The following is a 121748-nucleotide window of genomic DNA, read 5'->3' on the forward strand; positions in this document are numbered from 1 at the left end:
TCAGTTTGCTTTTCCTCTGCGTGTCTGAAGGATTTGTGATATGGTTTAAATGGAGATTTGAGATCTCTGTGTGTGGGCAGGAGCTGGTATTCCTATGGCGGTAATGACAGGATTGTTCCTAATGTTGATACACAGTGAAGACAAGCCTGAAGCAATAACATTTTATATTTCCCTTAATATAGCTTCACTGTGGAATGACCCCCACATCCAGTGAAAATGAACCCTAAATGGAGTACATTGTTGGCTGCCTGCAAAATTGTACTATCGGTCCTTCTTTCTTTTAGTTTATTAAGTTTGTGGACTTGGTTATGAGATGGGAATGAGTGATTATGCAGGATATGAACAAGTAAGTTGTATACCTCCATGTATCCTTGTTCATGTAACTTCTGCTAAAGTAATTTATTCTTAAATATTCTTGAACATAAGCATGGCTCTCTATAGAATATCTTAGTTATGAGTATTGCCCAAGGTAACATCATGTTTATATTTTAGACTTTTATACAACTCCATTCTTGGAGTATGTTTTGTTTGGCACACTAAATCTTTGTAGATTTTATTTAATTGTTAATAACACTTTGAAGAGGAAGAGCAAATACTCTCTTGTCATGTTCATTACAGGGGCTTGTGACAAAGACTGAGATATATAGTTTGAAGAGCTCTCCTCAAAATCAGTTTAAAAAATAATGAATCAAACATGGAAAATCTGATTATTAATCCCTGAAAAAGTATTTCTTTTCACTTCCTGACACAGAGCTTATGTATGGGATTGGTGGCATTTTGCCTTGGGTGAGTGGTTTCATCTTCTGTAAACCTGAACTATTTGTAAAATTTGGTGTGAATGTCAATGCATTGAATTTCATAGGAAAAGGAATCTTCTTGGATGACATACTCCTCCCTGAGTATTGGTTTGTACAAGTTATGGATGCTCAGAGCCTGCAGGATAGGCCCCATAGGAACAGCAGTGATGACTGGCACCTGCTTTGGGAGCCTCTCAGAGCAAGACAGCATCACTGCTCTCTCACTGCCAAAGGGAAGGCAAAGGAAGAGAGTGTTCACTGGTGTGAACCTGTTCCCTCCTCATCCCCAGGACAGGAGGGGGCCAGGCTGGTGGGGGCTCTTCACTCTCGTGTGTTGGCTTTGAGCTGGGACAAGGAAGAAAATAGGGTTCTAGGATAAGAAAATTTTCTCCAGTCTCCTTTGCCTGGTCCTTATCCAGTGGGGAATGGTTTAACAGAAGCTGGAGTGAAGGGTGAAGGGCCTTGAGGGGAAGCCATACAAAGAACTTGATCTGTTCTGCTTGATCTGGAGAAGAGGAGACTGAGGGGAGACCTCATTGCAGTCAGCAGCTTCCTTGTGAGGGGAAGTGGAGAGGCAGACACTGAACTCTCCACCCTCAGGACCAGGGACAAGACCCAAGGGAATGGCCTGAAACTGAGTCAAGGGAGTTTTAGGCTGGATAGCAGGAAAAGGTTTTGAACCCAGAGGGTGGCTGGGCACTGGTGCAGGCTCCCCAGGGAAGTGGTCACAGAACTGAGCCTGAAAGAGTTCAAGAAGCATTTGGACAACACTCTCAGGCACATGGTGTGACTTTTTGGGCTGTTCTGTGCTGGGCCAGATGTTGGATATTGATGATCCTTACAGGTCCCTTCCAGCTCAGAATAATCTGCAATTCTGTGATTGCATGGAATTGTTAAAAGAGAGACTGTTGCTCTTTCCCTAGGATACTAGTTCTGGTTTAAGCTAACTTCCTTTCTTGTATGCATTTTAGTGCAGACATCATAAATTTGGAGATATCACTTTCATGGAATGTTTCTTCTCTTTCCATTTAAAGACTCTTTTCTGGCTACTATAATAGTGCAGCCTGGCAGTTCAGAGGAGAGCTTATTTTCTCATCTTCTGAAAAGGCTGACAGATATGTCCTTTGGGGCTACTGATAGGAACAACTTAATAAAAACAAGAGGGGATGGTGGTGACGGAAAAGAAAGCCAAGTGACACACTGAAGATGGTGTCTCCCAATAATTCCCAGCTGTCTATGGGCACTTGGCTACCTCTGTGCTGAGGTTGCAGCATGGGAAAAGTCCCCTTGTTTCTTTCACTGTTGCTTTGATACTCAGGCATTTAGAAATGTCTTCTCATGAAGACCTACCTTCAGTAATTTTTTCCCCGATTGCATGCACTAATTACAGCAGCAGAATTGTGAAGAACATTGGCTATATATAAATTATGGAAGGGAATTAAATACAGCTCCCAGCTGAGCTTAGATTCTCAAAAAGTCTTTTAATGTGTTCATATGTTTCACCACTTATGGTACTTGATAATTTTATCCTAAGATATATGTTTTCTTGGAGTTCATCCTACTACAGACTTTGTAGAAATCTTTGCTTTTTCGCAAATCTCATGTGCAGACTCTGGCAGACATCCTGCCTTTTATTCCAAATAAATACAAATTTACCACCTTTATTGAGCCATCTTTATAGTAAATTACTCGGTGTCCCTGCCTGAGTCTCACCAAATCCTGGAATTGCACATGGCAACCCTCATGTCATATTAGTAGAAAAAATGTTAGGCATCTATAAAAAAAAATCACTGAATTAATGATTCTGCCACCCAGATGTTAACTTTCCTTGCGTCCCCTATGTCTTAGCATTGCTAAGTTCTCAGATGAAAATCAAGATTTTTCAGAACTGACGGGTGCTTTTCAAATTAGGTGTGTTGAATTTAGGATGACAATTTAAAAGGAATTAATTCTCAATATTTGGCAACACTTCTTGGATAGTTAGACTGTTCCCAGATTGCTCAGGCTACATGGGGAAAATAGAAGTATCCAGTTTTCTACAGGTTTCTCAGACTGACATTCAAATTTCATTTGTGGAAAGCTTTCCTCTTGCCTTATACAGTGTCCTTATACAGTGGCTTCTGAGATGTGAAAGAGGCTTATTTTTAGTATTTTTTTAGATACTTATTTTCAGCTGGATGCTATTTGATTTGGCCCAGCACCCTGAATTTTACTTGTCGTATTTCCCTTTGCATTTCCTTTACAAAACATTTTCAATGTTTTGTAAATAAATTTGTTAATTTATTCTTAACGGAGCTATTTTAAGAAAGGTGGCCACATGCCACACAAAGGGACACATGGCCCTACTATGTGAGTAATCTTGCAAAGATGTATTAGCAAATGCACTTATAGCAGTGGTATTCATGGAGGGCTGAGAGGGAGGAGTGTCACCAAGAGAGGTCGGAATGGGACAAAAGGGCTTTTCATACCCTCAAGACTCTGTCTGCAGCTCTAATGCTATCAAGAGTTACAGAGCCATCAGTAGTTTGGGATTTATTAGATGTTTGTAGATAATATACTAGCAGTAAATTAGGTTGAAATTTGCTAAAGAAGTTGGCCACTATTAATAACTTCCCTTAATCAAATTAATGCATTTCAGGATGATAGCACATGGTAATCTCTCCTTGGAGACTGTTCTTGGCAGGGGATAGATGCATGTAGCTCTAGTTTCTCTGTGTCTGACAGGATGGGATGGGTGAGCTGCTTATATGTGGTTATATTTGTATTCCCTTGCTTAAATGAATAAGCCCTTCTGCTTTGAGTTTGACATATTGGTGGTATTAAAAGTGCCTTATAATGCTGCCTTTCTGAGTCTTTCTTGTAAGGATTATCAGGCTGTGTGGCTTGTGCCCAGCTGTTGCTTTTTGCTGTATACTTCTAAGCTTCTGCAGTGCTTTACCCCAGAAACTGCTGCTCACTGAGCTCTGGTAGAAGTGTCCCTGCTGTGGTGTTACACCTGCCAGAATGTACATTCATCCCTCTGAGCCTTGTGGTAAAAAAATTAACACAGCACAAGCCAGATGGGTGCTCAGAGATGTCCATAAGGGACTTGGTTGGCTTAAATACACACAGCTTTTCAGCATTTGAAAGCTTCAGGCTGATCTTAAGCAATGCATGACTATATATTTTTCAGCTGGGGCCAGAAGATGAGCAGACTTAAGCATCTCCAACTTCACTGTGTATTCTTTCTAGCCAAACAGATTGAGGGATGTTAGTTATTTGTGGTTTATTGCTTTGTGTTCATTCCTTTTCCAGGTGTGCAAAGAGAATTCTTCAAACTTCAGAAGGGTCTGCTTCACACTACATCCAGCAGAAATGCTACATTTCTGTCAAGGGGGTAATGCATTTGCAGAAAAACTCAAACCTTTTGAGGCATAGCTGAATTCCAGCCCTGAAATTTGTGAAAGTTCACAGCAATGAAGCTAAGATGGAGGAGGAAATGCTTGAGGAGCAAGACATCTGGGCTGACCTGGGCTGTCCACCTGCATCAGTGAGTACAGTGGAATAGTAATGGTGGATCTGCAGAGGAAAAGATCTGACCCTGCAGATTCAGCAGGCAAGAGACACACATTTCAGGGGGATATGGTTTGGATTAGTCTTGTCCTGTAGGGTCCACATCTGTCGGTGACTGGAGTGCCCGATGGGCAGTTGTGGAAAGATTCTTACAGGTAAGTTTTATTTGAAAGACACCTAGTTTGTGTTCTACAGGACTGCTCAGCCATGTGAACCAAAATGTGGTAAGGGGGAAAATTAGGAGGTTCACTTCAAAAGGCACTCTTGACCTGAACTAAGAGGCTAACCCAGATGGACCTGCAATTTTCCCCTGTTTGTCACGATTTTTATTAAGTAGTGTAGGAAACTGCTGCACAGATTTGAAAGCTCTACAGAGATCTTCCATTTATTTCTTCTCACAGTGCTGGCAAAGGTACTATTTTTCCAAGCTAAATGTCCAGTCATGGCTCAAGTACTGTATTTAATTGCTGATGAAACCCACTGTGTGTGTTGGGGTTTTTAGAAAGGCCAATTTGCTGCAGTCTAACAGCCCACACAGACTGTTTGCTTGAAAGCCAAATTACTGGTTTTATTCAAGTATCATTAAGGGCATGTGAAAACTGAAAGAATTCCTGAAGTCACAGGGAGTTGAGAATCTGCATTAAATGAAATTTGCCAGAGGAAGAAAATTCTGGTTTATGTTTTCTGTGGCACTGTTTCTGCTATGAAATTTCCGAGGGGATTCTTATGGAACTGTAATCCAGAAGCAAATGGATCAGCTTTAATTGTGTTTTCCTGTGGAGCAGAAGCACAAGCTCAAACACCCTCCAGTGTTTCTTGACTAAAGCTTTCATCTGTTTTGTACTGTGGGGTTTTTTTCACCAACTGAAGGTGAACTGATTTGAAGAAGTCTTTCAAACATGTAAGAGCTGAGGGAGATGAATGGGGTGCAAGGATGAATTAATGTTTGTGTGCTGGAGTTTTGTGCATGATTACAGAGGGTTATTCTTTGTGTGTCATGGGCTGGGTGGTGGGAGGAAGCTGAAGCCACTGATTGGAATTCAGAATGTAAAATTATTTCCCTTCTGTAAGTTCAGCAGGGTTTTGCTAATGACCTCTGAAAACCAAGATCTCATGGGGAATATTTAGATGGTTCAGTTGTGGTATGGCAGCTTGAAAAATGTGAAGTTAGCTGGGAAAAAAAAAAAAAAAAAAAAAGAGGAATAGAGACAAATAATCCAGGAGTAGCTTTTCAACAAAGACAGGGAAAGAGTTTGGATCATGCAACAAGACACTTTAAGATATTATCAGGACAAATGTGTAAACTTGCAGTCCTTCCTCTGGAAAAATGAGGTCATATTGGGACAGTGACAGAAGGGGTGATGAGTGGAATGAGGAGACTGGTGTCAACGTAGAGGACATAAAAGACATTGTTTCTTTAGCCAAACAAAATAAAAACATGGTGGAACATTAGCATGTCAATGCTCAAGAGTTTTAGTTCCCAACAAGGACAAATCTGAGAGAAGTGACAACAGAGAGTGAACAAATGGTCATTAAAAAGGCATAAATAATGTGAAGGTGCAAATTGGATTCCCAGCCATAAGAAGCATGAGGTTCTGAACTAGCTTTCTGACAAGGGGTGGGGGCAAAAATCCATGTCTAAGACTGAGCTGGATAATACTTTGTGAAAGGAATTAGTAAGAGGCTGTGCCTCCAAGAGGAGAGGACTGGATACAATGATTCTTCTGGATGCTCCTTCAAGTTCTGTGTCCTGATATACAGCTGTTAGAACACACTGAAGAGAACAAGGGGAAAATTCAACTCATGTAAAAGTGTATATTTTTTATAAATAAACAAGTCAACAAATGTGTTTCCTTAGGATCATGTAGTGAATGTGAAACACAAAGTAAAGGCAGTGTTGTTATCTTTGCTGATAGAGGTGCATTATCCAATACAAGAGGTCAAATGGTTATTGTATTCTTGCTTTTGCATTAGGTTTGGATATGTACTGGTTTTACTTTCCTGGATTTTTTCTTGAGATGTGTACACGCTGTAGCAATGCTGTGTGTGCCTGTAAACAGGAAGGCTAATTATTACAGCAATATGGATGAGGTAATGGAGCGTGACTGTCAGGAGTGCAACTGGTGAGCAGGCAGATAGCAGGCTAAAGACTGAGACCTTGTCAGAAAAATGAGAGTTCTGGGTGAGATGCTTGCAGTATTGTGCACAGGGGATATGGAGGCTGGAAGTGGCCAAACGCAGCACTTGAAGACACATGGTTTAAGGTGAACACATATGGCTGGTGATGACTGAGGCTCAACTGTGTGCTTAATGAAATGAAGCATTTTAACTAATGAGAAAGTACAGGATGCAATGTTTGAAGATTTGATTAAATATATGTAGACAGAAGCTGCGATCTGGCTGCTTTCTTGGGTAGCTACATCTGGACCTTCCTACATGCTGTTTGATCAGACAAACATAGAATCAGAGTCATAGAATGGTTTGGGTTGGAAGGAAACTTAAAGGCCATTTAGCTCCAACATCCCTGTCATGGACAGGGACAACCTCCACCAGACTAGATGGTTCAAAGCCCTGTCCAGCCTGACTTTTCTCACTGTTAGGGATGGGGCATCCACAGCTTCCCTGTTCCAGTGCCTCATCACCCTCACAGTAAAGAATTTTTCCTAATATCTAATCTAAACCTGCCCTCTGTCAGTTTGAAGGCTTTCCTCCTTGTCCTATCACTACATGTAAAAAGTCCCTCTCTAGCTTTCTTGAAGGCCCCCTTCAGATACTGGAAAGATGCCATAAAGTCTCCTCTCCAGACTGAACAATCCCAACTCTCTCAGGCAGTCCTCATAGGAGAGGTGCCCCAGACTTCTGCTCACATTCCTGACCCTCCTCTGGACTCTCTCCTACAGGTCCACATCCTTCCTATGTTTGGGGCTCCAGAGATGGATGCAGCACTCCAAGCTGGGTTTCACTAGGTCAAAAGGGGCAGAAATAACTCTCTTGACTTGCTGGTCACATGCTAAATGTTGAACCGACAAAGTCTTTCAGGTGGTCTTGACAAAAGACTGTGGTTAAATGGGACAGAGGATATAGGATCTATCTCTTCTCAGTGGAGCGAGATAAAAAATGATCTACTAATTGTGACTAGTGGGTATACACTTGTGGAAAAAACACTTGTTACATAGCTGAGCACCAAGAGACACTGTGGAAGTGACCTATCCATCAAAAAGAACACCTGGATGCACATTTAGTTTAATATGAGTTGCAGTGGTTCGGCTTTCCAATGGGTGCAGTTCCGGCCAGCCCTGCCGCCACTACAACCAGGGGGCCACTTTGCCAGAGGCGTGGGCAAACCCGACCACGGTGCGGATAGTGCGCAGAATAGAAAGGCGGGACTCTCAGGATGTGCAACCAAGGGGATGCGTGTTCCCAAGGCAGCGCTCCGAGGAGAGACGCTGGCCTCGAGATGGCACGGCTCTTTATTGAGTGGGTTACAGGGGTGGGATTGCGTGGGACCAATCACAACCTTTTGCCAACGTATAATGAGGGAATGCACAACTTTTGAACCAATAATAGGTAACTTGGGGAGGAGGAATACATGATGAGGGGGTGGGGAAGTTATATAACTTAAAGATTGACACTTAACAGAAAAGTGGTAAACAACTATTATGGGATAGGGTTACCAGGACAACCAAGGTTTTGGCGGGAAAGTCTGGGGGAAGGGGGGAAGGAGAGAAGGGGAGAAGGAGAAAAGGAGAGGGAAGGAGAGGCCATCTTAAACAATAGTAATAATTACAAAATTATAAAACACAACTTATAAAACCAAACTGGAGCAGTGAAAACCCAACTGGAATTGAATTTAAGCACCACCACAATGAGTGGTTTGCTGTAAAAGATGGCTTTCCTTGTCTCTCAAGATACCTGCAGTTCTTGTTCTCTTGGTGTCCTGAAGCTCAAAACATACATAGAGCTCAGAGAAGTTTGTACAAAATTAATCTATATTGAAAAGATCTTTCCATGATCAGTACTGTGGAAAGAGTTAACAACCAAATATTTAAAGTAGGATAATAACATTTACCTCTGACACTAGAGGAAATACATGTCTAGTATGTTATATTGTGCACAGATGGGATTCTAATGATTGGAGCCCAAAACAAATCAACTCATCAAACTTGTTAATGAAAACACTCCTTTGAAATTGCTCAGTAAAGTGGTCATGTGGAAATCTTAATGGGCAACATGGCTTGCAAAAAGTAAATGAAGAGATGCAAAGCTTTTTTCCCATGTTGGTTTCAGACAAGTCTAGTGCAGCACCTCAACAGATACAAGTTTGAATGTGGCAGCACTGTCCCAGTAGGGGCAAAGCAGCTGTTGAACTTTGACACTATTATTATTATATTGCAGTGGTCTTGTGTCTTGTTCCATGAGGCAGAGGGGCACAAGTTCCCTTAGGGAGAGTGTTCCCAGAAGGTTGCTGGAGGAGCCAGTCAGGAGAGAGCAGCTGGAGAAAAATTCAGCTGAGAATATGTGGAGCTGTGCCAAGAGCCTCTGGGCCAGGAGGAATATTCATAGCATCATAGAATGGTTTGGGTTGGAAGGGACCTTAAAGACTATCTAGTTCCAAGCCCCTTTCACTGGACCAGGTTGCTCAAAGCCCCATCCAGCATCCAGCCCCCTATATTATAGCAGAGCTGTCAAGTGAATTGCCTGAGGAGGCTTCTGCAGTTCTAGACTCTGAAAGTGAGGAAAGTGAAAACAAGAGCTGTTTAGGCAGCAAATCTGGATATATACTACCAGCATAGCAAGTAGGATGCTGGCTATCTCTTTAAGAGGTGAGTTTTAAGGCCGGCAGGTTGATGTGATGCTGAAGAAGCTGCTTGCTGGATCCCACGTGCCTGGGGAAGAGAAAGTTGCTCACCTGAGATAACCTTGTAAGGCTGTTGAGATCAAAGACCAACCCTTTATCCAGGGTTCAGTGAGTCACAGCTTTTGAAGTTATCAAATTCTCCTCAGCTTACAGTCCAGCAAGGAGTTAAAGCAGAAGATCAAAGGGGATGCAGTTTCCTTTTTGGACCACAGTATATCTACCAAATTCAAACCAGAAAGAAAGTGTGTGTGCATGTATAGAGAATAAAATCTCAGACGCATTAAAAAAAAAACAAACCACCTCAAAACTCTCTTATGCTTGAAAGTGTGTTTTGGTAGTTTGGGTTTGTGGAGGGTTTTTTTGTTTTCTTTTGGTTTTATTTTGTTTGCCTATTTGGTTTTGGTTTTATTTTGTTTGCCTATTTTGGTTGTTTGGGGTTGTGTTGTTTGTTTTTGCTTGTTTGTTTTTTTTTTTTTTTTTCCTTTTGTGCCATCTAGTAAAAGCTGCTTTCTTCAGCTATGCTAGGAGTGACAGATGCAATAGAGGTCATACAGAAAAGCACATGGGTACCCATTTGTGACCTGAGGTGCAGTGTGGAGGGCATTTTTTACTTAATCTACTCCCTTGACTATTTAAGGATAGGAGAAATCTTGTGTACAGCACTGAGATTTGACGTGGAAGGACCATGTATGGATCAAGATCACTCTTCAGCCTTTCAGACCCCTTATATTATTAAAAAACCACACTGCTGTCCTTAATTCCATTCTGTGCAAATGTAAGCAAACACCTCTCCAGCCTCCGGTTAATTCATAAAGTGGTGCTTGCAGTATAAGTTATAGCGAGTTGAGCTGCAGTAAGGGAGAGACTGGCAAAAAAACCTGCTTCCCAAGAATGTTCTTAGAGGTATAACAGTGATTAACTAAAGAAGCAAAATCAATAGTTAAGTGCAGGAACCAGTCTGTGAAAACTTGCTTGAATACATCACCCTGAGAATAATACTGCACTTTCTTTCAAATCCTAAGTATCTTCTTCCCTCAACTACATATTCTCAGTTAAATCCATATCCAAGAAAGGTACTGCAACACAAGGTTTGTATTTCATTGTCACTTCTTTGTATTTCATTGTCACTTCTTTGTATTTCATAGTCAATACTACAAAAAGTGCTGCAAATTGCTTCATGTGTCCTCTCCTTGATTTGGTCACTCTAAGTGTTTACAAATCATTATCCCGCAAAATAATTGACTCAGTGCTATTAGGACTTGAAACTTTGAACAAATGCTGAAATTCTGAACACTTGAGATGTATAAGAATAGTAACAATGATCATTATCATCAACAAAAATAAAGGGAAGACTGATTTTACTGATTGAGCATTTTCCCTCAAGACTAAAGAAATAAGTGTGCTGTTGCAGAACAGAATGTTCTCTGGGCGTGAAAAATGATGCATTTTATGTAAGAGGGAGGTGTTTTCCCTATATGCTTCAAAGTTAAAATTAATGCAATCTCTCATAGAATTCTTAAGGCATGATAGCTATGTCTCCTTAAATATCATACTGTATTCACTGCACTTTTCTCCTGTATTATCTTCTGTCTTTGGCAGGGGAGAAACCACCATGTACAATAAATTGTTCATGTAGTCTGGTGGCTGTACCATACATTTTGGTAGCTTCTGTGTGCACTCGTCTGTGTATATGTTGAGTGGCCTCTTGTTGCTCAGGAAAACTGAAAATCATCCCAGCAGAAAAAAAAGCATTCTCCTTTGTTTTTCCTCTGTGAAGACAAAATACAGTACTTTCTGTAGCTGCTGCTCATGAAGTTGCAGAATCTTCATGTCTTAGACACATCCAGTGCTCCGTGAGGTTGCCAGTGGACTCAAAAGGAAAGAATTGGAAAAATGTACAGTGTGATTACAGGTTTTGGCTTTCTGTTGTTTTTTTTTTTTTTTTTTAGAAAATCAAGCTAAAAGCCCTCTTAGTTTGTCCTACAATTAGCATTTAAATTAAAGTATTTTTAAGCAACATTTTGAGCCAATGGATTCCTGCCATGTTATAAGACACCTGACTGCAACATAAAGTGACTTGAAGTACACATCCTGAAACAGAAATGAGCATAGGGTACCAGCGAAGGGATAAGTGATGAAGTCTGCTAAGACAACAACAAAGACTCTCTGATGTGAACAGTGCTATGAGGAACCTCATGGTATTTTGTTAAAAGGTCAGCTGTAACCATCGGGTTGTTTCTTCTCCTGAAGCTTTATAAATGTCAATAAAAAAAAAAAAAAAAAAAAAAAGATAAAGAGCAGAAACTGCATGAAATTATGCATTTCATCAGATGTGCATACTGGTCACAGATAGAGCAGTCCTACTCTAAAATTTGGTGAATGGTAGCACAAAATCTTGTCTAACACACACATTATAGAGACATCCTCTGCTCATAAAAGAAACATAATGGCATCACAGAATCAATGTTAAACAGAGCTGACCTTGAAAATATAGTTAAAGAACTGAAATTTCTTTTTTCCAACTTCAAGATTTCATGAGACTTCGATGATCTGTAAAAGAATCCAGCCAATGCTTAGCAGATTAGCCAAATCGCAATAAGCGAGAAGCAACGCTAAGTCTCCACTGCTGAAAGGATGCAACCTTGCTATATCAGATAGCAAAAATTATTCTGTCTAGTCCAGCTATGTAAGCTCATGTTGCTGGCATTTAGTATTATGAGTCTTTTTGAGGGGTAAAACAACTCAGCAAATACAAAAATATGTTGTATCAGGTTCCTTAGTTTTTCAATGGATTTCTTAAGTACATTTTCAGTTGTGAAAATCTTGTTACTTGTGAAGTTTAAAAATAGTCAAAAGACCTGTAATATTTCCATTTTAATTTCCATCTCTGTTAGTTGAATGGGGACTGAACCTGAATCCATTAAATATTAATTAACTAAAGTCTGTGTTAAACCTAAATAAACCTAAACCTGCACTCTCTTACTTATAATCCCAGCCTCTGGATATTCTGGCTCAAAACATCCAGCATTTATTGCTCTCCAGTGGAAACTGTTTTCATCCTTAGCTTCAGTGGAGATAAGATGGCTCCTGTGGCTTTCACTTGTGTAGTGCCACCACACAAAGCTATCAGAAAATTTAACAAACCTTGCATAACTTTCACAGAGGTTCATAAACAAGTCTTTACCTTTTCATTGAAACCAAACTAACTGTGTATTTTGAGGTTCTATACGTGTAAATGCTTTGCTTGGTCATGCCCAAAAGGGTGTGTTGTGGTTTAACCCCACCCAGTAGCCAAATCCCACAAACCGCTTGCTCACTCCCCGACCAGTGGGATCAGGGAGAGAATGGGAAGTGTAAAAGCTAGAAAAACTTGTGGGTTGAGATAAAGGCAGCTTGATAAAAAAAGCAAAATCTGCACACACAGGCAAAGCAAAACAAGGGACTAATTCTGTGCTTCCGTTTGGCTACCAATTTCCATAATTTCTTGCTGAATGTCTCAGACTCAAAACTTGCACAGCCTTGTATCATGTAAGCTCAGCCAGTTGGTTGACAGGAGAAAGAAGGAAATTCTTGGAAGTCCTGACTCCAGGTTCAACCAGCTGGTTAGGAAGCAACATGCCAAAACTTTGTACCAAGTGTAATAACTGTTGACTTAGTGCTAAAGAAATGATGACAGACCATTTAGTGTCAAAAACTATTGACAGACAGCAAATATTTTTTGTCACATTCTTTTGTGACAAAAGCCCATACCTTGGTGGAAAGAGAAAGAAATAGAGGAAAATAGGAGGGACAAAACAATATTGCATTGCAGGGAAATGATGAAAAGGGTATGTTTGCATCTTAGCAACTCATTTCAAGATTGATGCCTAGCTGGAAGGTAGCTGTTGACTTATGGCAGTATTTGACTGCGGTGCTGAATTTATGTTACTTGGCAACGGTAACACACATTGAGTAGGAATGCAGCACACCTCCTTGGTTGGGCCAGCCTGCATCCCTTCCATCATGCACACCAGCATGTGAGACAGGTTGGATCTGTGGCTTCTGCCAAATTCCTTGGAAAATTTAAGTGCAGATGCCTCTCACAAAATTAAAGGTTATTTTAGCTGTATTTCTTTTCCAAACATACTTGTCATAACACAGGGAAGACCCTTACTTTTCTTTCAAGGATGTGAAATGCTTTGCACATCTGAGCTTATAATGTCTCTCTGCAGGGCAAAAGGCACCAAGTTACCCAATCTCTCAGGATAGAGCTGACCTTTGATGGGCTTTTGCCACCTTACAGGAATTTATCCTTTCCAGTGCGCCTGAGGAGGAAAATGTTTCTTATAGTGTTATGGGACATTCATAGATGTATAAAGAAAGCCACATAAAAAAGAAAAATAAAGAACTCCAATTAAGAATAGCTGATGTTTACTGGTTTGTTCAATGGATTTTCCTATTTTTATGTTGGACCAATTTGCTTAGGTCCTATATTTTTAAATTTGTTGCCCAAAGTAACAAACAGCAAGCAAGCTAAGCTTTAAAATACCCACAATTAGCAGGTACAGTTCAGGGCAAAAAGGAGAAAATGGGTCCCATGTATCTCAGGTAGAGCAGGATTCCTCCACCCACCCTCCACTCATCTCTCTGCCTGTGATGGGTTGACCTTGGCTGGCTGTCATTTGCCCACCAAGATGACCTCTTGTTCCCCATCCTCAGCAGAATACAAGGAGAAAATAAGATGAAAAAACTCCTGGGTTGAGATAAGGACAAGGTTGTCACTTACCAATCACTCTCATGGGTGACTCACCTTGGGGAATAGCAATTAAATTAATTGCCAGTTAATAACAAAGAAGGATAAAGAAAAACTAAACATAATCACCTTCCTCCCACACCCCACCTCAGTCTTCCCAGGCTCAACTTCAGTTCCAACTCTTCCACCTCCCCTTTACTCCCCAGGTGTCACATGGGAGTGGGGAATGGGAACTGTGATCTGTTGACAACTCTTCTCTCCTCTTCTCCTTCCTCCTCTCATATTGTCCCTATTTCATATAGGGTTCCACCTATAGGAGACAACTCTTCATCACTGTGGGTTGCTCCATCTCCCCACAGGCTGCAGTGCTTCAAGAAGTTCTCTAGCATGGATCATTTCTAGATGTCCTGTTCTTGGGAATGGACTGCTCCAGTGTGGTGGGTCCCCTGTGGGCGACCAGTCCTGCCAGGATGGTCTGTGAGCAGTCTTTAGAAACAGTCCTGGGAGAGGTGGTGCAACCATGCACCCTTCTGGCTCTCTGCCACTGGTGGAAAAAAACTGCCTGGAAGGACAAGTAAGTCGCATCTGATACTTCAGATTGGTTCAGTGTGGCATTTAGGGCTGTATAAAAACATGCCTCCTTGAAGAGAAGAGGGGATAAAATTCAGAAGCTTTAAACAGTGACAATTTCGGCAGCTAAGTGTATCCACGTCAGAATTTTAAAATGAATGGGCAGAGAAAATAAATACCAGAAAAACTTCCACATGTGGAAGAGAAGGGGTATCTTGCCTCTCAAGCAGACCTCATTTGAAAACATTTGAAAACTATTTAGTAGAGTTGCAAGCTCTACTAAAGAGGTTGAGAACTGCAGTTGAAATGGAGCAAGGAGTGCAAAGCATTAACATTTCTCTCTTGTGCCATTGCTTGAACAAACAAATAAACTATATTCTGGCAGATTGGCTTATAGCAGTGGATTTAGAGGAAATGGAAAAGGAGAGAATCATGACAAAACATTTATTTTGCATTTGCTTTGCAAAATGAGAAAACTATGTAGCAGTTTAATAAAACATAGTTTCCATTATAATTAACTAAGCTACATTTGCATTACAATACAGTGCAGCTTGAATAGTTTGCATATATCCTAAAGATTTCATGAGAAGATCAGCTTTTAATCAGCTAAGGTCTGAAGCTCTGCAGTTACACTGAGCCAAAGTTACATTGCCAAGGCTACTCAGTTGAAGCTTTCTGAATGTCATTCCTATTAGTCATTCATTAAAAAGCATTGCCTTTCATTAGCAGGATTGAGCAAAGCACTTAAAAAACCAGAAATCTAATGATTCAACCTAAGGGATCAAAGTATCAGAATTTCCAGAGTTTTGTTTACATTATCTCAACAAAAGTTGAGTGTGTCAGTTTAGTTTAGAAAATCAACTCTTTTTTATTTTCTTTTTTCAAACAAAGTAAAAATATTTGTGATTAAATTCTGGGTGTTTGATTTTATGAAGATATTCAGTAAATAAAATAATAGGAGCAAGACAATTGCTGTGACACACCAATTTAAGAAGCCTTCCCACCTCAAGTTTACCAGGAACAAAATGAGAAAAAGAATAGAGGGGAAAATCAAAATGACCTCCAAAATGAATATCACAGTAAAAACCTGATAATAGAAGGTGCATCTTGAATATGTTCTTAAGCTAGCACAGGTGGTGGAAAAAAACCCTGTTTGAAAAATTTTTGGAAATGTGATTAGACAGAATCCATGTGGCTCTTATTTACTTCTTTTCTGCAGAAGGGTATTGCTATACAGGTTTACCATACCTGAAAATGATCTCCAGTTTGAAACTTCTAAAGAAAAAGACTGGTTAGGAAAACTACTGGAAAGATGATGCTTCGTGATATTAGATTTAGATTCAATTTTGAAGTTATGACTAGATATCTTTTAAATTAAAGGGAAAAATGCCAATTTATTCTTAAAATACAGTGCCTTTTCTGACAATACTGTTTTCACTGTGCCCTTTCTTACTCTCTGGCTGACTTTTCAGAAAGGAAGAGATCAGAATAGGAAAATGAAAACTGAATAACAGTACATCTTGTTCTTTGGGAAAGATAAGTGAACAAACAAAAGTTTGAAAAGTTGTAGACTAGCTACAAAGATAGGGAGAGAAAAACTGAGGAATGTGCAGAAACCTATAGCAAAATAAAAGCAATTTAAGAAACGTTATAAAATTAATCAAAATTTTTATATATATTTTTTAATATCTGCTAGGTAATAGTTTGTAATTGGAAAATTATTTATTATGGTGGCAATTGGGCACCAACAGGAAGCAACACAATGTGCTGGTGAAGTAACAGTGCTGTTGCTGTGTTTCAGGGCAAATTAAAGGTCTTTGATAAAGAGCTCTGCAGCTTGTACAATTGCTGTGAGTTCTGGGAAAACAAAATCATATTTAAGTTGTCTTTCCACTGCCTACTTGCAGTGCTCTTGTGGAAAACTCCCTTTGGCCACTAGCAAGTGTATAACAGTGACATGGTGGCAAGGCAAGGGTTAAGAGGTAGGACTTTCTGATGTCCATGCTGAGATGCTTCACAGTTTCACAGCTGAGATGCCTCTCACAGCTGTCCAAGTATAGAAAGGATTCCCTGTCTCATTAGAGAAAGTGTTATGTCAGAAATGTGCAATAACTGGACTGAGGGGAGGTAAAGCAGGGAATCTATGACATGCACAGTTTTATCTGTTAAAAGTATATTAAGTGGTATTAAAATGTGCTTCCAAATATTTTAATGGTGGGTTTTGTTGGATTTCTTGGACGATTAATTAATATCTCTCTCTCTACAATGCCTATTACTGTTTTAAATTGAAATAGTGTGTTGAGCATAGATGGAGACATTAAGATACATAGGTCTAAAACCTAGTGAAAAATATGTATCCATGTGTGTCTAAAATCATGGACCACTATTAGAAAATATGCTGGTTTTTGCAGGATGGAATTGTAACCATACTGAATTTATTGGGAAACTTTCCATATATTTCAGAAGACCCTTTAGCTTTTTTTTATTGTTGTTGTTAGAAGATAATTAATATTTTAATTCTAGATCTCCTATGAGATGCAGATTAAAATACAACAACAACAAAAGGAAAAATATCCAAATCCTTACCCATGAAAAGATCCAGAAGAAGGATAAGACAGTTTGCATAAAGAGAGAATACCTAGATGGTGTCATGGATTAAAATAACTTTTTTTGAAAGCAGGAAAGGAAATGGTTATGAGAGTGATTTTGGGCAGCATAAAACACATGTTGAAAGATGGAGGATTTTAAGATAAAATTTACAGCTTGCATATGAACCTGAAAGTTTGCTTTGTTTAGATTTTGACCCAATATGTGAACAGAAAAGCCCTAAACTGAATAAATTTGAAGTGAATTGCTAAAGACAGAAGAGGAATTAAGAGAGCATGTCCCTTTCAGTGCAAGACAGAGAAATTCAATAAATAAGGATTACTACCCTGTCATATTTTTGCTATCAGCAACATTCCCTGTAAAAATTAAACAGTTCTATAATGATCTCTAATATTTCTGTGCTGCTTCTGGGTGAAAACTGTCAAATATGTACATAGATTGCAACCTTAAATAAAATGGCACCATATTTAAAGTATATCCTGAGGTACAGCTGGAGAAAATTACAATAATGTTTTTCCTATTGGAAAATAAAACACTATTTATTAAATTAAAATCAGATGCATAAGGTATGTCCTACTTGCAGGAAGGTCAACTGCTGAGAACAGTGTCACCTAGATAATTTCAATCCTGTTAGGACTGCCAAGCACAGACCATTTTTACAGCTTGGTATAAATAATAAATGGGTGGTAAAAAGCCCCAGATGAGGGCACAGCAAATCTCATTGTCTTCTCTTTGCAGTGTGTTGTTTTGTGCAGCTGTTCAGAGCATGTAAAAATAGCTACCATGCCGTGTTGTGTTGTACATCACTTCTGTCGCGTCGCTGTAATGGGCTGATCAAAGCACCAACTGGTGGAGAGGTGATGTCTGATAGTTGAAGTGTGAAGCTTTCTGTTCATCACAAAAGCTCTTCAGAATGCTGCATGGGGTTCTTTCCAGGTTGCAGACAGGGTTGCAGGCTTTGGTGGCTGGAGTCCTACAGACTCACACACTGAATTGTTTGCTGAAACAATTTTAGAATTGGGCTTGCGGTAATTGCAGCTGGAATGAGTTTACGAGAGAAGTACCTCACATAGAGCAGATGTGCAAAATTGCCCTGAATGTATTGGTCTTTAGCTAATTGTTCACAGAAAACTGAAAACATGCTAATCCTGCAACTACTTGGTCTTTTTTCTTCATTAATATCAATATCACTGATTTCAGCTGATATTGGAATAGTAGCCTAAAAGCCTTCTGAAATTAATTCAATATAAAAGCATAGGAAAAGCTGCCAACAGAAATCTTACTTGGAGCCTAATTCTGCTCTGAAATACACCCGCTCTTATGTCCTTAGGTGTTGTGTCTTTGAGGGGAAAAGGTTGTTAATTTTACATTACTTATGGACAGCAGGATGAGCTTTTCTTAATTGCAACCAGAGCATCAAGGTAATTGCAAACATTTTCAGGCAGGCTTATGAAGAACATAATTTTTGTCCCTTTTTAAACTTCACTCAGTTTAAGGAATTCGCAAATACCTGTGTTCTTCAACTTCTAAGGGATCAGTGGGAGTACTAAGCAAAGCAAAGCTATCAGCAGAGGCTGAAATTCACTGAAGACAGTGCACAGCTTTGCTGGAAAACTTTTATGGGGTCTTCAAACTGAAAAATACCAGTGGCTTACATCAAAGACCAGAAAACATTTTCTCCTTCTGGCCATTTCTCATTTGATTCATAGAGTTCTGCTTTATTTCTGTGCAAAGGAGGCTGTGTGCTCAGATTCATTATATAACTGAGTCTGAAACTCATTTTATGACTCACACTTTGATGCTGACCTCTGCAGCTGCTTGGATTCTCAGCATTTAAAGAGGGAGTATGAGTCAAAAGGCTTTCATTGTGAAGATGCTGTCACATTATTATAGACTCAGGCTGCAACTAATTTAATGAATGAGGATGCTCTCTGTATCAAAGATTGCTTCCCGTGGTCAGATCTATTACCTTACATCACCAAAGACCAACAGCAGGAGCTAGTTTTGCTAAGCTAAAACATAAAAATGTATATATATATGAAAATGACAAGGAAACCTATGGTCCCTCTTGAGCAGAGAGCAAGCTTCCACTAACACACAGGAGGTGCTTTTGCATTTATCTTAATAAATGGAAATTACCTAGAGGTCTGTCAAGTTATCTGTGAGAAATATCTCAGCCTGTGCCAGCCCTGTATGGTGTTTTGTAGACTCCAGGACATCTAGGCAGCTGATTTGTACTGCTGAGGTGATAAAAATGTGTGCATCATTAAGGGGTACTCAGAAGAGCCACAACTCTCCAAGAACAAAGTAGCATCTGTCTCTTCAGTCTGGCATAAAGAAACTAGCATGGTTTTTCCTCCATTTTCGTTTCTCTATTACTTTCTGCTTAAAATTTACCCTGGAATTAGGAAAAAAAACTTACAAAAAATGGATGAACCACATGTCAAGGGACGCCTCCTATCCTCATGGCAAGACAAATTTATTCTTAAACCCTTCCTGATGGATATTTCATTAGCTGAACTAGAAAAACCCCTGGGATGGGCTTGCATTACATCCCCAGGCAACCTGTTTCAGAGATTTCCATTGCTTATTATGCAAAATTTTTTTTGCTCCTAATGTCCACCTTAAAATCCTTGCTGCAATTTTTTGTAATATCCCTTCCCACGCTGATGGATTTGAAGACTGGTTCTGTGTGTTTCTTCACTCACTTCCTCCCCAGATTAAACTGCTCTTTTGTGTCTTTGCATAGGTCACACACCCTGAGATTTTGATCATTTTTACTCTTACAAGTTTTTGTCTTTAATCAGTGAAAAAGTAATTATTTTTGTAAAATAATCATGCTAAATACTGTAAAGACCAGACAATCCTCATGGCTTGGTGAACAAAGTCTTTTTAATGAAAGTAATGATTATGGAGAATCCTTAGAGAATCTAAGAGAGATGCTTAAATGTTATTTAAGGCAATACAAATGCATGCACACACACAATACAAACATAGAATTCCACACATATAAAAATCACGCAGTCTGGAAAGATAGAGACCAAACATATAAATTCAATGTTTCATTCCTGACTGTCTTGAATTGTTGCCCTAGAAAGGCATGAAAATGATGGGTAAAGAAGCATGGCTTATCTGTAACAGCTCTTAGATATATTTAAGTCTCCTAAAACAGTTTTTCACCAGCAAAAGCATTTTAGTGGAAGGTGAAAAATGAAAGCTTACAGGAATGCCACTTATTCAATCTGAAAGGAATGCTAATAGAGTTTATTTTGTCAGTGATATTTGTTGTTATCAAGGGAGATGTGCCTATGTGTTTGATAGCTTTATGAATTTCCCCAAAAACATTGTTTATCCTGTAGACTTGGATGGAAATCACCATAAATGTCATCCTCCTTTGGATCCTGACTCTGCAGAGCATTTAAGAACATACTTAATTCTATATAAAAGCTTCATTTTCACTACTTCAGTAAGAAACAAATATGTACTTAGCATTAAGCACGTCTTTAAGGACTTTTGCTAAATCACAGTGTTGTTTCCAGGTAGTTTAATTTTCTTTAGCATTCAATGATTCAGTGCTGTATGATTTATTGCTTGTTACAATGCATCTTTCATCACTACCTTTCCTGCTCCTTTGTTGTTCAGATGTGCATTGCTGCTATAAATAATGCTGTTGTGTGAATATGAAAAAAGAGTTGCCTCCAGCAACTATCATTGTATGCTGTCACAAAGTTTGTGAAGGTTAAAGATTAATGCTTAAATAAGGTACTTAATAATGTTCACATTATATATCATATATCTTCTATGCACTAGCATTATTTTTTCCTCTTTTGCTAAGGGAAGATGTGTTATTGAATAATGATGGTTGCAATAGCTGTTTGAAAACACTGAACAGTTGTTTTATAGCTGCAAATGATTCAGACCTTTAAAGTTTGGACCATTTACTGAAGCTGATGGTCTTGTCTTGCTTTGCTCCTATCTATTATTACATAGATTTTCTGGATGGGGAATTCATCTTGCTGTGTGCTAATGCTCTGATGCTTATCTACACCCAAAGGAGGGGGTGCAAGTTTTGGGTTTCTTGCAGCTGAGAATACATAAATGTGGCTGAGGTTTAAGCAGCTCAAGTTTTCTGTCATTTTGTTTGTTAACTTTTAAGATCTTTGCTCTAAACACCTATGTCTTCTGTCACAATATATGTGGTTCTTACCTGCTGAAATCAGTGGTCTCTGCTGTACTAGCTGGGTGTCATATGGGCTGATGGAGAAGAGCAGTTCAAAGTCCTCTTGTGAGTTCATAATTGCTCTGACAGAGCTGGTTTATTATTGCACTGAGTGGGATCTATAGATGAGAAGATGCTTCCAGCAAACTACTGATTTAGGAGACACTGCCTTTTATGGCATCGACATCTTATGGACAGTAAAAAGGATCATTACTGACTGACAGGCAGAACTTGACAAAACAGCTGCTAGTAAAGTAGCAGGTATGATTCTCTTTTATTAGAAGGCAGTGATTTATTTGAAGTACTGGATTTCTCACACATCAGGCTTAGTCTGTGTTTTCTGAATCCCAGGCAGTTCCAGCAGGACCATGCCAGAGCTTGCAGTGTCTGTGTTTGAGTTTAGGAAATCGAAAGCTCATTAACTTTTGGCTCTCAACAGATAGCTGCTCAGTGAAGAGCCCTGTCAGACCTTTGGCTTGTCAATTTGTACAAGAATTTGGAAACATGATGTAGAAGAACAGGGACTTGGGCAGTGAAGGGAAGAAAGTTTCCATGAGCTAGGAATCCTGCTTTTTATCTTCTTCCATTTGAAGCTAGGATAATGAAATGTGTCTGTGCAGCAACTGGGAATACTTGAAGGTGTAGGTATGCCCATTGGATACAAGACAGTGGAAAATTCAATGATACGGGAGGACTAGCTGTGCAGTAGTGTGACTAATACTGTGGTGAGTTTTATGTAATTTGTCAGCTGTGTCCTTCCTCCAACTTGTAGCTGGAACCATCTGGAAACACCAGGATCAGTGTGTCAGTAACCTGTAATTACCTTAAGAAACCCACTCTGCTGTATTTTGCATCTCTAGGGTATTTTCTTCCGGTTCCAGTGGGCAGAATGTAGGGCTTCTGTTGGAGATATTGCGGATGAGTGCTGTTGCTGGTTTTTAAGCATCAGCAGAGACAGTTGTCCTTTATCTTTTTCACAGGTAAAACTCACAGAGTACCTGCTCTTCCTGCTGTCACTAATGGTCTGTCAAGTCTCTATCAGCTTTTCAAAGCAACCCATGAATGTTTAGCTGGCTTTTATATACTGGATTTGTCCTCAAAATTCCACCTGAGTTTGAAAACAAGCATGATTCCTCACACATAGGGAACAGCTGATTTCTGCCTTTTAAAGTACGGACCATGTACTGTGTGCTTAATTTTCAGAGAATCCACCAAAGTGGTCTTTGGAAAGCCATCTGGAAGGAAAAAAAAGCCATGATACTGCAAAATGCTAGAAACTGATCAGCCACCTGCAAGCTGCCATATCCAAGGTTTCTTATACCTGATTGTGGTAGTGGGCTGCTGGGAAAGTTGTTCTTGGTAGCATTAATGTACTTTACAATAAAGGCAGGCCAGAGAACAGCTGTGCCTATTGATTTTTTAAAATATAATTATGGGACAATGATTGTGCACAAATGAAATTTCACCTTGTCTCTTCAGGCTGAGCATCAAACTAAGTTTTCACTGTGAAATGGGAAAAAAAATTGCATTTGCTTTGGTCTCCAGAAGAAAGATAGGTGTCAAGAGGTGTGAAGCTTCATTTTAAAGTCATGCTAGTCACCAGCAGCCTTTTTCCCACTGCACAGGTGTAAGGGATACACCAAGGCAAGCTTGACAATTCACCTCCATTAATGGATTTGATTTGTTTGCTCCTACAAGCAAGTTCCCTGTCCCCAGAGAGTCTGCCCTGCCACTGCTGAAATCCTGCCATCGGCAATCAAAAGCAAATGTTTTAACTAATGAGGAGTCTTTATGAAGTGAAATATACCACCAGAATGTGGCCACTCAGGCAGTGTGGTCACTTTACAACCTGGCTCCACTAGCAGGTATTACCTTGGGTGGCTTTCAGGGTGCTCCATGCTGTAAAATTAACTGCTGCTCACCTCTTTCCTTTTGATTGCTGGTGTCAAGTTGTTGGGTTCACTCTTGCATTTGAAAGGCAGCAGTGAAGGTGCAGAAACCACTCAGAGCTGAACTCATTATTTATCCCCTTTATAGTGTTCAGGAGGGACATTCTGTGGTTTAATGGTTTCTGCTATTAAAAAAAGCATTTAAAAACTCAGTCACTACATTGAAGCTGTAGGTGGTGGCCAAAAAAACCCTAACCTGCCTGCCAATGGAACTATATCCCTAACCTTGCATGGCTGTGTTCCCTAAGCTAGGAAACTTGAGCCTACTGGGGGACACTCAGGACTGGAGGTGAGCTGTGTTACACTGAGGGCAAAGGGGCTGTGCCCAGGTGAGAAAGGGTTGAATTCTCCCTCTTTGTTATCCAGCTCTTTTTAACCCATCAGCCTGGTTGATACCAGGAACAGAGGAGAGGAGGAAAAATATTCTGCCTCTGACCTGAACTGAAGGGTGTTGCTCTTAAGTGATAACAAGCAGATAAGATCTGGGCTCATCTGCAGGCAAACCACTAGGAACCAGTAAGAGCCAATGTGATAAAATCTGAATGGTTTTTGCTTTCACAAGCAGTGTTCAACTTAGCAAAGACTTTATTTCAGCTAAAATAAAAGGACAGAGAAGTTTCAACTTCAGCACTTTCCCTGTGGAATATTTAATTTTCTTCATTTTACAGGTTTTGAAACATTATAGCTTGATCCACTTGTAATTAAACTAAAACCCCTGTTACCTAACCTAAAGCAACACAGCTGAAATTTTCAATTTAATTTCACTATGAGTGAGCTCATACCTCCTGTCCTCATAGTTTATTAGTACAGTTCCAAAAAGTAGGGTAGGAGAAAAGGTACAGAAGGTGAAATGCATACCCAGTCTCAGCTAGACAGAGCTATGGATTTGCTATGATGTAGTACAGCCTCAGGTTAATTTTGGACAGGTACCACAAAGATTTCACTATAACTTATTTAATGCAATTGCTGATCTAGTGTTGAGTATCTAGAGAGTCTGGGATGAATTAATAAAACATTTTTTCTTTTTTTTCTTTTTTCAATTACAAAAGTGGAATGAGAAATTGCACATATATATTATACATATGTATAATTTACTGTTCTGTCTTTGAAGTCTAATGTATTTGACAGTCTGGAACAGTGATTTTAAATTCACCTATGCCTAATTATTTGATCTTCTCCTTTGACTCTCTCAACCTTCTTCAAACAGAAGAGATTTATCTTTGGAGCGTGTCGGGATTTGAATAGAACAAATTAGATGTTGACAGGAATTTTTAAAGCATAATTAAAATGCAGGACCAAGTCACACTTCCATACTTTTAAGAAAACATTTTATTACATTAAATATTTAATGCTAGGACAGTTAATCCATATTCATCTTACAGGACCATGCAGTGACTATAAAATTGCACGCCATCGAGCCTTTCTTGAGCTCCTTGGATCTATGATAAACACATGGGCTAAGATTGCCCTATAAAGTTCAGGCAAACACTCCTTGGAGTTGAGCCATGTTTAAATCAGTGGACCAGATCATCCAATTCTGTTCTCTACTCCATCCAAGAGCTGCTGTTCTCTGCTATACTATTTGGTAATTACTCGAGTGTGCTCATCAGGGGGAGTACCACCTGCTTTTTTTGGCCATACTTGTGCTGTGCTGCAGGGCAGAGACCTTGACCACCTGAGCAGGGGACACTGGTGCTCATCAAACAGGGCAGCAGAAGGTGATAAGCCTTTGCCTTAGATTTTGTGCATGTTGAGGCTGAAGAAATGAGACAGATGAAAGACAAAAAAAATCCAATTGAGCTTTTAAGGATATAAGCTGTACAAGAAAGTGTGTAAAGTTCTCCACTAGAGCCTTTGTGTTTGTTTGCTTCTTTAGATCTTTCAGTTTGTCACTCTGCTTCTTACTTTCCTACACTTCTGGTATGGGTTATGCCCCTATTACATAGATTTTTTTTGTGTGTGTTTGAGGGTGTTTTTTTTGTTTTATTTTGTTTTGTTTTATTTTAGTTTGGATTTTTTGTTTGTTTACTTGGTTTTGTTTGGGTTTAATTTAGATGGTGGGGTTGGGTTTTTTTGTTACTGTTTTTGTTTGTTTGTTTTTTAATTATCCATTGTGTGTCAATGATTTTCAGTACAGGAAGCTCTGCAATTTAGTCTGAGTAATTTAAATTTCTACTAATTATATGTGTATATATATATACATGTTTGTGTGTATATGTATATATAAATTTATGTAAATTTGCCAGATATTTCTTTTAAAAAATGGTACAGTTAAAGGATTGCTGGTGTCAAACTCCTCATAAAAGAGAAGGTTAGTTTTAAAAAAAAGTTAAGAAACATAGCTTTTTTAGTCTTGATGGCTCGCAATGAATATTTTTAGCATTTTTCAAAATTACATTTGTTCGGTGAAATACCTATTTCTTTCATTTCAGTGCTGGAGGGAATTCAGACATGTCTACTGGCATTTCTATCATGCAACAAATAATGAAAGATTTTAATTATTTTTTTTTCACTGCAGCTGTCATGGATTGCTGCTTTATAGAGAGAAAGAGAATGGAGGGAGCCAGGCACCAGCAGGTATCCTACGAGATGCTCTAATTTGTGTCATTTCTTTCACAAGGTAGTGAAACACATTTCCAAACTTTAACACCCTGAGGCAGGGCCAGATGACTTGGATCTTCATCCAGGTTCTCTAAAATACCAGCTTCTAAGGTCTGCAAATGAGCAAAAAACAATTGTGTGTGTGCACGCTTCAGCTCTTTGATGACAATCCAGGCCTTTCGTGGAAAGAGAAGTAAAACTTTTCACAGTATGATCATGAAATTCAAAATACACTTAGGTCTATCACTAGCTAGTAGACTTTCTAACCAGTTTCACTGTTAAGCATGGTGAAATATGTAGCAAAAGGACAGATTCTTAGTGATGTTTAAGCAGTATTTCCTCAGTTCCTAACAGTACATTTTCAGTTTTCTAAAGGAGACTCCCATGATTCAATTTTTTTTGACATTTTGAAAGCACGTTAAAATCCCTTCAGCAAGTCCTATGAATAAAAATATAAAATTATTCCTTTTTTTGAAGAAAAAGATATGAAATGAGGAGTCATCAAATACATTTCATTTCTGTGGAGAAAAAATTCAAAAGCTCTATATGCATATGAAATTATTTTGCTCATCACCTTCCCAAAGAAGACAGATTTTAATTAATCCTTTCTCTGAGAAAGATATTAAATCCTCATCTAATCCCTGAGCTGCAGTTCATATAAAGTTTGGAACCTTTTTGCATGTTCATAACCACAGAAAACATTATTTTCTCCTGAAGCAAATTGTGCTACAAAGCTTTGAACGCTTTGAGTGTAGAAACATTTTCCTTTTCCTTCATTTAATCTCTCACTGGTTTGATACATGTGGATGCATAACAATAATTATTTTCCCTTCCAATTTTCTTTCTGTTCCAAAGATAAAACCTAAGGAACTCTTCAACAATTTTGGTCTTTTTAAAAGTTCTGGAAACTTAGCTCTGAGCAGCAGGCGCAACAAATGTCTCCCACACTGATTTCTGGTTTGCTTCTAATGACTTTAGAAAATTAGGTATTGTATTTGCTATTTCATATATTCCACCCACACCACTGTTATGCACTCGAAACTTCTCGCACTCCTGCTTCCTAGATGATACTTATTATTTTATCCTGTATTACTTTATTATAGGAACAATATTACCTGTTTCAGAGGTATGTTTGGACAAGCACTGGAAATTTCTCGGCTAACTAAAGGAGATGTTGTTTTATCTGTATAGACAGTAAATTATTTCTGCTTATACATGTGCGCATATCATTACTAATGTGAAAAGAATCCACAGCTTACCTCCCAGATGTAGCAAGCCAGATCAGCTGCTCGCATGCTTTGGCACAACCTGTGAGCTGAAAAAGGCTGATCCCATTTATTTGCATGGAGATCCGGTGCTGCTGGTCCTCAACTTACGGCACATAAAGCAGCTGTCCTCAGCTAGCTGGTGAGGGCTGTCTGCGTGCAATGCCATCGTGAGGGTAATCATACTCACTCCAAAAACAACACCCTAGTTCACATTTCTCTGGCCATTTCTATCATAATACTCACATTTACAATGGCGAGCAAAGAGTCATTACCATGAGATATCCCACATCATTGTCACCTTATTGCAATGTGGATGAGCTAAGAGAGACAGCAGTCTCAAAATGTGGGGACATAAAAATATTGGATTGAGTTTATTTGCCTACTTAGAATTTGCTGCCTGTTTGGTCACTGGGGTGTGAACACTTACAGCAGCTCTATCCACAACCTTAAACTGGTTGCTAAATTTTGTATTTTTCTTTAGGCAGTCTTGTTTCTTTGAACTGTGCTTTCTGTGTTTAAGTCAGCATGTGAGGCAGTCTTGTTTCATTTTTTCATTGGACTGGAACCATAATTGAATGATTTTATTTGTGCAGAAATGGAAATGATAGCAATTTCAACATTTTTAATGAAAGTATATTTCATAGTAGGATCAGGAACATCAATGTACTGCTAAAGAATATCAGATAATATCCAAAAAAGTATGCCTGAAAAATATATTAGCAAAAGACTATATTATTTTGGAAATGAAAGTTTGTATCACCAGACTAATCTACATCTACATTTTAATCTAAAAGTAGCTGGCTTGCAGAAGACTACTTTTTTATATATGAAATGTATGTAATAGAAATGTTATATGGTTTTTTTTGGTCCTGCCTAATCTTGTTTTTTATTATTTGCTGAACACTAAAGAAAAAAAAATTAAAAAAGAAAAAATTTTAATGGCATTTGGTCTTCTGGCCAATGTAAGTTATTAAACACCCTGCTTGTGCCAGTGTGCAGTGAGAGATAAGCATGAAAAAAGAGTCATGAGAGCTCTCTGTGAAGCTGAGACCATTTCTTCAGTGGGTATTTCTCCACTTCTCTTTGTTCCTCCTCCTTTCCACTGCTCTGTAGTTCAGTGAATCCGAAGTGCTGGCACAAAGCTACTAGGGTTTGAATAACTCAACCTTTTTGCTGCCTGAAAATATATGTAATCCCTCTTCATGGAGGTGACCCGGAATGCAATTGTATATTATGGCCAATATTGTCTTCTTCCCCTCTGCTCACGTACTAGTTCTGGCCTGGATCATGTCATTTCATGGATTTATTTTCTGTCAGCACACTGGTTTTGTATGAGAGAGCAGGGGGTAAAGTGTATATTTTTCTTCAGATGGTAAAAAACTCAGCTTCAGTACTTGAGAGTGTTACAATGTCCAAACTGCTCTTCAGGTGCAGAAATGATAGCAGTACAGTACATTTATTTTACTCTACCTTAGGCTTTTTTAAAGAGAAATTGGGTGTAACTTGTTCCCCTTCCATACAATGACCTTTTTTATTTCTGTGTGTGTGTGTGTGTATCCATGTGAAAGCAGTGAGAAAGAAGCCTCTGCTACTGCAGAGCACTTTTAGCCTTCTCTGTGTAATTTCTTCAGCCTTTTTATAAGAGGAATTAAACTAAAGAGCAGTTAGAATTCAACTGGCTGCTTCTATATTTAATAAATAATAACTCTGCCATGAAATTGCAATTGGTAATAAAAGGTCCTGCAATCCATCTAATGGCTTTCTACCTCTGTTATAAATCTGCAATTCCACTCTGCTGCTCATCGCCACAAGACAGAGTGTATTCATTACTTCAGGTACAACTTCTTCCATAGAAAGGAGAGCAGGGATGCAGGCATTCAAAATTTTTTCTTCCCACATTTTCTTTTCTTCCCACTACCTTTCTATGGGCACATTTTTTGGCCTGCATTGTGGTTTGTGCTGGTCTTTTCTCAGGCTTTTAGTGTTGATGGATTAGACTAATTCTCTTTGTTGCCCTCTTCTATCCCTGTAGTGTCTATAGTACTATTTGATCACAGATTAAAGATGGCAGTGTAGTCTGAAAACATGTATGTATTAATGACCATCTTTTGCTATGTTTTGAACTCTATTTTAAACTTGACCTAGAATTGCAAGAATTTCTATTTGCCCAATAGAAATTGATAACAAAACTTGTTTGCTGTGAAATTAACAGCTCATTTGTTATGTGGCTTTACCTACTCCTTCTTTGCAAAGCAGGTTCACCACAGTTTTAGCTGATTTCACTAGCTCCAATTTGACATGTGAGGACCAAAACTGTGTTTTTTTAAACAGAGAGTCAGGTCCCTGTGTATAGAGGATCTGTCAAAAATTGCTATCCAACACCAACACAGAGCTGCAACTGCTCTGTATGCCCAGAGCTGAGGATAACTATGCAGGCAGGAGTGTCCCAGTGAAAGAGGAATGACATATAGAAGGGCCTGAGTTTCTCTCACATATTCATTTTCCAAAGCTCTTCCTTACAGGAGAGGAGATCTCTTGGCCATGGCCAGCATGTAAATGAATGTGCAGAAGAGCAAGGTGCTTACTATCTTCCCTGAAGTCCAAGCCTAAGTCTTAGGCATTGGATCACCCTCTGCAGAGGAAAAGAGAGGTTTATCAGACCCAGGCATCGTCTGAAATCTAATCTTATTCCTGTATCAATGCAGGCTTGAATGGGAAAAATGGAAATGACCTCTTATGTGCCCTCGCCAGAGGAGCAGACAGAAAGGCAAGGAATGGGAGGAGAGGAGCATTTTTCTCCCAAGGCAGATACGACGTGTTATCCACACTCTATAGATTAAGTTGAATTAAGCATTGGTACAGAAGAGACTAGACTAGACTATTTTCAGTTGGAAGGGACCTACAATGATCATCTTGTCCAACAGCCTGTTAAATTGGTTTTGGTTCAATTAAACACGCGAAAAGGAAAGAAAACTTATTCTGAGCAGCAATGAGAAAACAGAATTGAAAAGGATTCCTATTTATATATGTTAAACACATTATGTGTCAGTAGTGGCTAAGAAGTTGGCTTGTGGAAATTCTGAACCCAGTTTTCCTCCAATGGCCTTCCTGAACGCTGGGAAACAGAGCTCTCGGCTGCTGAGGCTCTGGCTTGTGGCTCAGGAGATTTTACAACCAGCTGCTGATGCCAGCTGTAGACAAAATGGGATCTAGTACCTGCATCTGCACAGCCTCCTGGCCCCGCTCTCAGGGTATATTGGTGCTCATTGCAGTTAAATGGGACCTTGAGCAGAGGGAGGAGCGGGGCAGGACAAGCATATGGTTGGTGTTTTGTTCCTTGCAGTTGCCTTGTTAATGAGCATACGGTGTGCTGGGCTGGCTGCATTCCTGCCGGCTGTGCTGGGAGCTGGCCAGGGCTCACCTGAAGCCACCTTTCTCTTTTGGCAGCTTGGCTTTATTTCTGTGCATTTTTCCCTTTCCAGCTGCAGCGCTTTGAGAAGGGCAGAGAGTGCCTTGGCAATTGGAAGTGGAAGATTTTGAAGGAAAAGTCTTTCTGGTGGTGATGCGAGCTGTGAATTTATTCTACCTACTTACTGGCATTTGTACAAATAACTACATGCCAGCATCTGATGGATGCTGTACATTCGGGCCACCTGCTCAGCTCCTTAAAAGTTAGAACATTTCAAGTGACTATGTTGACTGTCTTAATATTTTGTAGCAATGCACATTCATCAGGCATCTGTTTCAGTTCATGGGGCTTGGCTCCTTTTTGTGGAGGCTACTTGCCATTCTAGTCACAGAACAGCAAGAAATTCTGCTCTGCAACATGCTAAATGAATGGAGAATCAGGCCCTTGCAAAATATATGATTTCATTGATGGTAATAGTGAGGGGAACAGAGTGAAGGGATTTGAAATCTCAGGGTGTCTGACAGTTCCACTAACGCAATATTCATAATTAATGGTATTCCTTTCTGTGTTTTCTTTATCTGCTTGCTTCTTTTCAAATATAATCCCTTAAGGATTCCTCATTCTTCTGCAAAAGTTTCTTAACAAGAAATGAGAAATGGCTGTGTATCCCTTTTGCAAAATGAACCAATCTGGAGTAAGACTACAAACAGTAATAAAGATGAGGAAAAATCTCCTCTTTAAAAAAATTGTTTAAATTATATAAGAAAGATAAACAATCAACTCACATTTTATCATTTATTATAAAAATATTCTGTGATTTTTACAACTCTAGTGTTCTACTGTGGCTAAAATCTAAGCATTTGCAAAAGTTCTGATTCAAAACTCACATTAAGAGGAAAATTCAACTTGCTGTCAGTTTGGGGATCTGATTCAAAGCTGGATAGGGACTTGACAGGTGAGACATCAGCCTGGAGCACAGCAGAAACCAGTTATCTCATTCTGTGATGCTTTTAATATTTCAAAATTAAGTTTTTTCAGATTCTGGATGAAAATCAAACTCGATTTTTTCCATCAAAGAGAAGAGCTTTTCAGCTGTAGTTGCTAGCCTCTAAGTCCAGAACCAAGAAATTTGGGGATACAGTGAATGCAGTGTGGTGTTAGTTGGCACTGTGGCCCAAGGTGATCCATGCAGGGCAGGTGTGACAGTCACAACCCCAGAGTCTCCGCCGAATGTAGCTGAAATTCACACCTCACAAAGAGCATCCTGGGAATGGCTAAGTTTGGCAGTGTCAACATGTTGCTGCCAGGTCCTGCTTTGGGATGCAGATCCTGAAATTAAATGCTTGGGAGAAGGTTAAAACTAGCTCCTGAAATCTTACTTTGATTCCCAATTCTTTAAATCTTAGTTACAGCCTCTTCATTCTGGAATGGATGTTAGGAGTTTCTGTCAAGAAAATAAAATAATTGTGTATTTAGCTTATAAAAGATCATTGCTATTTCAAGTCTCAAAAATTTAGAAATTTGGTGTCGTCTCCACCTGAAGGGGCTCAAAAATTGTATAAATGTGAGTGCAAGTGTGTGGCATAATACTTGCATTCTAAGTAGGGCATATATGTGAAGTCCTCTGTTTCACACCCAGCAGTGATCCACAAGAGTCCAGAAACACGGGCATCCCTTCCCAGCCACATCCCAGGTACTGGGACCACATGAAAACAGCTTTGGTTCCAGATTTGAGTGAATCAGTCCAGCCTGTTTGGGCATTGTCTACCTGTGATGCCCAGGTCTGCATCCCTCTGGAGACACAGCACCAAAGGAAACCAACACGCATGATAAGCAGCTTGCTAAGTCAAAGGAGAATGAGTTTCTGACAGACAACAGGAATTGTGTCACCGATGTGTCAGCTCTGCTCTCCTGTGCAGCGGGGAGGAGGGCACACAGCTGTAAAGTGGTGCTGCGCTGCCAGGGCCAGCAGCTGAGTCCCTCTGAATTGCCCCAAATGTTCAGCTCTTGGGGAAAAGAACTATGCAGTGGGAAGAGCAGGCTAAATTTTCCCTTCCAAAGCTGGCATGTAAAGATTTGGATAAGCATGGTTTTTTACAGAAAAGCAATTAACTTGCTGCTCTTTTAGAAGTAAGAAATATCTCATTCTCTTTCTTCCTACAGTCTGATACCATTATTTGTTCTTTGCATTTAATATGGTTATGCCCAACTACTCCAGGGTACCAAAGCTCTAAAGAGCAAAAACCAAATATTTTTTCAATTTTACTCTGAAGATGCCTAAATATAGCAAAAAGAAATCTACCATAAAGTCTCAGTAAAAAATAATATACATCTGAGCAGACCTTTTTTCTGCCCATTTCAAATGTACCTTATCTTTTTAACAATTAGACACGTTAGAATATTTATATTGGCTGACTTTTGGCAGGTTATCAACATCAGCAAAAAAAATACTGCTACACAACAGTTTCTGCCAGGGAAGTCAAGATACAGAAATGGACAGCTTAGAGGAACCAGATATTCCTGCATAGTCCCTCCCCCTACAACTGCTGAGTTTTGGAGAGTAGCATTCCCTATGATGGCACCTCTGCCTGCCGTGGAGTATCCACAGTCAGGTGTACAAAATGACCCATCCCCACCTATTGCATTTCACAGCTGTTGTGCAGGAAAGACCAGAGTCTTTCCATGAGGAATTCCAGGCTTAAATAATCAAAATCACTAATTTTTACCTGATCTTAAAAAACTTTGATTCATTGCTTCTTGTTTTTTCCATTTTTTTTACCTTTTCTTTCCAGAGTTACCTACCTACATCTGCTGCATCACATCACATCACATCAATCACATCACATCAATCATCATATCACATCATCACATCAATCATCATATCACATCATCACATCAATCTCCTGGTTTCACTTTCTACAGTTGCACAGGGTTTTCTTTTCTTTCCAGTCAGGAGTGCCATATCACTGTGGGGAGATAAAAGATAGGCATTGCACATCTGCCCCCATGTTTCTGCACATGGAGGATATCAGTTTTGTTACAGCCAGCAAACACAAAATACTCTCTTTACTTTTCAGTGGAACCATTTATGCTCTCAGGTTTTCTAGTCCTTTGGTTCAAGGTTTTATTGAAGAAAACTAAATGTGTGTAGCTACCGAGACTGTGATAAAGGGAATGGCAAATGGAGAGGCCTCTAAAGCAGGTCCTCTCTATTCTTCTTTCAAATAATCCGTTCTTATTGCTTATGGATTTTTTCAATATCTTTCCAACTTAGGAAGCGTGCTGTGGTGCAGTGCTACAGTACAGTGACTTTAAAAAAAAAGCCTCTCTAAAGGTTAAGAAGGAAGAAGCATATTTTATTATACATTAGATAAAAAACTGTCTTACAATAATAATTGGACAGCATTTTATATTAAAGCAGAGAGAAGACTGGATTTTTCTCTCTCTGTAAAGCTGTCTCAATCTCTTAAAACATTGAAAGTTCTCAGAGACTTTTCAAGGTCCCAACTGAGGAAAAAACCAAAGTGAGCTACCAGAATTCATCAGCTATTCCTTCAGCACAGAGGAGTTTCTAAGATTTCATCTTGCCTTTTGTAAGCTTTTGAGATTCAGTCATAAAAATATTTTACTTTGCTATGCATTTCAGAATTTGCTTAATCTCACCTTGGCAAGTCGGGTCGGGAAAATTTCTGAACACCAAATTTCAAAGAGTTGTGATGACTTGTAGTGGTTTAAAAACAAAGTATTTTATTCTAGAAAATTAGCTTAATTCTAGATGTGGTGCCACAGACAACCCACGGCTTGAAATTGTGTGGCTAACCAGCATTTTGACAAAGCCAGCCCTCAACAAAACATGGCAGTGACAGGAACTGAGAAATACTCACCGGCAGAAAAGCTAACAGTGATGGAAAGCCTGAATTAGCCCTGTGTGGACTGGAGAGTGCTGAAACAGGTCACAGTATAACCTTTTGCAGCACCATAAGCACTACCTAGAGAGAGTGGGTGTGTGGTGTAGATACTGAAAAGCCTCTTAATGCCTGTAATATGCCTGAGCTTAACAGCTCTATAGGAATGAAAGTGCAAAAATCCCACCAAACCCAAAAGTCCAGTGTAATAAATTTTAACTCTAGCTAAGAGAATTCTGTAAATATCAGAAAGAAAGATATGAAGAAGGAAGAAGAAGGGAAAAAAAGGTAAAATGTTTTCAAGAAGCTGGATGTTACCTAAATACTTAGCAGAGTTTCAAAGTCAACCTGTAAAATCAGTCAGAAAAAAATGCAAAAGTATTTCCCCTCTCTTTTATATAATATATATATGAGCATTTCCCCAGTGGTTTCCAGCAAAATATCATGGTTCTATAATATTTCTTTTTATCTTTAAAATAATATTTCTTTTTTATCTATTTCATGTTCCAGCCCATGAATCATTTGTCACTGTTAAATATTGATCACTGGTGCATATTAGTCAGAGTTGGTTGCATCGTGACTGGTACTGATTATCTGTATTGGTCTAGATTGATTCCCTCCTCTAAATGACTCTGCTGAATGACTCTGATGACGCCAGCATCTTCTGTAGAGTCTGAATATTGCTTAGACACTCTGAGATTTCTGCAGTCTCTAGAACAACCTGGTCCAAAGCCCTAGATCCAGACGTGTCCTAACTTGGGAGGGTTCAGAGTCAAAATCTGGACCTGGATTTCCCTGAATTTCCCCTGCTAATACAGGCCCTGGGAGCTGGAGGGCCCTTTAGTGATGCCTCTCTTGCTGCCTATGTAGGCAGGGATGGGCAATGTCCCAAGAAGATCAGGGACATGGACAAGGCTGGCATGTTATGGAGACCCCTGCTCCAGCACCTGGGGAGAAGGTGTGCTGTGCTATCAAGAGAGAGGAGTTTAAAGACTCCTGAGCTCACCCATGGCCATCTGTGCCTACATAAACACAGGACTGGGTTTTGTCATGAGCAGAGATTGAATTGGTGGGGTGAGAGTGTGGAACATATCAAGTGCTGCTTAGGATTGTGCTGTCATTGAGGCAGAGCACCTTCACAAAGCTGAACAAGTGCTGTATTTACAAGTGACTTTATTCTCTGGTCAGGGAAGGTGAGTGCACTTTCATCTTTCATCTTGGTGTAAAGCTGGGGTGACACCACTGGAGATGGGCAAAAACATCTGCATAAACAGAGAGTATGTGGGATTGGTGCCCAAAAAATCTGCGAATAGAGAGATAATTAATTACCTTGTTCTGAGGAGTCTGGAGCCTCTAAGTATCTAGGAGCTGTACCTTTCCAGACAGGTTTTCAGTACAGTGAAGAAAGCCCTGCCCTCCTGGCTGTGCAGCACTCCATCTCACAGCAAAGGTGAGGGAGAGGTCTGTTTATGAAGTCAGGTAGATATTGACAGGGAAATTGTGATACCTTAAGCCGACAAACTTAATTGGGTTTTGCTAATATGGGAGAGCATGTTGGTGCTTGTTTATGGATATACCATAAGACCAAAGGTAACCAAAATCATAGTGAGCTTGGCTAAGCAATGCTGCTGGCTGGAATTCCCAGGCTCCTGGGCTTAGTGCAGGGAGGAGCTCCATGCTTTTACAGGTGTGCCTGACTCCAGAGCTAACAGCTTGGGGTGCAAGGTAATCCAGAGCTGACAAAGCACATGGCTGGGTCCATGCGTGCTGACTTTGTTACTGGCTGTTGCTGTTGGAAAGAGCATGTGGACGGCTGTCGTCAGAGTTATAACAAAAGAAAGCTCAAAGGAATGCCAGCTTGGCTTTGTTTTTGTTGGTTTTTTTTTTTTTTTTTTTCTTTCCCTATCACTCAGCTGCACTGAAGCCCGACACCTCTGGTAGCCAGTGAGAAGCTGGTTTTGTGCTGCGCTTTTACGGGAGAAGCCTGGCTGCATTAACTCTTAGTAAAACAAGTACCTAGACAACTTAAGCAAAATCCAGTGATGGAGGTCAACTCCACAGAAGCCAGCAGCAGCTCCCAGGGAGGCACCGGCTGTCTGGATCTGACCCTTGTCACCCACACTGAAACGGTGACTTTCACAGAAGTGGTGGCAGAAGAGGAGTGGGGATCCTTTTACTATTCCTTTAAGGTATTAATTTAAGGCGTGCATTACTTTTCTCAAATGCTTGCAGCTTCAGAGCATTTTCAGCATATATGTGGGGAGGTAACTAAGATTGTTGACTTTTTTTTTCCAGATACTGGTGGGGTTTTTTTTCCCTGCAAAGACAGCTGGCAGCATGTGTGAGGCATTTACTGAAAAGCAAAATACTTGTAGAAATTGGACTTCAGATTTACATGTCTTAGCTAACTCTATCCCCTTCCAAGAGAGGACAGTACCGGTTTTTTTTTTTTGTAGAGGTATTGTAATTATACACGCATCTTTAGGCAAAAGCTTGTATTATTCTTAACATAATTTTAAAACTTAATTTCTAGAGGCATCATCTTGACATAGAGAATTTCTTTTCAATTTTCCAGCTGTAACAAACATCATACAGAAGTGAGAGGCGGTTTTTGTTGTTTGGGGTTTTTTTAATCATGAGGGACAGGTTCTAATTAATTTGCTTTCTTGTTTGCTTGTTTGTTTGTTTGTTTTTTTGGTACGTTGAGCAGGGGTTGCAGTGTCTCTTGAAAACTGTTGTTAAGAATGCACCAGATGAGTCATTCAGTAGTTAATGCTGTTGAATTGAATGGGAAGTGTATTCAGTCATCTCCAAAACTAAACATCACCCTAGAAATACGTGAATGTAGGGAAAAAATTAGAGAAGTTCTGAAGTTCATACTTCCTTCAGATTTCAATGCCTGTTGCTACTGCTTAATTTCATTCTGATTTCCACGTGTCACTTTACTGTAATGGTGTGTTGTACAAGTTCAAGTTGTTGAAAAGTCTGACTAGGAGTACCCTGCCATTCCTTCTGGATCTTGGATCTCCAAAGAGATCAGTTTCAGCTGGCAAGATACAGACATTTCTATCATTTGACAACATGTGAGGTAAAAGGGGATATATTCAGAAGCACTTTTTCTATCTGTGAGATTGGTAGTGCTCTGACACAATCCTAGTGGAATCAGTGGAATTACAGCAGGTTCCCTGCCCTGATAAAGAAAGAGATGATCCATAGTGCTAGTCTTAATTAATGAGAGTCTCTTTTAACATGCTGCTAAGGTAACCTAGGATCTCAAGGGTGAAAATTGCTTTTTATTCCTTTTTTTTTCCTCTCCGTGTTGGACTCCTAAACTGCTCTTGAAAAAGAACTCAAAAGCGACAAGAAAAAATATTTTAACAACTTTCTCTTTATCTCCTGTCTTCTTTTCACAGTTAGGGCTGTAAATCTGAACTATGTCACGGGAGTACTATTTTATAATGGTAAAAGTGACAATTAATTCCATGACTAGAGAGTCCCCAGGCAGAAAAATGCTCCTTAATAGGAGAGATTGAGTAAATTACAGTAATTAAGAAATCAAGGATAGTCATGCATGCTCCTCCATTGCTAAAGGAAATGATTCCGTAGCTGAGGGCTTCTCATTAGACTTGCACTTGAGTCTCTGCCGGATTCCTGGCTCTGGCACATGTAGCATGAACTTTGCAAGGAGACTCACTGATTTCACATCAATTACTAGCAGTTGATAGGCATGGAAATATTTTGACTCCAGAGATGAATGACAGCTGGTGCAGCTGTAGGAAAGGAAGGAGAAAGCACCTGCTCTGATGACTACAGTGCAGGGAAGACAGGGCTCCCTGCCAGCAATTCCAGCACTCTGTAAAACCCACATGTGGAAGATGCTGCTGATACCTGTTGAGTCAGTTGGCCATCCTCCACCATGTTGTGTGGCTGCTTCCTTGCCCACTTCAGCAAGCCAAGCAGCATCGTCTTCCTCTCTACAATGCTGTAGTTAAGCAGCTAAAGCAATCTAAGAAGTTTCAGTTTGGAACAGGTTGAATGAATTTGAAAAACAGAGTTCAGTGTTCAAAATGTAGCTTACAAATAGGGTTTGGATTTTCAAACACACTGTCACCTGTAGCTGACTGTGAAGGCAGGGTGGGTGAGTGGTCACTACACAGGTTGACCCCTGTGTGCCAGGGTGCAGACAGAGCACACAAGCTATTTCTGCTTGGAAAATGCAGGTGTAACCTACCTGATCAAAGCAGTCATAGGAAAACATGATCTAAACTGATAAACGAAGTCTATAGAGTGACACCCCATACCTGTGTTAATGACTTTTTAATGATTTTGCCCAATGACAGCTGCCAGAGTATCTCACATGCTCCTTAAACTACATAAACATGCACTGGCGTCTCCTTTTCCTCCCAGACTGCAGAAAGACAGCCAGTGCCCACCCCCAGTAGTGACTGTGTTATACTGTGGTAGCAACATGACTAAAGTAAAATAACTTGCATTAGAGCATTTCAGTGCTCTAAGTCCTGTTAAAGGCTGAGCTATGAATGCTTCTCTTTCAGAAAAAAATGAGCCTCTGTCTATTCCTCTTCTTACCAACTAAACCCTGCACAGTTTCAGATTAGAGAGTGTTTTGCCAGTTCAGGTTTTTGTTGTCTTTTTGGGGGGAAGGCTGGGATTTTGTTGATTTATTTTTGCTGAAAAAATAGAGGAATGCAGATTTTCTTCTGATAGTCATTACTACAGAAGGGCCAGCTGCTCACCAAAGCTTTGCTAATGAAGTCTGATTTGGGGCCATGTGAGCTAACTAGACTGACTCTTGGCATACAGAATGGCAGCTTTTGGGGCAGGACTAGGTGTATCCATGCACCACTCAACAAACAAGATGAGCTGGTGATTCCCATGGCAAAGGCACTGTCTCATTCCCACTGCCATTTAGTTCTTGCTGTTCTGTTATAGCAAATTGTCCCTGAAAATGCAGATCATCTTTCTTCCTGGGTGCCTTTTCTGTGGGGTATCAAGGTAGGTTATTGATTTAAACTACAAGGAATTCTGTTGGCTGTTTCAGCACCTAATTCAGAACAGATGTGCAAATTTGTATTAATTACAGCTCCAGCCTCCCAAGCCAAAGGAGAGTTCAGTATATTCCTTAACAATCTCCTCCATATGTGCTTAATCCATGTGTAAAAGGGCTCTAACTCTAAGCATCAACTGCACCTGCCAAATACAGTAGTCCAGAAAGAGCAGAAATCATCTAAATACCTGTAGCCTTCCTCTATTTTAGGACCTTCTTAACTCTGCAAACCTGACAAGGTACAAACCAGAAACCTGCCTGGAAAAAAGCTGGAATCTCAGAATAGGTTTGGCCCTATTCTGTGCAAGGTTTGGGAGGTTTTGTCAGGGCTGGAGGAAGCATCTCCTCCTGCCAGATACTAAACCAAACAGGCCAGAAGCTTTCACAATGGTAGGAGCATGTGCTTGTCCTCAGAAAGATTTGGTAGGGATCATCTCTGTTTCAGGAGCTCTGCTGAGATAGATGCCCTGATTTTATGCAGGAAAGTAAAGGTTGGAGTGCTCAAAAAGGGAAAGGAACAGGTGCTGTGAGTTTTCTCAGTGGGACTGTGTTCCCACCACAATTTCCTACCTGCCAGCAGAGCTGGGAATCCATCAAGTAGTACTTTTTGTTTCCTGCAGTGTAGAATCCTCACCTTTGCAGCAGGACACAAAAGTTTTGTTGTTTACATCCAAGGTTGTTGGGAACCCCAGTGTCCCCCCTACCAAGTGGGAACCCCAATCACTGGTCCAAATGTTGGCACTCCCCTGCCTCTGGCCGCATGGGCCCTGGTCCTTGTGCCATGCAGTATTAGCACAGCAGTGACACTGAAGTGTTACAGCTCTCAGGAGGAACTGTGCGCCTATCAAAACCATCACAAATTATTTTAAACATATGTCTTTGACCATCCTCCCCCCACATTGTAGCATTCTGTGTACCTGCCTGTTTTAGCCCATGTAGCTCAGATATTAAACAGGACAGCACAACATAGCTCAAGTAAGCACAACTCTAAGAATGTAGGCTACTTGTCCATGGGGCTAATGCTCTTTACAGAGGTTGGGGTTTACCATCACCAGCAAAGAGCTGAAGAGACCAACATGCTAAGAGGTTTTGTAGGACTATCCTGTTACATGGATTTGGCTCCAAGTGTTCTCAGAGACTGCTGAAGTCAGAGTTTGATGTCCCTATCCTTTCACCCAAATGTAGGAGTCGCTCTATCTCCTGAAAAGCATTTGCTTATGCTATTGCTCATTCTGATTTTCAAGGAAATATCAGAGAGCATCCCATCATTGTATACATAATAGGAAAATAATAATGGGTGCTGTCAAATTTCTGGAGTAATCTCTGCAGATGCAATCACACTTTTAGAAAATAGATGTATCAAATAATTCAGAGGTAAGTTTGCAATCTTTCAGTGAGGGGAGAGGAGGAGGAGGATTAAGTTTACAAAAATAAAATGTCAGGGACTCCTGAACACAGCCTCTGCAATACGCTGTAATGACTGTTGCTATTCTTGAGATGCTGCGCTGAGAGTCATCTCCTTGAGAAACTGCTTCTGCAGTGCTCTTGGCCAGGCTGGTCTCATCCAGCAGCTTAAACACGACACAGAAGTGGTCTGGCAGTACCATAGCCCAACAGGGAGCAGCTCTGAGCCAGCTGATTTGAGCTATTCAACAATAACAACCCTCCTACTACTGTCCCTGTGCTCCACACAGGCATGTGGTTTGCACCTGTCTGCATCTCCTAGCTAAAAATTCCTAGAAAGTATAATTTTTTACGTTTTTTGAGATACTTTACTGATTAGGCATATTTAGTCATTTTAAGTGATTAAGAAAAACAACACTTCAGGGTTTGAAACAAGGCTATCAAAAATCATAAAATTATGGATGGACATGTGAGTGACCTAATATTATCTTTCCACATAGAAAATATTCTACAAAAAATATAGATAACATTAAAAAATTATGTTTTCTGATGACATTTAAATAAGGAATATCTGTCTAATTCTGTGGAATTTTCCTAGAGTGCAATGGGTAAAATATCCTGCAATAACTGAGCAGTACTGCCTGCATTTATTATCTATCTTGTATCACATCACAACAGAACGGCAAATAAGAACTATTTAGTGATAGAATTGAATTAGTCACATTTTTTACTGACTGTAACTATCACACCTATGGAAAATTTTGGGGCAGAGTGGGGGCTTGTTCAGCTGTTGAGGTTGGAAAGATCACTCACTGCAACTAGCACGCATTAGATTGCGTGTACCAAAGGGACCCTGCTCATTCATGGTGGTGAAGTGAGAGCTAAGAAATAGGTTTTCTGAAAAGGTTCACACAAAACCCCCATACAGCTTTGCTAGATTTCAAAAAGATGAGAAAGTAATCTTGATAACAAAATTGCCCCTTTCCATAAGAATATGTCCTGGTTTAGTGAATAGACTTTCTCAGCTTGTCTGTTTCCCTAAGTCTGAAAGGTAGAAAGTATTATAGATCTCTCCTCTGTGTAACACAAAAACATAACAGACAATGAGTGGAATACCATAGTGACACAAACTCATACAAAACTGCTCCTCAAGTTCAACAGAACAGAAAAAAATCAACTCGTGTTCCTTCCAGCTGTGTGCTTTTTCCAACAAAAAGGACTCCTTGAGAAGTGACTGTTGCTGGCATTTTTGATATGTTGTGAAGGTTTCATGTGGCAGTGCATCCCAGCTTTGCCAGAATGTTCCATAACCTTGGGCTGGGAAGATAACCCAGCCAGTCAGTTAGAAAGCATCTTAGTGAGGCAGCCTCTGCACAGGGGATAGGGAGAGCTATCAAGCAAAACCAGTAGCATTTAAATGAGAAAGCAGCAGTCCCAAAGTCAAACCTGGGGCTGAACTGGTGTTTATGCACTTTGAATCAGGCTCCATTCCAGGCCACACTAATTAAAGGAAAAATACAACCAAAAAGAACTCCTAGAGGGCATATTGTCTGCCTAAATGTGTTTCTCTCAAATTCAATCATAATGGAAGTACTTTCAATGACAAAATATAAAACTTAGCTTTGAACTTTCTTTTCTCCCAGTCTTTCTTACCTTCACATGAGTTTTCCCTGGGTTTTTAAGTGTCAATCAAATTGTTTTCCCAAAATTTTCAGGAATATCTTGTGTGAACTCTGTGTAGAAACATCTTCTCAGTTTTGCCTTTCTGGATGGAGAACCTTCTTTCGAAACATATTTGTATTACAGAAGTAGACAGTACAACTTCCTGCTGCTTGTGACAGCTAAGGCTGAAGATTTCAGTGACCTTCCCAGTTGTTTGAGCATGTTTCTTTCTTATTGAGACAAGGCCTATCAGCAAATGAATCAAGAGCTTTTCAGCCATTTTTTTTCAGCTTTTCTTTTCTTGAGCATTAGGAGATCATTTGAGTTAATCATCTGAATCTTCACATTCAGGTCATCAGCATTTCCTTTGTGAAGCTTGCTTCTAGCCCAAGTAGACTGTTGTGTCTCTTCTTGTAAGATGTTTGATGCCCCTTCTTTTTGACAGGCAGAACTGCTGTCTACAATTAAAGTATACACAATGCACCTACAGCTTTTCTTCAAGTAGATTGCTGTTAGGTTGTGGGTTTTTTTTCACAACCCAACTTGCATAGAAAGTTTCAATACAGGAAGAAATATGAATGTTTTGAAAGTTTAAACAAGTGTTTTCTTTTTGCACATTAAAGAACACTTATTTTGCAGGTGGTAACCATAACCATAGCCGTGGCCCATTCAGTGGCATCACACTTCATTTCTAAAAGACCACAGTTTAAGCTGGTCGCACCTGGCAGAAATTTTACATCTCAGGACTTCAAATAAATATAAGAAAAATGCCATCTTATACTTGTAAAGTCTTTTTTCCTAAGACTAATATGTTTTTGCCATTTCCATGCCTGTAGCCTTTACATCTGTATTTGTTACTTGCAGACAAAATTTTAATTTATATAAAGATTCCCAGAAAGATCTGAGTTGTTCATGTTTCTGTGATATAATAAATAATACACAATGTGTGCAAAGCACTCATCTGATTATGTCTGTTTAAGTGCTTTTTAGTTTTAAGAATATTCCTTAAGAAAATAGGTTTTATGCATACTTGTGTATGTGCATAATAATACAAGTAGAGAAGGACTTCTGGAGGTCACCTGAACCAACCACTTGAAAGGAAATCCAAACAATGCCAGATTTCTCAGAGCAGTGTCTGTTTGAGTTCTGAATATCTCCAGGGGTGGAAATCCCATAGCCTCTCTGGGCTCCCATCCTAGTGCTTGACCACCCTCATGAAGAACTCTTTTCTCCTCATTTCTTACCAAGATATCCCATGTTGCAACCCTTGTTTGTGGATTCTTGCCCTTTCATGGGGCACATCTGAGAAGAATCTGGATCCATTTTCTCTGCAGCCTCCTCCCAGATAGTTGTAGGCAGCATTTAGACCCCTGAAGGCTTCTCTTTGGTTTCTGCTGTGGGGGAATCTGGCAGTATGGAAAAGAGGTGTTCCATTATTTTTGCCTTATTTATTTAAAAATTTAATGAATTGTATCAGAGTTTAGCCAGTACTTTTAAAACTTTCTAATTGGGTTAATGGGTGTATTTTGATTCCCTTCAGTGTTGCAGTCCAAAGTGCAATTTGCCTTAGAGATAAGCTGATTATAAATCCCTGACAGAAATCAGTGAAACTGCATAGCACATGTCAGCCTCTGGAAAATCAATTCTCCTGGTTTTCTGGGACTTTTGGGGGTATTGTCGGGTTTTGTTTGGGTGTGTTTTTTGTGGTTTGTTTGTTTTTGTTTGAGTTTTAAGTGTCCATTCTAAATGGGGGATGTTAAAATGGCAAATCCATCCTGACCATTTTTAGTTTTCAATATTCAAGATTCCAGATCTTCTACAGTAGGATCAAAAATAATTGCTAATAACTGCTCTATTTTTCTACATGGTCTGCAATTAATGTGATTATTTTAGAGAATGGGAAAATATTTTTCTCTTTTTATCCCTCTTTCAAGAAAGTGCAATGCAATCTACTAGTGGTGAACCTGGCCATGAGCATGACAGTTAGCCAATTTAGCAAGGGGATTTATATATTCTTCTCATGCATTAAGAACACTCTTACAAAATTGTTTGGCTTTCTCCATGATTGCAGCTCTCTTACAATCTCAATTGCTGCAATGCCAACCCCATAATTTTTAAAATATACCAAAAGTAAGATCATTTGTGTATTCTCAGAGTTTATCAACTGTCAAGAAAAAGCTATTCAGAGACTTAAGCTGCTACTGGCTTGTGATATGAGGGATCATGTCTCTTCTTCACCCAAGAGACCAAGAACATGGTGCAGAAAGACACCTGGTCAGCAAGACCAAGAATTTACCACAGGCCTGCAGTCCTCATACCAAGAGGACAGTCAGCCACTCTAGGCATGGAATATCTCCTTCTCTTTTTCTAGTTGCTCATTTCTTACCTGGAAACCTATATTTTTCCGGGTTGTTTCCCAAGCAGCCTCAGCAGCTAGAGCTAGACTGTTTTAGACTGGGTCCCATTCAAGTACAAATAAACTTTGTCCACTGATAGTTGAACCTCTCTTTCTATTAGGCAACTTCTCTAATATCAGACAAAGGCTTCTGCACCTCAAGACATGAGGAACAGCACCTCCACTGGACTGGGCTATCAGGTATATCCCCATTCCACAGTCACAGCTGGTCTTCTCCAGCAAAAGGGTTACAAATCCTGAGAGAAGACAAAGCAAGGAAGTTGGCTGGGGAGAACTGGAAGGAGCGATGGCATTGTGGTGCCAAAATGCCACCGTACATCTCCAAAAGGATTTAACTGAGGTCTTGAGATTTAACTGTTGCCTCAAATATAAAGCAGAATACACCTCTAGTTAGACCTATTGCAGCCTCTGGATTCAAAAATTTTATTAGAGAAAAAAAATGACAAGATTTTTTTTTTTATAGCCAAAGGAAAATACACACAATCTTCAGACAGGTTTTCTGGCTTGCATTTCACCCATGAAGAGGCATTTTCTTCATTGACTAAAGCTGGTTTTAATCTTGGAGCAACATAGCAAAACATGAATATGTTCTCTGGATGTCAAGCACTTCCATGCTCCAGACACAGCAGCCTTGTGGAACAGCAGCATGTGCAATTGCTCAAGTCAAGCCAAGGAAATCCTCTTGACTTTCATTTTTTGGTGACCTTAATAATGTCAAAAGCATCTCTAACTTTTCTAATCTGAAATAATTGCTGTATGACACTAGTCTCTCATGGCATTCTCATCTAGTGTAATTATTATTGTCCATTTCAAAAGAAGCCCTAGTCAACAGAGGTTTGGGAAATATTATTATCTTTCTTTTTATCAGAATGCTTCTGATGTTTGTACAACATATTATTGAGGAATGTTTTTTGTAAATTGCCTCTTCCAGGATTGTTATTAAGAAAGGATTTTTGTTTGATGAATGAACAAGACATGAAATTAAACACTTCTATGTCTAAACAACCTGAAGATGATTAATAAAACTAGAGAAAATTCAGCTGGAGTGAAATTCAAAGAGCCATTATCTATCTCTCTGATCTAATAACTATTTTTAAGGCCTTCACAGATGAAAGTTTTACTGGCTCAATCAGTCTCTGTATCTATGATATATTTTACAGCCTTCTTTTTCTTTTTAAATTTTCATCCTGAATTCTGTACCATAGTTTTGATTTTTATCCAGTCCGCAGTGGATCTAAAGAAGAGATTAGTCCTTTACATTTTTACATTAGTCTTTTTCATATCTTCAAGGCTATGTTCATCTTTTCCTGCAGTTGGCTTTTCCTGGACTTAGCAATTTGTTTCATTCAGTCATTTTGTCTATGTGCTTTATGACAACACATTTGTGTGTCTCTCTTGAAGTACTGTGCCCAGGAGTGGGCATGGCCCGGTGGAAAGATGAGATCAGAGGCACATGAGACTGGTGTGGATCCCAAAGTGGTGGTGGCTGTTGCTGTCATGGTAGGGTGATGCCATGATGTTCTGGGGCACTTTGCACGTGTGCTGCATGTGAGGGTGGATGTTTTGAAGGCTGGTCCAACCAAGTGTTCTTATATTCACTACACTGCAGTGCTGAACTCCTCCTTGTTGGACAGGCTGTTGCTTTTTTCCCAGTACATGTTTCCAATTCATGAAGATAATTTTGAATTCCAATCCTAGCTTCTGCAAAGGCCTTTATCACAGTGGGCATCCTATCAATAATCATGGAAGTTTTCATTCTGCAAGTTAATACAGACTGAGAGAGGCTGTGGTGATTTAAGTTGCCCATTGTTATGGTTCTTTAATCCCCAGGAATTAGATCTTTTTCCCTTTTGTCTGAATGGCAGCCCCCACAAACAGATTAATAAAAAATTCACCTTTATTTCTTTGTCTGCCAGACTTACCTCTATTTTCAGTGTTTGCATTTTTAAGTTATCTATCTTTGCAGTCTGGTTTAATTTCTGCAGTCTAACATTGCACAACAGTTAGGCACTGCTTGTAAATTGGTGAAAGGGATTTAATCTGAGCATTTGTGCTGTGCTCCTAGGGTGGGGAAACGTCCTTCTAACACAGCCTCTGTTGCTCCATAGCTATTCTTCTGTGGGAATCATAAGGTTTGAGATCCTTCTTCCAAAAAAAACATTTCCTTCCAATTCCTGTTCTAAGAAAGTCATGCCCATAAAAATAGTTTCATCGTAACTCCACCACACATTTTTAAGGAAATTTGTTTCCAAGAAATTCAAGAGATTTGCAGACACCCCAAAAAGATAGCTTTTAGATTTAAAAAAAAAAAAAAAATTCCAAGTATCTAGCCCACACAGGTTGTCTCATCGAGGTCACTCTGTATTCAGTGGAAACAACCCATCACCCATCCCAAGGTAGGTGAGATGAGTCATCTCTGAGACACTGCCATTACCTAGACAATACAGAGACAATTTAGAATAGCTGTGTCTCTTCAGAACTTTAAAATTAGGTGAGATGACATGAATGGTAGATTATGCTGGTGAAAACCATCGTGCTGGGAAATGTGAAATCCTCTTTACACAGGCTTCATTGTTTGCTTAAACTAATCTCTGGGCTCAGGCACAGAGTGGAACATCAAATTGCTCTTCATCAGGTCCTCTCTGTATGACTGCATGACCCACAAGGCAGTGTGGCTCCCTACTCAGAGCAAAGCTGTGGCTGGTTCCCAGGAGAGGCTGCCCAGGGGGGGCAATGGGAGGGACCAGGAGGGGCAATGACTGCTGACCAGGAATGGGGCTAAGTGCTGAGAAGGCACTACAGCTAATTATAAAGAAAGAAGTTCCACGTTCCTGGTCCATTCCTTTCATTTCACCTTCCCTCCCCACGCTCATGTGAAATGAGCTACTTTCTTTGCAAGCAGAAAGAGGTCTGGTTTTTGCTCACCCATAGTGGCATTAAAATGCTTTTAATGAGTGTTCTCCCTGGCTTCTGCTCTACCATCAGCCCAGTCAAGTAAGTGGGGTCTTACTGACAGCATCTTTCCCCCAACCTTCTCAAGGACAGGTCCTTGAGGCCACGTCTGTAGGGCCAGCACCTGACACCCCTCCTCAGCTGCAGCCCTTACCTGCCTCCTCCATCTTCCTCTAACTCCCAGCTTGTGGGTTTGCTGGCTGGAATGGAGAGATCCCAAACAACTGCACAGACTCATCCCAGTTGCTAGGATGTTAAGATTAGGTGTGCACTCACCAAACAAGCAAACGTGGACACATACCCTGGTGATCTTGCAGCCAGAGCATCTTGATGCTTTGAGAGCATGAACAGCTTTCTTACTTTGTTTTCTTTGTACACACACCACTAGGGGACGTTTTGTCATCACGTTTCAGTCGCTACACAATTACACTTTTCCTTAGTGGGTCATGCTTCCTATTCAGTCATGGTACACATCTAGATCATGGAGTGGATGTCTGAATTTCACAGGGCTCGTGAATGACCCAGACTTTTTGAAGCTGGGAAAGAGAGGAGTATTTATTTCCCCCATTCCTCCAAAGGAGCCCATCTATCAACATTCCTTATGAAGTGAGGCAGCTGGTTATTTCACAGCTTGCTGGAGCAGCACAAGAAAGCTGAGAGCTGACTCTCGATTTAGCACTAACTGCAGAATACATACACCGCTAGTGGTTTTGTGAAGAGAGAAGTAATATACAGCCACTGCAAACCAAACTGGTGATATTTGCTAGCAGTGATGCGTGTTAAGTATTTTCTGAAAAAAACCAAGAATGTCTTTTAGATTAAATAGTTGAAATCAATTGGCAAAACTCAAATTTCACTCCTGTTTTCCATTCTCATCTCGTTTGTCTGACTGTCTATCCAACCACCCATCTATATGCTTTTTTCCCTTCTTTCCATTGCAGACAGAGCAGCTGGTGACCCTTTGGATTCTCTTTATTGTTACAATTGCTGGAAATGCCATCGTGCTCTTCTCTATCTGGAGGAGGAAGCGGAAATCTCGAATGACCTACTTTGTTACTCAGCTGGCAATCACAGGTAGTGTAAGGGAGGGGAAAGGGCTCCTGACCTGCACAAGAATCACAATTTAAATGACAAATAAGAAAATGCGACTTGAATGGTGAAGAATTCAGTTGCCACCTATTGTCCAGTTGCAGTTTGCCATAAAGCAAATGGATGGCTGCTTATCTTAAAGCTCAGTCGGACTCTGATCTAAAAAGATGTTGCTAGGTGTAGTAGTATGCAGCAGCTGCAACTCACTAAATCTTATCTTCCAGTCCGAGTTCGCATCTGCATTTCCCAGAAGGTATGCCTCCAGCTGTTGTCATGGAACTGCTTAAATTAAACTAGTTTAAGATGAATCTCTTGTGTTTTTCTACTAAAACTACTCCATCAATTATGCTCCAGCAGTGAAAAGTGAAAATAACTTCATGTTGTCCGGTTTAACGAAGTAAGGGAAATATAACAATATAAAGGTGGAGAGGAATTTAGATTTCTCTTTTATAATGGACAAAGGGATGCTGATCCAAGGACTTTGTAGTTTTTAAACAGAATGTGAAATGTACAGAAGCCTGATTTGTAAAATGTCAGTCTCAGCAAGAAGGAAAGGAAATGAGTATAAGCAGCACATTGTTTCTCTGTGGTCTTGAATGGACTACATTTGTGGGAGTTTAGGTTTCCCAAGGGAAAATATGTGCTGTTTCTATAACAGTGGCCTGCTACTAATCCCTGCTTACAAGACATCTGTGTTGTACTGTTTGTGTATATAGGATATATTTATATGCTTTCTATTGCTTTTTCCCACCCCTAAGCTATGATAGGAATTACAGCACTTTTTCACTAAAGAGCCATTTAATATATGATTTTCCAACAATACCACATCCTCTTTTGGTATCTCTTGTACCTGTGTATAAACTGGAAAAACAGAGCACTACACTGCCCAATTTTTAACGTGCATTTTTGTAAATAAATGAACTCCGTGGTCTCAACCACATCTGCTCAGGAGAATGTTCAGTTTGAAGAACTATTCTCAGCTGAAACAGTTAGACCAGGGTGTGCAAATTGATGCAAAGAGGCAGGGCTGTAACAGGCGATGTAAGAATCCTTGCAAGGTGAGAAGGTGAAGGTTTGCAGTGACTCCTCTTCTCAAGTGCTGACAGCTGGTTTTCCTGTTTGCCTGAGTCACCTGTAATGAATGGTTTGACTTCTTATCTCAGTCATGACCTTTATGCCACTTCCTTCATGTGCCAATGGTATTTTCCATCAGGTAAGGCAGGTCAATACAGTCTCACCCCACAGCTTGGAAGCATCAACCACGGATCAAGCATTACAGGAGTTTCAAAATGAACAGTCTCTTCTCAAAGAGTTCCTGATCCCAGGTGAATGGAATGTACTCAGGCAGCCAAGCAGAAGTACAGGCAAAGAACAGAAGAGGAGAGAAAGCCCAAGATGGAAATTATCTATTTTCTGCTTACTGTCAGGTGTACTGAGAGGGGTCTACTGCTGTTGCTGTGCTGGATAAGTGGGAATTTTTCCATTTTGTACCCATAGGAAAGAGGACTTTTTGTATTAGAATGGAGGTGCATGGAGAACTCTTCACTAGGGGTTTAAATGCTGTCAGCATGAAGGGAGAGGAAGTGCAGTTTTGAGGGAGCTGAAAGAATCAGTGACAGTGGCAAAGACAACAATGCAAACATACCGTTAGATGTGGGCAGCAAATAGTGCTATACAGCTGATTTTATAATTTGACTGAGATCTATGTGTTTCACTTGCTGATTCTTTTGGCTTCCCCTTCTCTAAAATTATCCTTGACTTTTAAAATTGCCTGAGTTCAACAGTCTGTTCCATTTCATATTACAAACATTCACAGAGAAAACTCACTTGACATTCACATCTGCAGTGTTAAAAGAAGTAACTCCAGCTTGAACAGTGAGGCTCCTTTCAAACAATGTCGATATCTGTTTTGTGATGCAGGAGTCAGAACTCTAATTTATCTTCCTGCACCAAGACTGCTTGTCAGTATCTTGGCACAAGGAAATGACTTAATTCCTGAAATGGAGCCATTTCACTTTCTTATCTTTAAAAATATTATTAAGAACAAAGCAAGCTGGCAACAGCCATCATCCTTTCACAACAAGGTATGAGGTAGATGCAGAACATTACGAAAGCACTGACTTGTCACACTGCTTTGACATGCCAAGCATATTTAAATCCTACCAACTAAAGCCTAATCTCCTGGCAAACAGTTTCTGCTTAGTCAATATTACTACTTCCATCTATTTTGAGGTTCTTAAAATATTTATTATTTCTTCCCAGTAGCAGAAAGAAGAATAATGGATATAGCTTTATTAATGCAGGCATTTCAAAGCCATTTAAAAACTTTTTCTCTATTGATCTGTGGCTCAATAGTTGAGTGGTGCTCTCAATTCTCACATTTTCCCACTAATGTAGTACCAAAATGAAATTAAAATACAGACTTCATGTTAGAATAAACAAGGTATTCAAAGCAAAATCGTACATAATACATGAATAGGAAGTGAATGTTGTTATTCCTCTTGACTGATTACCAAGCCAGATGCAGATGAGAAGTAACTAATTGATTGAGGCTTCCTTCAACGCCAACAGAATTCATTGGTTCAGCCCTCTCTGCAAATCTAGAGAAGACCCTTACTGATCCCTTACTGCGCCATAATTCAACATGGTGCTCAATGTTGCAGGGATCTGTAGGAATGTGTGTAATCCCTTCAACTTCAGAATGCTTAAGGACGTTCCTGAAGCCTGGATTCACATCATTTCACATTAAATATACACTTATATAGTGCTTGTGTCAGTACCGCATTTAAATCTATGTCTAGCTCTCAGTTTGTGCACAAATCTCTTTGAAATTATCTGGGAATTAAGTGCTAGGAAATCAGCTAAGAATTAACAGCTGAGCTAAACAATAGTACTAATCAGTCAACATCAGCTAATTTAACAAAGAGGGATATTGCTATATTTGCCTTGTGCTCAGTTTTCAGTTTGCCTTTGGGCATATTCCTCTTCTGTAAAAATGTTCGTAGAAACAAGTACATCTGTGCAGAGTGAAACTAAAGCTAGATTTCCTACAGATTTCTATCTCCAAGGTAATTTAGTTTCTCAGAAAGAGCAAGCTCTGAAGATTGCCCTGCGAGGAGGGTATTTCTAAACACTTTTCCCCAAACAGATTTCTTTCTGAGTTTAGCACAAGTTATGCTCATGGCATAGCTATCTCTCCTGGCAGGAAGTCTCTCACATCTTCACCCACCTGATGTCATTTCACATAACTTCAGAGTTTTAGTGTATTTAAGATGTTTGCCCCCAACTGAAATCACTGAGTGGTTCAAGATCAAAGAGTGGGATGAGTTCACAGGCGCCATAAAAAGCTAGAAATATTGAAGGGAAATATTGTTGTTTCCAGAAAAGATGGTTTGCTCACACATTTATATCTGTATAGGTCAGTTTACCCAGCTCTACCAAATGAAAGCCTTCTTAAATTTACTCTCGAAATGTAAAAGCAGTGGACATGAGGCAAATATATCAAACCCAATTATTTGAGTAGTGGTGAATAAGAAATGCAATTCATGAGCCAAAGAGTTAATACAGTAAGAACTATTATTTGACCAATTCCAAAACCAATCAAGCAATACATTAAAAAAGCCTGAATTTGAATTAAAATAAATGAATTGAAAAGAATGAATGAAAAGAAAGAATTTTGCTTCTCATTATTTTCCACTCAGTTTTAACTACTACCGACAGAGGAATGTATTTAAGTTCCTTTTATTGACCAGAAATAGGTAGCTTATTTAGATCTTTTTCTCCAACATTAACATCTGGAAATTTGGAACTTGAAATGTCATGACCTTTATCTCAGTATGTTTCTATTCCATTAGCAGAGATCAATACTTTAGGAACAACGTTACATTTGTTAGGGGTAGAAATACATGTAGGCACTTTACTGCATGCCAAATTTATAGCTATAGTCTGGCAGCCGAGTTTGGAAATAGGTGCGCACATGGGTATTGCTGTGGCTGTAATGAAGAGAGAAAATAGAAGGAACACCACCTAAGTTATATGATAGCTTATATATAAACAGGAAATCAAAAGATATTCTGTAAACATATGTAGCTATACAGTCTGAGTTATGGTATAAATACCAAATCCTAAGGGATGACTTGAGAGTGACATTAAAAAGTCAAGGAGGTAATTTAAAATATGATATGAAGATATTTGTATTATTGTCACCTTCTTCAGTTCCTCCCAGAAAGCTGGTCCTTATCAGCTGCACTAATTTTGTTTAGTGTTTGGTGAAAAACCAACACACTGAGAACCTGCTATGAGAGGGCAATGCAAGCATACAGGTGGAAATGGACCCTGTAAAAGCAAAGTGGGCTGTTTTATTTCTGTGCTGCTTCTGCCCAGAGAGAGCATGACTGAGACTAAAACCAGCTGGGCTCAATCACTGACTTCTAGGGGGACTTTGGATTAGATGATTGAAGGCAGAGACTACCAACTAATTTTCCGGTTAAATGCACTAAATGAGTGTATCTAACTGTGTAGCTACAAGAGCTAAACATGAACAAATATTGTCCTTCTTTTCTCCTTTTTTTATCTCCTACACCAAAACCAGTAGGGCACTGACAGCTTTAATGGACTGTGCTTGTCCGTCAATAATTTTTTTCTTTGTTCTATGTGTCTTGAAAGAATGAAGATGACTTGTTACTCCATGATCTGTAGAAAAGCTTAATATAATAACACCATTACCAAAATTAACATGTAGAACATGATTAACTGATAATGGTGTCTGTTCCAGCTTTTCATCTGGAAAATGATACTTGGAATATTTCTGCACTTTAGAGAAATTATACTTACAAATTCATCAGTTTTACAAGTACCTTAGACATCACAGTGATTATGAACATTGGAAGTTAATTGCACAGAGCCAATTAGCAGCTAAATCAGCAGGTCACCTTAATGGAGGTGGACTGTTGGCAGCCAAAAAGTCTATAGAGTTCCCAGTTATACTGGAAAACTTGCCTATCTTGCCAGCTGGGTCTTGGCTGGAACCTGCCAATATGATTTACACAATTGGCCACGTAAGACACAGAAACTTAATGCACAGAACTGAACTAATTCCCAGAAATCTGTCTTCCTCCTCTTTCCACGTTATTGTCTGCTAATTTGTAGGAAAAATATGAAGGCTGAAGGAAGGTGAGAGGTTTCATCACCAGCAGAAAAGAAAACTTAGAGGAAGTTACAATTGTACTGCAAAATTCATTGTTAAAATTGAAAGAAGGACATGTGTATTTCTTATATTCATTATGTCCTAAAGCCACTTGAAAGTGTAATTAATGTAAGGAAACTGTCTCTGCTAATGGATCATCTGCGTTCTGCACTGCATGCTACCATCGCCGCTGAAAAACGTTTGTCGAGATTGGGAAGAAAGAGTGTAATTCGTTAATATTCCCACAGACACAGAAAGTTTACAGAATACCTAATGGCATCCAAATTCCCGACTTTTACAAGCAGCTTGATTCCCAAACACCTAGGTGGAAGTCTAAGAACTCTGCAAATCACCTGACTGTACACACGGCTTGATAAACAGGGAAAGAAATAGATTACATCCACCTTTCTTCTGTAGACTATGGAAACTATAGCATTTAGTACAACTTTCATTCACAGAATAAATGTGATTCAATTTACCAAGAGCAAAAATGGTCTCTGGGGGTAAACACAGCAATATTAGTATTGCTTATCCAACGCATCCCATGAAACTATGTGAAAAAGAAAATTTGTTGCATGGGTGCATTAGTTGCCTGGAACAGAAGCAATCATTTTTCCATCCTGTTTCTGCCAAGAAGACTAATTCAGTAAGAAGAAAGTGACATGGGGCTCACTTTAAGTTAGGTATGTATTAGCATGCCCCCACAAACTGAGACATAATGCAGGATAAGATAAATGTGGTCACAGCGTGCAATACCCTATGGCAGCACGAGGCAAAACAGATTTGCTATCCATTGCCATTCCTGGCGATTTAATAACATCTAGGAGGAGAAACTCAAATTCTCCTTTTAACTTTTACTCAGATTTGAAGATGAGTCATAGTTCCCTAGTTTGTAATATGTAACTTGGACACTAGTGCTGTACAATTCCAGCTTGATATTATGAATCATCTTTTACTATACTCTAAGATTTCTTATGTAAAGAGCCATGAGTATTTCTGGATTTCTGTGTGTATTCATTTATCTCTGCATAAGTGGTTAGTCAAAACATAGTTTCTATTTTCCTGAGGAAAATGTCCAATACATGCATCCCTCTTAAAATGCATTTTCTCCCAAACCAGTCCTGAGGTAAAAAGTGGAATATCCTCAGAAGATAGGCAAGGAAACCAGAAGTGAACTTCAGCATCAAAACTGAGAGACAGAAAGAAGCTTTATGTGAAGGAGATATGCTTATTCTCTTTAGGGGTATCAAGGTCTCTTTTCACAGTGTTTGGTCAGGCAGCCAAAGGAAAATGCTCACAGAAAATAGAGTAGATGTCATGTTTTAGAGGTGAAATCATGAAACAAGAGGTCTGACATAGAAAACTTGGTATTCTGAAAATACTTTGTTCTGGCTCAGTCTAGCAGTGTAGGAACATTGAATTTGGTTCTAGTGCTCAAATAATCCATGGAGTTATGCTATTTCCCTGTGAGGTGTAAAGCAAAAGAAACTTCTTTTGGTGCAATATTTACCTCCTTGAAAAGGTAAAGTTATTAATACCACAAGACTGAGACTATAATAAAAAAGGTAGAGGAGAATTGGCAGTAATCCTGGGGTCTAAGGCAGTTGGAACATGTTTTACTTTATTGTATGTGCCCAAAAGGGTTGGAGTCAGGCAAGTATATGAGCAAAGACAAAGTAACAGCAATGGATCAAATCTTGATGCAGTAACCAGAGAGTTTTAGGCCAAAATGAGGTACCCAAAAACCTGGCTGGAAGCTGTTGTAGAGATGGGACACTTGGAGAATGCAGAAATGAGCTGTAGGTTTGCTGACAACAACTTCTGCTTTAAAATCAAATTCCATACCAAATTCTAAGTGTTTTTAACCAGCTCACAGAAGAAAGACTGTTATGCTGTATTTTTCTTAATGTTCATGTAGTTTTATATAATTAAATGCTTTCTCAGGAGCTCACTGGAAAGTCCAGAGGTGGACACAGGATTTGTGTTTGCTAAGACTCTATCCATTGGAGCTCTCTGCAGTAGGAAACAGCAGCACTAGCCCAAAAAATAAAAAAAAAAAACCAAAAACCCAAAAAAACCCCAAAAACCCAAAAAAAAAAAAAAAAAAAAAAAAAAAAAAAAGGAAGAAGCTGATGCGCAGTAACTATAAAAGTAGAATATAAAAGTAGAATGCAGTGTCCCTCCCATTAGTGGCAATGTAAAGGTAATGAGCTCTCCAAATTTGCTACTGGAAAGCAAGCGTGATCATCCCCTTAAAAGCCCTGTAATGACTTTTATTTATATAGCCTGCTTTAATCTTACAAATGCAGGAACAAGATGTCTATGAATCATGATTTGTAATTAATGCAATCACAACCCACTAGGCAGACATCCTTAAACCAGTGTTTTTCTTTCTGTTTTCTGTGAACAGTGGTCTTCAGATCCCTTTCAGGTAGCAAAAATCTGCAACTTAAACCTAAGCATAGAGCTGCGAGTCACAAAGGCAGGGAGAACTCATGAAAAAAGTCTATTTTTTCCTCAAAGTACAATACCTAAGTGCTGTACTAAGTCGTTCTGGTAGGAGACAGTTTGTGTGTTCATCATACACAGGGACTCATAGTGGAATTTTCAGAGCACCTAGGGATATAAACTGTATCTCCCTCTGCAAATGCAAAACAGCAGACACACTCTCTGCTTGTCAGTAGTTCCAGTACCACTTTTAGTGTAGAGTATGGTCATATAGTGTTTTTTAACATTCCAGTGGACCACCTGGGACCTGAGAATTTAGCAGCAAAGATGGTATGCCCTCATTTCATCTGCATCTCAATCACTTTAACACTCTGAAGCCAGATATATCCTTTTTTAATTTGTAATTTTTTTTTGAGTTATAAAGTGTTTTCAGTAGATGTGTTGATTCTTGTACAAAGATTTTGAGTATTTCCTTATGTAGACTTTAGGGACTTAATAGAATTTAGTTCATAAATCCTCTTGCTTCTAAAGCAGGGGGAAAACTAACTACATGTCTATAAATATGCAATACAGTGCACAATGATTGTTGCTTTGCAGTGTATGTGTATGTTTAAAATAAAAAGCAGGCACTGTTCCCAAGTCATCCAGGAGCACTTCTGAAGGCCATGCCTAAGGTTTGGGCCCCTGGACATCCCCAAAAAGGAAACAAGAAATATGAATGTAACATTAATATTGTAATGTAATTTGTGACAATCCTATCTCCCCAAGTTCATCCCAGATAATGCCATTTTATACTAAGATAGGATCAGTTGTTCTGTTTGCTTTTTCTGGCTGATAAGTCATTTCTGAAAGTGACGAATGGACCTTACATGCCCTATCTTTATCAAAGGCATCATTTTCTCATTTCAATAGACACACACAGCCTAAACTTGATTCCACTTACCCACCTACAGATTTCCACATAGGAGGTCCACATTTGCCATCTCTATCCTTTCAAAAGAAGCTGTCATTCCTTCAGATCTTTGCATACAAATGTTTTTCTTGACTAGACATCTGTGTGACTGAAATGAAAGCATTTCCTTTCAGCTGGCTTTTTTTTTGCCAGTAGCTTTTTTACCCCCCACTTTCACCTGCAATATAATTTCTCTAACCCTGTGCTGAGACTTGCACTGTGCAGGTAAATTACTGCACTGTCACAGCTCTGCTGATACCAGTTGGTCTGTGTGGAGATTTTAAAGGTTTGTATGGGCAACTACAGCACTTTGAGGGCTGTAGGAAAAAAATGCAGTGTGGTCTGGGCTCATATGCTAGAATACCCATGTGGTATTTGAAAGAAACAGCAAAAAGGACAACAAAATTCTAATCTTGGTAATTTTTCTAGTCAGCCATGTGCAATGCAGATTAGGCAAATATCTTCAGACACCTTTGTTGTCTTAGAACTGGGTGGTTGCCTAGTAGGTGACAACTTACATTTGCAGGTCTTTGGTCAGAGCAATTTTAATCTGTGACCTTCTCCACCTGAGGAAGTTACTGTTATTTGGAACATTACATCTTTTGCATTATACAACATCATTAATACTGAGATTAGCTCAGCTGGTGAGAGTTTGGTGCTAATAATGCCAAGGTTGTGGGTTTGATCTCCTTATGGGCCATTCACTTAAGAGTTGTACTTGGTGATCCTTGAGAGTCCCTTCCAACCTAGAATATTCTGTGATTCTGTGTAATAGCAGGGAGAATGGAGGGTAGATGTCCTAAGAGGGCCCACATCTTGGCATCAGTCCTGGGAAGAAAAATGAGACATAACTGTCACGGAGATAATTGGATTAAATCTCATTACTGCACTCTTGCACACTGGTATTCATTTTAGGGATTTTTCATGCCATCTACTTTAGGTGCCTCACTGTGGGTAGGTAAGATACAAAGTCACCCTCCCCATGCCCAATTTATAGCCCACAAATCAAAACTCTCCAAGCAGCTCTGTACTTGGGCTTAAGTTTCACTGACTTGCACAGAAGGATTCAATTCCTAATTTAGATCTCTAAAACTGACTATATAAGTCCTTCCAGTGTTCATACATCACCAAATATGTCAGGATTACTATTCACTTTTGAAAACTAAGAACCTAATCTTCCTCCATTTCAATCAGACCTCAGAAGGCTCTGACTCAAATCCCATCCCCAAACACAAAGTTTTACGCAGGTTTTTCTCGGAACCTTTCCATTTGTTTTTACACACGGCAAGGCATTGCAATGTTACCTGATGGAAAGTCCAGGATTATTTCTTTTGTGCTCAGATTTGTTTCTTAATTGTCATCTGGAACTCATCCAAGATTTTCTAGGCACTGCCCAAAAGAAAATTTGTTCATAGAATCACAGAATCTTTTAGGTTGGAAAAGACCAAATCCAGCCTCACAGTGTCAACTAAATCACTAAATCATGTCCCTGCATATCACATCTACATGTATTTTAAATACTTCTAGCCATGGTGATTAACTCCCTTCCCTAGGCAGCCTGTTCCAGTGCTTAACCACCTTTTCTGTGAAGAAATCTTTCCTAATATCCAAACTAAACTTCCCCCGGCACAACCTGAGGCCATTTTCTCTCATTCTATTGCTTGATACTAGGGAGAAGAGACTGCCCACCAACTTTCTACAATGACCTTTCAGGTAGTTGCAGAGACCTACATGGGATATGGAACAAAAATGTAGTTTAAGTGACAAATACTGCTCCAAACCTGTGCATTGACTACAGCTGTATGATCAGCCTTGAAGGAGAATCTTTAGGATCATAAAATCAATTCAGTCAGGAAAGAATTTCAAGATTGCTGAGTTCAGTGTGTGTAAGTGCTGTGCCCCCCTGTGTTGGTGGAAAGAACCACTTGAAATTACTGAAGGATGCAATGTGGGTCTGATTCAGTTTCTGCACACATGTAATACACACACATCCACACCCACCCACCCACACCATAGCCCTGAAATCCAAAAGAGACTTGTGGGTAAATCACACGTTTCTCCACTCGTGTTATGTTAAGAGGCAGTAGAAAGCAAAAAAGAAAAAAGAAGACCTGCTTAACCAGAACATGATCAGTCAAAATAGGATGGAAATTACATCTGGAAAGATCTCCAAACATTTCATTTACAAGTGAAACTTTTTGCTAGCTCTTAAGGAATAGGGATAACAGCACTGGAAAGCAGAAGTGGTTGATTGATTATGCCAGTTTCTTAGAGGTTACTGACAACAAACAAAAGGATTTTTTTCTTGCAAGACATTTTTACTTTCATTGTAAACTAGCAAAAGAGCACAATAGACAAAACATTGTTCAAATATGCCAGAAACCTACACACTAGAAGAGGAGAATAAGGGGTTGTCTGCATGGGGAAACAGTTTGCTTTGAAATTGTGGGAACTTGAAGATACATGACAAAAAAGAGATGTTTATTTGTTTCCTATAAAACAGAACCACAAACCAAAACCCACATACATTTTTGAGATGGTATTGGGTTTTTTGTATGGGAATTTTCTAATCTTGAATGGAAAAATGATTTCTACACCTTTTCATTTTCACCTCCCATAGGCAAGGACAAAATCAGGAGCTGATGCCACATATGAAAAGGATAGAGAGCCCTCTTAGAAAACAGCTTTTTCATGCTTCAGAGATAGGGACTGTATATTCACTGGCTTTCTAATGTGTTGTGAGAGTGCTGGAGTTACTGCTATAATATTAGTAAGTCCAGAGAAAAAATTTAAAAGGTATATTAAATATGGTAATTTCAATACTCATCATGAAACTGCCTCTCTGGTGATATCTAATAAGCCAGCTGAAATACAAGAAATGCCATTTGCTGTTCAGTCATTTTTGTTTTAATGAAACATGCAAAACTTTTAGAAATCAAGGGGACATTCTCTCTTATTTAAATCCTTTTCTTAAGAACTGCAATGTCACAGCTGTTTGCTCATGAAAGTTGGTAGGAGATTCCCTCTAAAAGGGCTGAAAAGCAGAGTGGCTTTTCCTCTCATCCTTAGCATGGAATCCAGTGTCACAACTCCTGAGGACAGCTTTGTACATAACCCTGGTAAACTAAGGATCTTTCAGTGTTTTGTTTTTGTTTTAGAAAGAAGGATACCATGAACATTTGTTACATCCTTCATTCAGAGAATCAATGTAAATTTGGATTCCTGCTCATCCCTGTCAGAAACACATGCAGGCACACAGCAAGCTTGACATATTTTAAGTACTGAACTCGGTAGATGACACACTCCCTTTGAAGTAATCCTCACAGTACTAGAGTGCATGAGACCCATGAAGACTCTACTATAGCACCAATCCACTCATGGAATCCATGCATTTGCAATCTCAGATGATCTGAGAGGTTTTACAGCGTTGCGATACTCAAATATCAAATAAGTTTCTTTGTGTCAAAGAGTTATTAGTGGCAAATCTCATTGCTCTAAGACAGAAACTCTAATGAAAATTTAATGCACAAAAGACAGCACAGCAATAAAACTACCCACCTGAAACTTTTGCTTTGCTAAGGTGTGTCTAATCTAATATTAATAAGTGACAACCTCATCAGTTGCATATCAACCTAGTTTCTCTGAAGTGTCCTTTCATAATATGCTATAAAACCTTCACTCTCTAACACTGAAGCTTCATAGACAAACAAATCATTTATGTAGCCTGTGCTTTTGCAATCTGGCTGTAAGTGAGGAGCATCTCTAAGTCTTCCTGTATGGATACGCTGGTACTTACAGCTTGCCACGTTCAATAGAATACCACAACATGGGACTCATCCAGTGCCTCCCAAATTCCCAGTTTGCCTCCTACGCAGTACATAAACTAACTGGATTTGTTCAAAATAGAGCACTTTTTGCACCCCTCAGGTATTTCTCAAAGGCAGTTCCATGTCTACCAAATGCTTGTTAAACCAGATTTTTTTGAGTAGTGTAGGCATGTAGCACCTCAGCTTACCAGGTCCTGGTTTTAGAACAAGTGGAGACATGGTTCAGTGTTGGACATCTTCTGAGGCATTGAAGAAAATGGATGGTTGATGGAAATCAGTGTGGAATTGTCTTGCACTATGTCTGGGGCAGGGAAAAGGGCGTGTATGTTGCCTCAAGTATGGATTTTCTGTCAGTAATGTTTGTCACTCTGAAGTTACCATACTGTGAGTGCATACCATGTCCAAAGGCATGGAGCATGAAACAGCTTCTATACTTAAAACTGAATTTTAGCCCTCTGCCTACTAACTTCTTTTGCTTACGGTGGAGGCATAAACTCCACCACTGAAAATAACTTTCAAGTGCTCCTTTTGAGAGGAGCATTCACATTCCTATCCAGACCAAAGTTATCAAAATCAAATATCTACATTCAGAGCTGGAAGTGGAGGATGGGGAGGGGAGCAGTGGAGAGGAAGAAATTATGTCAGTACAGTTTACTCACTATTAAAGGGTGTCCCTAATACACCAAAATACACCAGAAGGGACAGTAATTTCCATTTTAGTGGAACTCTTGAGCCAATACAGAAATTGTTATTTGGGATAAAGATCTTGAGGCCCACTGAAAAAATATATCATATGTTGACAATTTGATACTGACTAGAATGGTACCTATTGTCTGCATGAAGGTCCTAGATGTTCCAACATATCCTTTTTAACTGAAATTTGCAGAAATATTTCTTGTGGCCACAAAACCTGGACTCTGTAGACAGTATGAAGTTAATGCTTAGTTTACAAAAGAACTAGGCAAGATAGAAAAAAAGATTAAGATAATAACACCAACATTTACAGAAAATAAAAAATGGTAGAGGAATTCCCCAGCGCACTATGATGATTAGCAATACTTATTCAGCTGTTGAACTCTACGGCAAATCTTGTTGCTCTTCTCTTTCTGGGAAAGTTCCAGTTCACTTGCACAGGTTCTGATTTTGAGGGAAAGCACATCCTCAGATGTGCTCCCAATTCTTCAGGTAAAGGAGAAACCTCATATGTCTGAACATAACATTCATGGATGTTGCTGGCCAAAGGATGACCTTGGGAGATGGGAAGGTTGCTGCTTAATGCAAACCAGAAAATAAAGCACTATGCCACTTTCTCAGTGAACATCAAGATTATCTTTAAAATGGTTTCTTTATTATTCTACCTGGAAAGCACACACATGAGAACAGAAAACACTCTTGCCCTCTGTGGCCTTTTCAGGTCTCCCAGAACTCTCACCTTGGGAGCAGATTCACATTAGCAGGTGAGCCAAAGCACCTTTGCAGGACTGGGCATCTCTAGAGCCCCTGCGGCTTGGGAGAACACTCATTAGTAGAAAGGAAATGGTTCAGGATGCTCTGAAAAAGTTCCTTCTGCAGGAGATGAGATTACTCCAGGAAGAATGCATGTGCCACCTGCCAGTCACTGAGCTTCCCAGCAAACCAAGCTCAGACTCCCAGCTTCTTGAGCTACAGAGAGAGAATCAGAGTCAAACCAAACCAGAGTGACTGGCAGGAGAGCACAGGCTGTCAGCTGCAAAGTCACGACACCAGCTCCAAGAGAACATGTCTCAATATATTATAATGCTTTAGAAGTATTCGGGTACTTCAGCTTGTGTAATTTAGAAGTTATGAGCACAAAGGGCATTTGCCTTTTAATAATGTTTTTATGAGCTGCCTGAGTGGCTTGCAAGCAGTTCAATATCCACTGCTGCATATCATTACTGCTGTAGTTTCTAGAAGACTGTTTGGGAGACACAAGAAAGAAAATTACTGTGATCAAAGTCAAATTACAAAACACAATTGCATTTCTGTGAATCCTCTACCCAGCTAATACAAATAGACTGGAAAAAATCGATTCAACAAGATCGTTGGAAAAACAAAGCCATGCTTCCAAAACCATGCCCCTTGCAGGTATGCTTTTAAATACCTCTCTGCTCCACTTACACAGTTTATAATGTCAACGTGAATTTGAAAGGATCTGTAAAAGAAAATGGTTTTGAGGTCTTCTATTGGACTTCTTTGTGTGCAGATGCTATCACAAACAAAGTATTTTGCTCTTGCTCAAGACTAATTTGATCATTCTGAAATGTCACAAATGAATGGACTCTTGCAAGATAGAGTTTTGCATTTTCAACTCTATTTCCAAATCCTTAAACACTCACTCATTAGTATACCAAATACATTTTCAGTATGAGTGCTTTGGTAGGTTAGCATTGTTTTCAGCTAACAATATTTCCACAATACATTTTTTGTGCCTTGCAGAAAATGTTCTTGAAATGATAGTGGTAATGAATTCTTCATATTGCTGAATTCATGAAGTCTGTTGATTATGCTATCTATTCCCCACAATGATCGTTGCCAATCTAAATAATTCTATGATTCTAAGATGTTTGTAAAAATACACACATCCCTTTCTTGACCATTCATTGCTTCATATGTAGATAAACATATTTGCATCGTTATGAATTTTTCCCACAGTTACATTTTTGGTGTGAATTGTAAATAAACACAAAACTTCATATTAATTCATCATTTGGGAAGAAATTCCAATTTCAGAAGTACTTTGCTAGGATGTTGACTGACAGGATGGGGAAAAGGCACAAGTCAATTGATTTTTGCTTTCAAATTAGAGTAATTGTTTACATTCTTTATAGTGAATCAATCCCAGTCTATTGCCTGCAGGGAAAATCCAAACATCTGGTTATTAATCTCAAAGATGCCCATGCCTTTTTGGTCAGGAGAAAAAGCCAGACATTTTAGAAAAACTACTGTCTTTTATGATTTTGGCATGCTGAAGTTTCAATTTTGGGTTGTGATTGCAACCTTGACACAGTTTCTGGCTGGCTGGTTTAGCCCTTAAATTAAAATTTAGATGAAATCCAAATACTTTTGATGCGGATGGGGAGCTTTGACTCCATTATAGCAAAGCTCTGTGTAGGTCTTGGAGGTTTTTCTACCCTCATATCATCTCAGGATGAACCCTTTGGGAATGCAGGAAAGGAGTGTCTACATCCAGTACTGTCAGTGAGGTCTGACTTGGCCACACTGGCAACATCTGATACACCAGCTCCATAGAGCGCAGCCGTGGTGCATGGGGGACATAGGCACAGCCTTCATCCAGGTCAGTAACATAGTTTGGGAAAACAGAGCAGCCACATCTCTAAGTCTGGCTGGAAAAACAATGGTCCAGTTTAATGCATCTTTTCATAAATTAATTTCTTCGAAACACCACATTTTTCGAACAAGGCAGAGTGCAAGAAAAGGAGGGGGTTTATTCTTATTGCATGTAATGAGGCACAGGGGAATGTGAAGGGCAGGAGGGGAACTCAGGGTTTCCTATGGGGCTCCAGAGCAAAACCAGGCTTGAGGAAGGTTTAGGAAGGCTATTTTGATAACTTTAGAATGTTATTTTGATTGTCTTTCCTGTGGCCCAGTGATGGCCCTGAATGTGTTTTGTAGATACACTTGACAGTCAATGAAATGAACCATGCATTTTCTACATCAGCAGCAGTCAGCTTTTGCTGTGCCAATTTATGTCAGTTTATAAGAAGCCTTAATTCTTATTTTGACAGCTACAGAATTGTTATGTGGTCCTGAAGGACTGATTATGGTTTTCCTATCTTCAGCCTGTTTCAGACATTGAAATCCTAATGACAGTTGTGTTATGTTTGTTTTTGGTTTTGCTTTTAATAGAAGGTGCTTGGCAGATAAATTGTATAATCCTTTGGGTCCAACATTTCAGCATTAAGGGGGAAAATGGATTTCTTTCTGAATTACTTGAAAAACAATACCTCTAAATTTTATGGATTCCTGTTTGATTCCCTGATGGATATCCAGGCAGGATTGTCACCTGACATAGAGGACATTTATTTCACAGTTTGTCTACATGAGAGTTTGGCTTCTACTGTTAAATATAGCTGGGTGTGTGGAATTTGCTACCTAGTTTCTTCACATACCAGGAGTGAATGCTGAGAAACAGGATTGCATGAGTGTGGTGCTGCCAACAGTGTGGCCATAATGACTACGCTTTACTTGGAATCATCACTTAGGATCTCATTAGCTCTCATTAAAAAACATGATTTTACACTTTTGACATCAAAAGTACAAATACATCATTAGCACTTTTTAGTCTGTCATCTGTACTGCAGCACATCTAGTTGTAATCAAACAGCAATTGTTCTGGAAATAACCTTTGCAGGCACTAAAGTTACATTAAGAAGATCAGGGTTTTTCTATTCCCCTCTTGCATGTTAAGGCAGTGATATTTATTTACTGAGATTGTCTTTGTGTCACTAACAATAACACTTACACATCTCCCTTTACCCATCCTTGTAAAGGGCTATGGGACAACACATCCAACATTTTCATGTGGTTGTTCGTCACCTGCCAATACGTTCAACTCGCGTTCGTGTGTTTTACAGGTTTTCTCTGAAGAGTCACTTCCTTTAAGTCCAGTGCCTAGCTGATTACCAAATGTTTACAAATGATTTACAGAATTTATGGAATTCAAGTCAAAGATATCATGTGGTGCTACAGAGACTTAGTTGCTCTATTAAGACCAAATGCTTAGAAGTCCATTTTGGCCATGTTCAGATCAGTTACAGGACTGAGATCCAGACCACATGTAATGAATTTTCAGCCTGTTCTGACAATGCAGCATATTTAATGCAAAACAGCTCAGTGTGTGTTTCCCTGATCTACCTTTTTTCCATATGATGATTTTACATGGAAATTTACCAATAAAACTTACCAGTGTGCTGTTGTTCAAGCTATGAGCAAACACCAGGGGGGACAAAGCAGATACAAAAATGGAGTGAATACTATTCTACTATTCTGCAATGGTGATGCCTTGGGAAGGCTGACCTGAAACAGAACAGAGCTAAAGTATATATTTATTGAAAGGCCTGTAAGGGCCTTGGTCAGGACAAGAGCCTGACCAGGGCTACACCCAAGGTGGACTTAAAATGGTCACAAAAATGGACAACTGTTTGCGAGATCTCACACTTTTATAAGTTTTGGTCCATTTGTATATTGGGGTTTAATTGTCCAATTGCACCTTCAGGTTGTAAGGTCTCATCCTTCTTGTTCCTCCCTTTAGCCCACTGTTGTTTATGCTTTTGGGCCTGAAAGTTGTATTCACTGTCCTTGGTCTTGAGCAGGAAAAGCATTTGTTTTGTCTACCTACTCCGTGAAGAGAGCTTACTGGCACTTAATATGAAGCTCAGAACTACACCTCTAGGCAGCACAGAATCTGAAAAACATGAAAGCTAAAACTTAAGGCATCAATAGAAAGCCTAAGCTTCAACAAAAATTGACCTGCAGCATGCAATGTTACTGCTTGAGCACCATGGGAGTCTGATTTACAGTTTACTGTGAGGGAAGAAAGAAGGTTTTACCCTTACCACTCCTACTTGTACTGAAGTATCTGCATCCACAATATCTCAGCCAGCTAAGGCCATGTTGGAAGAAGTATGGGTAACCAATGACTATAGTCACCTGGGTGCCTGAACTATGCCAACAGAAAACACTCTTAGGATGTAGCAGAGAACCTTCAGACTGGGATAGTCTACATTTTTAGATGAGAATAACCCCCAGTTTCTGTTGTGATCAAGATATGAACCTGCAGTCCTTCAAATACTTGAGGTAAAGACCTGGTGAAAGGATCAGTATAGAGGATTCAGAAGAAATAGCAGAAGCATCTATATACAAGATGTTGGGGCAGGAAATAATTAAAAATGGAATTGTTTGGTATTTGCTATCTCAGAAGGTAATTTTTTTTCTTCAAAACTCTACAAGTACAGGCACCACTTGAAATATTATACAGCAGCAATGAATTACAGTGTGATTCCTTTGTCTTCTGAGGAGGCATATCCTTCTTTTTCTGTGTTCAAGTAAGACAAATTGATCCACAAGAGTGTGTCTTCTGCATTTACACTGAGACTCATTCTCTTTACACAGAATGAACCACTGAACAACTGCATGCAACAAAATAATATTCATCTAGTAGACAGAGGCCTCATCTATGTTCAAGTTACACAAGATGGGAAGAGAAAACTTTGTCCTAGGGCTCAGAATTATCACCAACTTCATCTGCCCCTGCACAGGCCCCCTAAGGGCAACTGCCAAACCATATTATCTGCAGAGGTCTGAAGAAGGGGACATCTGAACAAAAATTACTTGCTTTTACGGTCCTAACTGGTTCATAATTCATCCTAGTTTTACAAGAAAACAATTCTCCAGTCGTTTATTCAACTTTGTGGGAGGAATCAGTTTTTCTGAATTATGAGACCACTGCTGATGTGGTGACCAAGCCCTTCTTTTTGCTCCCCCCCCCCCCCCCCTCCCCCCCCCCCCCCCCACTGTATTTGATGTGGTGCTGCTCTTCCTGTTATCCTGCCCTGTTTTGGTGGGTGCCATGCTCCTTCTTGGTAGAACTGCTGGATCAGTCCAGCCCCCTCCAGCTGTATCCCCACAGCAACGGTGCAGTAGGAAATAATGGTAGGAAGAGATATATTAATAAAGGTAAATTAAACAAAACCTCAGTGCCTTTCACAATGGCAGGGCATGTTGAATTTTAATCCTAGAGACTTGATCTCCAGCTCTCTTGTAAATGCTGTTTTTGAAGAGATTGATATTGTGCAATATATGCTACTTTCACCTGGATGAGCTGTGGAGTGAGGCTGGAGCCTCACTGCATCCATCCTTTACAACATCTAGCCTAACAGGGCCTGCCTCATCTCATGAGAAAGTGGATCTCAGAGCAGAAATATAAGAAACGCAACAAATAAATTAGATGCTCACACAATTCTACAAAATTTCCTGTCACTTCCTATGAGCCAGAAAGAGAAAGAAAGCACATTTTCTGCCACAAGAAAATACACATAGCTTTAACAGGTCAATTCAACAGGTTTTCTCTTGACAATTTTCAAGCGGGTTTTGCTTCATACATTACATTTGGTGTTCTGTTCCAGGCTGCCAGGCTTGAAAGAGAAAATGCCCAAGGGAAGCACAGTACACATTGTTTGTACCTGTGGCAAAACTGCTCCTGCTCCAGTGCAAAACGTGTGCTCCAATGCAGGCACCACGATGGAACAAGACGCTTGTGGGTGTCTGTGGGCTTGAGAGATTTTAGCCTGCCAAGCAGCTGCTAACATTTTCCTAAGGAAAAGTTTCTCAAGAAAGCTTTTTCTCAAAACAATCTTGGTAAATAATATCCTTTCTCAAAACAATCTTTGCTCAGCTGGTGTTTTGCTGTTTCTCTAGTTAACCAGTGGGATTAGAGAGGTGTTGTTCTTATTCACCAAACATGTTAAGTCTGTATCAGAACACCTTATAAAAGGTAGTAAGAATTGAAATAAAACCCCCTTCTTTTCCTATACTTTTTGCCTTCTGAAATATTTGGAGTCTTTTGTGTCCTACAGCAATAGGTGTCCTTGTTGATTCCCCACAAAAACTTAGGGCACCCCAAAGGCACACTTTTTCTGCCAGATTCTCTGCCAGAGAGCTGGGATCCCTGCACTGCATAAGCACCATCATATCTGCTTCATATCAACACTTCTAAAATAGTTAAAACCAGGACTGGCAGATTCATGGCAGCTCATGGCGTTGCCAACCATCCTCTCTATTGGCCCCATCTCCAGCATGGTGCCCAGATGCTCTGCAATGGTGGAGCAAGCAGCTGCAAACCATCATAAAACGCAGATAAATGCACCTGGAGGGGTTGTGAAGGGGAGGAATAAGTTGTCAAAGCATGAGGGCAGTTCTTACACACACCCTGCTCCACGCACAGCTCCACACTGCACCATGACTGCCTGAAGAGGTCACACACCAGGCTCTCATGGCTCAGCTTTTAAAGAGCCATCTTAATTTGAAAGAGCATCTTCTAAGTATCTCATTAGTATCTTGTCCTACAGGTACTCAGATCAGGAATACAACCTATTTTACTATCGGCTCCTGAATGAGAGCAGAGGACTGGGTGTATTTTTTAGGAAATGTGGTTACAAAATTATTTCTAGTGGAGTGAATATATGCAAAGCCACCTGTGAAATTTTCAGTGGAAAGCACAGACTGTGGGAAGAGTGGGAGAAAACAGGCTGCAGGGGTGTCTGCAGGAGGTAGAGCAGCTTCTCCTGCTCTCTCTGCCCTGTGACTGTACTAAAGCCAAGCTTCAGGACCCCTAAGACCACCTAATTTAAATTGCTTGCATCCACTTGCAAGGCAAGTTCACAGCACTGACTCTGATTAGCTGACAGCGCATCAAGTGTGATACAGAGCAGCAAGGTCAGAGGGCAGTGGCTGCCTCATCAGTTCAAAAATCATGGACAGTGATTATTTTTGTCATAGGGCAGGGATGCCACATTTGCTTTTAAGGGTCTATCACTCCATTGCAGGCAGGTGTTAGTGAACTGCTGCTTCTGATGCTTCCAGAGGATATGCTCCTTGGGGAGTGGCAGGTGATGAGAATGTACATCATGAGGTCCAAAAAAATTGAGCCATATGAGATGCTCAGCCCTGACCAGGAGGTTGCATCCTTTGTCTTGCCTTACACAATGTTGTTGCCTTATGCAGTTTGGTGCTCTCTACTAAGCAGAACACAATATACATCGTTAAAATAGAATCACTCTGTAAGTGACATGAAAAGAGAGAGGGTATTTTAGTAAGAGGCACAGCTTCACCGAGAAGTCATGGATCACCACATCCAACTTAATAGAACTGTTCTCATCAGGGGAAAATGACACTGCAGCTGAGATGACATGTGGAGCTTTTTAACCCATCACAGATTACCAGCAATCTGCTTTCCACTTCAGACAGAAAAGACTTTCATCCTCAGGGTAGAGGGTCTTGAGGGAAGAGTGGTGTCAGTACTAATAATAAAATGATAGAGATATTTTCTTGTAGACTTGCTGGTGTAGATTTTTGTGTGAACCTCCTTAGTTGTAATGAAAGGAATATCCTGAAGTCTCCACAGGTACATCCCTTTGGTAATACCATCAAGTCAATGAATTTCTATGAACATATTATCTGAGACATGAAATCTGACAGTTCCCATGCCAGATTGCTAATTACCTCCATTTGCTTTCTATAATGGACTTCTTCCTCTGTGGAGGACTTTTTGACAAAGATTTGTTTCACTTACACCAACAGCAAGTTGACATTTAGTTTTGTCCCTCCAAGGGCAGTGATTTTTTTTTTACATTTCTGGAATCATGAGGCAGCACCCATCACCCAAGCTCCTGCAATTGCCTCCTGAACCAAGTGGCTCCTGGGCTCAAAAGTGTAGAGGCAATGCCTGCACTCAGTCAGGCCTGTAAAATAATCCAAAGGCATTTTGCTGAATGTGATGGAATATGTTGGCCTTTAGGGCCCAGGATTTTCACAGGTTGTTTCAGTACCTGACATATTTCCCAACAACAGATGCTGTAGCTCTATACTCAGCATGTTTCAGTCTCCTCTGGGAACAACAGGGTGCTTCTCCTTCTCAGGCATTTTCTTGACCTTTTTCATAAATGCTGTTTTAAAAATGCTGCATTTTGAAATGCAGACAGGTTTGTAGAGGCAGACACTAGTTATGCCTTCGAGGACTGGCTGTGGCCATGGTGGTGACAAGGAGGAGGCAAATAAAGGTTTGCAGACCTGTCCAGTTGCACAAACCCTACAAAGCTGTTCTTCTCTTCTTCTGCCCAGGCAAAGCAATCTTTCTCCCTGCCTCTCTCTACTTTTTATTATTATTGAAATCTCATGAATTTTTTCTTTTACATTTGTTTATAGAAAATTCACTCTCCCTCAAGACCAATCTTCTTCCATTCCTATCACACTAGTGACATGTCCTCTCTTCAACAAGGAATTGTTTCATCTGTATTGTTTCATCTGTATTCTTCTTTAAATATACATTTGGCTTAAAAGTCACAAATTATCACTTGCCGGCATCTTTATTTTGTATCAAAAGAGAATACATTTTATTAATTGAATTTCTGTCTATTTTTTCTGAGTAATTAGATAGGCCTATAACCCCACTGTTGCCTAGCAATGCTGACACAGTACCACAGCAAACACACCACTGCTTAGTAAAAAAATTTAGAAGACTATGAAGAAGGCAGTGCCAATGACAAGCTTGCACACAGCTGTGAGTGAAGGTTGTTTAGGACAGTTTTCAGAAATTATCTTGGTGCTGTTTGGCCCAGGAACACTCATCAGTGAAAGAACACAAGTATCTAACACATGGGCCACCAGCTTTTGTAAGGAGTGGTGAGGGTACTCAAAGTAATGAGGACATTGAGGTTCAGAGCAATGTGTTGGCTATGCCAGCTTTCTGTACCTGACATTCATCACTTGGATGGCACTGATGCAATCCAGTGACGGTTTGAGGTGCAAGCTTGCCAAAAGCAGCCAGGGAATGTGTGATCCGCTGAGATCTCATTGCTGAAACCAGCTGACTTCCACACACTGACCTCTACTAAAGCAATTCAAATTACATGGCAAATGAGGATTTCAGGATATGCTGTGGTCATAATTGTATCCAAGATGATACAAGGCGAGGAGGATTCATCTACCACTGGCAAAAGGTCTGCTGGCAATTCATTCCGCACCAGGTTTATAGTGCTGACACATTGGGGCTTTGTGTAAAAAGAGGCTTGCAAGAAAAAATGTTGTGAAGGAGTGAAAAATGTAAAGTTTAGTTATTTAAGGTGTGATCATCATGAGATAATGGGTTAATGAGCAGCATACTCAGTGTCTAAATCACTAATAAAGATTTGCACTAGATACTTGTGTCTCTGGAGAGTATATAGCAATCTTTTGTCATCATTTGTCATCCTTTGGCTTCATTTTCCCTTCATGCTGTGTGATCACTGGCACAAAGTACATTATTTACTTGGGCCTATGTAAAGTCTGCAGGACAAATCCTCCAGACGTGTGTGGTCATACTGAGAGAGCCTGGTCCTTTGCAGAGATGGGATAAGAGACACCCCCTGGAGCAGGCAGCAGAGGACTGAAGAATCCTTTGAGAAAAGTTAGACTGGTACTTTTAGGATTGAAAAGACAAGAAATAAAACCTGAGGAGGGCATGAGGGCATTGAATGTTTCTATAACTAAAGGGAATTGAGAAATCTGGCTAAATTTGGCCCACACGTGCAGCTGGGTGCAGTGGCTTTGGTACACACGTGTGTGTTGTGTTCAGGGGCACGTGCTTGGAGACTCATGCCAAGCCCTCCACAGCAATTCTGAAATTCAGCACAGAGAGCCCTTAAAACATACTGCTGGGGGAGAAGAGCTGAGACTGCCAGCACAAAAAAAAGCTGTGAAGTTTAATCCTCATTTAAAAGCCTCTGCAGTCACCTGAAAAACCTCACTCAACGGCTCTCAAGGGAAAGACAATCCTGAGTTGTCTTTAAAGCTCCTGAAGTACTTCAGGCTATAGATATATTCGTACGTAATGATACACAGTGGGTAGAGACTTGTAACATGAAAAAGGCAGAGCTGATATCCACATTCCGTATTTCTGGTGAGGGATCTGCTTCTGCTGCATAAACTTTGCCATGGTTCCTGAGCCTGAGAACTGGCTGGCAGCTGCAGGGTGTGGGATGCAAGGAGGGCAACCCTGGAGAGTACTTTTGGGCTGAGCACCAGCTGAACAAAGGCTCATTCCCCTGTGGATTTCTATCACATAAGCAGTGAAGTGGGGGCAATCCACAGGTTGAAACCACACTCCCGATGCAAAATAAAAAGCTGGAGTGGGCATAAGCAAATGTGTGCTGTCTGGGGCTGCCAAATTGCTTACCTGAGGGAAACCACCAGGATGCTGTCCCATCTCCTGCCACAGCTGCAGGATGCAGCTCTAAAGCACTCTCCTGATACATTGAAAAGGGATAGGAAGATGGCCATGAGAAGAGGGAAATGAGGAGGTAGATGAGGTGCTGTCCCTTCTCCCTTCCTTTCCTCTTCAGAGTACTGAGGTTGGCAGGAGGAAAGGCAGCCTCCCCCTCCTGAGGAAAGCTGAGCCCTGATTAGGCACCTGCTTGGCAGATGCTCAGACCATCAAAAGCCGGAGGATACCCTGAAGTGAAGCTCTATTGATGTGTAATACTTTGAACCAATATATATTTCATTACTATAGAGAGAGAGAATATGAATCAATAATTCAGGAGTAAGGAAAGGGAAAGGAATAGGTTGGAACCACTGCTGGAGGATGCATTTCACTATTTGAAACACTTAAACTCTGTGGTTTTTTTCAAAGACCACCTTTATTATATACCTACAGTCTTTTCAGAAAAGTCTTAACGCCACTGTACTCATCAGAGGAATAATCATTCCTTACCCCATCACCCTAATCAATGAACAACATTAAACTTAATGTTTCAAACCACAGACCTCCTTCTGCAGATTGTCTCTGATCCAGCCTCTGGAGGCACAGAAAGAGAGGAGAGAGAGAAAATGGGGCTGGGAGACGCTGCGAGAATAAAGAGCAAACCAGTATTAATTGAACAGTAGTCATAAGGAGGGAGGTAATGTAGTTACACTAATTTAATTTTGAACTGAGCCTTGAAGACGAAGATAAATGTAAGAAGAAAATGAGGAGATAAAGGATTACTGACACAGAAAAAATTACCCTGATTTTCCACTGAAGCCAAACAGGTTGCTTTTTCTGAAGCATTAAGCTGAAATCTCAATTCCCAACTCAAAATATCTGGAATTTCTGTCATTTCAAAGGACTTAGAAGAAACCTAATTTGCAAAACAGGTTTGCTTGGAAATACGGTCCCAAACAGTTTATTTCTCAAAACGTTTTTTTGAAATTGTTGAAATATCTTGTTTCCAAAGGCATACATTTCAAATCAAAATCTTCTGATATGGGGTTTAAAATATCTTTATCACACTAAAATTTAGAGATGATTTTTGAATGTGTAAAATGGTGGTTGCAAAATGAAACACTACCTCACCATTTTAAATTAAAAAAAAAAAAATAAAATATAGATTGAAACTTTTTCTTCATGTTGCTTAGTTTTGTCCTGAAAAATTGCATGAAAAGTTTTCCTAACCTGTTTTCCCGCTTTGTGGTAATCTGTGCAAGAAAAGCAACATGACATGTTACTTGAAGTAGCAGCACATTGGACTCATACACATTTTCTTCTACGGATGGCACTGAAAACATTTATCTTGTCCGAGTGAGAGAGGTTGGTTTTAAAGACAAAACTTATTATCACCCGTATGTAAAACAGGAGTACCAGTTTTTGTGATTCATTTGTAAAACGTGCATCTCTGTGAGCACTCACTTGTTCAATAAGAAACAGAACAAAGGCTGGAATATCTCTTTAGATTTTCTTGTGGGAGAAAAAAAAAAAGAAGAAAAACTAAAAGATAGCCTGAGGTGTATTTAATTTGGCAAATATAAAAGTACAGGCATAAGTAGGTTAACTTTAAGCTGACAAAGCACAGTTAGTCATTAATTAATTAAATTTGCAAATTAACTCCTGACAAAATTTCCACTAACTTTAGCAGCATTTGGTTGCCACTCCAGGTGATTTTGCAGGAGGCTTTTTAAAGTGAAATAACAGATAAAGAATAAAAGACGTTAAGTGGTTCAGTATTTGTCACAGCTGTAATCAAGCTGACACAGTTAGACACTAATTATGGGGTGTTTTCTGAGGCTTTCCCAACTCCTCTAGCATACTGGGCTGAGTGGTCATGGCTTGACTGCCCCTAGGACTGCAGAGCTGATACATCCCAAGGGTCCTACCTGCCTCTGTGCTTCACCCGAAGTCGTATATTTGCTTCTTTCAATGCTTCTTCACTTAATTTCTTTGTAGATTCGTTCACAGGACTCATCAACATAATGACTGACATCATTTGGCGCTACACTGGAGATTTTATGGCCCCTGATATCGTTTGCAGGGTCGTTCGCTACTTCCAGGTATAAAAACCTCATCCTTGTTGCCCCCATGGCAGTAAACTCTGGCAAAAACGCTGCATAGAATTTTTTCTGGCAGCAAAAGTGTTAAATGTTGAAAATTTTCATTTAAAGGTAAAACAGGTTAGTTAAAGCATATTAAATCTTTTAAATTTTGTGGACAGGAAAAAGGAAAAATACCTGGGTGAATATACAAGGTGCTATTTTATTTTGTTTTGTTTTGGTTGGTCGGTTGGTTGGGCTTTTTGTTGTTTTTTAATTTTTTTTTTTCTTTTAGTAAGTTTCGCAACATTGTTAGTTCAGAGTTTTCTTTGACATTACCTTCTGAAATAGATGTGTCTCAACTGTTGTTTTGTTATACTTTCTGCCCCAGGTGGTCCTTCTCTATGCCTCAACCTACGTCCTCGTGTCACTAAGCATAGACCGGTATCATGCCATAGTTTACCCCATGAAGTTCTTGCAAGGAGGTAGGAAAATTTCACTACCTTATTATTGCTACAGACATTATTGGATAATTTTTAGTTTTCAAAATCCTTAACCTGGTTGCTATGAATTAATTATTCATTCCTGCTCTAGCTACATTTGAACTGTTACAATTTCCAAATGACGGAGTAGCTGTGGTTTTGAGATTTATTAAACTCCACTTAGCCTTCAGCAGTTTTCTGTAAGTATTGTGTTAGCAAAGAATGAAATGACATTTTAAAAAGTATAGTGGTTTTCATTATATTCCAGCATTTTCAGAAGGTTTTAATGGACAAAAGGTATCTCATGTTCCACTATACTGACTGTAGGAGCTGCAACATCTATACTGTCTATTTATTCACATTTAAAAATTACTTGAATGGAGGGTGTGGTACTGAGAATTCATAAAATAGTTTGATGTATCTTCAAAAGAGATAGCGTATAAATTTGGACATCTATTGTTTCTTATAATTTCCTGTTTGTTTTGGTTTCAGGTTTTTTTACATCACTCAGATATATCCTGGCCTCTTAGCAGTACAGTTCAAACAAAATTATTTCTTTCCCACAGAGCCAAAGTGGGGCATTAAGTATGTTGCACTGAGTGAAGAAACAGAGATAGCAGGTGGGGAGGAAAAAGAACAGTTACAAGAACCATGAGGTCTGGAGGATGTGCTTTAATGAGATGCAAATATCATTCTTGTTTTGGAGTAATGAAGGCTTTTGCCAGACAGCTCTATTCAGGGGCTCAGATTAATGGTCCTTCCCAGCCTTAAAAACCTGTGAGTCAAATCACAGCTGAGACAGTGGTGCAGCTTTGGCAGATGTTAAGGTCTGAAAGCTTCAAATACTTGTTTGAAATTTAGCTTTGTATTCCCCAGCATGCAGATCAACGCTTTCAGAAGAGAGACATGGATATCAAGGTTTTCCCAGTGGGCTTTGGAAGGGGTGGCAGTGCTTTACAACTCCTTCAGGAGGGCTCATAAACCGGGCAGGGCAGGGGCTCACAAACCTGCTGGCTGAGCAGGACGAGCTGTTGGACACACCTGCTGGCATTTCTTCTTCATGCATGGTACAGGAAAAGCAGTGCTTGCTAAATAACCACTGAGTATAGTAAAGAATTCGATGGGTAATCTTTGAAGAGAACTTTGAAGTTGAAAAAGAACCATGGAAAATCACTTTGAATCTTTGTAAAAGACTTTTTTTAATCCCATTTCCTAGAACTTTACCATAAAACTTGCTTTTTATTTTTTTTTTTTCTTATTTATTTTTTTTTTTTTAAACTGGAGAAGAGAGGACGTTTCCTCCAGTTGAGGGTAGCAAAATCATCAGTTGGGTGCAGCTCTGGTCAGGGGAAAAAGGTCACAAGCAGAGAGAACACTGACAAAGCCCATCTGCCTCTTGCAAGGTCTGGCTGCACACTGACGCACAAGCAAAGACCATGCTCAAAGGAAAAAAGAAGGCAGCTGTAAATACACAAGAAGGTTCTAGAGAGGTATATTTATCATAGCAACTTCTGGAATATGCATAAAATAATCACCTTTTGCACCCAGCTATTCCTTACAGAGGTGCTGTGTGGGATGCTTTTGAAATGCCCTCTTAGCTATTCTACAGATAGAGAACAAAGAGATTTACAAATCTTTGTCGATGGTGATGACACAGAGGAACTTCGTGAACAGTTCTGAGTCAACCTGTGGCAAATTTCTTTTCAAAATGAAACACTCATCTCCCCCAAAAGCTTCAATCAAGAAACAAAAGAGTCCTTTCTTCTTACTGATTTGAAAAATTATGTTTCCATGTAACCTTGAAATACCATTTTAGGAAAAAAAAAATCAAACATTCCACTTTGAAAATGTCAAACAATTGTTTTAAATTATGATTTAGTTACTAGCCTGAAGTCCTGTTAAAAAGTATTTTTAATGACCTGTTCTTTGCATGTTTTTTAAGAAAACAAACTTCAACAGCTGAATATTTTATACTTTGCCAATACATAAATGACCAGAGAAAGTATTTTAATCCTAAAGGTTTTACTATGAGACACCCAATTCTACAACAAAAAGGGTATTAAGGTTTTAATTTAAAATAAAGATCAAAAAGAAAAGAATCTGAAAAGTTACAGCAGAAAACATTTTGTGCATACTTCATCATGTTGGAAAGGCATATGCAAGCAACATGCAAACTAAACAACAGGTGAAAAAAGAACTGCTTAAGTAAACGAAAAAACCCAGAAAGGTGTAAACTGATCCTTGTGTAGCTTTGGGCTGAAAACAGTGCTACCACTGAGATTCTGGAACAGCTCTGCTCTCTCTGGATTTAAAACCTAATTTTAAGATGGCACTCAATTTATCAAAGGATTGCATAGCATTGACATTCTTGATGGCAGGAATTAATGTGCCTTCCAAGGGGTGATCCCCTGCTCATATTGCTGGGAGCAGAGAGATGTACTCAAACCCGTTGTCACAGTGCAGGGATGGTGGGAACAGAGCAAAGGAGACAGTCACATCTGTGACATCTTTTAGAAGAGTCAGAGCAAGAGCTCGCAGCTGAGATTCCCACTCCAACCCCAGGAGTTAGTCTTGGCCACCACAGTTTGAAAAGCTCTAAAGGAAAATGCTCAGACTGGTTCAATAGAATATTGTCTTTCAAAAGTTATTTGTTTGATTTAATTTATAACTGGTACAGCTCTAGTTATGTGATTTGCTGGCATTTAGAGCATATTAGAGCAACTATTAAAAATGCAGAATAAAAACAGCCCTGCTGGTGAGGCAAAAAATTAACATTACTCTAATAAAACAAAAATCTGCTTACCTATCAGTGCCCTGTAAAGCCCTTTAGACTAGCAAGGCCATACTCTACCAAATGCAAGGGACATTTAAAAATAAAAATAAATTCATATTGCAGGAAAAGTATTATGAAACACAAAGAAATACCACTCTCACCCAACCCATATTGCTCTGTTCTGTTCAATATACAGTATAAAAAAAATAAGGTTTCTTTTCCAGCTCTGATCTTTTTTAGTTATAAAAACACAGATGGGCCCCATTGAGGCTTGCATGATTGTAGTTTAAGTAGGTAGCTCACATTTGATATGTCCTTTCTGTCAGGAAATATTTTGTGAAATTTATTCTTAATATTCCTTTTGCTAAGTTTTTTCTGTCTTGCTTTGGGAAACTTCACAGTTCTCTTTTGCCTGTACAATATTTATAGCCTTAATCTAACCTTCTCACTTATGCAGATGTCATCAGAGTTCCCTTAAGCCCTAGATTAGCAAGACCATACTTTCCTGAACATGGGTAGCATTTAAAAATGAGCAGGATAACTGAGTATTTGCAACTGATGTTTTATAAAGCATAAAATTACTTTTTGAATGTTTCGCCCACATGCTTTCGTATTGCTCTTTGAGCTTCAAGGAGGAAAGACATTCTTCTTTATATGCATAATTTAAAGTGATTTTCTATTTCACACACAACCTCGGGTATTTTTTAGGACAATAAAGTATTTGAACACTAAAGCTCCCCAGATAAAAAAAAAAATAAATCTGTCCCCATCTGTCCCTCTTGCAATCTGGCTGAGGAGGAATAAGTGCCACTGATAATCATGGGTACTCCACAGATCAGTCCTTTTTCCCCACACTTTTCAGCTAGAGCTAACTGGAATTCAGCCAGAAGATGCAGGTTTTTGAAAATTAAAGCCTTGGATCTTTTTGCTCCAACCCATTGATATTTACGAAGTCTTGCGGGTGCTGCCAGACATCATTTTGTTTCCCACTTGTTTTTCCTCACTTGGCAGTGGCTGGAAATCAAGAGGATGCACTAATCCGAACCTGATGGAGGTTTTGGGGTCCTTTAGCTCCTGTTCTTCACCATGAAGTCCATCAGGACCTCCCAGTTCTTGTATTTTGGAGCAGATAAAAAGAGGGTTGGGCACATGAGCACCGTTGTCTGCCCTGTCTCATGGTTAGCAGTCCACTCCTGGCATATCTTGGGTTCATCAGCAGGAGCTAAATTTGATCCCCACCATTATACAGAGAAGTGCAGGAGATGCCCAGGCTCTTCAGGCCCATGTTTCTTTGGGACAGTAAAGTTGCAGGTGGAATTAAAGGCAGCTGGTTCTGCAATCTTGTCCTGACCCTAAACTGAGGCATTTTCTTTTTCCTCATAGGAAATGTTATTGCAATCTTTCTCACTTCAAGGTGCATCACTGGGCATGGAGTAGGGCAGGTCTGAGGTCCTTTACATGCATTAATGAAATTCTCTCGGTGGCATAGAGGTACCATTTGCATTTCATGTTTCTGACTTGCTGACCCTGACCAGTGCCTTTCTCATAGTGTTTCAGATTCAACAGGCTCTAGGCATCCTTAAATAAAACTTGCAAAATGCAAGCTCATAATGACGTGAGAATTTATCACAAGAAAGAGATGAAATCCTTTTTCTTCTTTGAAGTCTTTTCAGCATCAGCCAGCTGCAGCCTAAAATTCCCTTTCTTCACAGAATTTCCTCCTCCTCCCTGTCTTTCTGTCAATAGTGCTGCAAGGGTTCACTTGCACCAACAACCCCACTGACACTGTCTGTTTGACTCTGTTTTACAGAAAGGCAGGCAAAAGTGCTCATTGGAGTGGCCTGGAGTCTCTCTTTCCTTTTTTCCATACCAACTCTGATTATTTTTGGGAAACGGCAGCTCTCCAATGGGGAAGTGCAGTGCTGGGCCCTCTGGCCTGATGACTCCTACTGGATCCCCTACATGACAGTTGTGGCTTTCCTGGTGTATTTCATTCCTCTGATCATTATCAGGTAAGTCTGAACCCCAGTCAGCAAATGTGTGGTGAAAGCTGTCAAGTGTGCAATCAGCTTAAAGCTTTAATTTCTACTCATTCATTACAATTTCATTTCCATACCTGCTGCATAGCTGCTTTGGTTTTTATCACATAATACACGGGTTGCTGTACTTGCCCTGGGTGTTCTCTGTGTGGTATTAACAGCCAAAAACATTTTCTCTGAAAAAAGGAATGAATCTCTAAGTGTGTCCACTTATCTCCACAGCTTCAGGCTTGAAAGATATCTTTATAAACCCAGTATGATAATTTGTCCATTATTCCAAAAGACAATTTTAATAGAAGACCAGGAAACTGCACTTAACACCAATTAAACTAAAATTAACTTGAAGTGCTCTTAAGCTTCACAGTACTCCACAAGTGTTCCTTCAGAAGGATTGGAAAGAAATCTCCAAGTGTTGAAGTTGCCAACTACTCCTAAAATATGAACAAATGTAGTTCTTCTGGTTTTGTGATACGAAACCTAAGCTGCAGATATTTGAGACTGATTTGAGACTGTGCCTCAAATCACAAAGACCATCTGCAGAAACTGTATTAAACTGAGGTCAGTGAACATTGCAGACTGTGCTTTGTGATCAGCCTCCCTCTGGAGCACTGCCATTAGGTGCCATTAAACAGAAGTTAACTAGCCATGAGGAGCCACCAAGGCAAAAGAGCAGTCAAAATCAGATGTGGAACGGGAGTGAGGCTTCCTAACTGCCTCAAAATGTTGCCAGTGGCAGCCACAGTTCTCAGAGCCCTTATTTTTCTTTCTTTCTTTCACCAGCAAAGTTAATATTATATTTCTTGGTGTCCATTTCTTCTTGTCAGTAGCAAGAAAGACTTGCTGGGACTCCTTTTTTCCTCCCATAGTTTGGTGACAGGCTGCTTGGACTCTGAGAGAACTAGTTTTGCAGTGCTCCTTGGATTTATCTCTTGGTCCACCTGCTTTTCCAAGTGATGAGCCATGAGTCTCCCTTAGCTTCCTGCTCATTGGCACTGTGGGTGATGGTGGGGTGGGCAGAGGCTGATCTCTTCTAGATGATGACAGGCCTGATTACATACCCTAAATAAAAACTTTGAAAATTATTACTGTTTTATCACACAGATTAAGTTCAGCAGCTTTTAATGGCAACAAGTTTATCTTTGATAGAATCAAAACCATGTGGTGTTTGAACTCATCTAGCTGACTTTTTGATATGGATTCAAAACAGACCAGTGTTGCTCCCTAGAGAGAAGGGATGATTTTTACACTTGCTCATAACATGTCAGTTTGCTAAACTTTCCATTTTTTTGTGGCAGATTGCATAGACATAATAAAAAAAATCAAGAAAGTTCTTAAAGAAAGGACAGGATGACAAGAGGAAAAACTGCTCCCAAGTTATCATTCCTAGCTGGGATAATTTCTCTGCATGTTTTCCTCTCTCTGAAAGCCAGCCTAGTTTTCAATATGCAAAAAAAATTTCTTGGGAATACGTAAATAAAAATGTGGGTAGATCTGCAGCCCAGTAGTAGCAGCAAAAACAATAAACATATGCTGCACAGAGAGGAAGCAATTTAACAGTGAAAAGAAATGACACTAGAAAATCTTGAGGCTGGCTGTTGCTGTGAAAGGGGTTCTTTAAAGAGCTTTCTCAAATAGGTAGCAGTTGGGAAATTCTAGCCAGGATCTTAAGTGTTTCAGGAAAAAAGCCCCACAGCCGGCTGAATTAACAGTCATTCCATAGGTGTGTGAAACATCTCTTTCACACTCAAACATACAGATTTGCATGGTTTCTGTTACAGGCCAGCCACTCCTTTTACACACCATCTATACTTGTTTGGCAAGAAAAGGCAAGCTACAGAGCAATAAATATTTCAGAGCTGTTGACATTATGCTCCCCTCCTCCCTGCCAAAGAAAGATATTCAAACCAGATCAGCTCTGTGACTGGCTTTACAGTAAATCCCCAGAAGCAAGAAGGTGATGAAGACATGAGGGGAAAGAGAAAGGCAGTGAAACTGGCATTTCATGAGATTGGCCTGACATCTGAGACATGAATAAAACATCCTAAAATTTTTTGTGGCTTTAACCTTAAGCAACATCCACACAAGAAATTTATGGCAGGACAGGAACTAAAACCACTGGGTTTTGAGCCAGGGGCAATGCAGTTCCATCACCTGCCCAGAAACATTCCTGGTTTCGGTGTTTATTAACACAAATGCTCCTGTGTCCTTGCCAGCAGAAGTCAGATTTTTGACAGGTACAAAGTGGTGTCTGGCACTGGAAGGAAGGAAGGGGAGTGGTTCAGGGAAGGATTTATTTTGTGCTCGTTCATTTCTAGTTGTCAGTGATACTATTTTCTTCAGAACAGAGAGGATTGTCTAAAACCACAGCAAAAGAGGATTACCATCAGGGCAAGGTCAGCAGAGACATTATGAAAAAATGCCATGCAATTTGGAAGGAAATGGCTGGTTTTTAGAACATTTTTTAAGTCTCAAGCATAAAAGTGAAAGTTGCAACTTCCCAGCAGATGTATCTGTAAAACATCTGGCAACATAAGCTGAAGGTGTGACGTCTATTTCTTTAAAAATCATTGGCAGTGCAGGAGTTTAAAGCTAATCCAATCCACCTGATGTGGCTGCAGCATACAAATAATCTGGTAAGCATTTTGTGGCTCAAGAACAGCAGGAATGGCTGTTAGCATCTCCAGGGACTCGGTTTCTCTGTAAAAGTTTTGTTCTACCCAGTGCTTTCAGATGAACAGGAGGTTTGATGATAAACGAGATGCTATTTCATAAGGGTGAGAGAGATCATGTACATTCCAGTTATGTGTTCCTCTGTCAAGAAATTTTTTATAAAATGAAAGGCATTATTTAATAAATGTAGGAAGGCTTTTTTTTGTGATTTTTTTTTTAATTTTAATGATCTTTAGCCAAGGATGCTATTTTAGAACACCACAATATAAAAATGGAGAGAAGATCCTTAAATGTGCAACTGAAAAGCCAAGGATCAGTACAAGAAGCCATGAATACATATAAGCCAGAAGCCAAGGCATGCACCACACTTAGTGAGGAAGCGAGGCAGGGTGCACACAGGGGAAAAAAAATTAAACCTTTTCTGCAAGAATTCATATTCTTTGCACAGCTACTTTATTTTCTCTGCTGAAGCACTCTGATTTAGCTGCATGGCAGGTGTCTGATGCAATGTGGGACACTGGCTGGCAGAGTTAATTCTTAATTAGTTCTGCTGCCTGAATCTGCTGAAAACCTAACCTCTAGAGCAAAGCAGTTCACTGATGACAGCACTTTTTCTGGTGCTGTTCATCTGAAGTGCATACAAAGGATAAAATCTTACTTTTCAGGTGCAGGACTTAATTCCACACTAGATATGCTGCATTGGCTGAGCTGTTTTCACTTGTTACAGTCCAGACACCATCATCTTTTAAGCTTCTCTCATCCAGCCCTCAGCTCTCTCAGTAGAGCTGACTTCACGTGGTCCTGACAGCCTTCAACTAACTCACAGGAGCTGTGTTATTCATAACACTGCAGCCCATGGAATGAATTATTTAGCTGATAACCTTATGCTCACCATGGAAAACCCTTCCACTGACAAGCTAAACCCCCAATGTGGTGTGAGCAAACTCTACAGATACCAAGCCAAAACATGAACCAGAAGAACACAGCATTCTCTCCCCCTCAGCCTCTGTTTCTTTTTTTTTTTTTTTAATGTATATATAAAAAGGTAATTTATGAACAAAACTGCAACAGCCTGAAAGATTTTAATACTTCTGAGGTCTATTCCTACTACCACTTCACAACTAGAGAATCAGCAATCAGTTATCAAAGAGCTTGTGGTTTTTCAGCAAGGTTTTTTTTTTTTGTCTGATTATAATACCAGTGAACAAGACCTGAATAATGAAAAGAAAATGAAAAGCTATGATTGGTATTTTTAACCCAAATGTGTGGATATCTTTGAGAGATGAAAAAAAGTGGAGAATATTTATTCTTTTCATATTAAAACTTCCTTTGCCCCCACTATCTCTGCTTTGGTACAGGAATACCCACAGATCCTGACTCAGATATTTCTACACAGTGCTTCAAAAATTGGCCTGTTCCCTCTTATTTATATTATTCTACCACTTCTTCTGCAGTTGATATTATTAACCTATGAAATGCCCCAAAATTAAAAAAAAAGTAGTTAGGCAACCTGCAGTAATTAGTTCTTTTCTCTTCTGAGACAAGTGTCATCAGCTATAACCAAAGCTTTTTCTCCCATTCCAAAAATACACCAAATAAAGCTCAAATGGTATCTGTGATAGTTGAAAGCCTCTGGGGCACTGTTGAACAGAGGTTAAATATGGGTCAAATCAAGATTACAGGCTGCTGTCCTGCAAATATTTGCACCTGACCCCCTCAGAAGCTGTGATGGAGAGACAAAAGAGCTGCTGTGTTTCTATTCTGCTTTGCTACTCTGTGCCAGAACATTATTACGTCCTGGCACTTGAATATCCTGAAATTCAGAGGTTATTTAGCTGCTATTCATGATTGCTAAATATATTTTTATATTTTAATATTATAAATATAATACATAGACATTTACCTAATATAATTGCAAACTCATGTTTTAAAAAAATTACTAAAGCTCCTCTTGAAGCACAGAGGAAGAAGATATCCATCTGCTGTTTAAAATCTAAACTCCAAAAAGAACATTTGCTTTGGAGCAGCTGAAAAATAATTAGAAGAGAAAAAAAAACCAAAATCAGTTAAAAGGAAAAATATGGAATTAAACCCAAGGCATTGCAATGAAATAAAAAATAGATTAAATAAAAGGCATTTCTCTGAATTAAATCAAATAAAAAGACTGGAAATGCCATTAATAAAAATACCAAAGGTCATTTTTTGAACTTGATTCAGTGAGGCCATTATTTTTTGCCTGCAATTTCCATTTCTAAATAAAAACCCTAGATCTTGTGCATACGTTCTAATATCTGCCCATCTCCTCACTTACCCATTACATTTGCCTGTAATAGTTTGTTCAGATGAAGTTACTTTTCTCTTTAGACAAATAGTGCTGTAAATTTGCTGCCATAAAACAAAGCAGCTGTGTCACTTTGTGCAAATAAAGTATGAGGAACAATAGGCAATACTGGATGATAAATAGAAGTAATTAATGGGGAGTTTAAGTGCTCTTTTGCCATGGTAAAGGCTCATTTTACTAGAAAGTACAGAGGCTGTGTGGGATGCTGTCATAGTACAATTATTTACTTTTAAAAAGTCTGCATTTTAAGAGTGGGCAGATCAATAAAACTTCTGATTGTTGATACCAGTACATAGATTTACCAGAAGATATTTTATTTAAAAAAAAAAAAAAAAGAAAAGTGGTATATGAATTAAAAATACAGATGGAGTGTGATTATTCACAGTTCCATTTGTATGACTAACCATAAGTTACGTATTTATATGGATAAAAAATGCTGTAATTACCAATGGGCCATACTGAACAACAGAATTAACTAATAGCAGGCTATGATGAGCATACCTCTTAAACCTTTATAATTTGGATCAAACTAAATTGTTTTTGGAGATGCAAAGAATTTAATTTCTGTGATACATCCATAATGTGAGCCATATTTTTGTATTTCCTGCCACCTCTCTAGACCTGCATTGTATCAGGGTTAGAAAAATCATCATATTTTCACATTAACAGCATGTCCTTTCTATCCTGTGGTCTTCAAAGCCTGAGCAGCTACTTTTTAGAAGGGCTTGGATGAATTTTCCATCCAGGTTTGACTTTTCCATCTTAGTAGCCTTTCATTGGTCTCTCACCTACAACCTGGGCTGGAAGACCAGTGTGCTGTGCACTTACAGACACAAAGAAACCTGACAACCAATGTCTGGACCTCCAGAGCTGCACATCCCATCTCCCAGTGCTTTCAGTGGAGATAAGGGCAAGCAGCATGCAGGCACGTTCCACGGGTTGGAAAAAGAGCTTTGTGGCAATGTGTACCACGTATTTTTACATCTTGCCAATGAGGCCTGAGCAGTTCAGCAGCCAGAGGATGGGAACAGAGATTAGGATATGGTTGGAATGGTGCAGACCATTTCCAAACACTCCTCTGATTACCAGGTTGTCATCTGTTCCCTGCTACTCTTTGCTCATCTGCCACTTCATTTTTCACATGAGAATTTCTTTGAGATTTGATCAACCTCTGCATCCTCCTCCAGCCACCTTTTACAAGAAAGAGAGGAGTTAAATGTATTCTGAAAAAAAGCTGCTTTTCCCTCGTAAGAAAAAAACTTCTCTTCCATAAGAGCCCTCTTTTTACTTCTGTGGCTTTGAAAAACACATGCAGTTCTGTTATGATCCTAGGCTTTAGGTAACATGTTTCTGGAAAGTCAAGTTTCTCAACTCCATGCCAACATTGCTGGGAAAAAAAAAAAAAGATAGGGTTAGGCACTACTGTGAACTGGAATCCCAGGGAGATCAAAGAGTAAATGAATAACTGCAGCTGGCATAAGGGTTGCTCAGAAGTTTACCTAGCATGACTTGTCTTCCCTGACACCCAGCCTGAGCAGCTTTACACCACCTCTGGTCCACTCCTGATAAGGAAGGCTCCACTGGCTTCAGTAACAGATGAATAGAGGCAAAAACACCCACACAGATCCAGTATATTGGCACAACTTTATAAGCTGCTGGATGAAAATGAGAATTCAACTTTCCTCTGGAGTTCTAAAAATTAAGGATTCAAATGAATCAGCATGTAATCTCATATGGGAAATGCCAATGAGAAGACAGATGCCATAACTGTATCTGGCAAAAGACATGCCCCTACCAGAGCTCTGCAGCCAAGAGGGCAGGAATTCTGGGGTCAAAGGGAAAGCAAGTGAGAAGCCTGGCTTCATAATTCAATCCTTATGGCATTTGGCTGAAAGTAGGGAGTCGGAATATTTTGACTACAGAATTAGACCTCTTTGTCCTGACGCTTAAGAAACTCTGAATGTGTCCTGCTGGACAAAGGAAAATCTGCATCAGAGACAACATCATCTCAACTGCAAATAAAGAGATCAGCCTAGACACAGCAGGCTAGGAAGAAAATAGAAACAGGACTTTTAAGAGTGAGCTGGTAAATTTTTTGAGATGACAACAATTATCATTATAATACATTCTGATTCATTGGAACAATCAAAGGAGAAACTGGTACGTGAATTTTCCATCATTGTCTGTAAAAAGTACAAAGAAACTCTCAAATGTATGAGCTGTTAAATAAACAGGCTCTTGAAAAGCCAGGAGATAAAAGGAAAATGTTCAAATCAGCTGGGAGCCAAGCTGGACTTTTGAAGGGATTAAGAAGAGCAAGTTTGTAGTCCATGCAAATGCGAGCAAACCCCTCACTGGGCAAGGAGGCCACTGCTCCACTGCACAGCCCAGACTGTACTTTGAATTTACAGCTCTCACCTACTGAGCCTGGGAACCAGGTGGCTCAAACTTCCACAAAAAGGAAACTTTCAAACCTTCATAGTTTTTTGAGCACAAATTCTTCCTTTGCAAGCACGTCTAGCAATGTAGGGTGCTGTAGCAAAGGCTCATATATCAGTCTGAAAGGACTAATAAGAATAATGCCTCTTCTGATAACAAAAAGAAGCCACATAAGATTCATTTTTGTCTCTATAAAACACTCTGAAATTATGTCCTTTGCACTTTTTCACATAAGGACCACTAAGGTTTATGGCAATTAAAATCCTCAGGCAGGATGTGGGTTTAAACAGCTCTTCATCTTGAAGGAATTATTTTTTATCTATTCTATATTAAATCAATAGAAGTCCAGATTGGCTATTGCGTAGGGAAAGTCCATAACTATCCAAGGTCATTGTGTACTAGGGCACTTTTCGTCTTTCCTATGGAAAGTATAAAAACCTCTCTAAATATGCAAATTATGTTGGATCTGGTTTTGAATCATCTAACTCTTCCCATTTATCTGACACTTCTGTCCTCCTTGATTTCCACCACAGGACTCTGAGACCCAAAACTGACCACTGCTGTATTTATTTGCATTTGTCATGGATCTTGCCCTTATCAAATTCTCTGGGGCGAAATTTTATTCACCAGCTTCATAACCAAAAAGTAACAGCAAAATAAAAATATACATACAGCAAAACCAGGTCCCTCTCTTGCTTCTCTCATCAGAGCTGGTGTTTCAGGGCTGATACTCAGATGGATTTGGCATTGGCTGGCTCGAAATCACCAAGGAAAATATTTTTGGCTGAATCACTGCATTCCTCTGAGTCTCAGATTTGACATTTACAAAGCCAGGACAACCATAAGGACTTGCATGGTGAAAGGTCTTCAGATCTCCTTATGAAAAAATACTGTGGGAGAATCATATTTATTATTATTACTGTCATTTACTATTATTATTCCTATGTAGTCCCACCATCTCTGTGAACTCCTTACACATAGATAAGTGTATTCTTAGAACAGGAATGACCAGTTAAATTTGTTGTGCCTAATACCAGCCACTCTTCCCCTTCTGCAGTGTCATATACTCAATTGTGATTCGAACCATCTGGATGAAGAGCAAAGCTCAGGCAGCCATCATATCCAGCTGTCCTGGTGAGTCTCAGCATACCTGTGACTCCACCTTTGTGATCCAATTCCAGCTGATCTGCACAAATCTGGGAGTGCTTGGACATGCAGTGTCACGTTGGGCCCCCATCGCTGCAGTGGGAATGGGGTTTCTGTATTTGTTCATTCATAACTCGGTTCTACATTATTTACCTTCTTTCCTTTGATACTGAATTCTCTTTAGAGACATAATAGGAAACATCTGTGAGAAAACAAAAAAAAAAGTAAAAACTACTTATTCTAGAAATTAGAATTCCTATTCCTAAAACTTTGTCCATTTCCAGAATAGTTTTTTTTCTAGCATATGCTCTGCAACACCTTTTCTGTGTCTTCACATGTTCTTGCAAGTCTGAATTTTGTTCAAGATCAGAAATTCCTAGCCACAGAAAGGTATAAAATGATCTGAGTATTCCATCCCAAGACTACACGTCCTCAATGCTTTGGGAAGATCTACTCTGCTTACTTTTTCCCTTTTTATTTTGGGTGGCTCAGGTTTTGATTGTCCAGCTTGAGCAGACTTGCAAGTGTCCAAATTTCAGGAACTACTGAGGTCCTGACTGATGTGAGGGAAAGATGGGATTGTGTATTCCTGTCCTGCCTGTCAAAGTGCACACTGACACATCCACACACCAGTCCTATCTATTTACTAGCTGAACTGTTCTTTTCCCAGGTGGCAAAACCTCCAGTGGCTACAGCAGTCGTGGGTTCATATCCAGGGCGAAGGTGAAAGCGATCAAGTACAGCATTGTAATTATCTTTGGTGAGTGAAAAGCCCCACAGCTGCTAGCTAGGGAGGATGCTGACATTAGGAAGCTGCTTTTCCTCAGCAACCTCTATCATCAGCAGACAAAGGCTTGGAGAAGGAGCTTGACTCAGACACCTCACTTGCCTTCTGATCTTGTCCTTCCCCTCTCTCCTCTCCTGGCTGATACGTTTCTATTTTAGGTATCTGACAAACGCTTTAAATTAAATTAGATGCACAGCCCCTTGTGTGCATAAAGAAAGTAAAGAGACAATGTCTAAAAAGAACAAAGGAAGAGGTCATCTCTTTCCTATCCAGACTGCCAAAAGATTTGGCAACTGAGTTGTCTTTTAGGCTTAGGGACATGGAATGGCATGTGAGCTGCAAGGGAGAGAAGAAGAGGTGAGATGTGCATGAATTGTATTTGATGTCACAGGTGTGTTGCCTGCCGACATGGAAAGAATGAGCTCTCTTTTCCCAAGTGGGCAGCAGATGACTTAGTGCAGGTGTTCTCTGTCTCCCAGGGAAATGACATTATTCTGATGCAATTAGGAGGCTGATATTCTATCTCAGTAAATAAAGGCAGCATCACACAGAGCTTGTGATTAGCTGCCAAAGACATGCAGAAAAGGAACCAAAGCTGTTTACTCCCAAGGGCTGACAGTCATCTCTTGACACTGAAAAAGAGACTGCTTCTCTTTCCAACACTGTGCAAAATTCGGATTGGAGAATATTGTGATAATAGCCACTTGAGTAGCTTAGCTTGCTGTCTAGTGACAGCATCTGCAGACATGAGAGAGGCCAGTGTGATTCATACTTTTCATAAGCCCAAGAACAGCTTCTCTGTGTCTGAACTTTTCTGCGTGGCAATCAGGGAAAGCTTTTGTCAGACACAACTACTATTGCAAAGCCATCAGATGTTGAGAGCTCACATGGATGCTCAAGTATTTCAGTAGGCCTTGATAATATCAGGCACCCAGCATCTCTTGATGGGCAAACAGATTGACATCTAACATCCATAGATTTTTTTTTAAAAGCACCTGAAGTTCTGCATAGTGAGTGTTATGATGCACACTCTGACACTGTGAATTGCTATTCTGCATCTCTGTGCATAGACACCTCCTGTTGGGCTGTTCTAGAAAACAGGAGGGGAGCTTACCTCTTCATTGCAACTTTAGTGAGCACTCAGCTAACTGCCAGGAAAGAAATTCTGATTAATGTGACAAGAAAACAGGCAGGGGATTACTCTGTTGTCTCATCTGGGTCAGGATGTGATCATGTGTCTGATTTCACGATTACCTGTATGTTTGCAACCCAGGTACTTATAGCTGAGTTAACTGCCTGTCCCAGCATTTCTATGCAAATCCTGAATCAAAGGCCTTTGTGGGAAGAGATGGCATAGAAATTTGTGAGGGACAGATTAATTCCCTATGCCTGCAAATAAAGCTAGATCTGCAGCTAACCTTTCTTCCCTACCACCTCTGAACAAAAGCAGAGGCTATGAGCAGTATACTCCTCTCTTCCCTTCCTCAAATTCATCTCTCAAATGGCAGTACAGGAAATTAGGATAATCTTCCTGCACATTCCATGTACAGAGCACCTCCAGCCAGCATGCCAAATGACATGTTGGTTTGCCATAATGCAGTGTGAAAGAGTGTCACTCCTTGCTCCTGGGTGCCTGAGAACCTTATTTTAATAGGTGGTTGTGACAGGCAGCACTGTCACGGAGCAGCACTTTGGCTGTGTGTACATTTAGATTGGCTGCTCACTCCGGGGACCATTAAAAGAGCACTTCACTATAACTGATGATGCTTTAACTGGCTACCTATTTACCCTTTATGTGTTGTGTAGTGTTCAGAAGTATCTCAATATGTCTAGAGGGAGCACTCTAAACACTTAGAGAAACACACATAATATATTTTATAGGCATTAAAATAAAAATAAAGACAAATAAAAGCACAATCTAATAACTATTCTCTTAAATAAGATCCTGAATGGAGAGAGGGTTTTTTTTTTGCATGAACAAATATTTATGTGTTATGACAATCACTCCATGAGCGTGTTATTACATCCCTAAATTGCCAAACTATCCAATGTCAAGTTGTTCCTCTCTCTGTCTCTTCTGCAGCATTTATTCTCTGTTGGAGCCCTTATTTTCTTTTTGATATCCTGGACAACTTCAACATACTCCCTGAGACCAAAGAGCGCTTCTACGCATCTGTGATTATTCAGAACCTGCCAGCCTTGAACAGTGCCGTCAACCCCCTCATCTACTGCTTCTTCAGCAACAGCCTCTGCCCCCCTTCTGAGTATTGCTCCTTTACTCTCACTCTCACTGCCCCTAAGAAGGGAGGGAGCACAAAAACACGATCCCTAAACTGATTAACTATTTTTGACTCCTTTAATTCTGACCATTCTTTATTTTTTGTAGGGAAAGAAGAACTCAGAGGCTGGCAGGGACTTTCCGGGAAAGGAGCGATGGAGGGCAAGAGATGCAGGTCCTGTCAAAACCAGAATACGTCTAGCACAGACAACGTCCTGCAAAGCCACACTGGCACCTGTACAGAAGAAAACAGAGGTTCCCCGCCAGCCCTGTGCACCGTGAAGTGAATGGACACTGACTGGCAAGAGCCAGTGCTCTTGTGCACCTTATAGCACATACATTTAGGGTGGGCACTGTAGCTTCATCAATCGCATGCTGCCAGTGCCAAGCTCAGTGTGAGGGGTTTGCAAGCCTCTGTCATGAGGCTTCATCTTATCCCTCTGTTTAAAGCAAGCTGTAATCTATGTGCTCCAAACAGAAAAAAATAATTGTAAATGGTGTCTAGTCAGAGCATTCTCTATTTTTCAGGAGTCACTAAAAGCCATCTACTGCACCATCTGGCTCTTATAACTGATAGAGTGTTTACAAGCAATCACAGAGCAAGGACCCCAGTTAAAATGAAAACACAGGCACTTTTCCAATGAGAAAACACCATTGTCACTCTATGTAATTATATCTGATACATAACAGAACCAGGTTTCATACAGAACCACTCACAAAGTCATAGCCAGAGAAGAGGGGAATGAAGGGCTGGGATACTGCCTGCCACATCACCTGGCCCAGCTTCTCAGCTTACACCAGTGGCACTGTCCCTGTATCTCTTCCTCCCTTTCCAGTGTGTTATTTCCCTGCTGTCCTACCTCGGCACATCAGTGGCATCCCAGTGTCCCAGCAGGACTCACACATGACACATCTGGAGGGCCATTTATTTCTGGGCTGCTCGTTAATGGTTCACCAGCCCCTCCCAGAGCCGGTGGTACACCCCATGTGAGGATCTTTCCACACCTCTGTGGCAAAGGCTCTGAGCAGGAACCTGTGGGGAGCTGCCATGCAGGGCACTTAGCCAGTGCAGACCTATCTCACCACCCACACGGCAGCATTCCCCAATCCCATACCCCCTGTAAATCATCCCTGTCACTTAAATCATTCAGGGAACCACACACATCTTTGCACAAACTCAGAGCTGGAAAAAGACCCAAGCGAAACCACAAAACTCAAATTACATTTAGAAAAAAAAATCTGTTGAACTTCCAGTCTTGTGAACTCATTGTAGGTTTCACAGAGGACCAATGGTAGGCAGAAGTTTGCTGAGTGCCCAAGCACCTGGGCATCCTCTTTCCTCAGACCTCTGGGCATCTTCCACACACAGTTCTCAAATGTAAGGAAAAATTTCCATGCAGGTAGGGGGTTGATATTAACTTCAATGTTCATTTTACTACAAGGCAGCTTGAAGTGTTTGTATTAAAAATGCACTCTAACCAGCTGTATGGCAACTGAGTTTGTTTTCTCTTGGTGAAAAAAATATTCTTCCTTAAGCAAACTCAGTTTAAAAAGGAGGTTTTATTATTATGATCTTTTTGCAATGAGTTTGTTCCCTGTAAAGCAAGAACTAAATAAAATTTATTTTTAATTGTTTATATTACAAAAATACATTTTCCTAAGTAGAAGATATATAAAATCATGGGGCTTTATGTTCTCAGGAAAATGAATAAGGTCTCTCTTTTTATTACCATGAAGTTCTGTTATTTAGACTCTATGTCTAAATTTTGCTACTGCTTAATTAAAACTATGAATCTACAGCAGCCTTTACAGCAGCGACCTTGGATAGGTTGTATATAAGAACCAGACAATATTTTTTTTCCCATGGGCATGTAATAACTTTCCTAAAATTGGACTGCTTTTTTTAAGCTTCATAGATTGTAGATTTTAGCTTTTTCATCTGATAAATGTACACTCGCTACCTACTTTTGAACAATTAATGGAGTTTTTAGACTTAATACCTGGAAATCAGATAGCATTTCTGAGCAGTACTTTGATTTGCAAATTTAGTATGACTCAATTCCACTAAAATTTACATAATATTCACTGGGGTCACCACATGAATTATCCCATCCATCTAAATTAAGCATATGCATGAGTTAATGTGGGACTCTGGACTGAAATAAAGTCATCATCCATTTATTTTCAAAGAAACAATTTTTTGTTTCATTCATTATTGTACTATCTACCACTTACAAGTTGTTCTTATCATTTTTCCTCTGGACATGATTGTGATGCCTTTCCTCATATGAGAATCCTTCAGTTTAAATGGCCTCACGCTGCTTTTGTCTGCATCCCTTCCAAGTGTTTAAATACAGGAATAAATAATTCATCTTATTTTCTATGCTGCTTCCTTACTGTGCAAGTAATGGCATTTTATTACCTTTTTCTACTCTCCACATCTTCTGTTGTAAAGCTGAGTTTTTCCATTAGACTGGAAACCCCTTGCACAGTCTTCCTTTGTCTCAGGGGGAGAGGGATTTAGGGAATTTCATCTGTCTCCAGTTAGTTTCTTATTCCTCGTCTGCAACTCGCTCTGCATCTGTTGACTGCTTAGTTACTTAATGGTGCCAGAGTTGTTCTGACAGAGCCCACATGGAGGAGGAGGCAGCAAAAGTCAGTGTCAAGGTCTGATTGCCCAGAGAGGGGGGCTGAACACAACAAGAAGAGGGCACCCAGCTGGCTTGTCCATGGCAGCCCAGGAGGAACGCTGGTTTTCAACGGCTTTAACACTTCAAGAAGCATCTGTGAGATCCTTCTGACATTCCCAGAGTGAACAGAAATATTCATATGCATGACTGCTAGGACATAAAGCCTTATATGATGATAAAGTCCTACTTGACTCTAGATTCCTGAGAAGCATGAAAAATCAGATACTCATGCCCTCAGAGAAGTCACATCAAACAGCACAGGACTAGGATACTTTCCAAACCAACACTAATCCAAGAAAACCTGAATGTTTTCTGTGCAAGTTTCAAATAAAATCTGAATGAGAAACCTATTTAATTCTCCCTTGGATATTTTTGGTTTAATTTAAAGTTCAGCTCTCTTAGACTAGATTTCCATCTCATGCTAAAAGGGTAAAGCAGTATTTTGTCTTTCAACTTGTTTTCTTGCCTCAGAAATTTTTATCGCCTCTTTTTGTTTTTACTTTGAAAAAACTAATGCAAGGCAGCAAAATTCAACATCACCCACTGTGACCATTGAAGCAAAATGCAAAGCAGAACTCTACCTAGAAACATGTTTCAGCTTCTTGCACACTGCTAACCCAGTGCTTAGAGGTGCAGACATTATCAGTCCAAGAAAAGAAAAATGTAGCCACTACTTTGTTGTTTTTAAGTTTGGGGCTCTTTTTAAATTATATTTTTCATGGAAATATAATTATACTTTTTGAGATAACACAGGATGATTTGACTTCAACAGAGTAACAAAAAAAAATTCTTACATATTTCTCATTTTTGCGAGGCATAAATAAATGAAGATCCATACTCTGCAAGTTACCTAAGCATTTAAATATGAATTGTTTTAGTGGGAATCAAGTCATTGTAGAAGTGGACTTACAAAACATGCTTTTGGAGTATAAGGTATGGCAGGCACCAGACCCCTCCTAATAACAGTCTCTAAAGACATAAAAGCAGAAATAAAAGCAAGTCTAATACTTATTTTAGTTCAAACCCTGACATTTGTATATCAAAAATCTTTATGTCTCTTCAGATTACACATTTTCTTGATGATACAAGATGCAGGAATTCAGGAATATCCTCTCTCAAACCATACAGCCCTATGAAGAACAAAAGAAAAATAACCCAATTGAACCCCCACAACTGGCAAAGAGTTTCTCAAGATATGAGGACTTTGGGGTAACTCTGGGTCAAGATGACTCAGAAATAGTTTCTTGGCTCTCTTTACAAGGAATATGCTTGGTGATAAGAGGCCCCAAGTTCAGTGTCCCTTCAGAAGTCCTAATGCTATGTTTGTGCAGACAGGTTTCAGACAAGAACACAGAAGGTATAATGCTACCTGCCACTTCACTTTACCCCTCACCAGGACTGCAGGTACTTTTCAGAAACACTTGATGGAAAAAGAACAAAAGAAAGAAATTGCAGAAAGCACACTAAAAAAAATAACTGTATACATATACACTGTAGGCACAAGTGCCTTTTTTCAAGAGAGGAATAATTCCACAAATAAAAATAAAATGGTGTAGAAGCCATCTGTATGCACCTTGCACCACAGAGCTGTGGTGCTTACAAGAGCAGAGATTTTAGTTTATTTATCAACCTTGACAAATGGGATTAATTTGTGGAGTAAATGCAATTTTTAGTGAAAGGTAAAATATACTTCATTTTCTTTAGCAAACTAATTTATTTTACCCAGTGTTTAATTAAGGTAAGCATTATGGCTGAATGGCTCATTAGATAATCTTTTGTCATTTTTGATGGCATCTTATTCTGAGTATGCATAAAATATGGGGGTAGAGGGCTAGGCATACAAACATATGCATGAATTTTCAAATAGAAATGGTTGGTTCCTCCGACTGAATTTGTTACAGTGGTACATAATTAGAATCTTTGTTGATTTAGACTCAAGCAAGGCAAGTGAAAATGCGTTAAGATTCAGCAACTTTAATAAACTCAGTAAACATCAACAGAGTCTGAGGCATCACATAGAACGATGATCTTCAGGACCCAAACAACAGAAATGTGGTAAGTACAACACTGTGTTAATAATCAATTACATCAATTATGAGAAATTCTGTTGTAAACTGGGGACTCAGCCGCTGGAAATGTCTGAAGAGAAGAAAGCCTTGAGCATCCTCAGCCAGAGGATGTCTGGTTACTGACACCGCCATAACCAGTGGGGTCAGGGGGCTCATATGATCTCCACAGGTATCTGGTGAAGCATTTGTCAGAAGAGCTCTGAGACTGTGGGAGTGTCACTGTTGCTCTCTGATGAGACCACTCGGTGTTAAACAAGAGAAAGAAAGAGAAACAAATGTGAAAAAGAACAATCTGAGCTTTTGGTTTGTTGAGGCTGGAAAGCTGAAAAGGCGTATTTCTGCTGCCAGTTAAGACAATAATGTCAGTGAGAAAAGGAAGAAAAGAAAAAATTTATTTAAAAACGTAAGTCTGCAGACTGCCCTGGAACCCAGTGCCTGCCCCTTGGAATAATCTCATTATGAATAAATTTGAATGAATTCATCTAATACAACGACCAGCCTACCCAGACCTTGTTGCATGGGTTGGAAACAAGCTTTTGTGTTTAAGAGAGCCCTCCTAGTTTCCTCTATGGCTGGTTATTGAGATCTAAATCCACAGCAAGGCTTTCTCTACAAGCTTTTGAAGGGGACCAGGAGTTGTTCCTCTCATTTGGGATCTTGCGAATGGCTATGTCCCTGTAATGGTGCAGCGAGGAGACCTAATATGAATAGTATCAAGGAGACTTCTATTTGGAGAGATAATGCCCTCTTAAGTCAAGCTGAGAGAGCTGGAAAAGCCAATGAACTTTCAGGCATGAACATGCTCTCCCCATTGCTGTGCTGCTAGCTCACATCACAGGTTTCAGGCAAGTACAAGGTAGCAGCTGGCCTTTTTGCTTGTGTTCAGGCTCTCAGGGTGAGATCAATACTGGTGAGAGTAGAGTTGTACAAGCAGAGCGCTTTGAAGTAGAATCCTCTGACCTCTTTGCCCAAGACACTCAGGCTCTTTGGTCTCACATGACAACCTCGTGCAGGAGCAGCAGCTCATGGCTACACTGGTGGCTTGCAGACAACCTGGATCCACTTGCCACTGTCTGGGTTCCCCCTCTACCTTCATGGTTTTACAAAGAAGTGACTAAAAGCCTGTAATTGCTTAACTTACGTGTGGAGTGACAGCAGAACTCAGCCTCCTGTGCAAGAAAGACTAATGCCAAAGGGAAAAATTCTTGTAACACTAAATTGATAAAGTGTCCTTAAGTTAAAGGATTTGGGTCCCTTAAATGCTTTACACAGAAAATTAAAGATAAGTCAGACTCCCTTGATCATGCTAAAAGCTAAAAGGCACTTCATGTAGCTTCTAGGGAGTGAAAGGAGACTTTAAAGTGATCAAGTAGCAAAATATCACCAAGTCCCATTTGGACGTCATGGCTTAATCTTCTCATTGGGAGGATTATTCCAAGAGAGTTTTTAAAAACCTAGACAGGGCATTTACTGATTTGTATATATGTAATGTAGGTGGAAGAAGCATGCTCAGTTTTAATATGGCACCAAAATAATAATTTAAAGGTGACTCAGCATTTTGGTGTTTATGAGATGCCATGGGTGTCAGGCAATTCATAGAGGAAAGGCGAATGTCATCAAACACTTGGCAATTCCCAGAACATTCCCCAGAGAATAGGCTGGTAGTGTGGGACAAGGCGTATGGTCATCTGGAAATAGTTATGGTCAATCAAGATCTTGCAGCAAATTATTATTTTTGAGAGAATTTTGAAGGTTTTTGCATGCAGAGAACATTTTCTGGACCAAATGGAAAAGAGACCAAATTCAGCATCACCACAGCCTTGGCCACAGGGTTAAGCAATGTGCTAAACAAGGTCTTCACGCAGCTTCTCAGATCCAAAATCCCTAGGGCTAGAAATAAAGAGATATTTCCTGACTTCCACTCCCACATGATGTCCAGCATCCACTCTGTGGTATTGAACACCTGAGACTCATCTCGTGGCTCCCCATTCTAGGAAAAAGACCCTCACAGAGGAGCACCCTGGAGCTGTGTTGTGATTTAAGCCCAGCTGGCAACTTAAACACTACACAGCTGCTTGCGCACTCCTCTGCCACACTGCCCCAGTGGAACAGGGAGTAAAGCAAAACTTGTATGGCTAAGAACAGTTCAATAATTGAAATGAAGTAAAATATAATAATAATAGTAGCAGTGAATTGAAAAAGAGAGTAGGAGAGAATGCCCAAGAAAAAGATGTGATGCACAATAGAGTTGATCACCATGAGCTGACCAATGTCAAATCTCATCCCCACAACCAGTCATCCTGTCCAGGCAACTCCCCCAGTTTAAATACTGGGCATGACATTCTCTGGTACAGAGTATCTCTTTGGCCAGTTGGGATCAGCAGCCCTGGCCATACTCCCTCCCAGCTTCTGGTGCACCTGCTCCATGGTCAAGCATGAGATACTAAGTTCTTGATTCAGGGTAAGCACTGCTCATCAACAGCCAATACATCAGTACGTTATCAACATTATTCTCATACTAAACCCAAACCACATCACTCTACCAGCTACTTAGAAGAAATTAACTTCATCTCAGGCAAAACCAGGACAAGCTGCCTCTGCTTTCACAACCCTCTGCAGCTCCTCCCCTCGTTCTTAGCCTATCTTCCCTCCTACACCAAGATTTTCATGTGGTTTGGAGTTTCTTGTTGAGTGTGGAAAAATGTCTTCATTCTTAGGAAAAGGGGAAAAAAGAGAGAAATTTCATGCAAATGAGTGTAACCTCATTCAAGATGGGGGAAATGGCTCTGCCTCAGTTTTCTTAAAGAGCACTACTTGGCCAGGAACAATCACTGGAACACACCATACTGCATGACTACAGTAAAAGCTCAGTTTAAATCCCAAAGCCGTGGGTGAGATATCTAATGAACAATATATGGAGGCAAGCTGTTGATATGGCTCACACAGGGACTCAGTGAGATATCAGAAAGGGCCTGGTGGGAATTCAGCATTACACACTTCCACCTGTTTAATATTTGGAGCCAGGTTCTCTGTTTATGTATCTCAGCAGGTCCTTATCACCTTTCATTGAAGATATGGTGGGTTCATTAGATCAGGCTCACATCCAAGTATTGAGGAATGCATGTGTGAGCCATTCTGAACCACGATCAATCATCAGAAAACAGGCATAATTTTAATTTTATAATTATAAGAATAATTGCGAAAGATTAGTAGTCTAGCCAGCTGGAGACTTTGCAAAAGCCTGAAGGCAATTAAGCTGCTCTATTTTGAACGTATCTGATCAATTTAATTTCTTTTCTTAGATAAAGCAGCATGAACTTCAGTTTGCATTGTTGGAGGAGGCCTGTTGGGTGATGAATAAATATTTCTGGTAGATTAACCCAGCCCTATCACAAGTCAGGAAGATTCTTTTTGTTGGTTTCAGTAGGAGTTGATCAGGCTCTGTTCAGGAGGAGCACAAGACCTGTTTAATGTGTTTACATTTACTATTTCGGGCAGGACTGAACTGATTTAACTGCCACCTCAAAACAAACTGACATTTAAAAAACAGGTTGCAGAGACTTCTTTTCAGGTTGGCCAAGCAGAATGCAAGGAGAAAAATAGTGCACACTGACATAGAATTATCTAACAAAACACCTAAAAAAATGGGATGGGAGGAACCACTGAAATGGTGACAGAGTGGTGAAACAAGTAATGCTTGCTTCCTATTTCACTGGTCATTCCTATTTCTTGAAAGAACGCCCTGATACCCTGCTGAAATTCAGTGGATTCAAATTACACTACAGACAGGAGAGACAGGAATATCAACAGTCTTGAAACAACTTGTATTTCATGACACTATGGGACACAAATCTTTCCAGGATTTTTGCACGAACCTCAGACATCTTCTCGATATTTTTATGGGTTTGGCAGTGGTATAACATAATTCCTGGATCATCAAGTATGCTCAGAATCACATCCATAGGAACTAAAGAGAATCTCAGGGAAAATACAACTCTCTCTATTCAAGATCTGAATTCTGATGAATTTTACTCCTTCCCACCACGAACTGGGATTAAGCAGCATAAAATCCATGCTTGAAATGTCCCAATAGATAAAATGCCTTAAACTCAATAAAATGTGCTACCCTGCCCTCACACTGTGACAAAAATTCATAGATAGGCTTTCAAAAGTGGGCTTGGAGTATTTCACAGGTGTCACTCTGTGGGAAATGGATTTGTAGAGAATTTTTAAAGCCTGACAGAAGGCTCACATAATATGTATCTGTATGCAAACTTTGAGATAAGAAATGCTGACTTGGAAATGCCATGGACTAGGACAGACATTGTTGAGAGAGAAATGGAACTAGAAACAAATTTCAAAGGATGGCCTTGCAAATAAGACTAGATTACTTTGGAGAAATAGAACTATGAAAGGTGTAGTAGTACCCACGAGGGGTATGTTTAGATGATTAGTTTTAAGGCATCAACAGCATTGTGTGGCAAAAGCTGATAGGCCTAGAAACACTTTTAATGTATTGCAATTAGGAAATAGTTGGCTTCTGATTGTGATGGCATGAATTGTAACGTGTATATTGTCTCACCCTTCATATGAGACTGAAAGTGGAATAAAAGTTTTTAAAATGGCTCTCAGTTGCCCCATCTCCAGGTCAGAAAAAGGTAGAATCCGACATCACTCTCTTCATGGAGAGTTTGGGGATTCATTGCCATCTCCCTTTTCAACTTCTTTCTCATATTCTCACCCTGGGGAAACCCTGGTTTCTGTGGGGTAACTTGTAACATGTACTTGTAGGTGCAGCTTGAACCCCAGTCTGCAGGGAGAAGGAATCAGACTGGAAAAAGCACAGGAAATATTTACTCATGGTCAAAAGCCATGTCCAAGCCCATCATGTGAGCAGCCCTCTTTATGGCACTCTTGTGCATGCATGAGATTACAGGCAAAAATCAGGGGCCACAGTATCCTGGTCATTCTACTCCATGTTCAGAGCCAGTTTAGACACCTCTGCATGCTGCTGCACCCAGCTGCCTCCTTAACACTGTCTCTGCGTATATACCACCCTTCTGTCTAGGAGACAGCCACACCAACTCTGACATCTGTCTTTTTAGTAAAGTAAAAGCTTTTGGATAGAAGACTCAGTATGCCTGATTGCTTTGCTGTTTGTTCAAAGAGAAGGCAAGCTTCAGGGTAAAAGTGCCCTAAGTGCTTGTCTCTGCCAAGACATTCTTGTTTAAGATTAACAGTACAGCAGTCTGATTTTAATATTTCTAAGGTGCAATAAAAGCCACTCACCACTTCATTTCTGCTTCACAAAGCCAATATGACTCAGATAATTAACTCAAAGACAAATGATTATCAAGCTACAGGACATTCACCAGTGGAGTCATTAAACCATTTAAACACAGAACCACCGCTCTATTGACTGACAATCTTTATATGATTAGCTGAATTCACTTCATGATCTTTTCAGCCAGCAGCACAAAATACGACTTCAGTTTCCCAGTTTTCCTCTTCTGAATTGCTACATTAGCTGCCTCTGAAGTTTGAATCACAAGGATTTGTGAAGCCTCTGCTGTTATCTATTATAGTGATTTATGGTTCATCCTATTTCAGGTGGCATACCTGCAAGCAGAGACGGAAGTGGCACTTCTGCTCTAAAGCTGCTTTTAAGTTCTTTAAAGCATTGCTGAAAAGCAGAGGGGGAAAAAAAAGAATTTTCAAGTAGAGCAACTATCAGGAAAGTTTGTTTACTACAATCCACAGCTACGATCAGAACTGCAGCATGACATTTTTGCATACCAAACCCCACCTCACCCCCCCGATTTAGGGCTTTCTCCTGCCACCCCATTGCAACTTCATAAATCCCTTACAGTGCATCAGAAATTCTCCTGTCACCACATTGCAGTATGCTGAAATCCAGAGCAATCCCCGCACAATCCCTGATGGCAGGGGTCTCTTTTCCATCTAATCTTCCAGCTCTACTTGCTATGGAGAAAAGGGACAGGAGGAAATGTGGGAGATTAGTGGGGGACAGGCAGAGCTGGCTGCAGGTGTCCTCTGCCAGGACTGTAAAGAAACAGATTGGCACTCTGCCACCTTCCACTGAAGGTCCTTTCCCCAGGGCTCTTGCACTTGCTTTGCTACCAAGTGTTATGCAATCTGAACCCTGTAGCCAGATCAAAAAAGAAAGTGGAGAAATATCATATTGATCTGATTCAATATACTTATCAGTGATTTGAAAACATAAAGGAAATCACTTCTGCTAAGCTATGCAGATGTTGAACAGATAAACACTGATGGGGGCTGAGTGCTCACAAAAGCAGGACAAGGACATTCAGTGAATTAGTCCTATACAAAAGGTGTATGAGTACAATCAAACACCAAACTGTGCATCAAGAGGAAAAGAATGCCCCTCTATCTAGAGAAAGTGGTGCTGTGGATGCAAAGCCCAAGACTAGAAAGGGGCTAGAGATGATAACAGTAATGAACAACAAAGCATGAGCTCCCGGTGTTATCAGGGGATCAAAGGAGATCAGAGAAAAGGAACAAGAGGTCATTCAATACCCTTCCACACACAATGGGAAGAATAGACATAAAAATCACATCTTTTTCAAAAAGCTTTTACAGATTTTGGGTGGTTTTAACTAGTGGAGGGAATTACCATGAGGAAAAAGTACTGGATTCCTCATCTTGGTTATTTTCTTATCAAAGCTGAAGAGCTTCTCTTTTATAAGTGCAGTTCAGCAAGCCTTCTCCAGTTTATGGTACTTGAGAGGCAGAGATGTATTCTGCATGGCTCTACCTCATCCTTTCTAGCAAGAGTTAGCCATTATGGGTAATGGAAGAAACAAAGGTAAAATGGTTGTCCAGCTTCCAACATGATTTTTACATCCTTGGTTTGGGATAGAAACAAAATAATGATTATTAATGCAGAATCAAAATCAGTCAAGTGCCCCAGTACATGTCTTCTAGGACACATTGAAGTGGCACAGGGAATCCAGTGGTTGGGTGAAGTCTGGGTAAAGCAAACTCCTAACTTCATCCCAGCAGGACACAGAGTTAACAGAAGGGATGAACAAGACAGTGGTTGGGTAGCAGGAAGAAACCCACAGGATTATGAAGGAGATTTTCTGTTCCTATTGTCGTCAATGGAAAATCTGCTGTTGAAATCAAAAGGAACACACAAACATTGTTTAGTTTATCTGGGAGAAAGCCAGAACTTGGACAACATCGTGATACTATTTATGCACTGGGGCAGTTACCTTATGAGAACAGGAATAACATACAAAAAGACAGATAAAGAACAGACTGTAAAACCAGTCTGAATAAATGATACCTTTCTTAACACTAAGTTGGCGTTAAGAAGTTTTATTCCAGTTTTAAGAGATTTGGTGACACCTCTATCTATTTTGTCCCATACCAAGGAACAAAGAGAACTGGATTCAATGAGAAAGACAATTACACTTGTAAGCAATCACTATAAATGCATTATCGTAATTAGCATATGTGCTGGTTTTCAGTATCTGGAATTCATCACTCCTCTCTAACACTTAATCAGTTTAAGTCTTTGTAAACTCTTAAATGCCTCACTGAAATGAGCAGCACCTGCAGTTACTGTAGCTCTGGGTGGATTTCAGATTAAAAATATCATGATTGCTATCTTTGGAAGTAAAAAATATCACAGAAAAGTGGTGAAATACCACTCCCTGCAACATTCATCTGTGAATGAGTGCCCTGTCATATATTGCTTTTGAGTGTGTCTTCTTTTTCCTTTCTAGATAAACCCAGCCAAGATCACAGTACTGGTAAAACAGGGAGTTGGGGGAGATCCCTTTGCAGATGTCAGTTTCTCCTTTTCCTCTTCTAGCAACTGTTCTGGCTTGATGTAAATCTTTACATGTGGTACTTTGCATGTAGCAAGTAGGAAAAGAGTGATTTTACATTTATTTTCACAGTGCCCCACAATGATATTACCAATTGCAATTTTAATCTGCAATATGGACTGCTTTTGGCTCTGCAGCTGAGTCACTGTCAATGCTTGGATCTGCTTTTGTAATTTTGAGAAGGATTTATTTTTCTAAAAAAAAAAGAAAAAAAAAAAAAAAAAAAAAAAAAAAAAAAAAAAAAAAAAAGAAGTGCAGGGAGAGAGGAAATGACTAAACTGGCTCATTGGTGCTTGGCAAACACCTGATTCTTTTTCTCTTGAATGGAGGATTAGTGGGCATTAATCCTTCCTGAAGGCAGTATATTCAGCTGATCCCCATGGGGAGTGTGGTCCACTGTGACTATTGAGATGTACTGCCTCAGAAAAACTTGACAACTGCCCTTGTCTAAGTGCCAGGGTGCCTGTAGCCAAGCAGCAATGGGGCCAGGCTTCCCCTTGAGAGAACCCTGGCACCTAGACCATCAAGTTAAAAATCTATTCCCTCCATGACTCCAGAAACAGTACTGGGGCTCCAGTGTGCTTGAATTATCCTCATAAGACGGGCTCTCTGTGAAAGGACATGCATATCTGTCAGCATCTCATGTGTGGGAGTGCAAGGACAGGGCTTACAAGAGCAAGCCTGGTAAGGATCTTCACAAGAGTTATCCTATATAAATATTTCATTCAATTTTAATCTCAGTTTTTTAAGGTCTGAAACTGGAATCACACAAACTAATGGCAAAGTTGTAGTAGCAACAAAATACAGAATTAAGCCTGTTTTCATTTTTTATTATTGGAACAGGGAAGCAATATTGTGACTGTTCAGAGGTTTTTTTCTTAATAATCTCTCTATGTTCAACTGCATCCAAGTTTAGTTTAAATATATTGCTCCCTCTTTACCTTCAAGTTCAGATGGTGGTATTTTTTGTTCCATAAGACAGATGTGAAAATAATTCATTACCTGATGTAATACTGGAGGCTGAGGAAATGCATTTATGAATGCTTTAGGGAATTTGTTTACATGCACTCATTCATTGTCTGTTTTACCCAGACTGAATGTCCTTTTTTTTTTTTTTTCCTAAACAAGACATTTGGAGACATTTGAAGGTTAATTTAGCATTTCTCAAATGTCACCTAAACTCTGACTGATAAAATTGATGTAATTTCTTTTCCACCCTTCACCACAACAAACTCTTAGCAACATATTCACTTAAAAATTCTTTGGGCCATAGTCTCTGCAAACCGCAGGCATCCAGAAGCATGAGCAGGACCCGTGGTTGGTAATGGAATAAATCCCACTTCCTTGTTTTCCTTTGGTTTCTTCTTTGTTATTTCCATAGAAGATAATAACAGCGCAGGCAGTTGCACCTACATCTCCACTTACAGACAAGGGTGCTGAGAAAGAAGGGATGGGCATCCTGTAACAGCATTTAGGCTGACACCTTTTTAGACCTTTGGGCAGCAATTCTCCATGGGGTTTGAAGCCAGTGGATTTTCTCACAGCTGAAGCCAGTTTGAATCTAAGGTGTCATGTCCATCAGGCTGTCCAAAGGACAACTTTATTCTGGCTAGGGCTCTTTTTAGCTAGATTGTTTCTGAGAATCACTAGCATGCTGGGAGGTGGTGGAGACATGCTTGTGGAGGACAGTGGGAAGTCAAACTGCAGCAGCCCTGACAGCTCAAATCTCACCAGGATCACTGAACGGGTGCACATATCCATGTGCAAAATTGCTTGCACACCGTCAAGCCTGATGAGACACCTGTAACTGACAGAAAACTGGAGCCAAACTCTTCACACTACACAAATTCCTGCCTCCCTTCCTGCCCTGTAGACACAACAAATGAACATGAATAATGGGTGCTCCAAATGGGTGCACCCAAATGAATATGGGTGCTCCAGGTAAGACCTGAATCTGGCTATCCTGCTTCTTGACATTTTTATATTATTTGAAAGTAGACATGAATATCTAGATTTGTTAGGCTGCAAGTTGAACTTTACCCGAACTCTACAGTTATGTTTTGGAAGTCAAAGAAGGATTGAAGTGAAATCTGGAGCAAACAGTCTGAACATTATAAGGGTTAGGATAGACAAAGCTAGCAGCTTAAATATTACTTAAAATTAATAGGGAGATTGGAGAGCCTCTGGGTCATGGTATACAAACTGTAACAGACACATTACAACACTGACTGCAGAATCAGCTGAAACTTTCACCAAATCTGACCTAAGGAAGTACAGCATTGCAACTTTTGGTAACAAAACAGTGAATCAACGAAGAGCGATAACACCCTAGACTGTAATTGGTTTGTCCATACTGCCACATGAGGGATGAGGAGTTCAAACTGTAAGGGTGTAATTGGCCAAGGATTTCTTTGTTTGGGGTCCCTCTTTAGAGGCACCTGGCTCAAGCTACCAGAGACTGTGATTGGTGTGTGCCAAAAAATTATCTAGTGGAGATGAGAGCCTGGTGACAAAATCTCTCTAACACTGCAAGACAAAGGCAGAGTCAGGCCCTAATGCCACTTCAGACTTCCCCAAAGTGAGCCTCTCACTTTGTACAGGGTGCATCTGTGACCAGAGCAGTGCACAAGACACCTGGTGAGTGTATTGCTCTGACCTAACTAGAACTTCCCACCATGTTCCCAGCAGTGAATGAATTCACTGCTGATAAACCCACACTGAGGATGGGGAGGTTTGGTCCAAAGACTTGTGAAACCACTGATCCCCACAATTCAGCTATTTATGCTTGCCATAATACATCTGCAGTAGTCCAACAACAGCAGGTCATCACCATTGCAAGAAAAGAGCCAAACCTACCAGGTTACACAGTGACCTTGAGCTGACTTCTTTGTCTGTCAGTACAGAGTCGCGGGAAAGATGAAATGAAGTGCCTTCCCAACATGTCAGCATCCATCCAAAGGTGTACTCAAGTAAACTGGCCTGAAACAGACGAGGGCAGATGGTCAAACTCCAAGTTTCAGTTATTTACACGTTTATCAGAAAAATTCAATTCTCGTAACTGTTACTACAGCAAATTCCCAAGCAATATTTCTTTTGCTGCTGAACGTGATTTTGTTTTATTTGGAAATATCAACCACAATGAGCAAGCTCTAAAATATCAGAGTGAAACAATAGCAGGATGAAGGGAAGGAAGACATTCAAAGTTACCAGAAGGAAAACTGCAATTTTCCAATCAGCTCATGAACTAGGGTTCACTGACACTCTGACAACTAGAGCTTCAATCAGCCTGCAAAGTCTGTTTAATCTAATTTGCTGATGAGATCAGGCCAAGCCTTCCTATTCATTGTGTTCCTTTATCTAGTGCTAACCACACATGTTGCTGTAGCTTGTGCCATCCACCCCTGCACCCTTGGGACTCTCCAAGAACAAGTGTTACCCTTTGGTGATAGCATAGAAAAATCCTTTTTCAAAGAAGTCAGTGTTAGTCTAAGCAGACCAAATTAATTACCAAAAATGCAATAGTGATAAAACAGCCTTACCATGGTGCAACTTTAGAGAGAAGGAGGCTGATATTGTCTCTGTAACTATAATTACATAAGAGGCATGTAAAGCAGCAACATAATTACTCAGCCCACACTGTAACTGTGCCTTGGAATTACACAAAATTGACAGAAAGAAAACAACAAGTAAAGGGTCACAGCAACACATGCTGTTTCCAGGTGAGGTACAGTTAGTTACTATGTAAAAGACTAACAAGACAAGACAAGAAAGAGAATTTGCTATGGGGAGGTCAGACCCTGGAAGATGTGGATCTGTGCCACATTCCCCTCCCAGATGGGAAACTCTGAGTTTGAGTTTGACAGCTCAAAACTACCACAACCCTTGTTTAACCCAGTACAAATGATGGTAATGTGGTTTATGCCCTGATCACCTCATCTGCCAGGCAAGGAGGGAGAGCAGGAAGGATCACGAGCACATTTCCAAGAGGACAACATTGCTCCTTGCTGGCTGCATTTTTCAAAGTGAGCCAGACACTGCCCTTCCATACATTGGATCAATGCAGCACCAGCAGAACTCTAATTCAGACAGGTACTTAAAAATGCCACTTTATCCCACCAATTACCCTTTCTACAAAAGGTCATGCTACCATCTCTCCAACCCCATCCTCCTGCATTCCCTGGGATTTTGCTTCAGGGGGATAAGGTTTAAGAGCAAGGACACTCCTTTGATATGGTGACATGAAATTAACTACATTTTCTGTAACATCACTAACACTAAAAGCACATTTAGGAGTGTATTTGAATGGAGACAGGCTGAGCACCAAAATGCAAGTTCAGTCTATTGGTTCCAGGTACTGGACATTGAGTTGTCTGCCTTGGGGGAGCCCCTGCTTCTCCCACACCCTTCCAGCCCCCCATCCACAACACACTCTATACCCACGGCTAAACATCTCCAAGAAAGTGAGGAAACCCCTAATTTTGCTAATCTGAAAGCAGAAGCACAAAAGCAAGAGCAGGGAAACTTCAGGCAGCTCACTAAGAGGCTTCATGCTGGGCTGAAGGAAAATGGTGCCAACCACACATCTACATAAAATCCTATCAGCCTCCTCTGCCAGAAGCTATTTTTGCTCTGCCACGTAGACTATGATTTGCACAGAATGCTCTGAATTTCATCCTCAGCTTTCTTTGGGACACTGGATGGCTTTCCTAGAGGTTTGTTGAGCTCACACAGTCACTGATGTTAATGAAAACATTCAGAAAGGGTCACTGTCCAGATTGATGCACCTTGATCCACAGAGCAAGAGGGTCAGTTCCACCACAGCTCAGCTGGAAGTGAGTCCAGAGCAACATGAGCAGAAGCATGGCTGTAAGAAGCAGATTTCTTCACTGAACTTTAAAGATTAGATACCTTTATGAAGCAATTTTTGACCTTCTAAAAATGTCATTTTTATTCATTCAAGCAATTTGCAACATGAAAGTTTAAATATTATTCAGGGAAATCCTTTGTCCTTTTCAAAATGCCGTTATATTCATCAAGACACGCATACTTGTTATTTATATGCCTCTTTTTAATTCTATTTTACTGCAGCACTGGAAAGCAAAGTTCATGACCTTTGACTACACTTTGAATTCCTCTTTACTTGCATTGCCTCAAGAATTTACACCACACTGAGCTTGCTGCAAGGCTCTGAGGCTGTTTCTTTACCTTCTTTGAAATATATTTGTCTGGAGGAAGGAACCAGGGCTGTGCTTCCCAGCCCCCTCACAATTCAGACGCTCCTGCAATGTCGCCAGCTGTTCTCTGGGCTGCAGGAGGTGAGGGCCCCTTAGCGATGCCTGGGCATCTCTCTGCTCTCCCTCACACTGGCTGAGCAATAATTCTGATCTCTGCCCTCCCTCACACTGGCTGAGCAGTGTTAGGGATGCACAAACCACTGTACAGATGCACACGAGGTGGCCTCTTTTCATCTAACTGGGCGAGATACCAGGACTGCTGCAACTCAGGGACATATCTGCCTAAATATTCAGGGCCAGGGCTGCTGCAGCTACTTTGCCTTTGTCATTTGAGCTATTGAGATGAAAACTTTACGCCTCTGCTTTTATGCCAGCTACAATCTTTAAATCCCTGCTGCAGAGTCGATATGCTCCCAGCCCTTTCCCACCCCGTCCTTATTTGTACACAGGCAGCAACACCACGTCAAGAAGCATCAGTGCTGCAGGTATCAGGCTCACTCCTCGTCTCCAGCTCTAAGCCAGCACTTGAAAAAAGAGAGTGCTTAAATCAGCCTAAATCCAAAGGAAAACAACTATTTCCAGAATGGCAAAATTCCATTATTTTTGCATTTCCATTTAAAGTGAGAATTCTTTTCTGGGTTATATATTAGCATCTCATCTAGTTATACAGCTTACAAAGGATAAAATATTGACATAACAGATTTTACACTGAAATGAGCCATGTTTTTGCAGTTACCTGAGCAAAAACATACGGAGAATATGAAAAGGCAAGAAAAGCAATTTTCTAGAGCTCTGACGTATTGAATTTATACAGATAACAGTATATGAAACATTGAACTGAAAGAAAACCCCAGCCACTTTGGACCATGACTAAGTACCCTTGGATTGAAGTTGATGATGTGCATCCCCTCAGTTCAGCATTTCCAAATTCGTTGCTGTGCTGAGCTTCATTCCTAATCAATTAGCAGATGCTACACTGTGCTGCCAGGTAACAAACTGATAGCAAATAAACAGTCTTTCGACCAGACAACAGTAATTCAGGTATTCATGACAGGTATCCTGGATGTGCAAGATTCCACAAATTCCTTCAGGCCTTTGCAAAGTATGAGAACACTGGATCTGTCCCACTCCATATGGGCTGCTACTGGGTACTGAGTCATGTTCAGCACATCACTCATTATTTTTTCAGCACTTCAGTGTCTGGGACAACAACTGCTAAAATCTTACAGCTCTGTGCTAGGGAGGTTTAGATTGGATACTAGGAAAAATTTCTTCATCAAAAGGGCTGTCAAGTGCTGGAACAGACTGCCCAAGGGAGTGGTTGAGTCACCGTCCCCAGAGACATTTAGAAAAGGTGTAGATGTGCTGCTTAAGGACATGCTTTAGAGGTGGACTTGGCAGTGCTAGATTAGTGGTTGGACTCAATTATATTAAAGCTCTTTTTCAACCTAAAAATGATTCTATGATTCTAAAACACTTTTGCCCCAGGATAGACACAGCTTACCAGTGCCAGCATGGGCAGTCTGTATCCAGTACTTGTCCTTCTGGGTGATACAGGTGGCACCTACCAACAGCACTACAAAGTCTGCTTGCTTTGTCCAACACAACCATATACCATAACCAAAAGAATTAATATTCCCATATTTCCAAGCAATTATCTCCTGACTTCTCTCCAAATCTCTGGCTATTTGAGCTGAAGACCAGAATTTTTCTCCTCTCATATTTGGCACAGTTCAATCACTTTACATTTTGTTCTGGATTTTTATACCTATGTCAGTGTTAGCTGTTGACAACACGTGAGACGGCATAATGTTGTTCTCCCCCTTTTTAGCCATTCCTGCAGTCTAAATATTTTCCTTTACGTATTACACAGTTGCTTCCTTCTCTTTATATCTGAGGAAGAGTAGGGGGGGATGCTAAATAAAAATAACAAAACCCTTTACCTTAGACAGGGTATCTCAGACAGAGATATACAGCTCCACCCTACAATTAAATCTCGTGCCCTCCACCTGCATGTGCACACTCAGGCTGGTGACTGCTCAGGTGATGACATGCTATGTACCTTATTTATCATGCACCTCTCTGTCTCCTCCTAATCAAAACAATCTGAATATAAGTTTGATTAACTGTCATGAAATGTTTAACATTCTATAAGTTATGGGAAAAAATTATCTGCAATTTTAATAAGGAGTTTCTCTCCCTGCAACAAGAGAGCTCTCAAGCAGAGATGGCAAGGTATTCAGCTGTGGTCAATTCTCTATCCAGGACACATTCACAACCTCACAATGCTTATTTTCACAGATACTCAACTTTGACATCAAAACCAGCCCCAACTTTTCACAATTTCAGGCTTTAGGGTGTGACTTTGTAACATACCACAAGTGTCATAGAGGGCTTGCTAAAGGTTTTCCAGAGTGCATGTTTCCTTCACCTTCATCTCTCAGCTCTTGGCTGCACATGTCTACACATAATTTGCACAAGCACTTTAAATTAACTTTAATATCAGCAACACTAAATATTACCTTGACCTATATCCTGTTCCTACATCCTGTTCCCCATAAAGCTGCAGGAATGCCTCAGCTAACCAAAGGAGAGGGTGGAGGTGGAGAGCCAGCAGACTGTGCTTTTGGGCAGCAACAGTGGCCTGTGGAGCTGCTGACATTGGCTTTGTACTCAGAAAGCAGGCAGCCTTTCGAACTGTCAGAGCTTTCCAAAACAATGGTCTGGTAAAATGTACTCTGAGGACAAAGCACTGTGAGGGTACCATGAACAAAAACTCTGATCCAACATTGTGCCCAACAGCAATCCACTGTTCGGGTGCCGTTGGACCACACAGCACATGTGTGCATGCCTAGACCCTGGAAAACCCACAAATGTGCCAAAGTTAATTCAAAACTAGCACTAACGAAAATTAAAGTTGCATGTTAAAGCTAATTTATTCATTCTTTTGGCATGTGGACATAACATGTCATAGAACAGAATTACAACCACAAAGTATATTTGACTTATATAGCACATGAAATAGGGTACTCTGATTAATTCTATTTCATTAGTTTATCTTATCTCAAATATTCAGTGCACGACCACAGTTCTTTACTCCACGCTTTTCAGATGTGCTGCCTTAGATTTCTATTTCATATCTACCATCACACCACAAGTTTGCATTAGACACATCAATGAAATGATGTCCCCAACACCCTTGTGAGAAAGCCCATCCTTCCATCCCTATGGGCACAGAAGAGGAGTCTTGCATCACCTGGTCTAAACTAATACTTTCCAGTCAAATTTCCTAGTGGCTTCATGGACAGTTGGAAGTGCTCAGCCCTTTACAGCAGAGTCCACTTGCATCAGTGAAGGGGCCTGAACTGGGAAAGTCTTGTTCACCCTTTAGTTTCGTTGACTTAGTTAAACTATCAGCAGATAATAAAGGGGATAAGATACAACTCAACCACACCTTGGGAAACCCACTCTGTTAGAGAAGCACACATCACTGCCTCCTCCAGAGCTGTGGGATTCTGCAGGTCAAGTGCAGACATAAACACACACTCCACATCCTTATGATCCCCAAGACAGCCCCCTTGAACCTGCGCACCTCACAAGACCCACAGAAATGCCTCAGCTCCACAGCTTGCCTTCCAAGCCTGTGCTGATGCTTATGCCTGCAAACCTACAGGACCTTGGAGTGGACCTACCTGCATCCCCCTCTGGCTTTTTGTTGTGCCTTTGGAAACAAGACTATAATCCCTGTAGGCCAGAGGCTGATTTGCTAGAGTATGCACAGCTCTTCAAACAACATTCAGCCAGCCTCCTTTTCTTGGTCCTCCCTGCAGCAGGTGCTGGTCCCACCTGTGCTTACTCAGGAAGGGCTGGGAGTGCTCTGTAAGGGGGGCAGCTGGAGCCCCCACTTCCAAGCTCTTGAGTTATGAGGGTGCCATGAAAGGGGCAGGGATGTATATACACTCCTTTAGCACAACCTGCAGATATGAGGAAGGAGTAGGGCTTTTCTGTCTGGAATATGAGGGTGGAAATAATATCTTAAAATCAGGCCAATAGAACCAATATGCCTTACAGATACCTTGTAGACACCTCGATCTTTCCAGTGAAAGGTCTCTGCCTCTTACGCACAGAGCTGTGGGAAAAAGCTCTGAAATACATGCACTTTCCAAAGGAAAAAACCTAATTAATAGCCCTATGAACAGTAAAGCCTGCTCTCCTTAGATTTCCCTCCTTTACCATAATAATCCCCTTTTCTCATGTCCTCACTACACCTGCAGACAGACAACATTGTTTTGGGGCAGAGGTACTCAGGCAGCTGGGTTCTGCTGCTTTTGCAGTGCACAAGAAAACACTGACCTCTCTCGCCTTCCCCCTATGTACCAGTTTCACCAAAACTTGTACAAAACATCCTATTAGAGCTCTACCTCCTCATCAAATGTCACTGAACTTAGGTAAGAGCTCAGGAGTTTTTTGGTAGGACCTGACAGAGCAGGGTCATTCTGGAGGTCCAGCATCCAAGGCTTCTATCAGTCTCGTTTGACCCAGCCACTGAAAAAAGCCGGTTGACTGTCTGTGTATTTCTCCCTGATGCCTTTCCTCCATGGCTGTTTGAAGGTTCTCGTAGCTGTGTGATGAATGAGACTAAAAACTCAGCTGATGTAAAAAAAAAATTATTTTCCGAGGCAAGCTTCATCTGGACCAATTCCTGATCTGGTTTATGGCCCTGACTGCATGAAATTTCATGCTGGCATGCCAGCTGGCTGGGGGACAATGAATTCATCAGTGGCACTCATGTTTATGCTGTCACATATATGGAAATACAGCTTTAGCCAGACTAAATCTTTCCACCATTTTAATACCACTTACCTTAGAAAGGCTTTAGAAGAAGATTGTATCTAACATTCTCATAACTCTATTTTGCATTAGCCATTCTCTCAAAGTTAAATCAGATTTTCATTTCTTCAAATGTTCATCCTTCGTTTTATTTTTAATTCAACGAAAAATAATAATTTATTGATGTTTTTCTCTAATTGAGTGTGATTGCTGTGTCTCTCCTCAGCCTTTCAATTTTTCTCAGTCACAGAATAGTCCTGGAAGGTGGTATTACAGCTTGTACAAATTGTGCATTTAGACTTCAGTAATCCTTAGGAAGTAGAAAATCTCTACCTCAGGGAAAATTTAGTTTATCCTCCTCTAAATCCTTCCAAAATCAAACACACATGGTAGTAAACGGATAGGGATGTTTCATCCATGAGATGAGACTGAATCCAACCGCTCATGAAGCAAAGCCTGAATAAATGGGTTCCTGGATACAGGAAATGTAGACTATAACCAAGGGCAACCTCCCTGAAGTCGCTGGAGTAGCACTTGAATGGCATCTCATCCAGCAGTGATACCTGCCTGGACTCTGGTATGCCAGCTGTGCAGGTCAGCACCATCCATGGTGACAGCACACAGCACAGAATGTGACCTTCCCAGCTCTGAGTGTGTCTCCTACATGGACCTTGCTGGTCACTCGCTGCTCCCCATCTTGTTCTCACAGCTGTGATTTAGGCAGTCACAAAGGAGTCAGTGAAACTCATTTATGGAGTCTGAGTCCAAGGGTGCAAGTAATGTCCAGAAAGATTCCCTGCAATGGACCTCTGACACTGACTGTGCAGAAACAACAGATATAGAGAACTCAGTAAGCTGAGCTACCAAGAGGTTTTGGATCCTTTGCTTTTTACCTTGAACTTGTCTCTCTCAGACAAGCTCACAGACCCTCTGCTATCAGCTCAGATGGCAACAGAGAAAGGTGCCCACAGTCACCTTACATAAGAAAGTATGAATGCCTATAAGGAGACCAGAAACTGATTAAATGTGTCTGTACTGTTCACCCTCAATTCTATTTCAAAATTGTGTGCTTCTTTCATCCTTGGTTCTTAACAAATCTAATCTGACCCACCAAAACAGATCAGTGCACCGTCAGAGAATATCTTCCGACATTTTGGCCACTTTATCAGAGGAAATTGTCCTCATTTATGAAAAGCAGAGTAAAATTTTCCTGTGTATTTTCTGTAATTTCCTGTCACAAATTTGCAGAAAAAAGTTCCATGAGGAACTCTAGGCATTTACAGAGCAGTAGCAACATGAAAAGGTTCATCAGTGTTACTTATTTGTGGAATTAAAATAGGGGAGCACAGAACAGGTAACTAACTCTCCATTTGTAGTTGCCTGCTCTGCAGAGACAGCATTTAAATTCCTTTAGTCACAGAATGGAATATTACTTTTAACACAAATGCATTAGGTGAAGTGCAGTCGTAATAAGGGGATGAAAAAAGGTTGAGGAGGAAGGGGAAGGCACAGTGTGAGGCAATAGGGAACAGAGGTCCTGTGCCTCATCTCACTGACAGCAAAGGTGACAAGCAACCATGTGCTAAGAGCATCTACATGATTTGAAACAATTCAGAAAACACACCTGTACAAAGATAACCCAAGCAGTTAAGCTGGTAAGCAATAGTGCTATGAAATGACATCACCAATCACACACCACTCCAATTCTGTGGTTTTAAACACACTGGACATGTCCCCTCCTGTTTCAAAAACTCTGGCAACAGGAGTGCGCATTGCATAGGTCACATGTTCATAAAGCACAGTTCTTCACAAAAGCTTTCCAACTGAACTGCTCAGCACAGCAGAGCAAGACCCTCCTGTTGCTTCTGTCAGTGACTTGTCTTAATGTGCTTTAACGTCAGTCTTGGAAAGAGACCATAAAAGGGAGGCTCAGAGTGGAAGGACTGTGTTATTCATCATCTGGCAGCAAAAAAGCAAGGCACAAACTCTAGTCCTACATCCAAGGCAAAAGGGCAGCTTGAAGCAATGATCATTGAGGATCAGGAAATCTTTTTAAAATAAAATTTTATTTCTATCTTGAAATGCTTTCAAGATTTACTGTTGATATTGCTATTACTACTCTTTATAACAACTATTATACACATAGCCTGGAGTAAGCTACTTGTAGGATATCAGTTTCTCTCCCTTCCTGTCAGGGTGAAAGTTTCAGTTTCAATAGCCAGTTCTGAGTGACTGACTTGACCAATACTTCTTTTTCTGGAAGTTGGGCCAGGACTGCGCACCCTAGAATGAAGGCACACAAAATAATTCACAACTTTAGAAAAGCCATTCCTCCACCTCTTGTGTACTAAGCTTTGTTCATTATGTTCCCAGTGATTAAGAATCCCAACAATCCCTCATTTTGTCCAGAGTGCCTCCTCTGTACATTGACTCAGTCACATTCATAAGTCAGACAAAGTTATACTCTTTCAAAGGACTGTACCTCACACAGTATATAACATTTGTCTGAAGTGCTCTCAAGATGAAATCAAAATCCTCAAGAAACTTGGTCAAACCACTAGCCACTATGGCCTAAAAAAAGATATCATGCAGATTTCCAGCAGCCTGAAGTAGTTCTTCAGTAAAGCCTATGTCTGGATGTGCTGCTTAGGGTAGGAGCAATGTAGTCCTCCCTAAGAACAAATCCAGCTCCTACTAACTCACCAGTTCAAGACCACACAGAAAACCACATGCTCTGATCATTGGCATAAGTCAAGTATTTTGACAAGATTTACTAAAACCAGGTCACTTTTGGAAGACACAAATATCATCTCAGTTTCAGCTACACAATTTTTCTCGTCTATTCTGTTCAATTTTATCCCATTTCCCAGCACTGAAAAGAAGCAGAGTAAAACAAAATGGAATGCAGGAAAAAAAAAAAAAAAAAAAAAAAAAAAAACCAAAAACAACAACAAAAAAAACCAACGAAAAACCAGAAAGAGACGTTCCAAATGAAGCCTGACTATATTGAAACCCACGTTTTCTTTCGACAGTCCGGCTGCCCCTCGACATTGGAAATATTTATGCTTTACAATTTATTTCAATTGGAACTTTATTGCTTCACTACTTCCTTATGTCTAAGGACAACCTTACAAAACAAGCCATCAGTGCTGACAGGTTTCTTTCTAAATTCAAATAGGAATTCAGTTGCACATCAAATGTTCAAAGGAAGGGAATAAGACAATACATGTCACAAGCTCCTAATCCAACAGCTTTTTTATAATATCTTTTTATTTCAGGCAAAACTTAATGGATGAAACAAACCTGTAGTTCTTCAAGTGAATAGCCAAAACCTCATTAGCTTAAAAACTAGTTACAGATTCTGTAAGTACAACTTTCTAAGTAAAGGTTCATTGGTTTTAAGCATTGAAGGTAGTAAATTCTAAAATTAAATTTCTGAATAAATTAGTTGTGGAATTCAACTTCTTTTGATCATCTTGTTACTGTTTATTCTTTCTCATAATAATTGTTCCTTTTATTTTTCAAGGTCAGGCTGGATAGCAACCTGGACTAGTGGGAGGTATCCCTGCTCAAGGCAGGGGGTTGGAACAGGATGATCTTTAAGGACCATTCCAACCCAAACCATTTTATGATTAAATTATGTAGTAACACAAAAATAGCCAAAGTGTATCAAATCAAGGATTCTTTATGCAACAGCCAGTAGCACAACTGCAGCTAAATTCAGCAAGGATCCAGAACAAAGAAAATTAAGGTTAAAGAAAACAACAACATCTTGTGCTTTTATACAACTTGTGTTTTGAGTTGAATGGCCTTTGAAATACTCCAGGAATGTAAAAATTTCTACTCAATGCATTTACTAAGCTTGATTCTAACTCTAGCTTTTTCAAGAATTTTTTTAAATAAGCAGTGGAAGATAAACTTCTGCAACTATAGATGCATTACATTTTAAATTCCAAATAAAAGCAAGACAGCAATTCATACACGATCATAAAGCTAACTTAGGAAAAAAAAATAGGAGGCATCCTACTCTGGGCTATTTTAAGGCTTTGCTACCTTGCTTAAGCCAAGAAAAAAGCAGGATTTTCAGAAATAGTTGAACTATAAAGGCCAATACTTCAGAAGAGGCTAGGATTTTTTTTTTTTTTTTTTTTTTGCATAGCTCAGGCAGAGATACCTACACCAAAACACTAACTGCCTGCAAATAATGTTTGCTAACAGCATCTCAAGACACTCCAGGGACTTGTAGTCAGAGAAGCTGAGTAACCCGTTGCTCAGTAACACGAAGATGATACTGTTCAGGTGCTCGAACACAGGAATTATTAGTAATGGAATTAAGAATTTGGTGCACTGGCTTTAAAAATAAGCTTGGTCAAGCCTAAAGAATGAACCAGAGTGATTTGTCTCTTTTCAGGTAAACGTTTATAGGAAAGAAGTTTTCCTGTTGCAGGCTCAGTATCACCTTTAAATGTGATCCAGTCAGTGTTTTCATATTTCAGGCTAAAAACTGAATCTCATCGTTCCTACCAAATGGGCAAAACAAATGCTGCTTGTACTCAAGACACAATTTAAACATTAATTACCTTGACAGGGTGGAAGACTGGCCACAGGGATCCTCCCTGAGTCCTCAGCCAGATATGAAATCAATATTATTCATTCACTCTGTGTTTTCTATTCATATCTCATGATCTATTGGTAATAAGTGTTCTATATATGCTGTAACAGGAAGTAATAAAGTTGTTGAACTATTACATGATGAACCTGCTCAAACAACTGATGCTTTCAGACATCATATGAATTACATCACTAATGGAGAATTACAGCATGAGATCAGAAACAAGCCAGCTTACTGAGGAGATTCTGCCTTACCCTGTAAATCCTCCTATTACTCTGTTCCAACCTAAAAGGTCAGCTTAAAGCTCCACTACAAACAGTTCATCGAAACACTCGACTTTGACTTTGTACTGAAATAAAAGTGCTTATATTGTACAGCTACAGCTGAGAACTTATTATAGCACTGAGAGATTTTGCTGCCCAAGCAAATTCTGCACAGCCAACCAGCTCTCATATTTAGAACTTCTGCATACCATGCAGAAAAGCAATGCTGATTTCTGACAACCCTGTGTTTATACGCTTCCTTACATACCTGCTTTTCTAAAGGTTTCTTCACTTAGAGTGAGTCCTGTGTTTTCGAACTCCATGTTTTGATCATAAAAACTCAAGAGATTGATTCAAGTTCACTGTTTCAACTGAACAGGCAAGAATATTTTTTTAATGGCATATGAATAGAATGAAGTGCAGGACAGTACTGAATAGGATTTAGCACTTTCATTTAACAAAGGTACTTCATTTGGATTCCATACTGAATATTAAGCTTGCATAATTGTCAGAAGTTTGATACCAAATTGTAACCGTACTGAAGAAATTTAGTGCAAAGCAAGCAATACTTCAGATTCCTAGACAAATCAGGCAGATTGTCACAGTTTAACCTAAGCAAGCAGCCAAGGCCCACACAGGCACTTGCTCACTCCTCCACCAGCAGGATCAGGGAGACAATCAGGAGAGCAGAAGCCAGAAAACTCATGGGTTGAGACACAGACAGTTTAAGAGAGAAAGCAAAAGCTGCACATACAAGCAAAAAACAAAGAATTAATTTAGTGCTTCCCACAGGCAGGCAGGTGTTTAGTCATTTCTGGGAGAGCAGGGCCCCACCACACACAGCAGTGACTTGGGAATACAAATACCATCACTCCAAACATCCATCCCTTTCTCCTCTCTGTCCCCACTTTGTTATACACTGAGCATGATGCCAAAGTCTGGAATGTCCTTTTGGTCAGTTTGGGTCACCTATCCTATCTGTGTCTCCTCCCAATGTCCCACGCACCCCCAACTTGTCAGCCAGTGTAGCAGTACACCTTGGCTCTGCCAAATCACAGCCCATGGCCAAAATCAGCACAATGATCCAATATTACTAAAATTTCATGGAAACCATCTTCAAGTATGGAAGTATTCCAGTCTTGTGCCTAAATTACTTCAAGGTCTGCATGTATTTAACGCTGAACTGACTTGTGTTACACATTTATCGATTAGGATCTTGCAAAGACAGAAGCAACTTTAATAAGAGCTAAGAAGTCTCCAACTTGTGTTTTCTGGTTGAGGTTGCAGTGATAAGTATAGTGTTAACATGGTGCTCCCATGTGTTAAATGTTGTGTTATTTAAACAAAAATTCTTTCCATTCAAACTGAGAGCAAATTACTGAGATGACAAGAAATTCATAACATAAGACACCCGATTCAAGAATTCCCATTTCTTCCTCACAACCATATACTGCATTTTTTACTCCATATTTTTTCATTACTAAATTTTATCACATTAATATCAAAAAGATGAAAATAATTCTTTGTGTTTCAGAGCAGTTCAAAGAGAGGGAGAGCATAATAGCCCTGGAGATGAAAATTTGCAGTGTCTGGCCATGTACTGAGTAACAGTCACCTCCTTAACAAATGATGAACATTTTTACTAAAGTACATCTTTGAACCTTAACCT

General features: G+C 40.0%; 1 protein-coding gene across 1 annotated transcript; it reads left to right on the plus strand.

The window, feature by feature from the left end:
- Nucleotides 1-36509: 36509 nt before the first annotated feature.
- On the plus strand, nt 36510-92703 carry NPSR1 (neuropeptide S receptor 1; the record flags this gene model as incomplete). The annotated part of the gene is made up of 9 exons (XM_083884769.1): nt 36510-36656; nt 48908-49040; nt 75464-75567; nt 75938-76031; nt 80612-80813; nt 89348-89424; nt 90107-90196; nt 92307-92487; nt 92610-92703. The coding sequence occupies 9 exons, from the start codon at nt 36510-36512 to the stop codon at nt 92701-92703; spliced, it is 1122 nt and encodes a 373-aa protein (XP_083740895.1).
- Between the last annotated feature and the right edge of the window lie 29045 nt (nt 92704-121748).

Source organism: Zosterops lateralis, assembly GCF_965231275.1.
Source record: "Zosterops lateralis genome assembly, chromosome: 1".
In the NCBI taxonomy this organism is placed as follows: Eukaryota; Metazoa; Chordata; class Aves; order Passeriformes; family Zosteropidae; genus Zosterops; species Zosterops lateralis.